The sequence below is a fragment of the Mustela erminea genome, chromosome 1 (genome assembly GCF_009829155.1).
Source record: "Mustela erminea isolate mMusErm1 chromosome 1, mMusErm1.Pri, whole genome shotgun sequence".
In the NCBI taxonomy this organism is placed as follows: Eukaryota; Metazoa; Chordata; class Mammalia; order Carnivora; family Mustelidae; genus Mustela; species Mustela erminea.
This window is the reverse complement of record NC_045614.1, coordinates 179,926,875-180,048,770: the sequence shown is the minus strand read 5'-3', so window position 1 is coordinate 180,048,770 and position 121,896 is coordinate 179,926,875. Positions and strand designations below refer to the sequence as shown.

Here is a 121,896-nt window from a genome sequence, read left to right as displayed (position 1 = left end):
ATCACATATTTTCAATTGTATGGGTTGCAAAAGCTACCAGATTTTCAAAGGATATGCAGACCATTTCGTCCACAAATTTTCAATTTTTACTGCTCTTCTTGTACAAAATAAGACTTTGAGAATCAAAACAAACCAATAACGGTTTGGCTAACTAGTCTTATATGACAAATGCTTAACAGAGCTGCTTAGAAAACAGAACAATATGCCCCCTCCACCCCATCACAGTGTTAATGACAATGAATTATCAGACTGTATTATCACTAGAATGTATGCTCCTTGAAGGTATAAATTTATTTTCTCTGATGTGTCCCCAGTAGCGAGGGTAGAATTAGGTATAGGATAGGGAGGGACTCAATAATGATTGCATATTATGCAAATTTAACTAAGAACTTAAGGACATGGGCTTTTAAATGATCTGATTCCAACATTTAAATGAAGAAAGGTAAGAGACATTCACTGTACAGAGTATGCATATAAAACAATTGAAAGCAAGTAACATATTGAGAAGGAGTCAGATGGAAATCATGCCCTGCATTATCAAATGCACCAGATCACAAGTAGTCCTTTCTACCACCTAGTTTTAGCTTTCACAGGGCTAGGTTGGTTACTCTGATCCCAGGAGCATCTTTGCATCATGACATACTGTATTACAGGTACATAATGCAGCTCGACTTACACATAGACAGAAAAAAATAGGAACTGTTAAGAGACATAGAGGAACATATTTTCCATTTGTTTGCATTTAATAAAAGTTTTGATGAGATTCTTTAGGAAAAGTAAAGATAGGCCTTTGATGGTTTCTTTATTAAACTGTAAGCAGAAGTATTGACTGATTTTTTAAGGTTCTTTCTGCCATTTTAGTCCCAGGAATTATAGTTAAATACTTTATAAATTCATTAATTTTTTGTCAGACAGAAGTGAATAGGAGAAATATGTGTCCTTAAAACTATTTAAAACTAGTAAAAGGCAAGACAATTTTCAACTTCTTTGCATTTTTTTCACCCCCAGTAGTGAATAAGTGTATCGCAAATCTTTGAAAAACCCAATAAAACATATTAAGTACAAATTAGGCCCTGGTCTTTCATAAATATTTCTAGAAGTAGAAAATTAAAATGTTTCCAACTAAAAGCATTTATTAGGTCAATTTAACTGTATCACCTATGTGGTTTTTAAGGAAAAGAGCTATTTGTAGCCATAATGAGTATCTGATTTGACAAAATATATGCTTTTACATTGTCCATAAGGTCTAAGAATCCTATAGTGATATATATAGTTGAAAAATGAAACTCAATTAGTGAAATTCAATATTGGTATTTTGGAACTATGAAATATATGTTACTTTAAAAAATAAAATACAGGACGTTTGGCTGGCTCAGTTGGTAAAGCATGGGACTCCTGATCTTGGGGTCATGAGTTTGAGCCCCACGTTGGGTGCAGAGATTATGTAATTTAAAAAATACAAATGTTACTGACTCACAAAATGTACTTTCAAAAACTTTGAACAATTTTTTTGAAATTTATTTCTGAAAGTCACAGAGACAAAACTTTAAAAGTGACACATTTATACTAAGGATACATGCGTGAGCAAAAAAAAAAAAAAAAGGTAAGCATGGGAATACAAAAATAAACATAGTAAATTTTAATCAACACAGTGTTCTGGATACAAGTAGAATACCACTAGGTAAGAGTTCTATTTACCTTCCAAGTCTAGGATAGTATGGATTGAGATAAATGGTTTAGGGCAGCTACTTCGCTATTCACAAGTTAATCAGTGCTGACCAGAAACTAAAGCAATTTAAGATTTTCAATGAAATTAGAGGATGGATCTTCTATTTAATGAATATGTTTTAAGGTGATCGGTACTCATTTAAAGGCAGTTAGGGCAAGTCAAACCACAGAGAGCCCTCACAAAGACTAAGCACCAAATGACGAAATGTTTGTGGCTTTCGTTTTGGGCCACTTTAAATTTTATTTTGTTTAAATGTGTTTTCCATTAACATTCACATACAAATTCTTTCAGGCAAAAGTTTTAACATGGAACTTTCTGCTTGGAGATCTTGCCAACTGTTACAATAGTTTTTAAGCAATGAATACTTCAGAACAATCCCAAGCCGATACTCATTGGTTACAATTGTAAGATGCAGAGCTTTTTCTTTGAAGTTTTCTGGTCCCCCAAAATTCAGTAGGGCCAAATGCATTAACTGGAAGTAGCATTTGTTTAAAAAAAAAAAAAAAGTCTTAAAGATGATAATGAATAAAATAACTATTTAGGTTCTCATACACAATCTTTCTAAATTTTCACCCTGTAAGAAATGATTACAATGTCCTTCAGGCTTGCTATATGCCCCACATTATTAAACAAAACAAAACAAAAACAAGGAATTTAACATTTCAACAAGCTAGTTAACTATTTACTGTAAGCATATAGTGAAATTCTGGAAGACATACTACCATACTTCAAGAAAACACTATTAACAGGTAAGCATGTGTTGAAGGCAGTTTATAAATGAAACATTACAAACCTTATGTTTATGCATACAACTTATAAAATAGAAAAAATTGCTATTTTTCCAATAGTATAGCATCACACTAACACTATATAGTTAAGATTGAAAGTTTCTGTACACACGTCCACTACAACTCCACAGCAGCATACGCCTTAGACATTTTCATTTGTTATCCAACATATGCCAACCATGGTTTCACGGATTTGTACCAGTTTGAGCAGGCTAAAACAATCATTCTGCCTTATCTATTTAACTATGAGACAAAGTTAACCAGTTTCAGGGAACAAAAAGTTTCATAATCAGTAAACAAACATATTAAACCTCCACAACAGGATGGAAATGCTTCTAAGGACATGATATAATCCTAACAGGAGGTTGGATTATGCCCCTAGATCAAGTGTATGTGGGAATAGTTAGGAGCCTGGAGAAATACATTAAGACATATGGGACCTAAATGATCATCAAATCAGTAATAACTACTAGAAACTCAAATATGAATTATTGGCTTTTCTTGTGCAACGTCATCCAGTTTACTGGTTAGGACTACTCAAAACTGGTCTGCCACTGGGTGTTTGTTGTTAGTGCAAATGAATATTGAAATAGGGAACAGTCTGAATCACATGGGATTTTGAAAAATTAGAATGATTGTATATCTAACCTTATTTTTGTATTCTGAAAAATGCTATAAAACTCAATTATTTTCCTAGCTTCTTCTTACATCTTCTACCATCTTAGATAATTCAAATTAAACATGGTTGCCTGCAAATTCTTTACTAGGGAAAGTAAAAGCACAGTACATTTTGGTTATGTTTTGCTGCTGGTCTCATGTATGTGCTTTAGCATTGACAGCACTACTCCAGGCATTTATTGTGCTACTTTACATAACTAAACATGAGGAAAAACTCGTAGTTCGAATTTTGACAAGCAATTTTTTTTTTTTGGTGGCAGGCTTATTTTAAAATAAAAACAACAAAACCCATATAAAAATCTAAAAATCAGATGGGCATTTTAACAGCCTGAATTAGGAACTTAAAAGTCTGTAAAAGAAACAGACATGGGAAGCTGTTTCTAAAAAATATAACCTTTTTACTCACTTTGGCTTTTTTTAAAATGAAGATTTGTGGTAAAATGACCTCAAAGAAAATTCCAAGTCACATAGGGCATTCATGTCACTGCTTTGTAATAGAAATATATTTTATAAGTATTTTAAACTTGAATGTTTTCAAGGAATTTAAGATTCTTTTTTAAAGCTCTAGTCCAAGTCTTCAGCTGTTTAGTTTTTAAAAATAGAATTTGGGTCTCCAATGGGAGAGTACATAACTGGGCTAAGCTACTTTGATGACCTTACAGGACAGTGAGGTTCACACAGAGATCATTTCCTGAACATGGTTGACCTTTAACAGAACTGATTATTTCCTCACCCAAACAGTTATGCAGGATACTGCCAGATCTCCACTACAAAAATCTTGCCAGTCTTTCTGGACAATTGTTTACCATCCATGTTTAAAAACCTTGTACCACCAGAGGCAAAGCACATAAAAGTGAAAATAAGTAAACTTATTTCTAGTCTATTTACCTAAAGCCTTATAAATCATATGAAAAAATTAATGTATAGAAAGTAATTTCCTTATTATCTGATGTTTTCTGTAAAAACAGGAAACTCAATCATAAAATGTTTAAATTAAAATGCCAATCTTGAAATCTTTTAACACCAAGACATTAAAAAAAAAAAAAAAAGCTTGCAAATTCAAGAGGATGCTTGAAAAAAGTTATGGTTCAAAATTTGTTTATAGTAAGAGACTAAAATCATGTCACTGCAAAATTGCCCAGGGCTTTTGGCACCGACATTGAAAGAAAGATTTTAGTCTTTTGGTCACTTGAAGCTGCTACTAAATACAATAACCCTTAAAAAGGGTGAAAAAAGACAGTGAGGAACTGAAGGATAGATAGGTAACTACATCATATACACGCATAGTTTGAAATAAAGACAGTCATTTCTTCAAGGGCTCTGAAGATATAAGAACAGTTTCCCACCATCCCTTCCTTTTTGAAGAGGATCCTCTAATCAGAAATAATTCCTTTAAGTTACTGTGAGTGGTGTTGCCTGGCAGCAGCTTCAATTTCCTAGGCTAGTGTTCAATCCAAGTAATTAAGTAATCTCACAAGGAATAATCATATATGGCAACAGGGTAAAAAAGCAGGGCAGTTCTTCCATGCACAAACATTTCAGGAGAAAAACCATCAATTTTAAAGATAACCATCAGGTTTCAGGTATCCTAGCACACTCTAAACCCTAAGTTTTGCTTTACACCATTGGTGACTAAAATTAACAAGTTTTGCAGTGAGTTTTTTTTTTCTTTTTTTTTTTTTTTTGTTTTTTGTTTTTTTTTGTCTTTTTTTTTTGCCTGCAACTATATACACATTGCAAAACTATTCTGCATCACATGATTTTAAATGAAATAAATATAAAAATGAACCACACAATCAACACATAACTTTAATACTCCACATTTATCTTGATCACAATGGTGGTAACCTCCTTGTCAACAATCTTGTGAGTTGAGGAGTTGATTCTCATTCTCATATCCATCAGGCAGATATGCTCTCCTCAGCTGGTCTGACTTAGGTATGGAGCCTCCATTCTTTACGTGGCGAGACAGGAAAGCACGGACTGCTGGGTGATCAGCCTTCTCAAGTGGGATGTTGGCTTCCAGGCACATTTTCACAAAGTCCTGGATAACACTGACTTTCTCTGTTTGCGCAGTACTGTTGCACTGAAGGGATGCAGTTAGGGGCCTCTGCTTCTTTCTTACATTCTGCTCTTCAAATTCTGCCTTCCTCTTGGTGTGAGTCTTTGACTTAAGGTGGTCACTAATGGCAGACTTGCGAACATGATTCAGAACCACATTGCAAGAAGTGCAGAAGAGTTTTCCTCCATCTTCGTGCAGCTCACCTCCAAACTCAGTGACTCGATCCAGGGGAGTCACATACAAAGCAGTCTTAGAACGGTTTCGGGCAGGTGGTGCTGTCACTACAAATCTTTCCATTCTGACTCTGAATAAGGTTCTTTCAAGACAAGAGAAACAAAAGTAAGTGTTAGAACAATAGTTCATTTGGGAAGTAATTAAAAAAAAAAAAAACCAAACAGGTATAAACATTTCAAGATTTAAAGACATCAGAAAACTTAATTCAAATTTTGTCCATTAAGTCTTAACTAACTTGAAATATGTAAGGTACTCGTTATTAGTACCTGTAACTAGTTACTAGTAACAACTAGGTCCATTCCTTGAATTTGATTTAATTCAAATAAATTAGAACTATGAAAAATGAATTCCAACTAACTCCAATGTCACTCTCTTTTAGGAAAACCTAATCTGATGTCAATATTTAGGGTATTATATTATTCTCTTCAATTTAGATGTGTATTGAAATTTAAAAGATTTTACCTTCACAGTTCTAGGGCAACTGATTTTAGGAACACAATTATAGGCAACTGGGTACAAAGTTAGTTCAAACAGGTGGGCCACTAAACTGGCCTAATTCTATATGAAGATTTGTTCTGAGAAGAAAAAAAGCAAAAACTGAAAAAGAACACAGACCAACTGCAATTAAAAAGCAGCAACAATCACATTAAATGTTAAAGCCAAGGCATAAAGTTCAAAGTCAGTCATTTTTTTATGTATATATGCCTTCACTGAGTTTTCCCAAGCATGTAATCAACATATGCAAAGTACTTTTTCTAACTTTTCCCTTTTTTTCATCAAAGGCTAATACATTTGTTAATTATTTATTGCATTTTATTAACTAGTAAATTAGAACAAATCTAAGAAGTTAACATAGTGCCCAGTATATATGATAGGCGCTCAATCACAATTTGTTGATGGAAAAAGTAAATGATTATGTTTACTATTTTTCCAAGTATTTAACTCAGAAGCAGCTTAATAATTTCTTAATTTACCCTAATAACAAATTTCTATGATCTTTGCCAAAATCATGACCTTACATTATGAACACTGAAAACTTGAGATACTCAACAAATGTTGTCAGTGACAACCATTTGTTCTCTGGAGCTATGCCTTTGGGCTAAGCTCTCACATTAGCCTCTGTATATGAAATTAAAATGAATTTGATACAATTCAAGATGGAATGCTGTTCTCTATAAATATGTTAGAGAAAAATTCCCAAGTACATTCTCAACAACAATGCTTTAAAAGTGTAATCAGCAATAATGGAGTATTCTTTCAACCCAAACTAGAGAATTCATAATTGGGTTATAGGAAATCTCTCTCAAAAGAACTCTAAACTGCCAATGTGTTAAGACACCTGTGGACGTAAACTCAGAGACAGACTTAATGTTTCACAGAAATTCTGCAAAGTATGATAAAGTTTAAATACATTTCAATTGTATTTTCTTTTCATTAACAAATTGTTCAGTGCTTGACTCTCATGTGCCAAATACTGTATTAGGCTATAGGTTTTCCTTTTTTTGGAATATTTTATTTATTTATTTGACAGAGAGAGAGAGCACAAGTAGGTAGAGAGGCAGGCAGAGAGAGAGAGAGGAGGAAGCAGGCTCCCTGCCAAGCAGAGAGCCCAATGCGGGACTCGATCCCAGGACTCTGAGAGCATGACCTGAGCGAAGGCAGCGGCTTAACCCACTGAGCCACCCAGGCGCCCAAGCTATAGGTTTTCAACAGCAGACAAGACAGGTATGATTCCTGCCCCCCAAATTGTCAGCAATGAATTAACACTACACATGCTTGTACTTTCACTCAATGGTACGAATTTTTTACTCCTATAGCAGTATCAGTCAAAATTATGATTATTTTGTTCTAAGCTAGTTACAAGAAACATTAAATATCTGTGCCCAGGAATACCTAAATCTTTCGATGTGAAAGTCGTCTCTCTTTAAATATTTAGATTTCAAACTTTAAAACAATAAACATGTTCATTATTCTCTGAAGCATAAAATGCTCAATCATTTGTGCTAATGTGAAAGGCCTATACATTCCAAGGTCCTGCAACTTCCAAAAATCTGTGTTACTGCAGAGGCGAATATATCCACCCAGTAGAGGATGCTCGACTTTACGGAGACAGGAGTAACAAAAGTGTTTTCAACAGAAGGTCAAAATATTTTAAACGAGGAAGTTAAAAAGTTAAGAGCAGGAATTAGTCACCAAAAACGAAGCAGCAAATTATTTACTAGATCGAAATACACCTCGGAAGTTTTCAAGTTTTAAGTGTTTACCCGATCAGTTTCCAGTTTTCTTCGTCTTGATACTCAGTAGTGAAGGGTCTCCAGCGCAAACCCAAAGACGCTTGAAATCCTGGCACTTTAGTTTGTTCACACCCGGAGATGCCTTCAAATCAGTTTTTCAACAAGTGGTGATGGGGAAATAGTTTCTGGGCTTGCACCCTATTTTCCCTGCGGTGCCGGGAAGTCATGCCTTTACTGTAAAACATGAAAAACAAATGGAAAGAAAAAATGGGGGAGGGGGAGGGAACGAAGGGTAGATAAAAAGACGAGTAAGAACGACACAGCCACCACGGAGGTGTCTTTAAAACCGCTCCCTTTAGGTTAACTCCACACAACAAATCCGGGTTCCGACGTTTACCTCAACACTCAACCCAGTCCTTTCTCGGTTGTCCGCCCCGCTTTGCACCTCTCGCGCGCCCCAGGCCCCAGGGTTCGGGAGGGGGAGGGAAAGGCGGGGCGCGGGACGTTCCCGGCGTCTAGACTCCCTCCTCCCGCGCCCAGCTCAGCACGCTGGCGCCCCACAACCCCTGCCCCGCTAGCTGGGCAGGGCCGAGACCCAGCTGCCGGCCGTGGGCCTGAGAACTCGACAGCAGAGTTGGCGGCAGTCTCAGGGGAGGCGGCGGCAGGCGCCTGGCGGAGGCGTCTGCTGTCAGGCTTCCCGTCTCCTCCCTCTTCCTCCCGCCGACAACGGCGCCCCGGCCCCGCCCCCGGCTCCCGCTTCAGGACGGAAGGCCCCGGGCCCAAAGCCCGCACCAACGGCCGGGCCCACCCTCGGCCTCCCTAGCTCCTCGGTACCGTAGGATCGGGGCCGCCGTTAGGGGAAGTGGACGAGACCCGGCCGAAAAGGAAAGGAGGAGGAAGAAAAAAAGGAGCAAGGGGGTGAGGGAGGAGGAAGACCCGTCGCCGCCGCCGCCGTCGTCGCCGTTGCCCGATCGAGCCCCGCGGCGGCCGCCGTGTCCCCCGCCGCGCCCCGTCCTCTTGCGCCGCCTACGGCAAAGCTCGTAGGCGGTCCCCAGCAACCGCCGAGCAGCATTGACCAACAGACCGCGAGTCTATCAAACCGACGGCTGATTTGGCCAATGGGAGTGGAAGGGTGGGCATGTGTATGATTGGCGGCTAGACTTCTCCAATGAAAACTGGGGGCGTGGGTGGGCGGAGCCGGAAGTAGAGCCAGCCGAGAGGCCCCTGTCCGGCTGGGGAGGAGGGAAGGGGGAGGGAACTAGAGGAGGAGGAGGTTAGCCGAGGCAGCTACAGCGGCGGCGGCGTAGGGGCTGGTACGCGCTGGGCGGCGAGAGCCTCATGGCGGAGGAAGAGAGCGATCAAGAGGCCGAACGCCTCGGAGAAGAGCTCGTGGCCATTGTGGAGTCCCCGCCAGGCCCTGTTGGGTTTAGAGCTGCGGGCGACGGTAGAGGTGGCGCTGGCGGCGGCAGCTGCGGTGTCGGCGGCTTTGGGATCAGCAGTCGGGATTACTGCCGACGCTTCTGTCAGGTGAGGCTCCCGTCGGCCGCCCGGACTTGTCACCCGGGTCCTGGGCCTCCTTGCGTCTCCTGCCCTTCTTGTTCTCGAATCAGGGCTGTGTCCGGTGTTCGCTCCCCCAGACCAACAAGGAGAGAGAGTGAAGCTCCCTTCTCCACCTATCCGGCTTGGGGTGGGGGGCAGGGAGCGGGACTGGGATGACCCGCGGGTTTAGGGTTGCTGAGAAAGTGAGAGTTTGTCAGGGGTAGAGGGACTAGAGGGAAGGAGGGTCAGCTGGCAGGAAGGCTGTGTACTGACATGCCTCCTCTGCTCCGAACAGACCCCCCTCTCTGCCCGAGGGTCCCGCCTTCTAGGGTTTCCTACCCTGTTCCTTCTCACCTCATTTGGAATCTCTGGCAACATTTCCTGCCTTCCCTTCTCCGCCCCTTGCCCCCCGTATTCTCCCCTTTTTCGGAGATGGGTGGCATGCCATCTCTCTACCGCCCCCTCTCCTGTCATCGCCACCCCTCCCCCTCTGCCAGGGTCTCCTGTCATCCCCTCACGAGATCCCAGTGGGCCAGTTCGCCAGTCCGTGTAGGTGCTGACCCACTGTTACTTTTTTGGGAGGTGGGGTTAAGGCTGTGTGATTGTCATCTTACCTTGTCTTACCCTGGTTCCCCGACCTACGTACTCCCTTTTCTAATAAACGACTGGTAGAGAAAGTAGTTTTCCTTAAACTATTGCTCGGCTTACCTCACCACCCCCTTCCATGTTTTAAATTACAATGTATTTTATGTAGCTTGTAAAATACAGTGTCCGGACGGTGACGGTAAATTATTTACTTGGGAATCTGCCACTACGATTTGATGTAGTTAGGAGTGTTTGACCGTCATCAAATATTAGAGCAACAAAGTACTTGTCTAGGGGTAAAATTTGTGTAATTTACATTCACATCTACATGTATATATAGTTTAAAATTTTCGTTCTCGTTCACAACACTCTTGTTTTGCAAACTGTTTTGTAATTTTTTTTAACACTCCTTGAACACTCCATTCCTTTTTTAATTTGTTATCTTGGAGGTATAGGGTTCAAATCATGGCTCCACCACTTCCTAGTTTTGTTACCCGGTAACCTGAGTAACCTGCAAGTTACTTAATCATTTTGTGCCTTAGTTTCCTCTTCTTCCAAATAGGGAGAGTAATTAAATGAGGGAATATGTAAAGGATTTGAATCTTTTACATATTAATTGAATTTAGCTTCATTTCATTGTGGTAACAAGTAGGAATAAAGTTAACAAGAAGTGGTTATTGTGTTTGCTGAAATTTGATTTTATGCCTTTACAAGCATTGAAAGAAAAAGGACAGAGTTGACATTTTCAGGTAAGTTTTTAACATTTTAGCTTAAATAAAAAAAATTTTTTTTTTTTACTCCCTCCTCCCACATCCATAGATAAGTTGGTTTGAAGGTGGAAATTGTCTTGGTATAAAGTGTGTCGATTTTCTTTGGCATTGTTCTCTATTTTTCTTGAAAAATTTTTTTTTTTTTTTTGTATTGGCTTTCACTGGATTTAGAGATCAGTGTCTTTACAGTACTTATTGTCTAACTGTGTATTTTATATGTAGAAACCATGTTACAGGTAGACTTTGTATCTATGGTATTTAAAATTTCTGAAAATTAGGTTACATTTGATTTTTTTAATATATTCAATGGCAGAAGGTCTTTTCATTTTTTTCTGTTTTGCTTTTATATCATTAATGAGCAACTTGGTTTTGGTTACATTTAGCTTTGTTAATTTACTTGATCAGATAACTGTTAATTTCTGTAGAATTTGAAATTTTGAGGGCGAGACATTTTTGTAAAACTTTTAACTACTCTTCTGTATCTTAAAATCAGTTTTAAGAACAAATTAGTAAATTTAGCCTGTGAAATACAGCATCTGAACAATGACAGTAAATTATTTTAAGAACAAATGAAGTTGATGGTTCTATAAAACTCTCCAGTACCTCCTAAATATCCAAGAAAATAAACTAAACAGGAAATACTTAACAAACTTTTATTTTATATTGCTAAGTTATGAGTTAAGTTATATTGAATACTTTGATGTTACCGACTTTTACCTGAAACCTCATTACATATTTTATAGTACTTCAGATTACCAGTAGATCTGTTCTTAGGGTTCCTGCCCTAGTTCTACCTTGCAGGTTAGCCTTGTGAAATATTTTTTTGTATCAAGACTTTAAGATGGAATAAAGGATTATCTGTATTAAGTTGAATTTTATCTGTTGATTAATATGATCCTAGTGTAGTAGTTCTGTTTTATTTGCCAGTAAGAGAAGCAGTGGATCATATAACTAATTCCCAAAGATTGTTTCTTTTTAAGCATTTGGTTTCCTAATGTTTACTAAGAATAGTATTAAGTAACATATATTCATTAGTAAATTACTTAATCATGGGTAATCTATGAAATGGATAATATATACTTGGGTGGGTGACAGTTAACTAAATACATGAATTATACACAGAGCCTTGTGGTGTTGAGAAGAAAGGCTCCAATTTATCTTCCTTTCAGAGAGAAATATGAATCAAAATGTCTTGGCAGTTAGTTGTGTGGGTGAAGGGAGAGAGGAAGGAGCACTTAAAAAGAGAGCTTCTTGTGTCTTTTACCACAAGGAGAAGTAAAACAGAAGACAGTAGGTAATATATGTGATAAATTATGCCTACACTCAGTACTTTAATGATATACTTTTCTATTTGAGAAGCAATACCAGTAATTATAAAATTTTAAACTAAGGGAATAGCCCTTGAGATTTCAGCTAATTTTGAGATGATGAATTTGAGATACTGAAAGTGCTAGTTTCCAAATAGTTACATGGTCTAATGCTGGACTAACTTTTTGTCACATCTCCCTGGGCTCTTATCTGTAGACTCTGAACAAATGCTTAAATAGAATTGGCCCTTAACTGATACTTCATTTGCTTTAAGGAGGGAAGGAGGGGGAAATACAATTTATATCGAGGGCCCACTAACTATTAAATCCTTCATATTGGTCTTATTATGCAAGTTACAAAATAGAAATTGAGGCCTAAACAAGTTAGCTTGTCTTAAGTTCCAGTAAGTGGGCAAGCCAGGATTTGAACCCAGCCTCAATTTCTACTGAAGTGCAAACTGAAATTACAAATAAATCCTCAGGGGACGCGTGGGTGGCTCAATATGTTGTCTCTGCCTTCAGTTCAGGTCATGATCCCAGGGTACTGGGATTGAGCCCCACATGGGGCTCCCTTCTCAGCTTCTCCCTCTCCCACTGCTGCTCCCCTTGGGGCTCCTCCTGCTTCTACTCTCTGTCAAGTAAGTAAATCATCTAAAAATTTTTCAAATAATTATAAAATGAATTTTTGGGGGCAAGTTGTGTAAAGGGGAAAAGTAGTTACTGAAAGTACTCATGGAGCATGGATGAAATTTTTATAAGTTCTCTTTCATTATGCCACAGTATAAAAAATATTTGAAGAAATAGGTAATTATCATTTCTCTGACTTCTTTGGTACTGTGAATTATTTCTCTAATATATGATGGTTGTAATAATTCAACTTACCTTGTTGTAGGTATATTGAATTGTTTTCATCATAAATTTATATACTAGCAAGTTAAGGTACTTTGTTCTTAGTTTAATGCCAGAAAGAATATAGTGAGTAATAAAGAAATATTTCTGGAAATACTTTGATATGTTGGTTAAAATAGATTTTTTTTTAAAGATTTTATTTATTTATTTGACAGACAAAGATCACAAGTAGGCAGAGAGGCAGGCAGAGAGAGAGGAGGAAGCAGTCTCCCCGCCTAGTTGAGAGCTTGATGCGGGGGCTCGATCCCAGCAGGACCCTGGGATCATGACCTGAGCTGAAGGCAGAGGCTTTAACGCACTGAGCCACCCAGGCGCTCCTAAAATAGATTTTATTTTATTTATTTATTTATTTATTTATTTATTTTTTAAGATTTTATTTATTTATTTGACAGAGAGCGATCACAAGTAGGCAGAGAGGCAGGCAGAGAGAGAGAGAGGAGGAAGCAGGCTCCCTGCTGAGCAGAGAGCCTGATGCGGGACTCGATCCCAGGACCCTGAGATCATGACCTAAGCCGAAGGCAGCGGCTTAACCCACTGAGCCACCCAGGCGCCCCTAAAATAGATTTTAAATTGTTTTTTTACTACAATAGGGTTACTAGCCATCCCATGAGGATGTCATGAGTAGAAAAGGAGAGAATGAACCTGAAGTGCTCAGTACTCTGTGTGGCATGTAGATAAGATTAAATAGGTAGAAGCTATTAATATTTCTGTAGTGCAAAATCCTCTGAAGGTTTAAGAGGGACAGGAGAGATAATCTAATCTTTAGATCATTTATAGTTTGTATCCCACAATAAAATTTAGAGAAAATTTAGGAATGTTACATTTCTAAAATTCTGTTATTTAACTAGAAGACTCTGGTGAAATACTAAATGATGTGCAGAAACAACTACATTTTCTCAGATTTTGTTTCTTCAGGGGACCTTCTTTAAGTCTGGAGTTATTTTTGTCTTCATTGGTGGTTGCTCTTGGCATAATGTGGGTAGGGGCCAGGGAGGCTGTTGAACATGCACAGGGCAGCTCCAACAACGAAGAATTACCCGACCCAAAATACCAGTAGTGCCAATGTTGAGAAACCCCACTATAACCTTACTTTGAAACTCAGTGGATACTTTATGTCTGTAATACTGATACAAATGGCAAAAATACATTTTTAAAAATACATGCTAATGTCTCTTTAGAGAAATTAAAATTTAAGCTTTTTTTTTTTTTTAAAGTTTTATTTATTTAAGTAATCTCTACTCACAACGTGGGGCTTAAACTCATGACCCTGAGATCAAGGGTTGTGTGCTCTTCCAACTGAACCAGCCAGGCGCCCCTAGAGAAATTAAAAAATTTAATTGTTTTTGGAAAATATGGTCTTTATTTTTTAGTCTTAATATAGAATTTACATAGTATTTATAGTTGAGTAGTTTCTTAGGGTATAAGAATACATTATTAACAATTCATGATATTAATTGGGATTATTTTTTATTTTGAATTTTTATAAATGTTTTATATGTATTTATTTTAAAAGGTCTTAAATATCAGGAATTGAATTTTGCTTCTAATAGAAACCTGACTTAAAGAGCTTAAACAGGTGTATACATTTATTTTTTATGTGAAAAGTCTTGAATGGATAGTATGGAAATGATATGGTGGCTTTATCATCATAGTGCCATCATTTGCTTTTCCTTATCAGTCATTGTTGTCTTATCTCAAGTTTGCCTCGTGACTCTAGATAATTGCTGGAGTTCCAGCCATCACATCTGAGTTCTAAGTAGTAGGAACAGGGTGTGTCTGGGTAAGACGTACATTGCCTAAATCCTACTCAGTGACTTCAGTTTCTACCTTGTTAGCTATCCCCATTTGAAAAAAAAAAGTTAGGACTTTTTAATATTTTTTCATATTATTTTTCCTGATAAACACATGTCTGTGATTCTGCTAGTAAGGGAGAAGAAAACAAGGATATTAGGATATTAGGCTACCAGTTGTGTCTTGTGTCCGTGCCCCCCCCCCCCCCTGCAGCTTATCATAAAAAGCTGAAGTCCTACTCTGTCCCATTCTTAATCCACATATTCCCTGGAGGCAGTTACTTACAACTATTTTAGCTCTTAGGATTTTTACCTCCATGTTTATAATTTTTTTACTCGTTAGGGATATGATCAGTTAGTCTAGTTGATGGTGAGGGTAGGGAGTACCTTACAGACTCACTCTTCAGTTAGTACACTTTGATTTTACTACCGCTCCCGACTTTCCTCTTTATTGCTTCCCTTCCCTCTAACCCCTTCCTCCTCTGCCCATTTCCCGAGCCTCTTAGAGTTCAGCCTCTTCAGAGAATCCCGAGTTTCCATTGATTTGGTAGGGGAAGGGATCTAGGGGGGACTTTGAACATACTGTTTTTCACTCTCACCTCCACTTTTGAAGATACATGGTGTTTCAAATTCCTGAGATTTTCTGGTGTTCTTCAGTACAAATTAACTTGTTCCTGAATTCCCTCCCTCCTTTCTAAATAATAGCTATCTGAATGTTGTCATCTATTCTCTTCATTGTTTTCCTCCTTGTGGGTTTAGGTCTTTTGAAACAAAAATATTTTTACTATTATTTCAGTGGATTTTTCAAGTGGGAGCAGAAATAAATGTGTGTTCAATCTGCCATATTTAACTAGAAATCTCAAATTCATTTTTCAGCTCAATAAAGAATAATAGACATGAAAGATGATGAAAAGGGAAAGAACTGAAACTAATTCAAAGTGATTAACTTACTTTTGAAAAGGAGTATCCTACTTCCTGTTGTACTTTGTAGTGAATATTCAGAGCTAGAAATAGTTTCATCACACAGATTTACTTTCTGCGTTCTTTTTGGCAAAATAATTTATATTACTAAATTGCAAATTAAAACTTTAGCCTTTAAAAAATGGTTTTCAAAATTTGACACATTTGGGACATTTGCAGTGTTCATAAAAGGTGAATTCCATGGAAACACATTAATTTATTATAATTAGGAAAAACAAAGCAAAGTGAATCCTAAATCTTGATGGCTATATTTGGGGAGCTAAATGCTTTGGTGCTGTTTTTGTTTAATGTGTTTTAAATTGACTTTCAGAATTGAATGGTACTTATTGTTCCTTATGACATTATTTATGATAGCAAATCCTTGACAATAACTTTAATGACCAAAGTTAGGGGAATTGTTACATGTAGTGGAATCCTATGTTCTCCTGAGAGACATATTTTTAAATATTTATTCAAATGGGAAACTGTTCATGCTGTAGTATCTACTGAAAAGGCATAGGAAAGGGTAATTCCATTTTTGAAAATAAAAAAGACTGAAAAGAAATATACCAAATTGTTAATAAATGGATAACTTCTTCATGATAAATTTATAGCTGAATTTGATTATTTTATTTATACTTATTAATTTTTTTATATTTTCTTGATTAAACCAACTATCTTTATAATCAGAGGAAAAATAAAAGTATAAAAAACACTTTATTTTTTACTCTTCCTACCTTCCTGTCTTATTTTCTGTGAATAAATGCTGTAAATGCCAGATTACTTGAGTATGATAAAATGTGAACTCCTTGTTTACTAAGAGTATGTAACTTTAAAAAAAAATGAATCGGTTATGTGAACTTACAAAGATCATTTTAGGTTAACCAATGAAACTAAATTTAAATAACTTCTTTTTACACAATCTTGCATTAAAAATATGTCCATATTGCTTTCTAATAACCACCCATCATACTGGCTTAAAAAAAGTTAATCTCAGTTTTAACTTTGTAGATAAAATGGTAGGAGAAAATATTTTTAAATGAAGTTCTTTGCTTTTAAGTATTTTAATGATACCATCATTTGCAGTTCTGCCAAACACAAGTGAGGCACCAGTTGTACTATTATTGTTGGCACTGAATCTTGATTTTTCTGCCAAAAAGTACTAAACTATACCTTAATGATCACAAACAAAAAGAGAACTTTAATAAATTTAAGAAAGCTATGGTAAAATCAATGTCTGGTAAGTTATTTGAAAACATAAATAAGATCAGTAAACTATGGTTAATTGGTATACTATTTTAAGTGCATTAATATGCAGTGGTAAGAATAGTAAAACATTTAAAATCTAAACTAGTTTACTTAACGAAATATTAATTCTGGTTACATTGTAGTTATAGTAGTACCTCATCTAAATTAGAGAGTATTTTTAAGTTTTGTAATTTCCAATAAATCTAATACTAGATAGGTAAACTTTAGCCTTCATATAATATATATCACATTGATTTCTTAGCTCCCTATTTCTCTGACAGGTCAGTTCATTATTTCAGCAGTATATTCTGTTCACCATGGGTCTATTCCTAGTATGAGACCCAATCAATGTCACCTGGTTAGAGCCGTGGTGGAATACTGCTGACAAACTCAACGTGAGAGGAGTTCTGTCTGTATAATTTGTCACATACTATCCTAAAGTCTAGTACCCTGCACCAAACACTGTATCAAACACTGGGTACACTCAACTCTTCAAAGCAGAAGTGAGTATGAAAATAGCTGAAAGGCTTTACATCTAGGCAGTAGGAAAAAAAGTCATTGATATTATAGTTGAAGCTTGTCAGTTATATAAGGCACTAGGTCTGTAGAAGTAAGCAAACAGGCATTGTTTTTGTGTACAATTATAACTTCGATTAGTTCTTCAAAGAATAGGTTTATAATACAATAAAATAGGGCTTAATAAGACGCTTGCCTATTTTTGGATTCTTGGGCAAGTTGAGGTCTGCTGGGAGTTGTTGGTTTAGTTGAACATACTGAATTTAAGATGCCTTTGCCTTAGCCAAGAGGGATCTTAGAGATAGCTGAATTTATAGAATCCAGAGTGCTGAAGTGAGATCTGGTCATCCTAGCTATGTGGATGGATGGTATTTGAAGCCATGTGGATGAATGAGCTAACATGGGGAGACAATACGGAATGGCAAAAGAGGGAGGACTTAGAAATGAACCTTCAGCAACTCCACAGTTAAATTTCCTGTTAGAAAAGATTGAGTCTTCAAATGAAATCTGAGAAGGATTAGTTAAAGAGATTGGAGAATACCAAGTAACTATGGTGTCAGAGAAGTCAATGGAAGAGAATGTTTCAGGATGGAGTGAATGGTACTTGACATTGAAAGCTGTTGAGATCCAACCATTGAATTAACACAGAGAGGTCTTTGGTGATTTTAAGCAGAGCTGTTTTGACACAGTGATAGGAGAAGTCAGAGTGGAGTAGTTTGAGGATGAGGTAAATCTACAAAAGAAAGAAGGGATAATCTATAAAATAAGATTCCAAAAAGGGAAGGAAGATTAAGTACAAATGGAGGGTTTGCTTTATGTAGGAGCTTTGGGGTAGCAGGAAAAGTGTATCTGTTGAATGTACATGGTGCTGGTTGGAGGTTTAAGGCAAATGGAGGTCTAAAATGGTAGCTTCTTAGAGAGGTAGGTTGAATTGACCTACAGAACCATTTGAATTTGCTGATTATTAATGTGGAGTACCACTAGTCCACACTTTTGTTCAGCAGTGCTTATCTGCATAGGTGAAGGCATGACTAGTTACATGATTAGTTATATTCATTTGAGGTTGTGTTGTAATTGATCAGTTAATTAACTTGGAGAAAGAAGGACACAGGCTCATTTTCTGGCTTCATTTGGGGTAAAAAATGGTACAGAGAAGTCAAATGAGGAAAGAGAGAAGGTAGAGAAGCAGTTATGTCAGTATAGTAGCCCCTTTATCCATGGTTTCATTTTTTGTGTTTTCAGTTACCTGAGGTCCAGAAGCAGATGATCCTCCTTTTGACATATTGTCAAAAAGTCACATTGCCCTTGTCATTCGTCTCACTTCATTTCATGATGTAGGCATTTTATTACCTCACATCATCATAAGAATCCTTTCATTTGTCTTATCACCTAATCCATTACCCTATAGGTTGTGTGTCCCTGTTCCCATTTTACAGATCAGGAAACTTAAGACCAAGAGAGTTAATGGCTTGATTAAAGCACTGTAGATAGTATGTGATTGTCAGAGTGGAATCTGGCCAGCCTGACTGTCCAAAGCCTGTATGTTTTTAGCCATTTCAGTATACACTTACATTATACTGTACCTAGGAATATGCATTTGGTATCGTAACATCTCTGTATATGTATTTAATAAAGCAGTTGTGGACTGAGTAGAAATAGTGATTAAAAAGTCAAGGCAGCAGAAACTAAAGATGTTCATAAATGTAAAAGAGAAAAAAAAATCAAACTTAAGCTATCAGAAATTCCAGTTAAGAAGTGATTCTCAACCCTTTTATTTCTTTTGTTTTTCTAAACCCACCTAAATGGGATATACTTCTCTCAGAAGCAGTGGCTCACTATAGTATTTATTTTTAAAATGCAAGAGTTCTGACTTACTTTATGTTATCATGTTGTTGTTGTTTTTCTATTTGGATAATAGGGCATTTTATTTGTGTAACAACTAATACAACATTTTTTTTACTAACATATAGTGTATTATTGGCCCCAGGGGTACAGGTCTGTGAATTGTCAGGCTTACACACTTCACAGCACTCACCATAGTACATAACCTCCCCAATGCCCATAACTTAACCACCCTCTCTTTAACCCCCCACCCCTCAGTTTGTTTTGTGAGATTAAGAATCTCTTACAGTTTGTCTCCCTCCTGATCCCATCTTGTTTCATTTTTTCCTTCCGTACCCCCCAAGCCCCCAATGTTTCTTCTCAAATTCCTCATATCAGGGAGATCATATGATAATTGGCCTTCTCTGATTGACTGACTTCCCTCAGCATAATACCCTCTAGCTCCATCCATCTGTTCCATCTATCCTCTAGTTCTGCGTCATTGCAAATTATGTTATTGTGTTTTGAAGGCAGGAGAGTATGGAATGTGTTTCAGATACTTATCTTCAATGATTAAAGTCTGTACATATTACTTAGCTATAACCTTGTGTAGATGTGGAATTCTTACTAATCTAGGATACAGTGGGTATGCATTTTAGAGCTTAATTATCTTTCCTTTTACCATGTTTTGAAAACTCTTGCCTAAAGGTCTCTCAGGTAAAAAGTTAAGTCTAAAATTTATATTTCATGTTTATGAGGGTTTAGTGAAATGGACAGCTCATTTTCAGCTGTGGGAGTAAATATCACCACAACCTTTCTGGACCACTATTCATCAAAATATATTACAAACATTAAAAATTATTTTTACCTGTTGGCTTAGTATTGTTCCTTAAGCATTAACTTTTGAGGAAATATAAATTTGGATATAAGACTATTTATCATAACATTAATTGTAATTAATGAAAGGAATAAATTGAAAATACAAAAGCAGCCAGAACATCTAAAATAGTTGAAAACTTTTCAGCCCCCATAAACTATTATTTAGCCTTAAAAAATGATGTGTTCGATGACTATATAATGACCTAGGAAAATATAATAATACAAAAAAATTTAGGTAGAAAATTTGTAACAGGATTATATAGCTTGAATGTAGGCTGGTGCGGTCTCACTGTGCTCATATGTAGATTTTAGAGAAGGCAGGTGTGGTGAAGATAATTGAGCCATTTCATTAGAAATAGGATTTTTTTTTTTTTAAGATTTTATTTATTTGACACAGAGAGAGAGATCATAAGTAGACAGAGCAGCAGGCAGAGAGAGAGAGAGAGAGAGGAAAGCAGGCTCCATGCTGAGCAGAAAGCCGGATGTGGGGCTCCATCCCAGGACCCTGAGATTATGACCTGAGCTGAAGGCAGAGGCTTAACCCACTGAGCCACCCAGGCGCCCCTAGAAATAGGATTTTTTGATGATATAATATAGGACCATTCATATACTTCAGAAGGTCTGTGAACTCTCTGAAATTGTTTGCAAAAAGCTGTATTTGCCATTTCCTTGTTGAATAAGACTGAAGATATTTTTGGTCTGTTTTTTGTTTTTGTCATATTCTCTTTAAGAATTTCAAAACTTGCTAAAAAAACACAACACATCTCAACAACAATCCCAAAACATCAAAAAGTTATGAACCTTTGCTGTAAGCCATTGTGACATAAGCAGTATTGCACATTCATTTTTACATTTCCTATGACTGCTTTCACGATACAACAGCAGGGTTGAGTAGTTGGGATAGAGCATGTATGGTCCATAAGCTGCTTTTTGGCTCTTTAAGAAAAAGTATGTCAGCCCATGTCCTAGATTCTCATTTATTCTTTGCAACAACCCTGTGAGATAGATACTATTTTTAATCTTCATTTTATGAATAGTGCAGGTGAGACTCAGAGAGATTAAGCAACTAACCCCAAGTCACACAGCTTGAAAAGGGAAATACACCATGATGTAGTGGTTATATGTGGACAGTATATATGTATGTGGATGATTTTGTTTTCATACATAATCCAAACTCTTCTAGAAAGGAGAAAGTTGTAAAAAAGTAAGTAGAACTGAGTTATGAGGATCTTAAAATTCATTTATCCTTTTATTATTTTGATTTCCTGTGTCATCTCATGCTTGTATACTTAGAGTGGATATGCAATTTTTGCTTCTTGGCACTTAGCTCTAACTATGCTGCTCCTTAACTTTTCTTGATTTTTATGAAAAAAATTACTGTATTTATAGTTTCTTAATTTTCTCTATTAGCAGAAGTCATTCTGTTCTTAAACTCTTGAGATTCTTTTTTTCTCTTTTATCACTCCCATAAAGTCCCTATACTTTGTTTACAACTGATCTGCAGTTTCACTGTAGGTCACTGATCTGCTTTCTGTTTTTCTAAATTTTGTCTTTTCTGGACATTTCATACGAACGGGATTATCAGATATGTGGTCTTTTGGTCTGTCGTCTTTGATTCAGAATTTTTTTTAAATTTATTTATTTTTATTTTTATTTATTTGACAGAGATCACAAGTAGGCAGAGAGAGAGGCAGGCAGAGAGAGAGGCAGGCAGAGAGAAGGGGGGAAGCAGGCTCCCTGCTTAGCAGAGAGCCCGATGTGGGGCTTGATCCCAAGACCTTGGGATCATGATCTGAGCCAAAGGCAGAGGCTTTATAAACACTGAGCCACCCAGGTGCCCCATGTTTTCTCTTTTTATACTTTGAATTTACTTTCAAGTATTAAGTACTCATAAATTAATAGGTGCTTTTAAAATGCTGCATATGTGTCTTTCAGATAGTATGTAACTTACTTTTTCTTAATACCAGTAGAATTATCCTTAATTATTTTAGGCATAGATCTAGATAAATAAAGTACCATTGAAGTGTTATAGAAAGTATTCTTAAAAAAATTGTCTGTAAACTATGTGAAAAGCTTCATTTTAATAGTTATAGGGGATTTAAGAAGGAAAAAAGTCACAACTTTTGCCTTTAAGGAACTGAAACATCTGATAAGGGAGAAAAGACCTATCTGACACACTGTTATGACCTGGATCTAAACCACAGTTATCTTTTCTCTGGATTATTTTATCTCCTGCTTCCAGTTTTTTTGTTTATTTTCCATACAACCAAAGTGATTCCTTTAAAGATACGTGAGATCTCTTCTAAACCTTCCATGCTTTTCTGTCTCAAAAAGCCAAAATTCTTATAGTGGACTATAGTGCTTCATGATCGGCTCTTGTCTATCTCTTTGACTAGTCTCATAATACTCTTTGCCTCAACTAATTACCTTCAACTGCACTAGCATTTTTGTCCTTCCTTTAACTTGAATACATATGCCCCTGCCCTTGGCCTTGGCGATTGGCTTTTGTTTTGTCTGTCAGAAACACTTTTCGTTCGGATTTCTCTATGGTTTGCTCTAGGCCCCTCCTCAAATATCCTTTTATAAGAGATGGAAGCCTTCCTTGAACACCCCACTGAAAGTATAAGGTAGCATCCTATCTCTAGCATTCTCTTTTCCGTTTACCTAGAGTTTTGTTTTCCAAGGTACTTAACACCATCTAATGTATATTTGTGTACCAGTTTTCCTTCTTCTAAAAATGAAAGCATGAGAGTACTTGGTACACAGTAAGTACTCAGTAAGTTTAGAATAAATGAATGAGTAAATATAAATAAACCTAAAACAGCGAAATGGTGGCTAGTCCCACTAACACAATGTATATTAAGTCCTCTCCAAGTTCAGCTGGAAAGACTATTTCTATTAGTCCTAATTTGGGAAAGTTTTAGTGGACGAGGTAACATTTGAATTGAGTCTTAAAAAATTGTTAGTATTAAAATGTAGACATGAAAAAGGAAGTGGTATGAGGAGGAGGAAAGTATAAGTAGAGGATATAATTTGTTAAAAAGTAGATGATATTGATGTATTTATGAATGGGGGTAGTTAATTGTGTAGGCCTGTGGTTCTTGAAAGTGTGTTCCCTAGACCTGCAGTAGAGTGTGAAGACTATTAGTAATGCACATTCTTGGCCCCACCCCAGACCTAGAGAATCTTGAAACTTGGGCTGGGGCCCAGCAGTCTGTTTTTTCACAAACCTCCCATGATTCTGATGCATACTAAAGTTTGAGAACCACTGGACTAAAACATATATTCAGAAAAGTATTGGTCCATATTAAGATTAAAGAAAAAATGGGTTGGTCTAGATCTTGGCTTAGGAATTTGAATTTTAGGTTTAAGGGCACAATGGTACCATTATTACTCATAAAATACTGTTTTAAAATAAACTTGATGAAGTAATGAATGAAAGCCTAGACAAAAGGAAGCTTTTGGAGTATTTCAGAAAAGGAGTGATTGAGGGCCTGACGTGGCAGTGAAAATGGAGAGACAAGAACAATTTCAGGAAATATGGAAATAAAGTGTTTAGCATCTGGTTAAATGTGGAGACAGGAACAAAGAATTTTATGAACTTGCATTGGGTTTCTAGTTTGAAGTCTCTAGGAATATGGTGGTAATATTAATAGTAAATGGTACAAGGACCAATTAAGGGATCTAAATGATCAGTACAGTCTGACTACTGGGTCTGAAGAGTTAAGGAACAGAATTGTTAGTCACTAGCCAAAACAGATATTTTTTTTTAATGTCAAGGATATGCATTCTCATTTAAGAACAAGGCATTTTCAGGTAACCGATGATAAAGTTTATTGAAATACAGAACTCAAAATTTCTTTTCTCTTTTTAGTAATACGTTAGTATTTGGAGTAAAGGCTTTTTAATAGAGGAGCCGGCTGTGTTTGAGAGTTAACTTACTTGTAGTCATTTTTAAGTTTAAAATTTCTTTCCAGGTTTTAATTTGGGGACAGGGGACCAAATGTCAACTAATAATGTATCAAATTTGATCAAATGAATTGTCTCCCATTATCCGGTTTACCAAGAATCTGAAGAGGGTAAGATCCCAAATTTGTTCCTTTCAGAATATTGCTTAATCAGAGCCAGTGGTATTTCATGTGCCCCTACAGTCAGAGGTGGGGATTTTTCAAGAGCTGTAGTTTGGGTGGTTTTTCTCTGATTGGGAGTAGCTTTTTTCACTTCCCTAAAAGAGGCTTATTTAACTCCCGGTTTCTTTTGTGTCTTAATTTTTTTAAAGAATCCAGAAGGTCAGTAGGGCAAAATGTATTCCTCTACTCAGTCCAATATCCATTAAATTTAAAACAGTAATTCCTTCAACTTAGTACATAGTCCAGTTGACTTGCATTAGTTTTTGTTTTTTTAAGATTTTATTTTTTTATTTGACAGAGAGATCACAAGTAGGCAGAGAGGCAGGTGTGTGTGTGTGGGGGTGGGGAGCAGGCTCCCTGCTGAGTGGAGAGCCCATGTGGGGCTGGATCCCAGGACTCAGATCATGACCTGAGCCAAAGGCAGAGGGTTAACCCACTGAGCCACCCAGGGGCCCTGACATGCTTTACTTTTGCCAGTAGACTTCAGTGATAATCACAGGAATGATGGGTGCACAGAAAACAGGATATCAAATCAATTTTGGTTTCAACCTTACTAGGGTGCCAGTGAGTTATGCCAACTGCCAGCACCTAGAACTTCTGTCTAAGTTTTACTGGGAAAATTCACCAAGTGTTTGAATGTGCCATTTTATGTTTATCATATTTTGGGGGGGGGTGCAGTGGGAACACTTAATCTGAACATTTCTGCTTCCTTGAAAGTGTATTTGAATTTCTGCCTTGCAAAGTTTGCAATTTCTGTGGAAGGCGGCCCGGGGCACTAGAGTATGTTTGATGTTTCCTCCTTTAAATTTTTTTTCATATATTAAAAACTTCTAATTTCCATTTCTTTTGTGTAGTCCTGGTATTCCTGTGCTGTAATAAGTGTGCATTCTGTTTAGTGGCACAGCTTCTATACTATCTTTTGTAAATAGTGTATCACTTACAGTGTGTAAAGTTCAAGGCACAATCTCCACAGGACTCCAGCCCTACAATTTCCAAAGCCCAAGTGTTCTGTCCTTATCTCTGGATTTCTTTGTTCCCAGGCTTGTGCCAAGACATTTTTAGTCCTGGGCTACCTTGGCTGTTGCCATCTTCCCCGAAATTCTCAGACCTATTGAGCTAGAACCTTTATAAAAGCACTCCTGATGTGCCCCACATTTTTATTAATTGGGTAATAACCATAAACAGGTACCAGAAATGCAGCTGCTTTTGATGTTTCTGATGTCTGTGCTTGAAAGAGCCAGGTGAAAACAATCTCTTTTGCCATTTGCTCCTCTAGACCTTTTCTTTACCCTGCTTTTAGCTGTTCTGGGCCTTGCATCATTTGTTCTGTTTCATTGACAGTATAAACATTCCTTTTTGTCACATTTCCTTTCAGCAACAGTAAGTTACACTCTTTCAGATAAACATACCTGGTTTTTGGTTTTGCTTACATTTTAGCCTTTAGTTGGCTTCTCTCGTCTACCTTTTCCTTTCTCTTTGCATTTGGGCTCAGGTTTGAATGTTCTACAATTACCTCTTTTAAGATCTCCCACGACATCATAGATGAAAGTCAAGGAATTCTGAGTTCATTAAAAAACATTCATTATTGAACAAATTTTGCCCACTCTTCATCTCCCTCACTTAAAGAAAATTTTATCAGCGCAACCTCAGACCTAGGACTGACTTCCTGTTTTTCTTCAGTGTTGCTTTTCCTTATTCACTCTCTGATGCCTAACTTTGAGTCCCTTGGGCCCTTTCCATTGTGGCACCATGCCATACCATATATTACCCTCCATAATAACTAGTAATTTGAAATGTCCATGATGCTTCTGGTATTTTAAGGTAATTTTCCAGGTTTTTTTGTTTGTTTGTTTTGTTTTGTTTTACCTTCAGATCTGTGCAAATTTTATGTTACCTTATATAATGGCCTTCAAGGTGTGTTTTTTCACTTGCTCTTGTTATGGACTTTCTATTTCTTTAAAAGAACATCTTGCCATAGTTGAATTTCTAGTCTGGTTCACTTAGATTTCCATCCAAAGTTACTTTCCATTTCTCTGTTACATACCTTTGGAACTAGTCACCCTTCCTCTCTAATGAGGAACAACTAAAATATCCTTTTCTGTTTAATTCTGCCTTTAAGAGCACATAGTTCTGGTATATATGTATTTCCTTTTCCTTTTTTCCTGTCTATCTAGTTGTCTTTTTTTTTTTTTTTTTTTTTAAGATTTATTTATTTGAGAAAGTGAGAGAGGGAGAAAGGGAAGGAGCAGAGGGACAAGGGGAGGGAGAGAATTTCAAGCAGACTCTCCGCTGAGCACAGTGCCTGAAGCAGGACTCCATCTCATGACTTTGAGATCATGACCTGAGCCGAACTCAAGAGTCAGACTGCTTAACTGACTGAACCATGCAGGTGCCCCTGTCTAGCCTTTTCTAAGTGTGAACTTATTAAGGTAGTACCTCTCTTTCATCTTTATCAACATAATCTACCTCCTTTTTTTTTTTTAACTCCACCACTGTTGTTTTAACTGTATTATTTTTAAGCATGTTTAGTTCTTGAGAGTAGGCAAACCTGGTACCTAAAGTTAGTGTTTGATGCATGGACCTTTTAAGTTTCTCTTTTGGCCTTTGAATTTATAATCCATTGAATTTTTCTTCTGTCCCAGTCTAAGAAAATGATTTATGTACTATATAATAAGGAATCTGACTCTTCTTCATCTGTTCACTTGATAAAATCTACGGTCGTCTTTGTTGAACTCAGATAAAATCTTCATATCTGAATCCTTAATTAGATTTATGTACTTATCAATTTCAGAAGTTACTTGAAACCATACTGTGACACTGAGTTTAGAAGCCTTTGGACAAGGTACATGAATCTAAGAGCTGCTGTTTGAGAACAAAATTAAGAAGGAGAGGGACAGAGTTAGTTCAGCTGATCTAGGACTATTTATTTTTCAGTTTTTATCAAATTAAGAAATTTTTTTTTAACATACCATGTTATATTAGTTCTGGATGTACAGTATATGTGATTTGATGGTTCTATAACTGACCTGGTGCTCATCACAGCAAGGGCATGCTTTAATCTCCATTACCTATTTACCCCATCCTTCCAACCCTCTCCTTTTTGGTAACCATTATTTTGCTCTTTATAATTAAGAGTCTCTTTCTTGATTTTTTTTTCCTTTCTCTTTTTGCCCTTTGTGCATCTTTTTTGTTTCTTAATTCCATATACGAGTGAAATTATACAGTTTTTGTCTTTCTCTGACTGACTTATTTTGCTTGGTTTATTACTCTAGCTCCATCCACCTCATTGCATATAGCAAAATTGCATTCTTTTTTATGGATCAGTAATATTCCACAGGACTAACAATTTAAAGGCTAGACATTTACATACTAGTGTTGTAAGGTGCGTATGGAATTTAACCAGCTTCTCAGTTTAATCCTCTGGCTTGTAGTTGTTTGAGAAACCAGACAGACAGAACAAAAAATTTTCAACCTGTTAATGTATAAAACCCCTGTATAACTAAAGGGCATTTAAAAAAAATGCAATCATAAAATCACTGCCTCAGCCATACTTGCTAGGCCATGCTGAATTGAAGTCAGATGCAGAGCTCTGCTTAGCCCAAGACAGTTAAGTCATTATTATGTGCAAACATAATCTGTGTATACCACTGGCATCCTACATTCTGATTTGATGTTCATATGTGTTTGCTTGTGCATATATTTTGGGGTTCACTTGTTTATTTGCCAGTTATAATGTTTATGAGGGAAGCATTTAATATATTATTCTTCCTAGCGAGTTTGGAATCAAATGAAAAATTGACAGGGATCAAAGTTTGTCTAAAATATTTAAAATGAGGGACACCGGAGTGGTTCATTCAGTTAAGTTTCTGTCTGCCTTCAGCTTGGGTCATGATCCCAGGGTCCTGGAACTGAGTCCCACATCAGATTCCTTGCTCAGCAAGGAACCTGCTTCTCCCTCTGCCTGCCATTCGTTCTCCCTGCTTGCTTGCTTTCTCTGACAAATAAATAAAATCTTAAAAAAGAAAAAAAAAAAAAAAACCAAAACTAGTGGTGTAATAATCACTAAATTATAGACCTTATTAGAAATTTTAACAGTTTTTCCACTGATGATTTTTCTGTTCCAGGATGTTATTTCTGGATCTCATATTGTATTTAGTTGTTACTTACCCTTAGTCTCTTCCAGTGTGTAACAGTTCTTCAGTTTTTTATCTTTCATGACCTTGACACATTTGAAGAATACTGATTAGTTTTTTTGTAAAACATCCCTCAGTTTGGGTTTGTCTGATGGTTTTTTATGATTGGGATAAGTTTAGGCATTTTTGGCAAAAGTACCACAAAAATGCCATTGTTTCTTTCTTGGTATGCCATCTGAAGAGACTGATGATAATGATAAGTTATATTACTTACTGGTGATATTTATTTTGATGATTTGGTTAACTTTGTGTCTGGGGGGGTTTCTGCACTCTCTTAAGTTAGTGTCTTTTTATTTTTATTTGATAAATGTCTTGGGGGAGATAACTTGAGACTGCAAATCCTGCATTGCCTCAAACTTTTTTTTTCCCCTAAGATTTTATTTATTTATTTGAGAGAGAGAGTGAGCAAGAATGAGAGAGAACACATGAGCTTGAGGGGGAGGAGCAGAGGGAGAGAAAGCCGACTCCCTCCTGAGCAGGGAGCCCAACCTGGGGCTCCATCCCAGGACTCTGGGATCATAAGCTGAGCCAAATGCAGCTGCTTAACCAACTGAGCCACCCAGGTGGCCTTGCCTGAAACTTTACCCACAAATACTAGCATTGCTCTGTGGCTCTTGTCTGCAGCATTCATTACTGTGTATTTGCCTAATGCTGATTCTCTATATCTCTTTTCTTCTCTGTTTATTAATTGGGACTTTTGTGTGAGGAAGTGCTGTCTCATCTGTAACATTTACTTAACTGATTATTTGTATCACTGTGGACTCCTCGATATTTATCTTGTTCTATGGATTTAAGTCTAATACTATCTTTTATTTTGTTGCTTAAATTGTTCCAGCTATAGCACTTAGGAGCTCCTTCAGGTTGGCTCCTGTGTTTTTGTACCCCATCATTTTTCAGAATTTCATTACTTCGGCACCACAAAATGTTCTAGTCTTCTCTTGTGTTTTCCCTGCTTCAGGCCTGCTGGTGGAGACCTTGAGGAGTCCAAGTTTCTTTTATGGAGAATAGCGTTCAGAAACCAAGATTTGGTCCCTAAGTGTATGTATTGCTGCTGGGGTGTTACTGCTCTTATTGCCCTCTCAGTTAGTTAGGGGATTACCCCCTCAGAGTTAGGGGATTACATATGTAGTAGCTATATTACAAATGAATAACATAATCCTACTGAAGGGATGGGGAAAAGACAATGTCTATTACAATGTTTATGTCAGGTATTTTGAAAGTTATTAAATTCACTCAATGCATAGACTGCATATGAATTTAAGGGGGATACTTTTCAGTCCATAGTGATTTGGATGATGTATTTTAATGTTCTTAAATAATGAATGTAATTTTAATTGAATGGGTTTACACTAAGTCTGTCTTTTGGCAGTTTTGCCAAAGAATGAATCTGCTCATTCGCACAATAATTTGCCTTTGTAAATTAAGATATGGCAGTGTATAGTTATATACTGTATCCCTCTTAGGTCAGGATATATGCTCCTGTACATGAGAATGCTGAGAAAGTGCTGTAGGATCATTGCACTATTCCAGCAGTAGCTGTGCCCTTTTCTTCAACTCCCTTTGTATCATGGCATGCTTTTGGCCTTCCTTAGCTGTAACTTCTTTCAGCAGTATTTATATAGTTTCTATAAATTATAGTAAATTACATTGCAGTATGTTTGTTATGTCCTTCAAAATAAAAAAAAAGGGGGGGTGCGCCTGGGTGGTTCAGTGGGTTAAAGCCTCTGCCTATGGTTCAGGTCATGATCTCAGGGTCCTGGGATCCAGCCCGGAGTTGTGCTCTCTGCTCGGCAGGGAACCTGCTTCCTCCCTCTCTCTCTCTGCCTGCCTCTCTGCCTACTCATGATCTCTCTGTCAAATAAATAAATAAAATCGTTAAAAAAATAATAAAAAAAGTTTTTACGAATCTCTAATGGATGGTTGATCTTGATCCTGTTTCTTAGACCATTTTCTTGAAGAATTTAGAACTATTGCAATGGTTGATTTTAAAGATCCAGGTAAATACTTTCCCTTTGTTTGGGCAACTTGAATATTATTTTGGTCATTATGTTAAGATTGTTACTTACTAGAATGCAAAAGAAAAAGGAAAATGGAAGATGTGGTGTTTGCTGTACTTTGGCCTGGTACAGCACATTCAGATTATGATACCATGGTATGCACTCTCATTAACTGGTGCTTATGATAACACAGGAGAAAAACTTCAAATTAAAGGGCAGTGTAGTTTGCAGTTTCACATGTTTTAAGGAAAATATTTAAAAGAGAAATAGTGTTATACTGAGTCTTAAAGTGTTAGGTTAATGTTACAGTGTATTAGCAGTGTCTGGTATGATGTTGAATAGTATAAGAAGATATGTAAGTTTCAGTAATTTTGTTTCTGTCTCATCATAAGTATTCTAACAAACCTATTGGAGATGTCCCCCACAAGGACTTTTGTTGTGTTAGGTTTGGGCTCAGCTAGATTAGGCAGAATATCAGTAGCAGAATCTTGTTGAATGAGGGAGGCTATAAGAAGAACAGAAGCTGAGAAAATGGAAAATTTCCCTTCTAAGGAGATAAACTCATCCCATAAATAGGAAGTGAATAAGGTTATAAGTAGATATGGATTAGGGCAGACTGTTTGGGATGGAGGACAGGAAAATAGGAGACTGTCAGGTACCTATATTTTAGGTGTCATCAGAATGGTGTTACGGTGGCCAAAAAGAGATTAGTAAAGCTGATCAAACACTCTAGTGAAGAGAAAATTTAAAGGCAGGTAACCACAGTATCCAACTTTTTTTTTTTTCTTTTCTTTTTGCCTTTGGTAGTTTAGAAAAGTGTGTCCTATTTGGGGTCATCATAGCAGTAATTTTTACTTCCCAGTTAACTTTCTGGTAATGCAATTTAGAATTGTAAGAGAACTGTGTAAGGTGTAAAATTTTATCTAAGGTAGCCTGCCACAGTTTCATGGATACTGGCAGAAAACATGAAACTCCTGGGTCAGAAACACTGACCTCTATTACTCATGGCACAACAAGCATCATGACTTTCATGCTCATGGTGGATCCCTTTGCCCCTCAACTCTCATAAGGTGATGTAAATGGCATAGGTGGATCCTGCACTCACAGTTAGTTTTCATCATAGCCGAGGAACCCCAAGCTTAGGGAACCCTAATCTTTTATAACGGTCTGCAAGTGTAGACGTCTGCCTGTCATTTCTTCCAGAGGGAGATGACATTGCTAAATAGTAAACAGGCTCACTGCTATAGAGGGAGACATCACCTCTATTTTTCAAGGTTTTTGCCTATGAATATCTTTGAAAAGATGAAGGTAGTCGGGCCTTTTTGTTGTTGTTGTTGTTGAAAAACTGTAGAAGTACAAGAGACCCATGCAAAACTTGTTTCCTAAGAGGAAGTGATGAGCGTGAAAAGTCCTTGAGCTCTGAGTGTTCTTGGCTTTTGTACTCTGTTCTATTTTTTTCCAGCTTTTAAAACAGAGTTGGCAAACTTTCTCTGTAGTGGGGCTGATATTAAATATTTTAGGCTTTGTGAGCCATATGATTTCTGTCATAACTATGTAACTGGTTGTTATAGCAGGAAAGCAACCATAGATAGTAAGTAAATGGATGAATCTGGTTATGATCCAGTAAAGCTCTATGGACACTGAAATTTGAATTTCATATGACTTTTAGGCATCATAAAATACTTTTTTCCAACCATTTAAAAATGTAACATACATTCTTAGCTTGTGGGCTATACAGAAACAGGTGGCAGGCCAGATTTGGCCTGCAGGCCATAGTTTGGCAACCTCTGTAATATGAGGTATTTTAAAAATACAATACATTGTTTTATTATAGCAGTTTTGTATATGAGAAATCGTAAGTAACATTTTATAGCAATTGATGGTTCTAAAATGCTTACTCCTAAATTATTCTAATTTAGCTTCACAGTAAACCTGGAAGATAAGCATTATTATCTCTATTTATAGTGAGGAAACTAATGCATAGAGAAGGAAGATGACATGTCCAAATTCATAAAGCTAGTAAAGCTAGTAAAGTGTCACAGCCAAGATGAATTATATTCTGGACTCTTTACTCCATCATATTGTGCAGTTTAAACTTTTATAATCGGAGCATCATGCCACTATAACTTTTTAATACCCATTGGTGCCAGAATGCTTAGAATTTAGTCTATAATAAATAGTAGTGATAATAATCATGTTCATTTCTAATTTTCTTTATTACTATATTCTGCTGCCTAGCTATTTTAATCTTTGATAATTGATGTTTTGACAAAGGCTGGATATGGGAGGTAAAGGACATTTGTTACAGTTTATTAAAGGTTTGGCAATTGGACAGTATAATTATTCATATCCTATATTCTCTACATGTTCAAAGGTAATAGTTAATTTTATTTTCAGATGTACACTAGGAAAATAAACAATAAGGTTTTTTTCCCCTAAATCATTTGTATTCACACTAAACTAATGCTTTATTTAGTAGTGTCATCATAATTTTTAAACTCAAGATGTTGAGAACGTTTTCTGTAATAATGTACTTCTTGGATTATTTCCTTACCAGGTCGTGGAAGATTATGCTGGAAGATGGCAGGTCCCTTTGCCACAGCTTCAGGTTCTTCAGACTGCACTCTGCTGTTTTACATCAGCCAGTGCGTCATTCCCAGATGAATGTGAGCACGTACAGTATGTTTTGAGTAGCCTTGCTTTGTAAGTACTTTTTACTTCTTATGAGAATTGGGTTTTGGTTATTTTCTCTGTGAAAGGAGCCTTTCCTAAAGTCTTCCCTCGAAAGAAATTTCCAAAACCCTGGATGGTTATAAAGAAAAAAAAAAGAGAAGCGAAAAAAGAAATTTCCATTTTTTCCATTTAAGTATTCAGGTTTAACTTTGAACATATAGCCATAATTTACTTTTAATTTTAGAGTTAAATGGCATTTTTGCATAGATTCTTATGGTCACTACCATCACTTTCCTTTTTTAATTCCCTAGCTCTAATGGTAAGTCCCAAAATACAGCAATTGAGGCCATCAGAGTTAGCAGAGGGATCTTAAATCAGGCCAGAAAGAGCTTAGGAAACTCCTGGTTTTTGAAAATACCTTAGAAGAATTCAAAAACCAGGAGTTTCCAGTTTTTTTTTTCCTTGAGCACTTGTATTTATTTTTATTTTTGCTCTGGCAGATCCTACTAAAGTTATAGTAAAGACATAAAAGAGAGAAATACAGTGAAAATAAAGTAGAGAAGAACCACCAGTGAATGAAAGATTTCAAAAATTTTGTAGGGCAGAGAACACAGAAGAGTGAGTGGTCACAAACATGACAGAACAAGTCACAACTTCACTTTTTGTTTTGTGCACGGGCGCGTGCCTCAGATCACACATCACAATAACATGCTGTAAAATCATTTATAAGCATTAGAAAATACAATAGAAAATATCAGAGAATGTCTTACAGGATCAGTATTACTTAGTGAAATTCTTATTTTATATGCTTATTTTTATGTTTGTATGTAAACTTGATTATTTGTAAAACATTTAAAAAACCTGTAGCAATTAAAACAGAGTTATCCTCTGCCTTATAACATAGAAGGTCTAGTTTGTCCTGCACTCCCCCTCCCCCACCAGCCCCCAGAATCCTAGAGAGGTGTAAAATTTGAATATGCAAGGCATGAAATAGAGAGCAGGGAATTAGATACTTTGGGAGAATGGAGATAAAGGAGTTAATTACAGTTTTTCCATTCAGGCCAAACACCAAACCCTAGGGCCAAGTTAGGGTAGGGAAACAGTTGCTTTTTTCCCCCCTCTAAAGAATTAAATGACTTTGGAGCAATGACCTTTGCATTCTGGCAGTTAAAGTTTCCTCTTTGAGACAGCTAGTTAATCACTTAACTACTCTAAAGAAAAACTTGTCATTCACCAAAGTCTAGAAATGCTACTAGACCTCCCAATTAATCTGTTAATGGCCTTATTCTTACATACTAGTGGGGATTTGGGAATCCTGAGACAGTTGAGGAATGCCTTCAACATTAAAAAAATACAGTGAAAAATTTGGAAGAAAATAAAAGAATAAAAGAAAATAAATGAAAAATATAAAAATCTATAACATACAGTTTCAGGGAGAGTTAAGATGATATGTGTAACATTAAAACACCAACATACCAAGCTATATGAATGGAATAATGAGATACCAAATATGAGTTTGTGTAAATTAAATCTGATGATGGTTAAAATTTAAAGTTCTGTAGGAGGAAATTTGGAGGGTAAAGTTGGAGAAATAATCCAGGATGTAAAACAGAACCAAAGAGAAGGAATGTATTAAAAAAAAAATGATTTGGTGCCTTTATGTAGGAGGTTCATTATCTCACTAGTTGGAGTTCCAGAAAAAGAACTTAAAATATATTGGAGGAAAATTTTAAAGAAAAAAATAAAAGAATTTTCTAGAACTGAAAGTCATGAACTTCCAGACTGAAAGAGCTCAAGAAGTGCTTAAGACAGTAAATATAAAAGATTTTCAGCTAAATACATCATTTTGTGATTTCAAAATACCAAGAATGAAAAAACAGGTACAAACACCTTGTAACAAGGAAAAACTAGGTTACCTACAAAGGAACAAACATCAAATTGGTATCAGTCTTCATACAACTCATACAACTAACTGTGGGTGGTAGAATATAATGAATCAGTGTCTTGAAAGATTGGAGGAGAAATTATTTTCAATGTAGGATTTTATACTTACCCAAACTGTAAGTGAAGTGTGAGAGTTAGAACATTTCTAGGTATGTAAGGATATAGAATATTGACTTGTTGACATACCCTTTCTTTTAGGAAGTTATTAGAGAATGTGCTCTAGAAAATAACGGTGGATCTAGAAAATAGTGGCTTTTTTACATGAGGTAGAGGGAAGAGAAGACCTAGGATCACTGTTAAGTAGTAGGTCTTAACTGATATATCACCTTGAAGAGGGAAATATTCAGTAAACATGGAGATTTGAGAGTAACCTTGAGAATTTAGAACCATTTAAGGTAGGGATAAAAGGCAAAGAATTAAATACTCCAGGAAAATTAAAAATAATATGAACGGGAAAAAACACAGAATTATAGCAAACTACTTTAATATGTAATGAATGTTGTTTTTTTTTTTTTTAAAGATTTTATTTATTTATTTGACAGAGAGAAATCACAAGTAGACGGAGAGGCAGGCAGAGAGAGAGAGGAAGGGAAGCAGGCCCCCTGCTGAGCAGAGAGCCCGATGCGGGACTCGATCCCAGGACCCTGAGATCATGACCTGAGTCAAAGGCAGAGGCCTAACCCAATGAGCCACCCAGGCGCCCTACACAGTTTTTTTTAACGTAAATGATGTTCACTGGCTTTAAACTTTTAGTAGAGTACAAAAATAATTATAGTTACAGATCAAAAAATTATTAACCATTCAATATAAGATTATTTGATGGAAGTTACAGTTGAAAGTAAAGAATACGGTCACTAAAAAATATCCTTTGATTCTTATTTTACAAAATGGAGTATCAGTAGTACATGAAACCATAAATAAATGTGTAAGTTACAAAGATCAATAATAGAGGAAATAATAACTAATGTGAATGTGGAATTGGTTGTGTGAGGAGTTAAATTCTCTTCTCCCACAGTAGGAAGTTAAGAGGTAATATTTAAAATTGGTAAATAAGGAAGTACTGACAAAGCTTATTATCAACAGCTATTAAAAATTTTGAAAGCTGTTAATTCTAGGGTGTTGGACTAGTGAGAGAGAAGACTGAATTCTTTCTGTACAGTTAGCATTTTAAAATCTTGAAGATGTATTAATTTCATATATATGAACTATATATTTTTTGCTTTATATATGTATACAAAATTTAAAAGAGTGCATGTACATTGTGTATTTTTACAAGTTTATTTATAGATACTTAAAATTATAGGTGAGAACTGTGTGAGGTGATAGATACGTTAACTAGCTTGATTATAGTGATAATTTCACTGTTACTTGTATATCAAAACATGAAGTTGTATACCTTAAATACATACAATTTCTGTTTGTCAGTTATACCCCAATGAAGTTGAAAAAAAAAATTGGAGGAGGAAGGAGAGTTGAGAATATAACCTTATAGAATCAATTTGTAAGAGCAATGCAGTATTAAAAAAAAACTGTATTATTTGAAAATATGTATTTCTTTTATTTATTTTTTTATGATACCCAAGTGAATATGGGAGATGTATTAGGACTTTTTGATTAAAACTGACAAACAGTCAAGCTAGCTTAAGCAAAAAAAGAAGGGTATGGGGGATTTATTAGATGACTATACACTGTGGAACAGCAAGGCCTAGAACTAGTTTCAGGATTTTCTGAATCCAGAGAATAAAATATCACCTAGAACCGTTCTCTCCCTTTCTTATGCTCATTCACTCAGGGATCCTGACAGTTCTGCAGTTAAGCTTAATTAAAACCAAGAGGTTTGTCCCTACCCCATTTTTTATCCTCAAAATATTTTTGGAAACCTGAGGCCAGCCAACGTTATGTGCCTCCTGCTTTGACTAATAGCTGTGTTAAGGAGAGTATAGTAAGATTTTTGGCTCAGTCTGATGATCAGCTCACCCCATGGCTGGGGGGAATAGGATTACTAAATTGACAGCCCAATGAGAACCATAGAAATGTTGGAGGGTTAAGGGGTTCCCTCAAGAAGTAAATGAGGTAGTGTGAAACAGAGCTGCTAGGTAAACAATCATAACAGATATCCACTACAAATAATTTTATGTGTCATTTTGAAAGCTACCAAAATAGTTTTAGTTACTTTCTAATGATTTCTGAGGAGAATAAGGAAGTATTAAAAGAAGTACATTATTTATAAACAAGATATATTAATCTTGTTTCACCTGTTTTCATCCTCCCCCCCTTTCACCTGTATAAGCTTTGTTAACATTTGTGTCATAATGGGAAATGCTTTTAAGGTTTTCAGAAGCACTTTATTATTTTTTAAATTTAACTAATTTGTTAGTTTTTGTTTCATTGCTTCCTATCTTTTTTACTACTGCTAATGAAAAAATAATGTATTAAGCAGAAGCAAATCTTATCTTGAGATGGACAGTGTTAGGGGGAAAAAAGTAAACTATCTTAGTAGTTTGTCAAAGAATAATGTTTCTTGTAAGGAAAACTTCCTGCATTATTAAGAGTTTACTTTAACAGAAAAGTTATTTGTAATACCAGATACAAATACAAATACTTTACAAAAGTATTTGTAATACCAGAAGAAAAATGAGGAAATAAAAACATGGTGATACTAGTAAGAGAATAAAGAGTCTGTAACAGTGTTCAGCTTACTTAAATAAATATATAAACTGGAAAATTTTAATTCCGTAATCATTCATTCATTCAGTAAATCTCTTGTGCTTGGCTCTAGGCTAAACATTTTAGAAAATAAGAGAGAGAAATCCTTGTTATTAAAGACCTTACAAAGCTAAAAAATATTAAACAAGCAGTCACACTGTTATGTAATTATAATTATGAAGGAATTACAGGGTACCATGAGAGAGTATAACAGGGGCTTGACTTGGTTTGGGAGGTCAGGGAAAATTTGTTGGGTAAGCTAACAACTCGAGCTGAACTCCGAACAAATGATAACAATTAGATGAAGGAGCAGGAGAGCCTCCCAGGGATGGCAAATAGAATGTACAAGGTGACTGGACAAGATGTCAGGATATTAATGGATTTCATTGTAATTCATATCTGTTTGTTGAATTCTTGTTTGTGATCTGTATCATGTACGTAATGTTTTTTATTCCCTTGACATACTAAAAAGTTATAGGTGAGCTAAAGAGTTAACTTAAGTAATACCTAGAGATTTTGTTTTATGTAAATATATATATTGTAAGAGAGTGTGTGTGTGTGTGTGTGTGTGTGTGTATAAAACATGTTAAACATATAAGTTACTGTATTCTGTGGCAGTATTATCTGGTCCATATATCCATCTTCATAAAAGCCTGTTCTATCTTATAAATTACACGTATGTGAAGATGTGCCTTCTATAAACTGGGAGACCACAAAAACTACAGTTTTATGAAGGTCTTATTTACAGGGAAGGAAGATGGATTCTGTTTTTATTTATATTTGAGGTTTTTTTTTTTTTTTTTTTTAATTTTGTGGCAATGAATATAGTCCCGGAGAGAAGGGTCTTAAGTTGGCTAATTATGATTTTACCTAGGTTGACTCTTTTTATAAGCATATTTTCTAAAGAAATGAAGATTTAGCTGTGTGTGTATGTATTTGCACTAAAAAGGACCTCAGGTTAAATCTCTTATAGATAAGAAAACTTAGGCCTGAGCTGGTTTAGGGGACTTTTGTAAGTCTGAGTTAAGTCCGTCCCCCCCCCCCCCCCCCCCGTTGTTTTCTTATTTTAAATTGGTTAAACACTGGTTTCTGTTTTACTGGTAAAACTGAGCCAAACACCCTGAAACTAAGTGGATCTTTAGGCAGAGAACTTAGACTTTACCAGTTTTATATAAAATAAAAGCAAACTTCAATGCTGCCTTCTCAGCCACCTTTAACCCAAAGAAAGTAAATGTTCATAGATTTTAGCATTCCACACAGGGTTCCATGATGGAAAGTGCATATTTGCCTGGGATCCATTAGGTCCACAAAGATCTGTATAATCCACTGGAGAGGGAACTAGTTCAGCTAGTAATGTTTATTATGTGTAGTGTCAAATACTAAAAATGTATGCCCTAATATGCCAAGTTGCCTGTAAGAGAAGACCAAAAAGCCTTCTCTTTCATGGAATTAAATGGGTACAATCAGCGTCTCATTTAGAGTGGCTAGACATTCATATGTTAGGCCACACATGTAATGATAATCAGTAACCCTTTCTGACTATATTGCTGAGTTGGCTTATATTTGAAACATAGAATTTGTGCCTATCTTCTATTCAAGTTTAATTGGTTGTATATAACTTGGGAATAGGCTTCAACTAACTTAGGAAATAGAAATAGCCTAGAAATTAAAGGAAGAAAGGATAATTATAAGGGCTGATTTTTGGGGTGGGGCCAGGCCCCACCAAATGTGTTTATCTTATGGCCCCATCCATATAGTCTTTGTCTGCAACATGTAGCACTCTTTTTGCTTCTTGACTTTTTATTTATTATTTTGACCAACACTTACTCAAAACCTTCTCCAATTTTATATCTGTTATCTTTACTAATCATTTGTGGCAGGTGATCTCATTTATTTTATAGAGAAATCTAGGCTGGCTAGCCTGTTTCCTTGTTTTCTCTCTTTAAAGAAATGATTTCTGGAGCTCCTGGTTGGCTCAGTTGGTAGAGCATGTGACTCAGTCTCAGGGTCACGAGTTGAAGCCCCACACTGGGCATGGAGCCTACTTAAAAATTAATTAAATAACTAAAAAAAGAAATAATTTCCTTTTTGCGGCAATTGGCGTTCTTAATTTAATTCCCATACTAAATTCCCTTGGCATTGCTTTTTCTTTACCTTTACATTAGAATATTTTGTTTTCAGGATTTGTTGTAGCTAAAGTCAACATTAGACAAAGCTGCATGCATTTGTTTATACTGGCTATGTTTAGAAACTCAGCATTTCATTTGGTGCTAGTTAGTAGTGCCTACAATCATTTTTCCTTATAATTTTGGCCTGTATTGCTCCATTTGTTAATTTTGGGTTGAAGCAGTTGAGACTTGGCAGAGATAGAGAGGGATTATTAACTGGTATATTTATGTTGACAGAGATGAAAAGTGATCAGGTGATGACATACCCTATTCCCATCTGTGTTGGTATATATCAGAACCTAGAGGTATATATATGTATAGTTTTACAGCATGGTATTTATGGCTTTTTGAATATAATTGAAGGAAGACTTGATAATTCTTGGTCAGTTGAGATACACAAAAACTAAAGAGAAAAAGCAGTAGACTAAAAGCTGTTACTATTTCACTGTTATTAGGAAAGATTATTTATTCTTTAGAAGAAGATGTATATAGTCATTATGAATGGTGTAAATACATGTTTGAGTTTTTCTGAATTTGAATGTCTTTATTTTGGGCTAAGCCAGATTCCTGAAAAACTAGAGATTTGAACCTTTCAACTTTTCCTCCCTTCCTCCTGATAGCTTTGGTCTGTAAAACTGGATCATAATAGTGGAATAATACAAGAAGAAGAAGAAAAAAGAAATGCTTCTGAAATTGTTGGGAAAATGACAAAGTTTTGCCCATTGCTCCTTACACAGAAATCTTGAGAACATTCCTTTAGATGCACCTAAATTACATAAAAGCAAATATTAAGAGATCTAAAGGGAGAAACAGACAGCAATATAATAATAGTAGGAAACTTTAATATCCCACTTTCATCAGTAGTTAAGATCATGCAGATAAAAATTAAGGAAACATTGGCCTTAACACATTAGACCTGATGGACTAAACAGACATATATAGAATATTCTCTCCAAAAGAAACAATATACATTCTTCTCATGTGCACAGGATAGATCATTTATTAGGCCACAAAAAGGTCTTAATACGTTTAAGAAGATTGAAATAATAGTAAGCATCTTTTCTGACCATAGAGGCATAAAAATAAATCCATTACAACAAGAAAACTAGAAAAACTACCAATATGTGAAGATTAAACAGCATTCTATTGAACAGATGGGTCAAAAAAGAAGTCAAAGAGAGACCAAAACAACCTTGAGACAAATGAAAATAGATATATATACAACATACCAAAACTTATAGGATGCAGCAAAAGTGTGTACTAAAAGGAAAGTTCAGGAGGGTAAATGCCTACTTAAGAAGCAGGAAAGAGCTCAAATAAATAACCTAACTTTACATTCCAAGGAACTAGGAAAAAAAAAACAAATGAAGCCCAAAGTTAATAGAAGGAAATAAATAAAGATCAGAATGGAAATGAACGACTAACCAAAAGAAAAGATCGATAAAACTAAGAGCTGGTTCTTTGTAAAGAAAAGTAAAATTGAGAAACCTTTATCTAGATTCATCAATAGAAAAAGAAGACACAAAATCAGAAATAGAAGATAGTACACCTGATACCACAGAAATACAAAAGGTAAGAGACAACTATGTATAGTTATACACCATTAAATTTGACAACCTAAAAGAAACATAAATTCCTAGAAGCACACAATCTACTAAGACTGCATCATGAAGAAATAGAAACCTAAACAGGCTAATTACTAGAAAGGAGATTGACTCAGTAGTCAGAAAGAAACCTCCCAACAAACAAAAGTCCAGGAACAGACGACTTCACCTATGAATTCCAGCCAATATTCAAAGAAGAATTAATATCAATCCTTTTCAAACTCTTTGAAAAAATTGAAGAGGTGGGAATACTTTCCAAACTCATTTTAGAAGGCCAGCATTACTTGGATACCAAAACCAGACAGGGACACCACAATAAAAGAAAAACTACAGGTCGGTGTCCCTGAGGAGCATAGTTAGAAAAATAGTCAACAAAATGTCAGTAAACTGAATACAACAGTCCATTAAAAGGATCATGCACTGTGATTAAGTGGGGTTTTTCAGGGGATGCAAAAATGGTTCAGGCATTCACAAATCAATGTGATACACTGCATTAACAAAATAAAGGATAAAAATCATTATGATTCTCTCAATAGATGCAGGAAATGATTTAAGAAAGTTGAATATCCATTTATGATAATAACTCTTAACAAAGTGGATATAGAGGGAGCATTCATCAGCATCATAAACATGACATTTATCACAGGCCCACAGCTAACTTACACTCGGTGGTGAAAAGCTGAAAGTTTTCCCTCTAAGGATGCCCATTCTTGCCACTTCTATTCATATAGTAATGGAAGTCCTTGCCAGAGCAATCATGCAAAAAAAAAAAAAAAAAAAGTCTTCCAAATCAGAGAAGTAGTAAAACTGTCTGTTTTGGCAGATGATATGATATTTTGCATAGGAAACTATAAAGAAACCTGTTAGAACTAGTAAAAAAAAAAAAAAAAAAAAAAAGTCAATAAATTTGCAAGACCCAAAATCAGTGTATGAGAATATTACATGTCTGTGTGCTAATAATGCACTGTCAGAGAAATTTAAAAAAAGTCCTATTTACAGCTGTATCAAAAAGAATAAAATATCTAGAAGTTTGTTTCACCAAGGAAATGAAAGACCTGTATACTGAAAACTACATGGCACTAATGAAAGAAATTGAAGAAGACACAAATAAATGGAAAGATATTCCATGCTCATGGATTGGGAGAATTAATGTTGTTAAAATGTCCATTACCACCCAAAGCAATTTACAGATTTAGTGCAATCTCTATCAAAAATCCAATGGCATTTTTCACAGAAATAGAACAGATAATTCCTAAGATTTGATTCTAACCACAGAAGATTCCAAATAGCCAAGGTAATCTTGAGAAGGAAGAAAAAAGCTGGAGGCATCATGTGACCTGAATTCAAGTTATATTACAAAGCTGTAGTAATCAAAACAGTATGGTATTTAAAAAACAACAACAACAGTATGGTCTTGGTATAAAACCAAATACATAGATTAACGTAACAGAGAGCCCCAAAATAAATTCATGCATATGTGGTCAGTTAATTTACATCAGAGGAGCCAAGATTATATATTGGGAAATGGACTGGCTCTTTAATAAATGGTGCTGCGAAAACTGGATAGCCACATGCAAAGGAATGGAACTAGACCCCTGTCTTACACTATACACAAAAAATCAACTCAAGATGGGTTGAAGACTTGACCTTAAGACTTAAAGCATAAAACTCCCAGTAGAATATGTAGGTGCTAAGGTCCTTGACATTAGGCTTGGCAGTGATAGTTTTGGATTTGACACCAAAAGCAAAGGCATCAAAAGCACAATAAAAAAGGGGGCTTACATCAAACTAAAAAGCTTACGCACAACAAAGGAAACCACCAACAAAATGAAAAGTGGCCTATTAGATGGGAGAAAATACTTGCAAATCATGTATCTGATGAGGTGGTTAATACCCCTAAGATACGAAGAATTCATATAACTCAATAGTTTAAAAAAAAAATCTAATTAAAAAATGGGCAGAGAATCTGAATAGACATTTTCCCAAAGAAGATAATACATTTGGCTAGCAGGTATATGAAAAGATGCTTATCACTAATTATCAGGGAAATGCAAATCAAATCACAATGAGTCACCACCTCACACTTGTTAGAATGGCTAGTATCAAAAATACAAGAAATAGTAAGTGTTGGTAGGGTGTGAGAAAATGGAACTCTTGTGCCCTGTTTGTGGAAATGTAAATTGTTGCAGCCACTATGAAAAAAGGTGTGTTGTACCTCAGAGAACTGAGAGTAGAAGTACTATATGATCTAGCAGTTCTTCTGGGTATTTATCCAAAGAAAGTAAAACCAGTATCTTGCAAAGATATTGTTACCCAAGTTCATTATAGTATTACTTACAATAGCAGAGACATGGAAAGAACCTCAGCACCCATAGATGGATAAATGGGTAAAGAATATGTGATTGATATATATATATCTTACATAATATGTATGTATCTCGTATATATACCACAAAAAAAGAAGATATCACGTTATTTGTGACAACATGGATGGACCTTGAAGGCATTTTGCTAACTGAAAGAAGTTAGAGAAAGGGTGCAGAGTTCGATAAGTTCTTTATAGATCTTAGATACTAGCCCTTTATCTGATAAGACATTTGCAGATAATTTCTCCTGTTCTGTAGGTTGTCTTTTGGTTTCATCAACTGTCTCTTTTGCTGCCAGCAGTTTAAGAGTACCTTTTTCCCTATACCTTTGTCAGTATGTGGTTTAAAAATTTTTTTAATTATGACCATTGTCAAACCTATTAACAAGTAGAAGGAATATTATAATGAACTGTCCTGCCCATCACCAGTTTCAACATTTATCAGCATATCATCAGTCTTGTTTTCTCTGTACATTCCTACTCCTTTCCATTTCTAGGTATCTCATCTTTTCTTTTTTTAATTTACAACTTTATTGAGATAAAATTTCATATTATTCATGCTTTGTTAGGTGTATAATTTGATAATTTTTAGTAAATGTATAGAGTTGTGCAGTTATCATCACAGTCCAGTTTTACATTTTCATCACACCAGAAAGTTCCCTCTTGCTCATTTACAGCCGATCCCCAGTCCCCTCCTCAGCCCAAGGCAACCCCTGATCTATTTTCTATCTCAATAGAGTTGTTATTTCTGGACATTTCATACAGACAATATGACACAATATATAGGCTTTTAGATATGACTTCTGTCACTTAGAATAATGTTTTTGAGGTTCATCCATGTTCTGACACTTATCAGGAACTCATTTCGTTTTGTGCTGAATACTACTCCACTGTATGGATATAGTACATTTTGTTTACACATTCAGCTGTTGATGGATATTTGGATTGTTTCCAATTTTTGGCTTTGAACATTTGTGTATTATTAAGTCTTGTGTGGATAGATGTTTTTATTTCTCTTGAGGAGCTACCTAGGAATGGATGTTACAAGTTATGTTCAACATAGAACTGCCAAACTGTGTCCAAGGTGATTATACCATTTGAAGTTCTAACCAGCTGTCTGGGGGCAGTTTCAGTTTTCTCCACATCACTAACACTTTTTATATTATTAGTCTTTTTTATTATAGCCATTCTGATAGTTGTGTGGTGGTATCTCAATTTGGCTTTAATTTGTATTTTCTCAGTGCTGTTGATGGCAACCATCTTTTTGAGTACTTACTTGTTATTGCTTATCTTCTTTGGTAATGTGTCTATTCAGATCTGCCCATTTTTCAGTTGGATTTTTTGCCTTATTGAGTTGTAGGATTTTTTTTTTCTGTATTCTGTTTATACATTCAGTATCAGATAAGTGATAGTAAATACTTCTACTCTATGGCCTGTCTTCATTTTCTTACTGGTACCTTTTGAAATTTATTCCTGGTTTTTGATTATAATTTGCCTTGTGTAGTTTCCTTCATGTTTATTGACCTTAAACTTTTTGGTTCTTTGGATTTATGATTTTAACCAAACTTGGGAAATTTCTTTATAAAAATAAAAAGATTTTTATTTTTGAGTAATCTTTATACCCGATGTGGGGCTCAAACCACAATTCTGAGATCAAGAATTGCATGTTCTACCGACTGAGCCAGACAAGCATTCTCAAAAATTATTTTAGAAAGCAATTATGTGTTCTTTTATTTTTTTACTTCTTTAAAATATTTTATTTATTTATTTGACAGACAGAGAGACAGTAAAAGAAGGAACAAGCGGGGGTGGGGGGAGTGAGAGAGAGAGAAGCAGGGAACCTAATGCGGGGCTCGATCCCAGAGGCTTTAACTCACTGAGCCACCCAGGCGCCCCAGGATAATTTTAAACATATACACCTTGGCCTACCACCTAGATCACCAAGATACATCAAATTCACACTCTGAAAATCAGAGAGGAAATTTTGAAGGCCACCAGAGTAAGGCATTACCTGATTTAGAAGACTAAAGAAATAACAGCAGACATCGCAGATACTATGCCAGTCAGAACACAATGAAGTGACATCTTTTAAGTGCTGAAAGAAAAAATAACTCTCCAATCAAGAAAGAAAATTAAATATGTTTTCAGGGAAGCAGAAGCTGAAACTACTCATTCTCAGAAGACCTGAACTATCAAAAGATAATAGTACTGATATGATGCCAGACAGAAAAATCTACCCCCCAAAATGAAGAGAGCTGGTAATGATAAAAACTGAAGATAAATATAAAAATGAACTTTCTTACTTTTAATGACTGTAAAATGTAACCATCTAAAGCAGAGGTTGGCAAATACTGTTCTAAAGGTTTTTTTTTTTTTTTTTAAGATTTTATTTATTTACCTGGCAGATCACAAGTAGGCAGAGAGAGAAGGAAGCTGGCTCCCCACTAAGCAGAGAGCCCGATGCGGTGCTCCATCCCAGGACCCCCAAGACCATGACCTGAGAAGAAGGCAGAGGCCCCAATCCGCTGAGCCACCCAGGCGCCCCAGGGCTGGTTTTTTTTTTTTAAGATCTGCAGACTGTAGAGTGTGGTAACTACTCAACTCTGCTCTTACAGCACCAAGGCAGCCATAGACAGTACATAAAAGAATGCATGTAACTGTGTCTCAGTCCAACTTAACAGAAACTGGCAGCCAGTTTCTAAATGCCATTTTCTAAATGCCAAGACTTAAAACAAGAACTGTAGTGAAGCACTGTTGGTTTATAGCATATTTAAAATGAAAATGAATGACAAGAGTAGCACAAAGATTATTATATCATACCTAAAGCAGCATAATATTTGAAGGCATGCCAGGATGTGTTAAAGATACATATTGTAAATTCTGGGGTAATCATGAAAAACATCGAATATAGCATGGATATATTAAGCCTAAGTGGAGATAAAATGGAATTACAAATACAATCCAAAAATAGATGGAAGAGGTCACTGCAATAGTGAACCAGACAGAACAAATAGAAAACAATTATGAAGAGAAGAGGTTTTAATCCAAGCACATAAAAAATCATATTACATGTAAATGGTCTAAATCTATTAAAAAGACAGAAGTTGGTTGGATAGAAAAACAAGATTCACTAACAGATACATAACCATACTCCTATGCACTCCTATGCACTTTTAATGTATACTTTGTTTACTCTTTACACACTTTACCCCTCCCCCCCCCTTTTTTTTTAACTTAAAGAGATTACTCTTTGGAGATAAAGATTCAGTTCAAGGGGCGCCTGGGTGATTGATTTGGTTAAGCTGCTGCTTTCCGCTCAGGTCATGATCCCAGGGTCCTGGGATTGAGCCCCATATCGGGCTCCCTGTTCAGCAGGGAGCCTGCTTCTCCCTCTCCCTCTAGGCACACTGCTGCTGTGCCTAGTTGTACTCCTATCTCTGTGTCAAATAAATAAAAACCTTTAAAAAAAATTTAATTCAGGGCGCCTGGGTGGCTCAGTGGGTTAAGCCGCTGCCTTCGGCTCAGGTCATGATCTCAGGGTCCTGGGATCGAGTCCCGTATCGGGCTCTCTGCTCAGCAGGGAGCCTGCTTCCTCCTCTCTCTCTCTGCCTGCCTCTCTGCCTACTTGTAATCTCTCTGTCAAATAAATAAATAAAATCTTTAAAAAAAAAAAAAATTTAATTCAAGTCCCTGTATTACCTCCTAGTATTCTATTGGGTAGATGTACCAGTTTATTCAGTCATATCTTCTAATATATATTTGGATTGTTTCCATTATTTTCCTGTTATAAATAGTGCTATGATTAATATCCTTTTGCATGTATTTTGTTTGTTTGTTTGTTTTTGCTGGTAGATTTTTGGGGTGGATTCCTAGAATCTGTGTCAAAGAATAAATAGGTGAGGTACATTTCCTAAGTAGTCCAAAGTTCTTTCTATAACAGCTCATACCATTTTGCATTCGCACCCACAAAATTAGTCCTTGTTTACGTTCGACCTCACCAATATTATGTTATCAATATTGTGTGAAATTTTCATTAATCTAACAAAGGAGAAATGGCATTTTAGTATATTTTTTAATAAAAAGATTTCTTTATTTTAGAAAGAGAGAGCACAGCAGGAGGGGCAGAGGGAAAGAGAGAGACTCCTTAGCAAACTACATGCTGAGTGCAGAGCCCAGTGCAGGGCTCGATCTTATGACCCTGGAATCAGGACCTGAGCCCAAATACAGAGTTGGATGCTCAACCAGCTTAACCTGGGACGCATCACCCAGACATCCTTCAGTGTAGTTTTATTTTGTATTTTTAACATGTGTTTTTCTTTTCTTTTCCTTCTTTCCTTCCTTCCTTTCAAGATTTTTCATTTATTTGAGAGAGCAAGAGAGCAAGAGCAGAGGGAGGGATAGAGGGAGAGGGACAAGCAGACTCCACACTGAACAGAGCCCGACATGGGGCTCAGTCTCACAACCCTGAGATCATGAACCGAGTGGAAACCAACAGTCGGATGCTTAACTGACTGAGCCACCCACGTGCCCCTTAATCTGGATTTTTCTTATTGTGAGTGAAGTTGAACATCTGTTTGCATATCCTTACAAACCATTATTTTTTCATTTATCTTTTGATTTTGCTTATGTTGTTTGTATTGTTAGACATTCAAAAATGTAATTAAAATTTTTCAGTATTCTCTATTGCTCTTGCATCTTGAATCATAATTAAGAATAATTTAAAGGAAAATGATTTGTCTATAATCAGTCTGTATGGGATTTTTTTCCTGATATTTGTAATGTTTAATTTTTTATATTTAAGTTTTGATCCACTTTGAATTTTTTCTTAATTTGGAAGCAAGAGAGAATCAGTTTTGTCTTATAACATTTGACTATCCAATTCGAAGAAATCAACTTTTTCCCTACTAATTTGAGATGCTGCTTTTGTCCTGTACGTGCTTTTCACATGCAATTTGTCTATTTTTGGATTTTTCGTTTCATTAGGCTATTTGTTCACGTGTCAGTACAGTGGTGGTTCAGTTATGGAGGCTTTACAAAATGTTTTCATATTGGCTAGCTCCTTTTCATTGCTCTTGCTGTTTCATGGTTTTTCTAGATACTGAGCTTTCTAGATAGTAAGCTCGCCTACCTCCACAAAAACTTGCAAGTACTTTTATTGTATGTAAATTTTTAAATTAAGGAGAATTCAGTGCTGAACTTACTCAAGGATATACTTTATGTGTTCTTTACCTTCCTCCAGTCCAAGGACACTGAACAGTAATGCTAAAACTTCTCTTTCTAGCTTAGGTGCTGTGTATGTCATATTTTTGCTGTATTTTAAAGCCCAGATGAGATTATTTCTTCATGGTGTCAAAATTTGTAACCTGTATATTTACTAATCTTCATCCTGATCCTTCTTGCTAATTTAATTTCCTATCTGAAAGCAGTTTCTATTTTTCTGTGTTGTTTATACTTTTTTTTTTTTTTGGTATTTGATGGTTTATAGTTTACTGTGATTAGCAAGGTATAGACTTATTTTTATTAATCCTTATGGGATTTCCTCAGCTTTCTAGATCTGAGGGTTGGTATTTTTCATCAGTTTGAAAGAGTCTTACCTTGTTTTTGTCTTTATCCCATTTCTCTCTTTTTGTGTGTGCAAATATATAATTAGACATATACACATTCCATTCCTTGTATCTCCAGTTCTTGCTTTTGTTTTCTATTTCTTTGTCTTTATACATTGTATTCTATATTAGTAAGTGGATTTCTTGCATTTGGAAAGTTAAGCATCATACTTAAGTGGAATTTTCCTGTGGTAGATAAACACATAAATCCACATTTGTGTATTGCAGGATGAAAATTATGTACATGCTTCGGAGACCCAAAAAAGAACAGTAATTCTCGTAATAACTCCCAGATAACCTACTATATATATCTTATGTTCAGGAAACCTGGTATCTTCTTATTACTATTTTTAATAGATGAGAAAATATAGTCTGACTTCCAAGCATCCTGATGGCAGAATGTAGTTTGTTTCATAAATAGGGATTGTACCAGTACTCTAGTTATTTAAACTTGCATAACTCATAACAGTATACTGATTGATGCAAGTCAAGTAAGTATGATTATATATGGTATAATTTTTTAAATTCAGAGGCATGCAATTTATCATGTATTTGTCTCAGTATAATTTATGTTTTTATAGAAATCATTTCATTTAAATGATTCTACTTTGAATAATAATTTTAATTTACGTAAATGAACTTTAGTTAACTCATAACTTGGACTAAGGTTAATTATAAATTGATTAGTATATAGACTGGTAATATTAAGTATTATATTAAATATATTATACAAACATTAAACATTAAACATATTCAAAATTAAAAATGGGATATAGACATACAATGATAAATTTTTAGAAACCCTTCAATAATATTTAGCCAGATATCTTGAAAATCTGCATAATCTAAGTGAAGAAAAAATTAATGTTTCAACAAAATTGACAGTACATACCAAAGAACGTATCTATGAAGATCTTATGTTTGCTCTTAGATTATTATTATTTTTAAAAAGATTTTATTTATTTATGACAGAGAGAAATAGCGAGAGAGGGAACACAGGCTCAGGAGAGCTGGAGAGGGAGAAGCAGTCTTCCTGCTGAGCAGGGAGCCTGATACAGGGCTCTATCCCAGGAAACTGGGATCATGACCTGATGAGCCACCCAGGTGTCCCTCCTCTTAGATTATTGAAGGAAGAACTTGGATGGCAATCTTAATAATAAAAATTAACAGTATTATATTATTAGCAAGCATCAGTAGCACTACCGGAGATTGTTCTAAGTGCTTTCCAAAAGGTAGTTATTATTATTGTTTCTGTTTTATAAACAAATAAATTGAGGCACTGAGCCATTAGGTGACTTGCCCAGGGTTACGTATCAAGAAGGTGGTGGAACTGAGATTGAAACCCAAACAACTGTGCTGGCTGTAAACCATGGGCGAGTAAAGGGCCAGACAGTAAATTTCAGGCTTAGCTCATAAGGTTTCTATTACTACTACTCAGTTCTGTCATTGTAGTATCCAAGCAGCCACAGCCAATATGTAAATGGATGGGTATGGTTGTTTTCTTATAATACCTTATTTATCGATAGGATATTTGAATTTCATATAATTTTTAGTTGTCACAAAAAGTTAGTCCAGATTTTTCTTTCCTTCTTTCCCTTCCCCTTCTTCCTCTTCCTCCTCTTCTTCTTCTTAACAATTTAAATATGGCTAACTATTCTTATCATGCATTATTCAGTAGGCTGTCACTGGGTCAGTTTTAGCCTGTGGGTGGACAGTCGTCTGCCAGCCCTCCTCTAGACTGCCACGTATATTTTCGGGTCCTTCTCTGTTCTGTTCTGGACTCCTCCTCCACCATACAGTTCTTCCATGAGGGTTAGGTAACTTGATCTCTAAACATTTAGTTGATCCTTTATTCCAGTCAATGGGAAATACAACAGATTTAAAACTTGAAGTTTCTACTTCTGTGTATAACTAGATTTTTTTCCCCTAGAGATTTCACTACCACATAAATACTTGTATACTTCCCTGAAGCCCTAAGGCAGAGCTAGCTAGATTTGTTTTTATTTACTCTTACTTTGCATGTAATTTTAACATTTTAATATCATTATCATGGAGTTGGGCCTTGTTACTGAGGTAGCTGATAGTGGGGCATGCACAGATCTCTCTTTTGTAATGTTGGCTCCTCTTTCATGTTCACATAATTCAGACATATAATTCTGCATATTTTTTTGGATTCTGTACAAGGTCACATTGCGTCTGCATACTGATATCTAAATATATTTCATAGCACATTTTATTTCTGCTAAAAGCCTTTATTATCTCTCTCCCTCTTTTGATATGACTAATTGCCCTACCAGTCAATACTCTTCTACTCAACATAATGATACAATCCCTTTCCCTTCTACTTAGTGCAAATTTATAACGCCTCTGTTTCAACAGGTTATAATATGTATGTGAAGTACAATACTGTGATAGTACAGAATTAGCTATATATTTGGAGAGAAGGAAGGGCATTTTAGACCAGATTCTTAGGTAAAATTGTGTAAATTGGTCTGGAGGAAGCAACAGATCCAAAGACCTTAAAAGCACAGAAGTTAAGGAAATGGGAAGAAGCTTGCTGTGATTGGAGAGCACGAAATTTCTGATAAAAGCTATGTGTGTAAGTATAGTTTTGAGTCAGACATAAAAGTTCTTATTTCATGACAAGGAATTTGTATTTCCTGTTGTAGATTAACAATCTCAAATAGCTAAATGGAATGGGAAGGGAATGATAGTAAAAAAAAAAAAAAGCAGCTAGTATGTGGGAGAGGTGGATGGAGACCGGTGGGTTGGAAAGGAGGTTCATGTTCTGTGTAAAGGCAGTCATTGCTCAGCTTATTTTATCATAGAGAGATGCAAACCCTGTGGTATAGGGGTTCCTGTTTGTTAGGAGCCCAGAGAAGCCTAGATTTAATCTGAAGTAGCAACGTTTTAAAATATTAGCAACTAATTAAAATATTTTTTCAAAATATTTTATCCATACAAATAAGTGTGTCAGCTGAAGGTCTTCACTTTACATGACACAGTCCAAACAGCAGTTTGTGAAGTCTTTTAAGTAGTCAAATCATTCTGTGTTTTAGGATGATAACAATGGCAGCTGTATTAAACATGTACTTTTAAGTAAGTGTGGAATAGCAAGACTGGAGATAGGAAGAGTCTGTTAAAGTTTAAAGATGATGTACATGTGAATTTATGGCTTAATAGGGATAGAGAAGATTCCAGAGGTACATTGATGGGGCTTTTTTCATATTCATTGATAGTAAAATAAATAATTGCAGAAGGGTTAAAAATGACAAATAATTCTTTACATTCTTGGCTCCCAAGTTCTGTTTTACTCATGTGGACTCAACTGTTTTACCAGTTTATTGCATATCCATCTAGATAGTTTGACAATATGCATTGATACTCTTGTGCTCTCTATCCTCTCCATCCTATCACACAAATGATAATGTAATTAATATATTTCTGCATTTTTTCTTAACAGTATATCTTAGAGTTTTCCCATTTTCTATTCATATAGATCTAAGTGTATTCTCTCTAATATTCTCATTAACATTTGCATTATATTTCATTGTCTGGGTGTATTGTAATTTATTTTCCCAGTCCCCTGTGCTAGACAATGAGCATGTTTCTATTCTTTTGCTATTACAAATCATTTGTGGATGCATGTCCCTCAATGTCTTTGAGCTGATTTGTTTATATTTGGCTGATTTGCTTTTGTAAGTGGAATTGCTAAGTCAAATGATTATGTGCGTATTGTAAATTTTCTGATGACTACTACTACTGTGTTGCCCTTTAAGAGAGGTAGTACCTCTTACCATCCCTCCAACAAGATATCAGAGCCTGTTTCTCTACATCAGAACCATCGTAAAATATATCAACATTTTCATTTTTGTAAATACGATAGAAAAGGTATTTCATCACTTACTTGAGTAAAGTCTCACATCTTTTCATATTTGAAAAAAAAAATTCACTTGTGGTTTTTTTTGTGTGTGTGTGAGGTAGTCCTCTCTTAGTATTTTACCAGGTGGTTAGCTTTTTAAAAAATTAATTCTTCAGGGGTGTCTGGGTGGCTTACTGGGTTGTGTCCAACTCTTGATCTTAGCGACTGTTGATCAGGTCTTTTTCTCAGAGTCATGAGTTCAAGCCCTGCATTGGGCTCCATGCCAAGTGTAGATCCTATTACTTGTTTAAGCTTTTTAACAGAGATTCTCACTGTATCATTTTGCTTTGACTGCTTTTGTAGTTTTTGGTCTTTTGACACTTAAAAATTTAAGTAAAGTTTTATAAAATATGGGGCATGGTTATTATATTATATTTAGAAGTCTTTCTAATTACTGTGTAATACTTGGGGCTCTTACATAATTTTTAAAAACTATATAGTCTCATAATATGTTTGCATTCTAAAAAACTTCATTCTTAGAGATTAGTTTGGATTAAAGGCAAAAAGTGAGTAAAAAAATGGGTATTCCTAGTTGAAGATCCTGAAGGTAATTAACATCTAAAGATTATGAGTTATTTGTCACTTGTTCTACTTTAGGACTGCTAAGTAATACTAAATAATTTCCATAGTTTTTCATGTTCGTGGTTAGGAAATAAGTCATATATCTTCTTATATGAAGTATAAATTATTAAAAACACAAAGTATTTAGTAACAGTATTTTCCAAAAATAATTATTTAAAAAGGAGGCACCACAGATTTTTAGGCAGTCTGTTATGAGTGGGATAATCAAGGTAAGCCCAGAATTTGAGAATCCATGTGTTGTTTATTAGATACCTAATTGGTGATACTACTATAATATAAATGTTGCATGAGAGTTTCATAGTGACTTTCTAATTTTCTTATACTTCCATGTTAATTTTCCATCCTTTATATCCATCTGAAGAAAATTAAGATTTTGAATTTTCTAAGGGGCCTATTGTACCAGGGTGAAACTGGACCCATTTTAAATCATCTTGACATGTGTAGCAACATTTTTGCCACCTGATACAACATTGCTTTTTTTTTTGCATTGTGAACACTGGTAGGCATGAGTAATGTAATTATTCATTTTATAGTTCTAGAACTTCAGTATACTTCTTTGTATTTTCTTTGAGGACATTTAAAAGTTTACTGAAAACTTAACATGAATCTTAAATGATCAGTGTAATGATTCAAATCTGGCTCTTTTAAAACTAAATATCTGATATTACATAGTTTTTATCTCTTGAGAATATTTTAAATTGGGGCCAAACAAACAAACAAACAACAAAAAAAAACCCCAAACCATAAAGAAACAATGGAAGTTATTATTCACTTGTTCTTTCTAGGAGCTTCTTTGAGTTGCTGCTGTTCTTTGGAAGAGATGAGTTTTATGAAGAGCCCTTAAAGGATATTCTTGGATCATTCCAGGTAAAAAAACTTAGTCCATTGCATTTTGTGTACATTTAACATATGCCTTATTCTTCCCCTAAACATGGTATATTGATTATTTATTGCTTTTAAGATTTTATATTTACTAAGATGGCAATGGTTAGGATCCTATGTATTTTACTAGCAGAAAAGGAAGGTTCTTAAAATTAACTTTCAGCTCTATTTCTAAAAGCAGTTCAAATTAACATTCCAGTTCCACATTTGCTAGACCAGAGCTTGCTGCTACCACCCTTTTAGATTCCTAAGCACATCTTGCACATATACTCACACGTTTTATTGCTATAGGCTTTGGTTTCAAAGCCCCATGTAGAACTCAGCCCTAGTAATAAAGGACTCTTCTTGCCTAGCCTAACAGCAGGCTGCTTGTCCCATGTCCCTTTTCCCTTTGGATGTATCCTGATTTTCTCATATATTTATTTGTTTTCTCAATAGCCTTCCCAAGATCGGAAGCATTTTTTTTTTTTTTTTAAACACATGCTGTATGGGAGGAGAAAGTAAATCTGGAAGAGCATGACAAACATCCAAAGACCTGTAGATGCAAAAAAACAAAAACAAACAAAACAAAGACCTGTAGATGCAAGAACATTTGATATGTGATCTTTTTTATTTTTATTTTTGTTTTTATTTTTTTTTTGGACAGACAGAGATCACAAGTAGGCAGAGAGGCAGGCTGGGGGTGGGGGGGAGGCAGAGACCCAATGTGGGACTCCATCCCAGGACCCTGTGATCAAGACCTGAGCCGAAGGCAGAGGCTTTAACCCACTGAGCCACTCAGGCGCCCTGATCATTTGATCTTTTTACCATATACTTGGGAAGCAGTATCTAGTACTCTGGCTAACTAATATGTCCTTGTAATCCCATCATCATTCTCTGGGGTGGAATAAAGGAAGATGTATTTTGAGCTCCCTCTAGGGGTGAAGTTTTTAGACATATTAAACTTATTCCTGCGATGTGTTTAATAAGAGAGGCTTTAGGTCAACTAGGAGTATTGTCCATCTTGAGGAAGGAGATCAGCATAGTAACAGAAGAGTCATGCAGTGTTTTCTCTCATCTAGAATATTTATTTTGTATTTTTGAAATAAATCTTTTAGGCTGAATTAAAATAGATTTATGCACTCTGGTGCATACATAGACATAGGAAAATTAGAAGCAGACTTAATTGGCTAAGATATATCTAAACTTCTTCACATTCAGAATCTGACTCTAGATTTGTTTTTTCCACTCAGTCACTCTCTTTTTCTCTACCATTTTGTCTTCAGTGGCATCAAACGTGTTGATGAGGTAGCATTTCCTAAAATAGTTGATAAATGAGCTAAAAGCTATTGGCACTGGGCTTTTAAAAGCTTAAGCTGGTTTAACCAGCCAGCTTTTGACTTCTGCTTCAGAGTATTGTTAAATTATATTAATTGCTCTATACCCTTCCCTTACCATTTGCTTCCCACAAATTCAAAGAGTGCTAGTCCCTTGGATCTTATTGAGTCACCAGTATACCTTTTTGCCAGTTTTCAGGCTGTCTCTTTGAATGTGCATGGATATAGAATGACAACAACATTGTGATCATTACCAGGCTGACTTGGATTCTAAGACAGCATTGACTATAAAGCATATTCTGATTTTAGAGTTGTAGAAATAGGGAAAAAATGTATCTTAGAATCAGTAAAACAAAGTATATTATATTAAACACTATACTTTATCCATTCTTATATTTAGCAAAAGAAGTAAAAATACCTATTTTCATGGAGCTTTTTTTTAAAGTTTATTTTTTTTTAGTAATCTCTATACTCTGTGTGGGGCTTGAACTCATGACCTCAAGATCAAGAGTCCTGGGCGCCTGGGTGGCTCAGTGGGTTAAGCCGCTGCCTTCGGCTCAGGTCATGATCCTTAGGGTCCTGGGATCGAGTCCCGCATCAGGCTCTCTGCTCAGCAGGGAGCCTGCTTCCTCCTCTCTCTCTCTGCCTGCCTCTCTGCCTACTTGTGATCTCTCTCTGTCAAATAAACAAATAAAAAATCTTTAAAAAAAAAAAAAAAAGATCAAGAGTCCTGTGCTTTTCCAACTGAACCATCCAGGTGCCCCATTATGAAGTTTACACTCTAAAGTCTATATTCAGTATTTAAAACTTTTGTAATTTTCCATTCCACTTTTCCTTGACACTTGTGTTTTTGGCATTCCATTCTTGAATTTTTACTAGGCTAATACTTACTTGGTTACCAGTATATAGGCATTAAGCCCTGGGAAAAACAGTAGTAAGCAAAACCAGAAGAAAAACCCTCCTATTGTGGAATTTAATTTTAGTATAAAGACAGAAAGACAATAAATCAAATCTTCATATATTTGAGAGTATTTTGAAAGTGACAAATGACTCATAGGAAAATGAAGCAGGCCAGGGAGATAGGGAACGCTGGCATGGTGTTATTGGGGAAGGGAATTTCAGTTTTAAATGAGATAGTCAAGAAATGCCTCATGAAGATGTTAACTGAGCACTGTTAATGGGAACAGCTGAAGTGTTTGTAAAGTAAGTGAAAGACAATATTTGAATTATGTTTTAAATGTGTGAAATCATAACATCTGTGAAGGAATTTTTTTTTTTTTAAAGCAGGGTTTTCAATTCATTTTCAGAATAATTCCTTAGGGAAGAGTTCTTGTTTTTGTACTGTTTCCTGTCTCCTACTCAATTGCTAAACCCACCCCTCCTTTTGTTCTCTTTCGTTTTTTAAAATCTTTGTGCCACTTGTGCCATGCTCTGACTTCTTACTTCCACCTTCTTTCTTCCTACTCTGAATTTTCTTAAGCCTCTAACTCCTCCTTCCCAGGAGAGACTGCATCATCTTTCATCCTCCATTTTCTGAACTGAGCTGTGGCTACTTGGTGTTTTCTGGCCTGTGCCCTTAGCGATGCACAAAGGGCCAACATGTAGTTCATCATGTACACTTACTGAAACTTTTGCATTTGCTAAGCTCTGTAAATTCCCCAGGCTTTTGACTTACCTCTGCTAGTCCAGTGATAATCCCAATGTCACTTTTTGGAATGTTTTTATATTTTCTAATGCAAACCCTATTTCCCCAAGGGGTTCATTACTGTCCATCTTTCATAAAGATTTGTACAAGCTTAAGAGCTTGCGCTTTCTCTTCTACTGTAAGTAGGACAAACATAATGTTGTTCATACTTTAATATACCTGGGAATCTTGCTAAAATTTAGCAGATACTGATTCAGTAGTTCTGGAGTGGGGAGCCTGAGAGTCTGCATTTCTGTCACTCAGAAATGATGACTCTGATGCTTGTCCCCACACCACAATTTTGAGTTAACAAGGAATTAACAATCTTTGCTGGATTTGAGTTAATTATCTCTCCTGTCAGGGTATGGGCTCTGAAGTCATACTACCTGGATTTCCGTTTTCTCAGTAAAACCAAAACCTGGCCCTTAGTTTATTTTTAAGATACTCTTTTCTTTAATGAATTTCTGATCTCCTAAAATCTGAGTTGCTCAAGTAGAAATTTTATTTTTTATTTTTTATTTTTTTTAAAGATTTTATTTATTTATTTGACAGAGAGAGATCACAAGCAGGCAGAGAGGCAGGCAGAGAGAGGAGGAAGCAGGCTCCCCGCTGAGCAGAGAGCCCGATGCGGGGCTCGATCCCATGACCCTGGGATCATGACCTGAGCCGAAGGCAGCGGCTCAACCCACTGAGCCACCCAGGCGCCCCTCAAGTAGAAATTTTAAATCTTGTTACTGATTGACTGTAATTTTTCCTCTACCTTATTTCAAGAGAAAGTTTTCATTCTTAGAGCCAGGTGTTCCATTTGCTAACTTCTAAAAACTTGATTTCTTAATTTTTATCTTCAGTAGTTTTTCTTTACCTCAAAGATGATGATACATTTCTTACATGGTGAGCCTCCCAGCTTATTATCTTTAATCTGTTCATTGGTGAGCTTTCCATAGGCTTGTGATTGAACTCATACACTGGGTCTCCAAAACCCATTAATGTAATTAAATTTAGATTCCCAATGAAATGACAGAAATAACATGAGAACAGAATTCCTAATGAACGTTGGAAACTAGGATCAGGATCTATACCAAGCCTCAGGGATAAATCCATCTCAAGTGATAAACCAAACAGTACTTGATTAACTGAATGTGATTAAAAAGGGGTGAGGGGAGGCCTTCTGAATGCTTTCCAGTAATGCCCCATACCCCTATCAGCTTGTAACAGTGGAAACTGAAGAAATATCAGATGGTGGGCCATTAGGTATATGGCCAATCTCATTCTTGTTGGTCCTTCCTAAAAGTGCACCAGGTATGCAGAAGAGCCCACAGGGCAGGAATACTGATATGACTAAGCTATCAATATTCAAACTAGGATGTATGGCTCTCCATGAAAGTATTCCTTCCATTGAGAAAATGACCCAAACTAAATGCAGCCTGCCCCAATACCCAGAAGTTAGAAAGTTTTTCAAAGAGCTATGGCTGTCTCCCATTGTAGCTTTCTCTTTACTGCCTGATGGGCCATTGATCTAACAAAGTAAACTTAACCTTTTCTCTTCTGTCTTGGTTGAGCTTAAAGGAGTCAGAGAGACCTATTTACCCATGAATAAAACAGCTCTCTGTTCTAGATATTCTAGGTAAAGATGAATAAAGAGATTAATGCCAGTTACCATCAGTACATGGTTTAGGTAATAAGACCATTAAAAGATCAATTTTGTTCTTTCTGTGGTTGAGTTCAGGGTACTCTCCATGAAACTGGAAGTGAAATTGTAAAGAAGGGACCATCCCAGAGAATGTATGGAGTTAAAATACTGTATGGAGATGAAACTTCTAAATTAAAAGTAGGTGATCAACAGCAGATTAGCTCCAGAAAAAAACTCAATCAGTGAAGGAAACAGATCTGTAAAAATATATTTTCATTTCATAGTTACATGCAGTCATATCTTATTGTACAATGTCTTCAATTTTCAGGATAAAGGAAAGTTCTACAAATGCAGGACTCATGTAAAACAGGATTCTCACAAGGGAAAAAATAAAACAAGGTTGGCAGTGAACTTCTCCACTCTCCACTGTAACAAACACTGGAATAAATAAATAATGTCTGTGGAGTTTTTCAAGGGAAAAAATATTACATAATAATCTGCTAAGCCCTGTAGTTTATGAGAGAGGGCAACAGAAATAAATAGCTCAAATACTAGAAAAACAAAGCAACTGTAAGACTTTTATCAGGAAAAAAAAAAAAGTATGCCAGCTGATTTAGAAATGGTCAAAACAAAGAATTTATAAATACAGTTGTTATAGAATTAAATAGGACTGATGTGAGGAAACTAAACTTGTAGATTATTGTTAATATGGCTGTAATGAAAATTCTTTATGTTAGAAATGATTCTGGAAAAGAATATACAAGCACACACATGATAACAGAACCAAAGTCTCAGATTATGGTATTGATTGGATGGAGGTAAGGAAGGTAGGAAGAATCAGGTATATTTTGGGGGCACTTAAGCTGATATAACCATATAGAGTAGTGCCATACACTAAGTAGACTACTTGGAATAAATTGCCCAAAGACTTAATTTGGTTAAGTCCTAATCCTGGTATTTAAACCATCTTTGTAGTACTGGTTAAAATGCTTTTAGAGAATATGATCATACCAACTTAATATCAAGACATTTTGAAGAGCAGTTTCAGAATTGTGTTCACATATTCTTCTCTTCTTTGATAGAAGTTCTCTCCTGTCTCTGCTTAATTCCATTTTGACTGCATATGATGCCACCCTGCTCCCCCCACCACAAGCTTTTTTACTGTTACTGAAACCCTAATCCCTTTCTATTCTGTTTTGGTTTGATAAGTCTCTCCAACTATGCTGTTAGAGCTCATGGGCAGGGGCTACTTTCACTCCTCTGTCTCCAGCATTTAGTAGTCGTGGCCCTTAGTATGAATATATTTGCCAGTGCAAATGAAGGATAAATAAGTCCATAGGCATTTCTTTCTTTTAAAAAAAAATCCCTCTTAGACATGTATCATCATTGCTGAACTCTGAAAAAGAAGAAACAATGAGGTGTATTTTCTGAAATTTACTCCATGGTCCATTGGTTACTACTATAAGTAAGATGGGGGACAGATCAACAAATGCATTCATGAGATGAAACCACTGAATATTTACTTGTGGATTCTACTTTGACAGTGTGTAGAAAAATAAATTGAAGTCTGCTTAAGTGTGAGAAAGATATAAGGGAAAAGATTTCACTATCTGTGAGAGAAACATGCTTGACAAGTATTCCACATATTTAACACTGGGAATGAAAAAGACTGGTGTTAAAATTAAAGTTTCAGATTCTGAAATCATTTTATAAAAAATGTATTCCTTAGATAAATTTTGTGTTGAAATGGGTAAAGCGTTGATATTTTTTCACTGTAATTTATATGTTTGAAATTGTTACTCCTATTAATAATTCTTATATATTACCACCTCAGAAATATTTTCACTTTCTCTATAATTTTTTTAATAATCTGAGAAGGAAACACTACATCAACTGTTGAAGTTCTGTGATCACTTTGAAGAGATTTAAGAGCCAGAGTTATTTCAAGCATAATACAATAAATAAACTTGAGACAGTTAAGCTCAAGGGACCAAGAGCAAGCCTCCAAAAGATAAGGCTGTCAGCATACATAAGTTGTGTATCTCAGGAAAGGCCAGTATACCCTGACACATGGAATGACAGCCATCTCAAAAGCAGGTACTAGACACTGCATTGATAGTTATTCCTACCACAGGGTGCAACTATAAACAAAGATCTTATATTCTGAGCATCTTAAAATTTTGTGTTGTCAGGAGCAGGCATGTAAGTGCCTTCAAAATCAATGATAAGATTAATAGTTTGAAAATAGCTCTGAAAGTGCATTAGGATCGTCGAAGCATTCATTGATCAGTGAAAGATGATTCTGTAGTGTCCGAATACATAACTAGAATTGTGAGCATATTAGTGCTTGAAGTACTAATTTTATGTTTTTCCAGATAAAATACTAGATCATAGAAAATTTAGCTGTAAAGAACTATTAAAGGTCATTAAATCCAGTCTAACAAACACATGATGAAATGAAGGACACAGAGATTCATTCATTCATCCATCCATTCAGTAATGTTTATTAGAGATTAACTTGCCCAATTTGTAGCATTTCCAGTATTGTGACCTGTTCTTGACTAAGTCTGCTGGCTCTTTTCTACTGACAGATTTTATATTTCTCTCTTTGTGGAACCTGTACTCAAGGAAATCTTGCATACACCTTAATTCTGCATCAGGGTCTATCTTACAGGTTAGAATCATTACAGTAGCACTTCTCTCTTGGCCATATTAGTTTCTTACCAATTTAAAAATGTTAATAGTAGTGTTGTGCTTTTATTAGCATGGCAGTCACCAATTCTGAAATTTGGTTATGCTCTCAGTTAAAGGTGGTGCTGTACTTACTATTGACTTCCCCTTCAGGTAAAACTCCCAATTGCTAATTTAAGTAACATTTACATTTACTACTTAAGATTTTTAAAATGTATAAAAATGTAATTATGTATTACACAGGGAACAATTACTTACATTTAAATATCCATTTAAATTGAATTGATATAATCATGTATTTGCAGCAGTGTAGATGTCAAAACAACAGGTTTAAAGCAATTTTTAAAAAAGTTTTATTTATTTAATAATCTCTGGACCAAACATGGGGCTTGAACTCATGACCCTGAGATCAAGGGTTATATGCTCTTCCAACTGAGCCAGCCATGTGCCCCTAAAGAAATGTTTTATTTATACTGAACTGCTTTGTGACCTAACATTTTGAGACCTTCCAAAGATTTATTGAGGAGAGAGAAGAAGAAGAAATTAATGTGGTTATCTAAATGATAGCAGATGAAGGTCTACACTAGGGTGTAAACAGTAGAAATAACAGGAAGAAGTACATCAGATAATAAAGAAAATTGACATAATAGTAGGATCAGTAGAAGACAGTGAGTTTTATGTTAGATTCCAAACCCAATGTGAGAACAAATATGTAAAACCAGGACTCTCTAGACTTCTGATAGGACAGCCATCTAGGTTTTAAAAATATATATACATATCAGTACATGTGTTACTTGTTTTTTTGCATAATTTACTAACATTCTATATGTTAATGAAACATAAACATTTTTAAAAGATAAAAGTAAAATAATGTTTTAACAGTATAAAAACTAATGACAGAAGTGTGACTGAATATGTTTTTATTTTGAAAAATTTTAACACTTGGTCATATAATAATTCAGTCTGATTTTGGTTCAGTTTACTCTGATACTTGGTTTTAATAGCTGTCATAGGTGAAAAAGACACCTTTTGGTAGATCTAAGCAAAATCTTGTAAACTATGATACTCAGTTTTAAATTCCTTCCACCAAATTTAGAATTGTTGAAATGTGACTTAGTAAATTTCTGTTGTTATGGAAATCAGTGTTTTCTTGATACCATTTTTAACATATGAATTGAAAACCTATTAAAATGCAGTTGAAAGATTTTTTAATTAAAAATTCTAGTTTAAGTTTTTTAAGGTCACATATACAAACATAGGTGACATGCTGATTTTTGGTAACAGCAAACATGTAAAAATGCAGACAACTTCCAAACATTCATTTTTAAATCATTTTCTCCATACGAACTTTCTTTTGAAAAGCAGTAACCTTTCCACTGTTACACTGTCTTCTTTCTATGGACAAACTCAGAATGATTATTTTTTAAAAACATGAGGTAAATATTCCTTAGGACTTACCACAGAAAAGAACAGCACATGTGTGACGTCTTTTGCTGAAAGAAAACTACATAACATCTTTAAATTTTGCAACTTTTTAAAATGCTTTGCCATAAGATAACCAATGACAGTGTGATAAATAAAAGATATGATCATATCTTATTTCAAAGTATTGTAAAGATTTTACTTTATTTTAAAAGCTCTGTTTCTACAACATTGACCACATTGAAGACCTTTTTAATATATTTTTGCTTTTGATTTGCTATAATAGCTAATTTTATGAATGAATTTAATATGGTATTCTTTAATTTTACTCTGGAACATGCATTTCATTCAAAATAAGACAAATACTTCAGAGTGCTTCTGATTCCATGGATTCCATAAAACCCTATTTTAATTAAAAAGTTAATTATTGAGAATATATCTTCTCTGGTATACCTTTCCTTTCTTGGCTCTGTTTGAAGACGCTTTTAATTACCTAAGAAGTAAGATGTCAACCTTTAATAATTCAGGGCCTCCTTTTACGTGATAATTACTAGAAGAGTGGACTGGTACTCATTTTCAGTACCGCAGGAGAAGGAATTAAGTTTATTATGGATTGAGGTAGCTAGTAGAGGCTTCTCAGGGAAGAGTAGGACTATGAGAGGATAGGAAGGGATTTAGAATGGTTTATGGGAAGGTTTAGATAAGGTTTATAGGAAGTTGAAGGAGAAAGAGAATGATAATGAGAAAAAGTGTAAGCAAGACAGTGCATGATGAATCTAAGAGACATGGATAAGATGAAGCTGGAGGAAAGGATTCATATACAATATGTGAATGAGTTAGGAGGGTACATCCAGAGTTCCTTAATTATGAAGTTGGGCACTAAGAATTTTATGCTATTAAAAAAAAGGAATTTAATCACTATAAGCTGCCGGAGAAGAGTTCAGATCAGGTATATGGTATGGCCAGACAACTGGTGCCAGTTCTAAAGAGGCAGCAAGTTCAGGGAAGAAAATTCTACTCAACAAAACATTAAGCTCATACATTAAGCAATAGATTCTGAAGGAAGAGTCAGGGAAGGAGTTGTGTTTTCGCTCTACCTTTGGCAAAAACAAAGTTGAAAGGAAGTTTCTGAGGGAATTACATTTAGCACTGTGTGGTGGATATCAACAATAGTAGACAGATGACTAAATAAAGGATTAGGTTAATATATAGGTGCATGTTTTTAATTAAACATTCTAAAAATATATAATATGTATATATAGGAAAGATAAGTTGTGAATGCTATAGTGATTTAAGTGTTTCCTTTTTTTTTTTACTTTAAAGGCTTTTAAATTACATTTCATCCATAGAAGGCACCATATTATTTAAGGAGTGGGGAGCCAAAAGATAGATACAGACTTACTTGTTCTCTTGTATTCCATGTCTTTTTAAATACACCAAAATGAAATCTTCATTTCATCCCTGTTTCCTATCCAGAGCTATTTCTCATAAAAGTGGCCTCCAATATATGGTGCACTTGAACTTAAGCTAATTGACTGATTTTTAATAGAAGGGTTGGTAGGAATACAAGTGTGTAATTTCTAGTATTAGCATTTATGAAAATATACTCTAAATGTAGGTACAATTAAAAAGTATGCCAAAGTTGACGTTGGGGTGGGGCTTTTTAAATATACAGTTTATCAGGACTTTCTCTAGAAATTTTGATTTAGTATGTTTGAATTGGTGCTTGGTAATCTGATTTTTTTTTTTTTTTTTTTTAACAAGACCTCCAAGTATTCCTTACTTGTCAGCCATATGTAGGAAATTAGCAGTAGACCTATTGTACCATATCTTGACGTAGCCCAATTCCGGGTATAGGTCCCACAGTGCTAATGGTTGTATGATTGGTATCTTAGTTACTATAAGACAGCTAGAAAGATGGGCTGTCCAAGAGCTCAGAAGCAAAGCTAAAGCTCAGCAGTGATACAGGGGCTAGCATCCAGCTCACTTTATCTCTTGTGCTTTTATCCCAAAGCCAGCTTAACAGTAATTGAATTTTAGGAGTAGCAATATGTGTGTCTAGAGTAATTTAGAAGTTTGTTTACCTTTAGGTTTGAAATTGATGATTGTTTTAAATTATAAATTGTTACCACAGATTTTTATTATGTTCCATGTGTTTAAAACATATCATTGCTGATCAAAAACTTCATACCTTATTTTTATGAATACTATAACATGCTGACACATGGAAATGCAGAAAATAATTTTATGCTAAGGCATTTGGGTATGCAAAATACTAGAAGAAACACTATTAAGTGCTTACTATGTGCCAGGCACTGTACTAAGCACTTATCAGTACTGTATATTTAAACCTCACAACAATCCTGTGAAGTAGGTGTTTTTAGTATATGTTCTGCAGATGAGTTAACTGAAGGAGCACAGAGAGGTTAAGTAACTTGCCCATTACTTACACAGTTTTTGTTTGCTTGCTTGCTTGCTCATTTTAATTTGGAAATACTCTAACTTTTAGAACATAAACTTACTTTCATGTTATGACTTAATGATCCTTTGACTTCTTTGACTAAATGATTCTTTATCTTGAAACTTGTTATTTCTTCTACTGCCTTATTGTCTTATAAAACAAATAAAAGCTCTTTTTGTGTAGTTTAACAAGGAATAAAAAGTGGCATGTAGTTACCACTTTGTAACATTCAGATGATGAAAGAACATGACATATAAAAGCAAAGTGTTTATTGCCACTTTGAATATGTAGCCTGGTAAGATTTGTAATGTTGTATTGTTTTATACTGAAGCTTTGCTTTGTAACTGTTACTATGTTTTTAGCGTCTGAGGGATTTTTTGAGCACAGAAAGAAATTTTGGCAATTGTATTATAATTGATGTGCAGTTTATTCGGATTTTAACATTGCCAATTTCAATATCTTATTCTTTTCTAAGGCTATAAGCCCAGTTTATGCACTTAAAAAAAAATAAATCTAGTCATACCTTCCCTAGGCTTTCAGTTAATCTTTTAAAATTATCGAATTAAATTCCTTGAAACATTTTCAAGAACAACAACCAGGGTGTATAATGAATTTAAAAAGCTTAATCAAACAATTCAATTTTATAAATCTAAATCTAATAAGTCAAATTTTTAAATTCAGTTGGCCAAATTCTCCTAAATATTAGGATTTGTTTACAAATTAAACTTGTTACATAATTCATAATATAGTCATGAGTCTAATATAATGGATTCTCTAAAAATATTTCAAACATCTTTTAAAAAAATCCCAGAAAATGTATAGACAAATTATCAGTCAATGCCCAATTTATCAGTGCATCTTTATTGTAAAATGAATGCAAAGTTTTGTATTATATGTTGGATTCATTCCTTCAGTCTGCCATTTATTTGTTCATCCCAAGACTACAGATCTGCTAACACAACAAAATGCAATAGACTTTCCATCTTCCAGCCTTCCAGCATAACTCAAGAGTATGTATACATTTGCGATCAGAGCAGGGGATCTGTGTCTACGTGCCAACCACAGTCTGTATTGCACAGGGACCCTCTACCTCCTTTTTATAGTCAGGCTCTTGCTTGCCATTGTTAACAGAAGCTTTAAGAGCCCTCACATAAGTTTAACTCAACATTTAAGTTTTACGTTTTTGCAACCTGGTTCTTTTCCTAGAAATGATGCATCCTGTAAGTTTTTCCCTTACATTTCGCAACCTGATTCTTTTCCTAGAAATGATGCATCCCTTAAGTTTTTCCCTTGGGTTACACTTCATCCCTATTATAATTGGATTTTCTAAGTCCAATTATGTAAAAACTCCCCGTAACCTTTGGCATTAAAGCCTATTTGTGTACTGATGGGGTTTTGACACCCTACTTAGGTTACTATAGCAACCCTTTCTCTTTTATAATTTAATAGTTGCCTCATTGACCATCAGTCATTTTATTGACAAGGATGATCAAGTTTAGTTTTTAACCCCTTAAATTCACAAAGCCAAAATGATTTTTCTCTCCTAGGAATGCCAGAATCACCTCCGCAGATATGGAAATGTGAATCTGGAACTGGTGACTCGAATCATTAGAGATGGTGGCCCATGGGAAGATCCAGTGTTGCAAGCTGTTCTTAAAGCCCAGCCAGCATCTCAGGAGATAGGTACTTCAGGAGACTCAAAATCCAAACCAACATTTGTGAGAAGCAAGCGCAACTTATTTCTAATTAGAGCAGTAATAGTGATTTTTCTTTATCTTCTAATACTGAATAAGAGTAATGTATTTTCACATGAAGTGTGTTTAAATTGTTACACTAACCTGGCCCAAGAATGACTTTTGACACCAGACTAGGTACATTTATTTCCAGTAGTTTCCCGTTTATTCTAATGGGAATTCAGAGTGTTAACACTTTTTCTATCCAGATGTTACTTATAGTTTGTTTTTGCCACTTGTTATATTTTAAAAATCTATTTAAGTAGGAACAAACACCCTTAAAAAATCACCCTGCTTAATTAAGCACATGGAATCTCCCTTATACAGGAAACTCTGTGAGGGCTGGAACTCCGCCAGTTTTTATCACCACTACTGCATATCCTCTACCCAGCCCAGAGTAGGTGGGACAGAGTAGGTGCTCAATATAAATATTTGTTAACTGAATGAATGACCACATGATGAATGCATTAAATGAATGCGTGACTATTTGAATGAATAAGTAAATTTCAATTCCAAACACTCTGGAGCAGTATTTCCCAAACTTCATCCATTAATTGAAGTTCCCCTTAATGCCCTGCATACTTCTTTGACATCACCTCCTCTTCAACCTAGATCCGCAGTATTTCCTGTGGGCCAAAATTTCCTTTGAGACAATAGGCTCTGTCAATTACTTCCAGTTTATTCTTTTTAAAAATGTTTGCCATATTATTCCTGAGCCCCAGAACATTTTGGTCACCAAATTTAGAATGTAAACTCAGCAGTAGTATAAGCAAAAATGTATGGAGAACATTTGAAGGCATGGAGAGCCCATGAAGTGCAATTATAAGATGGCCAGAGGGAAAAGACCAGACTTCCTAGCCTTGGAACCATTCAGACCTTGGTCTGGACCTTATTCCATATCACATTTTATGCTAAGCAGGTTAGGATCTTTCCATTTGTCTCAGGTTGGGAGGGGTGGGGGTCTTTGAGTAGAGCTGAGTGGAGAAGGGGCTATGCTTGTGCAGCTTAAGAGCAAGGCAACCCCAGATACAAATGTGGAGGACTGTGACAGATATGGAAGAAGATGAAGAAAGAGAGAAGACCAGAAATAGTGCAAAGTGGTGGGTAAGGAGGCTACGGTAGATACGATACTGGTTTAGTGGTAAATACCCAGGGGATACAAAGGAGACTGGAACTTGATGGGAGGGTTTCAGAAAGGAATAAAAAACTGAGGAGGGAAGAAGTTGGAACTGAAGAGAAAGAGTTGGACCATTGAGGAAAAGTATTGAGTCCATATAGGAAAGGCAAGGGTGACAGACTGAGGAAAACTATGAGGAGACTGGGAAATGTGGCCAGAGCAGACAGGAGCGAGACAGAGTTTCAAAAGGAGTGAGAACAGAGGAGAAGTTGTTTGGACTTTTAGGGTAGCTTTGAGGTTTCTCTGACAGAGCTGGAACATTTCTGTTGTTGGTTGGTATAAGGGCTTTTGGCATCTGTCTCTCTAGTCGTTATGTACATACTTCCATACTTTGTACATACCTTATGTACATACTTTCATACTTCCACTAACATACTTCACTTTGGGAAAAGCTGCTCTAGAGTCTGATAAATATGGATGACTCTCCTCTAGTTGGTGACTTTAGGGTAAAGACCAGTCTGAAGTTTATCTTTGCATTAATTAGACAAATCACTGTCTGCTTATATCATATACAGTAAACAGAACTGCAAGGCAAATGTTGAAGCCCAAATAAAACATTACTCATAGGCATTTTAGGAGCTACTGATTAAACATCACGACTAATAAAAATACTTTGGATTTGAAATATGGATCCCTGTTCTACCCCTTATTCTTTGTCCTTGGGCAAGTCATTTGACCTCTCTGAGACTCAGTTTTGTGATCTGTTAAAGAAGTACTATGATATGATACCTGTCATAGGTTGTTGTTAGGTCTAAATAAACTTAGTTTATAGATTATAGATAAAAGGTGTTTATAGATTTTAAAATTGTGTAAAAGAAAAAGTATTAGTAATTATTCTTAGTGACACATGAGCATATATTAATAAGCAGTTCCATTTAGCACTACTTTCAAGTTAATTTTTTGTTAAAAAGTAATAAAATATATTACATTTTCATTAATTCAAATTACTTTTCTCTGTAATTAATCTAAATCTATGTGGTTTTAATGATAGGAGTCAGCCTTTTAATCTTACAGTAGTGAAAATATTAGGCAGTAAAAAAAAATTAAGTACATAATAGACTTGAAATTCCAGATCCGATATTATCTGAAACATTTTAACATATTAGTGAACTGAAAAGAGAATATTTCATTTTATTTTCTTTTTAATTTTTTTTTCACTTTTTAGACTGTAAAGAAATTAATAGTTCTTAAGCACTGTTTGGTGTTCCTCTTATTTCTGTTTTTCCAATTATATAACTGAGTATTCTTGTCACAAATAAACTCTTACCAAGGAATATGCTATTTAATTAAATAACTACTTACTACTTAGATACCACATGTTAGTGGTAAAGTTTCAGAAAACCTTGAGAATCTTAAGAGTAATAAGTCTCTGTTTTCTTTTTAATATAGTGAACAAATATTTAAGTTCTGAAAATCCACTGTTCTTTGAACTACGTGCCAGATACCTAATTGCTTGTGAACGCATACCTGAAGCAATGGCTCTTATTAAATCTTGTATAAATCACCCAGAAATCAGCAAAGACTTGTACTTCCATCAAGCGCTCTTCACATGTCTGTTTATGTCACCTGTAGAAGATCAGCTATTCCGGGAGGTAATGTTTGAGATTATGTTTGCCTATTACTATTTTAACCGTATCAAAAATAAGAAAAGTAGCCCTTTCTTGTTAAATTCCTTTTGCAGTAACACCAGAGATTGTAAGATTATGTTATCTAGATGTGTTCTCATTGGCACCATTCTTTAAGCTCCTATTGAATTAGATAATCTGATATTAACAAATGATGCAATTAACAAAACATTCATCAATGCTTATTATTCATGGTGAGCTTCTTGTGATAGATAAGAGGTTAAATAAAAATCGAGAAGGATTTTTAATAAAAATTTCTGTTAATCTTGTTTTTTTTTCAGCACTTTTAAAAATAATTTTTATGAAGTATTTTGCCTTTTAAATACTAAGAAATTAAATGCTCCTGTTTGTATTTTGTTTATTTTTTAAAGATGAAAGAATTAATCTTTTCCTAATAATAGAACTTATTTATCTACAAGCAGTGGACATTAATGAGATTTAAAAAATGAGATAAAATAGTCATAAAATTGTAGGTTCTATATAATGAAACTGTGAGAATATTTCTGTGTAATTCATCATTGTCTTTGTAGAAGAAAACCAGAAATTTAATTTTTTTCCTGAATGTTAACTCTACACATTTAATGCAATTAGCTTTTTAGATATTTTTAATGATATGAACTGCTTTTTCTTTTCTTTTTATAGCATTTATTGAAAACTGATTGTAAAAGTGGGATTGATATCATCTGTAACACTGAAAAAGAAGGCAAGACTATGTTAGCCTTGCAACTCTGTGAATCCTTTCTTATTCCACAACTCCAGAATGGAGATATGTACTGTATCTGGTAAGTGTTCCCAGTATGGAAGCTGAGATGGGGAACAGAAGGAGAATGGTTAGCCGAGTCTTGACTTTGTCTTTCAAAAAGTTATGTGAAAATGTAAAGTCACTTTTTAAAAATTTATTGTGCGAGAAACAACAGTTTGTTGTAAGACCTAAAAAAAGACAATGACCATGTACCAGTAATTGACAGTGTAAATGTTTAAAGTATGTATTATAATGAAAGAATTGTATTTTAAATTATATGTGGAGTGTTAGTTTTTTAGGACTTTTTTTTTTTTTAGAACTGTTTTAGGTTCACAGCAAGATTGAGAGGGGAGTACTGACATTTCTCATTATATCCCCATCCCCATCCATGCAGTTCCCCCATTATCAGCATACTCAAAAACCGTTACTCACCAGAAAAATATTTTATTTTTTTTTAAATCAGGGATGAACCTACAGTGGTATATCATAACCACCCAAAGTCCATAGTTTATCTTAGAGTTCACCATTCCTGTTATATAATCTATGGGTTTGGATAAATGTCTAATGAAATACATCATTTTAATATACAGAGTATTTTCATTGTCCCCAAATCCTCTGTGCTGGACCTATTCATTTCTTACCTTCCTTCCCCTCCCTCACCTCTGGAAACCACTGATCTTTTTACTATCGTCATTGTTTTGCCTTTTCCCCAGTATCATAGAGTTGGAATTATATAGTATATAGCCTTTACAGATTGGCTTTTTTCATTTAGTAATATGCATTTAAGGTTCCACCATGTCTTTTTATAGCTTGATAGCTCATTTCTTTTTAGCCCTGAATAATATTCCATTATCTGGATGTGCCACAGTTTATGCATACATTCAGCTACTGAAGGACATATTGGTTGCTTCCGAGTTTCGGCAACTACAAAGAAATAAAGCAGCTGTAAATATCCTTGTGCAGGTTTTTGTGTGGACATAAGTTTTCAGATCCTTCGGGTAAATACCAAGGAGCATGATTACTGAAATGTGTGATAAGAACAGGTTTAGTTTTGTAAGAAAAAGCCTAACTTGTCTTCCAAAGTGGCTGTACTGTTTTGTGTTCCCACCAGCAATGTATGAGAGTTGTCAGTGTTCCAGAATTTGGCCATTCTGATAGGTGTATAGTGGCATCCTGTTTTAATCTGTATTTCCCTGACGATATATGATATGGAGCATCTTTTCATGTGCTTGTTTTTTATTACCTATATATCTTCTTTGGTGAGGTGTTAAGTTTTTTGGCCCATTTTAAATCAAATTATTAATAAGTTTTCTTTTTACTGAGTTCTGAAAGGTCTTTTTCTCTATTATGGATAGTAGCCCTTTATCAGATATGTCTTTTACAAACATTTTGTCCCAATCTGTGGTCTGTTTTTAATTCTCTTTTTAATTTTTGAACAAAGTCTAGCAGATCAATTATTTCCTTAGTGGATCATGACTGTGATGTTTTAAAAAGGCATCACCATACCCAGGGTCATCTAGGTGTTCTCTTACATTATCTTCTAGGAGTTTGATAGTTTCGCATTTTATTTTTAGGTCTATGATCCATTTTGACTTAATCTTTGTGAAAGGTATAAAGTGTGTTTCTAGATTCATTTTCTTTTGTATGTAGATGTCCAGTTCCAGCACCATTTGTTGATGAGACTGTCGTCAACTTCATTGTATTGCCTTTGCTCATTTATCAAAGATCAGTTGACTGTATTTATGTGGGCCTGTTTCTGGGCTCTCTGTTCTGTTCTCTTGATATATTAGTCTTTTCTTTCACCAATACAACATTGTCTTTATTATTTTTGGCTTTTTTAAAAAAAAGTGGGGTATCATCAGTCCGCCTACTTTGTTCTTCAATATTCTATTGGTTATTCTGGTTTTTTTTTTTTTTTACCTCATTATAAACCTTAGAATCTGTTTGTTGATACCCACAAAATAACCTCATGGGATTTTGATTGGGTTTGCATTGAATTTGTAGATAAGTTGGAACTGATATGACAACACTGAGTTTCCTATCCAGGGAAACATGGAATAGCTATCCATTTATTTAGTTCTTTGATTTCACTTACTAGTTTTATAGTTTTCATCTGAGATGACCTGAGCCAAAATCAAGAGTCGGACCTTACTCAGTCACCTAGGCATCCCAGCTATGGGCATTTTTTGATCAGTACTTTTGAATTTTAAATTCTGAAATACATATTTTTCATTAACCTTCTCTTTAATAGGTAAGCTTAATATTAGTAAATTTTAATTAGAAAATTTTAATAGAGTACAAAGCCTTTATTATATATTGTCTATATCTAACGTTTATTTTTCTGAAGAGAGAAATTCCAGTACTAATGTCATTGAAGATAAGAAATTTAAGAAATAAAATAAACTGCTGGTTTATTTAAATTGTTTAACCTGGTGGTTACAGCTTGTTAAGTTAAAGTTATAGATTGGTTTGAGAGTGATTGGTAGTGATAAAAAATACGCAGAATAGTGAGTCAAGAGATATTTGGGCTTTAAAAGGATACCATACTCCTAAAAACATCAATTTCTGTCTTTCAGGAATCAGTCAAATTTAAATACATTTTGCATTTTATGCTTCAGTCTAGTTTATTTCTTACAGTAGTTTTTGAAAACTATCACCATAACAAGTTTACTTCAAAGACAGAGTTAGGTAGTGAACCACAGTCACCAAGCACCATAAACAAGACATTTCAGTTACCAGTGCTTGTTTATATATCTTCCCTCTACTCTCCTGGTAGCCACACTCTCTACCTCAAGAAAATTAGTCATTTTCATAACTAGTGCCCAGACTACCAGGGCACTGGTAGTCATACGTTAGCACTCTTCGACCCCATCCATTGCTCCTCAACCCACCATTTACACAAACAATTATAAATAGGTACATGCACTAAGCAACCTGAAGGAATTTAAAATCTGTCATTCTAGTATCAAGTAGCTCTTTAAAAACTTCAGTAAACATAAAGTCACACAGAGGGCTTGTTATTTAAAGCAGGTTTTCTTGCCTACTCTCAGAGCTTTTAATTGCATGGTTCTGGGTAAGGAACTGTACGTTTTTATCTTCCTCTTTGACATTATAATTATTATGTGTAGTGGTGTGGACCTCCTTGGGTTCGTCTTGTTTCAAACTCTGTGCCTCCTGAACCTGGATGTTGTCAGCTATTATTTCTTCATGTAAGTTCTCTGCCCCTTTCTCTCCTCCTTCTGGGACTCCTAAAATGTAAATGTTTGCTTGGTGTTATCTAAGACATCCCTTATCCTTGTTTTTCAAAACTCTTTTTTCTTTTTGCTATTCAGCTTGGGTGCTTTCTATCCTATCTTTCAGACTGCTGCTCTGTTCTGCATTCACTAATCTGTTGATTTCTTCCGATGTAGTTTACACTTCAGTTTTTATACTTTCTAACACTGATGGGTTCTTCTTTTATATTTTCTATTTTTTTGATGAAATTCTCACTGAGTTCATCCACTCCTCTCTCCAGTCTGGTGAGCATATTTATACCATTACTTTGAACTCTCGATCAGCCGGGATCACTTATCTGTTTCATTTAGTTCTTTTTCTGAGTTTTTTTTTTTTTTTTTTTCCCCTTGTTCTTTCATTTGGAGCATATTCCTCTGTCTCCTCATTTGCTTGACATTCTGTTTTTGTTTCTATGAATTAAGTGGAACAGCTGCTTCTACACTTGAAGGAATGATCTTGTGTCTGGTCATCTCTTGTATAGATTGTGTGTGCCTGGTGTCTTTGACTAGCTAGCTAGAGCTGTGGCTGGCCCCGTGTACTGGGGCCATGCTGGTGGGAAGGGCAGAGCTTAAGTGGCTATAGACTGGGGTGATGCTGGGGTTCTCTGCACAGAAGGTACACTGGCAGAACAGCTGAAGCTGAAGTGGGTGCAGGGTAGTCCCAGGGCTCTCCTGTATTGAGGGCGACAGTAGATGGTAAAGTCGGTACAAGCTGGGGTGTCCTGAGATACTCTGTGTAGGGTGTTGCCCTCCTAGGGCATCTGGAGCAGAAGCGGGTTCTACAGTGCCCTGGGATGCTGTGCTCCACGGGTGCCCTGGCAAGTTGTCTGGAGCTGTAGTGGTGCGGGCTGGAGTATTTCATGGTGCTTTGTGCCTGTGTTACCTTGTCAGGTAGTCTGGAGCTATAGTCAACACTGACAACAGGTGTCCTGGTGGGCACTACACTGGAGCTGCCAGTGGGACAGTTGGGGCTGGTATGGGTAGACGTGGTAGAGGGCCTGGACCATGTTCCTATCCATGCTGTCAGGGTGCTTGGGTAATGTAAACTGTGGTGCTTGACAGCCCCACTGACCTAGAGAGAGTGTTCCAGCCATCTCCTGACGTTTGGCAGAGTTCTAGGGATAGATCCCTTATATTCTACTTACCCTTTTAAACTGCAGCTCTGTGTGTATGTGTGTGTGTGTGTGCACACGCGCGCGCACATGAGCATGTGCACGCATGTAAGTGAATCTGTTCACAGACCCTCAGTACTACTCCCCACTGCAGTGCACAGGGTTGGGCGTGGTAGTCCCCTTTGTTAAATGTCTCTATTTTTCTTGCTATTCTCTATGTGGTTTCCCTATCTTTTGTTGTGCAGAAGTTGTCGAGTCACTCCTCGGTTCTTCAGGAGGAATTGCTCTGTAAGTGGGTATAGATTTGGTATGTCCCTGGAGAAGCTGAGTTCAGGGTCTCCCTATGTCGCCATCTTGGACCTAAATTATTAAATATTTAAAACAGTAGCTTGAAGATGGATTTAAATGATAAACTCACTTAATATTCTTTATAGATTAAAATCTTCAGACTCAGAAATACGGAGTCTAGAAACTAGTGGGCTTATCTTCTAGGGGAGTATATTTTTAATTGATCATGTAAATTAGTATTAAAAAGTTTACCATATAAAATAGAATTCCAGATAGAGGGGATCAGGAGACAGTGGTAGGACATGTAATTTGAAATAGTTTTTGAAGTCTTACTCTTCCTTTCCTTTCCTTCCTATCTATTAGAAAAGGGGAGGTAGGAGGGGGAGCGGGAGAGAGAGAATCTCAAGCAGGCCCCACACCAACCCATGGTTCAGCCTCACAACCCTGAGATCATGACCTGGGCCAAAATGAAGAGTCAGGGCGCTTAATCAACTGAGCCACCCCAGGCACCCCTAAAGTATTAATCATTTCTTGATATGTAGTTAGAAACAGAATATAGTCATGACTATTATAGTAGATCTTTTCCTATGGGGAAAGGAGGAACGGAATGTTCTGACTCTGGCTATATTAAGCTATTTAAATGGAATATCTTTAGCCTTTTCATTTTAAAAAACTCATAAGTAAATTGGAATCTCAAGTATATAAAACAAACAGAAAGACCAAGAAGATACTCTATTTTCTTCTCTTGGCTAACCATTTTACTCTATAAAAACAGAAGAGTACCTATCTTTCCTGCCTCTGGCACTCTTTAAGAATAGAGCTGGGTATGCAACTCCCAGCTGCCTACCTGTTCCTTTTTCCTTCCTTCTGAGTAGGCAGAGTTCTGATTCCCAGCTCTCTTATTTCTTCTACTTCTCCTCTATATTTCTGAATTGCTAGGGTCCTTTTTTGATGCTTTTTAAAATTGATTTCTTACCGTAATTGAAGAACAGGATTCTTTCCAGCCTATAAGGTCTGTGTGGTCTATTTCATTTTGGCCTTTCCTACAAACCAGCTTAACCTCATCTCCCGTCTCTGTGGACAGAACCTGATCCACAGCTCAGTTTTGCTCTATATGAAGCCAGTGGAGCAAGTTACCAACCCCATTTCTCTCACCACTGCTGACAGCAACTACTAGTAAAGTAACAACAGCTACTCATATATACTGAGTGCTTTCTATAGTCTATACTTTGTATATGCATTCCTTCTTTATTCGAGTAATCTTAGGGAGTAGATACTATTATGTCCAAGCCATCAACTAGTAAATAATGAAGCCAGGATTCATACCCAGGCAGCCTGACTCACAGCCTCTTCTATTAAATACTACTTACTACACACAGATCAATATATATATAAAAGCATCTATGTTTTAAGAGTGACTAGAGATCCTGTTATACCCTGCATTCTCTGCAACTTGTTGATGATTTTATTAGTAGTTAGCTACCTGGGAAATGTGTTTGAACACTATATAGGTGCTGTGTTTTCTAAAGGACCCTCTGTTTGAAAAGAAAATGTAAGCTTCATAAACAGTGTTTGCTTATAAACAAAGAAGACTATCACTACTTTTCAGGATGTTAATTTTCCTTCAGAATCCACTGTATAAGTAAAACCTGAGAACCCTTTGTAAATTCAGTCAAAATGGAGCTTCATAACCATATCCTGAGATACCTGCTTTGCTTGCTAGAAAGCTAAAATCCATATTGGTAGCCCTTTCCTGGTAAATTTACTAGGATCTTGAGATTACATTTTATTCACCAAGTTTCATCTGAATTAACAAAAACAAAGGGAAATAACATCTCCCTTTTCAAAAAAGAAAACTAATAATAATATTGTATTCTAAAGATGTCTATTAGGAGTCTCCAACTTATTTTTTGGAGCAAGTTGGAGAATAAATACATACATTTCTAATATGTTAAATATCCATCTGTGCAAAATTGAATGCAATGGAATACTCTCCCATAACTTCCAACTATCGTTTTTTTATTTTTTCTCTTTAAATCTGTTGCAGAGATATGGCATGTCTTTTTTTTTTTTTTTTTTTTTAAGATTTTATTTATTTGACAGAGATCACAAGTAGGCAGAGAGGCAGGCAGGGGTGGGGGGAAGCAGGCTCTCTGCTGAGCAGAGAGCCCAATGCGGGGCTCGATCCCAGGACCCTGAGATCATGACCTGAGCCGAAGGCAGAGGCTTAACCCACTGAGCCACCCATGTGCCCATGGTATGTCTTCTTAAACAGTTAATGTGCTTGCCTTCTACCTCTTCCCTTTTCTCATAAAATACCTCTTATTTAGAGTGTCCACCATCATCTCATTCTATGTCTACAATTTCCCTTAATACAGCTCTTTAAGAGACTCCTCCTAAATGCTCTTAGCATTTAGGAATACTTTTTTTTTTTTTTTTTTTTTGTTACCAGTTTCTTAACTACCAAATATTTATTGCATAAATCTCACAGCCTGGTACTACTAAGACTATAAAAATTAGGAAAGAATATAGGAAATTAGTGATTTATTAAACATATATACTAGACATTTAGACATTTTATCTAGGTGTTTTCACTTACCTCTCTCAGTTCTTTTTATGTATAAGAAAACTGTGGATAAAAGAGATAAAAGCCACATAGGTAGTAACAAAATGGAGTTGGGATATATACTAGTCAGTTTGCAAGTGAGAGCATCCTGTGTCTAATTAGTTTAGGGAAAAGGTATAGTGCATGGAAAAAATACTGAGGTATGACCCAAAAAAGGGGGGGGGGCCGGGATATAGTAGATCCCCAAATATAACTGCTACCAGGGACACTGGTTTTTCTTCTCTCCGACTGACTGCTCTTCTGTTGCAGATTAGAAGGAATGTCAGCAGTCTCCAGGCTTCACAGTTTAGAGTTGAGTACATTCCAGGGACTCTGGCCTAACTGGGGTCAGTTTCCTACCCCTGACTTAGTATCTTAAGGATGGTGAGGAGGTTCATATAGGAAACATGGCTACTGGAATTCCAACCTTGTTTAGTAGGACTACTTTCCAGAGAAAGGTGGCTCACTGAGAACTGGGTAGTATCACACTGGTTAGTATACAATGTCCTCTTAAGAACTCTTTTTTTCCCAGTCTTATGTTCTTGCCGCTACTTCCCCTATATAATGTGTTACTGAGCTTTACAATGTAGTAATAGTTGGGGGAATAGGACCTACAAAATAGCAATGAGGAACTATAAGAAAGGTATGAGATCAATAAGAGAGATAAGATCTGTTCTGAAGTACTTAACCACTTCAGTTTGGGGTATTCATGAAGGCATTCATAAAGAAGTTACATGATCAGGACTTTGAAAGATAAGCTCATCTTAGAAATGAGGTACTTTCCAAGTACAGTAAACTACCATAAACAAAATGAGAATAAACAGAGCACATTAACTAATTAATCTCGAAGAGTGCACAGGATTAAAATCCTATCCTTCTGACCCCAAAACCTGTTTTTGTTGCTGTTAATAGTACGTGACATACAGAATACACTGAATGAAAGCATTTGAAAGTCCATTTATCAACCCCTGCAGAAGTCCATATGTAAGATTAGAGAAGCTAAGGTAGTAGCACTGAGAGAGCGTGGTATGGTTGTGGGCAAAAATATAATTGAAATACATAGGCTGTGGGAAATAAATAGATTAGAACCAAACAGGTTTGAGTAACGTTCCGTGTCATTGACTGACCTAGGAAAAGATAATCTGTTTTGCGGGAGTATTATTTGTTCTTGGTGGATTCTGGTGATACAAAGCAATTTAAATTGAAATACCCAGGAATATAAATAGGGAGAGAAGCCAGAGCTAGACATTTGAGAGCAAGGTGTGAAAACTGGTGAGATTTTATGTATGCAAAAAAAGTGGGGTTGTGGACTGAAACTCGAGAACACCCACATTGCTAGAAGGAAATGGAAGTAGAATTTTGGTTTTGTCTTCTACGTTGCTTGCTATCATTTTCACTTTTGTGCTTTCTGTATTGTCTAAGTAGACAATGTGCACCTTCATGATAGTAGTTAAGCTGTCCTTACTTAGATTTAATAGCTATATGTGTTGGGCTCAAAGTATACTACTCAGTAAATCACTTAAAAAAATTCATCGGTTATTTTAATACTCTTTAGAATATGATGCTTTATGTCACTTGATACATTTTAAAGAGTTATAATTTACTAGCGTATGATATCTAAATATATCAGTTATATCTTACGAATTCCTTTGTCCCAAACTCCTGCCTTGTCTATATAATAGTGGCCATATTTTAGAAAAGAATCTATCTGTGAAATACTATAAACATAAAATTTCGGAGTCCAAACTATAATATTTTACAATTTAACCTATAGTACTTTGGGTATCTTCACAGATTGAAAATGAAAAATAATGAACATTTCTTTGCAGAAAGTGTACAAAATTGATCTCTGAATTTACAAGTAGGTATTAAAGACCAAAGTTTATTTTTTTAAAGTAGTATCATTAATATTGGTACACAGGGATTAGAATTTATCATGTACTAGAAGTGCAGGTTTGTCAGCATATGAGGAGGATTCATTCTTTACCACTGTGTTACAGTTTCTGATCTCTGTTTTCTTCTAGATTCTTCTAGTCCCACCCAGGCAGCAGAAGTAGCTTGGAGATTAACATAATACCCATTTACACCCACTTTGTATACACTCCAGCCAGGGTACTTAATAGAACTAGCAAAAGATCGCTAATACCTATATTTGAATAAACTGTGTTTTTGATATTTCTCTTTTTTTCTCATTTACAGGGAGTTGATTTTCATATGGAGTAAACTTCAGCTTAAGTCTAATCCTTCAAAACAAGTTTTTGTAGATCAATGCTACCAGCTTTTAAGAACAGCAACTAATGTGAGAGTCATATTTCCTTTCATGAAAATCATTAAAGATGAGGTAAATAGGATATATTTATCCCTTAATTTTAAATGAATTTTAAATGACGGTTCACCAAATCTTGAATCTTTTATGATAAAATTTATTTGAAGGGAAGGAGGATTTTAAGGCTACATTCTCCATGTATTAGGTCTTTCCTTTCCCCCAACCTCAAACTTCCAACATGGTACTAAGGGTATACATAAGTAAAAATAACTGAAAAAAAAGACAGAAAAACTGCCAGTTTGGTGTTACTTAAAATTTAATATGGGAACAGCTGCTTCCATAAGAAGCTGTTCCCTCTTTTCTTAAATAAGTTTATCACTTTTAAAACTATCCTAAGTCCTGTTTGCAAACTCTTATTTGCAAATGAATTTTGTATAACCATAGGTAATACCTGCTCACTTTCACAGAAAAATACAGTTCATAGTTTTAAGTTTGGTGTTCAGATAAAAAGGAACAGTGAATTTTGAGGCATTTCTGAAACCTGACACATTTTCAGAGTATTTGTTTAAAGTAATTGTGAAATCCATTACCTGTTTTTAAAAATAATCCTGAAGTAAGTTCTTCATGGTTCACTTAAAAGTGGGTACAGTTGTACATAAGATTCTTACATAAACATGAAATGGGATCCTGCAGATCTTTTAACTTTTTCCCCTCAAATATTAACAGAACTATGAATACAAAGATAAGAAAGATAAAGCTACCGTACACTTTAGGTAGCTCCATTTAGCTGAATCTCTGTGTGGGTTACTTTTAAATATATAAGAGGCATCCATTAAATAATATATTTAAAATTTTTAATCTAATTATGCATTTATCACATTATCATGTCACTCATTAGGTGTATGACCATGTAGTGATTATATCCCTCTGATATAAAGTTAGCAGCACTGTATTCAAAGTTTTATACATTTCCTATTTACTAACTGGATTCATAGCTTCATTATTAAATAGTAGAATGTCATTCAAATGCATTGTCAAAGTTAACCTCTATCCCCCTCAAAAAGGGGAAAACAAAAGTTATGCTATAGAATCCTTTTCAACATTTGAAGTGCACCGGAATCACCTGTAAAACTTAAAAAAAAAAAAAAAGTATCATACGTAATTTTTACATAGGATTCTGATTTGCACCACAAGTTGTAAGATTGTTATAAAAAGTTCATAATATAGGTGAAGTTCATAGTTACCATAAAGTTTTCTTTTTTTCATGTCTAGTCAACCTGAGAATATAAGAGGAAAAATTCAAAGATGAAATAAATATTGAAATGTACTTAACTATACTAAAAACATCTCTACTCATGGAATAAATCATTTGTGTGCTCCAGTACTGCGTAAAGAGGCACAAACAATGATGTGTGAGTTCAGAAGAATGAGACATTACAGATGGCATATCTGAAAAGGCTTCACAGAGGAAGATCTTTAAGCTGGGTTTTGAATGATAGAGAAGGGTAATACTAACATGTAGAGGATTTTGTAGTTTACAGAGCATTTTTGCCTCTTTGTATTACTTGTTTTTCTCACAACTCTCCATCGGCATTAATGTGGGGAGCTGTGTGGGAGATGAGGCTACTCGGACTGGAGGAAGGTGTGGAGTGGCGAGTGGTTGGTAGAAATCCTTAAGGGGCTTGCATGCTGCACTGAAAATGAGAACTTAACTCTATAAATATACTGGAATTGTTGAAGGATTTCAGTAAGGAAGTAGTCTCTTGTTTGTGATCTTAAAATTTTAGACTTGGGCAACTGGGTACATGATAATTCATGAGTTAAGACAGAAGATATAGATAGAACTTAGAAGACAAGGAATTTTGTTTTGAAGCAGACCAGAATTCCCTATATCTGGAAAATCTAGATGGAAATATCTGATTGTAACAGATAATCAGAAATAAGAAATCTGAATTCAGAAGAGGATTCCAAGGTGAAATGATGGATTTATAGGAGGAAGCCAAAGTCAGTATAACAGATCTGATCCCATTTACATTTGCATACTTTATTCAGAGGTCACTATAAGCCAGCTTCTATGCTAATGATAGGAGAATATAAAAAAAAATGAGATACTGTCCCTGTGGTTTAAGAATTCAAAGTCGGGGTAGGGGTATACACAGTTACAAAACAATTATGTATGTGCTTTTTATAAATAAGTATTTGCTTTTTATAAATAATATTCTTAGTGGAAAGACTAGGGTATGTTTAACTCTGTGGGGCCAGAATGAATGGGGAGAAAAACTTTCAAGAGTAAAACTGATTGTCAAAGAATGAACAGGAAATAGATAGGAATTTACTAGCTAGATAAAGTGGGATTATGATGTGCAAAATTAAGGTCTGCTTATAGAACTGAAGTAATTAAGTAGGGTTAGACAGCATGTAAGGGACGATGAAGACATGAGGCTGGTGGCAGGGTAGTGTTCCTCCCTGTCATCTATATTATACCAAATGCAGGCAGTTCACACACACACTTTTAAAGTCATACTATTACTGTCTTTTTCTATTCAAAGAAGTATTTATGTCATTCCAAATCTATTTATCATTTGAGTTGGCAATAAATTCAAGTGTAGTTATCTTTGAGTCATCAGTACAAGTTTCAAAGCTTGAATAATTTTCAGATCATTTTCAAGTAGGTTCATTATTCTGATTTTTATTAGATTTTTAAAGATTGTAATTGCCCTGTTCATGTGGGCCATGCTTTTCCTCTTATGTGGATAAATAATAATATTTAATAAGTAATATTTTTAATGCAGACTTACAAGTTTCTGTAAGCAGTTATTTAAAAAATATAGTTCTTTTTAACATTGACAATGTTAAAATTGATAAATGGTTTAAATACATTTAATTCAGCCTTCTGCCTCAAAATATGAGATGGGTACCTAAAATAAATGGGGCTGGATCTGTTATGAGGCATTTTGTATAATGGTTAGTAAGAATTGTCAAATTTGAAAATTAAATAAATTGGAAGCTAAAATGCTGTCTCTTTCAGATTATTCTCAAGTTTAAAAAGAAAGATTTTACTTAAATATTAAAAATTGCACATTTGTAATACAATGTTTATTCAGTTTTCATTTCAGAGTTGTATTTTCTTTTTTAAGATTTTATTTATTTATCAGAGAGAGGGGGAGAGAGCGAGCACAGGCAGACAGAACGGCAGGCAGAGGCAGAGGGAGAAGCAGGCTCCCTGCTGAGCAAGGAGCCCGATGTGGGACTCGATCCCAGGACGCTGGGATCATGACCTGAGCCGAAGGCAGCTGCTTAACCAACTGAGCCACCCAGGCGTCCCTCAGAGTTGTATTTTATTTTATTTTTCTAAAAGATTTTATGTATTGATTTGTCAGAGAGAGAGCACAAGCAGGGGGAGCTGCTGGCAGAGGGAGAAGCAGGCTACCTGCTGAGCAAGGAGCCCAATGTGGGACTCTTCCCAGGACCTTCAAAAGGAGTAACCTGAGCTGAAGGCAGACACTTAATGGACTGAGCCACCCAGATCCTAGAGAGTTGTATTTTAAAAGGATAAAAGTATAATAGGTTTTTTTTTTTTTTTAACAAAGGTACTTAGTAATATTTTTCCTTTTCTAGGTTGAAGAAGATGGCCTACAGATCTGTGTGGAAATATGCGGTTGTGCTCTACAACTAGATCTTCATGATGATCCCAAAACTAAATGTTTAATTTATAAAACAATTGCACATTTTTTGCCAAATGATTTGGAGATCCTCAGGATTTGTGCACTCTCAATATTTTTTCTTGAGCGCTCCTTGGAAGCTTATCATACTGTTGAAGAGCTTTACAAACGTCCAGATGAGGAATATAATGAAGGCACAAGTAGTGTTCAAAATCGTGTTCGTTTTGAATTGCTTCCAATTTTGAAAAAGGGATTGTTTTTTGATCCCGAATTCTGGAACTTTGTAATGATTAAGAAAAACTGTGTAGCATTATTGAGTGATAAATCAGCAGTTAGATTTCTAAATGAAAGTACACTGGAAAACTCCATAGGTAATCTAAAGAAGGCAGTGGAACAGCAAGGTTTAGATGAAGGGCTGGACTTTCTTACAGACCAGAGCACTGGAGAGCTTGATCCTGATGATATACCTAGAGTGCAACCTAAGGGTCACATTAATACGAAGAAAAATCTTATGGCTCTTAATGTTTCCAAAGTAGATCACAATGTCCCAAGGCATCGGTGTATGTTATGTAACAAAGAATTTCTAGGTGGTCACATTGTAAGACATGCCCAGGCTCATCAGAAAAAGGGCAGTTTTTCTTGTGTAATATGTGGTAGGAAATTTAGAAACAGAGGACTTATGCAGAAGCATTTAAAGAATCATGTTAAAAAAATACAAAGACAGCAAATTGCTGCAGCCCAACAAGAGGATCAGGAAATCCCTGCTTTGGAAGAAGTAAATTGTTCAGATACTTTCATTTCATTTGAAAATGGGAATTCTGGTAGTAAAGATTTGGAAATAGAGACAATTACTGCTTCCAGTGATGGAAACAAAGAAGTCATTCCTGCACATGTGGCTGAGTTCATTGAAATTCCCGTAAGTGTCTCGGAAGAGGTTATTGAAAACATGATTGAGAATGGAAGTCCTGAGACTTCTTTAAATAATGTTTCAGAGCCTTTGCCTGTATGTGAGGATGACTATGAGGAGGAAGAGGATGAAGAAGGTGGTTACGAAGATGACGATTATGACCTGAATCAAGAAACTTCAGTACTCCATAAAATCAATGGAACTGTGTGCCATCCAAAAGACATATATGCTACAGATCAAGAAGGAAACTTTAAGTGCCCTGCTCTTGGTTGTGTCAGGATATTTAAAAGAATTGGCTTTCTAAATAAACATGCAAGGACTGTACATCCAACGGATTTAAATGTGCGGCAAACAGTAATGAAGTGGAGCAAAGGGAAATGCAAATTCTGTCAGAGGCAATTTGAAGATTCTCAACATTTTATCGATCACCTTAATCGACACAGCTATCCAAATGTGTATTTTTGTTTGCATTTTAATTGCAATGAGTCGTTTAAGTTGCCGGTCCAGCTTGCTCAGCACACAAAAAGTCATAGGATATTTCAAGCTCAGTGTAGTTTTCCAGAATGCCATGAGCTTTTTGAAGATCTTCCTCTCCTATATGAACATGAGGCTCAGCACTATTTAAGTAAAACACCAGAATCATCTGCACAACCAAGTGAAACAATTCTTTGGGATGTTCTTACAGACTCAAATCCTAATCATCAGGAAAAAGACTCATCTAGTAATGAGAAACAAACTATTAGTCTGCCAGTTTCTACTAGCAAATCAAGGAAAGATTCCACAGAACCAAAGACATGTACAGAAAGTATGGAAAAGAAAACAGATGGTTTAGTTCAGAATGGAAATGAACATTCTGATGACACTGTTTCTGATATAAGCTTGACAGACCAAAAGATGCCTGACAGAGAGCCAAATTCTGAAAATAATTGTAGTATTAGTGATTTAGTCAATGGACACAGTGGAATAGAGCAGACACCTTTAGTTTCGTCAGATCCTGCTTTGAAAATGGATACAAATAGAATCAGGACAGAAAACGGTTCCATTTTACCCAGTGTCGTACCACAGGAACATAATACCCCGCCAGTATCTCAGGCACCTTCCAAACCAAATCTGACGAGTGAACACACTTCATATGGCTTAATTTTAACAAAGCCGTATGTCAGACCACTGCCTCCCAGTTACCTTGATGAACGGTACCTTAGTATGCCAAAACGCAGAAAATTTCTGACTGATAGAGTAGATGCCTGTTCTGATCAAGATAATGTTTGTAAAAAATCCGTGAAAAGATTAAGATGTGGCAAATGCCTGACCACCTACTGTAATGCAGAAGCACTTGAGGCTCACCTTGCACAAAAGAAATGTCAGACACTCTTTGGATTTGATTCAGATGATGAAAGTAAGTCTTCTATCTTCTCAATAGATCTATCTGTAGAAATAGAAAATGCCATAGATCTTTATGAGGTTAAGAAGTTAACATTTGTATAGCACAGATGATAAAGCACCACCCCATACATTTCTTTCAATTCATACAGACGCTTGTTAGGTGATGTTACTAATCTGTTTTATAGATCAGGCAACTGACATTTCACAAGTTAAGTAATTTGTATAGGTATAGTCTATGAACTTGTGGATGTCAGAACTTGAACACAGTTTTTTATACTTCTTGATCATACGCATTCACTGTGTCTAAGGCACTTCTTCAATCCTAGTTTCATGTGATAAAAGTTTTAGAAACAGAGTAATTGTGATGGACATCTTTTCATTTGCATGCCAGAATATAAACCAAGTGAAGTTGAGCTGCTTTACAGAAACAGATGTGAAAAAGAACCAGAAAATAATTGAAAGACAAAACTGAGCAAAAGATCTTGCCTTTCTACTAATAATCAGTATTTTTTTGAATGAGTAAGAGCATAAAGAGAAATCTGACTTAGAATTCCAGTTAAACTATAAAATTTGAATTAACAGACATGTTCTGTTTTACAGGTGCCTGATAAAAATGTTTCAGAAAGATCTGTCGATCAAGCAGTAGTGTGAAAAAAGCACTGCAAGAAATTGCATCATCAGTTTGCTATTTTCCTGATGGCCTTAATTTTCATGCGGTCTTGGATTACTAAAGATAAAGACAAAAGCACATTTTCTAGAATGAACTCAGAGAGGAGATGTGCTGGTTTAGACTCCAAAAGGGTTATTACAAAACTCCCAAAGTACCAGTTATCCAGAAAACCACATTTTTTAAAAAAGTTGATGACTATTATTGCAGCATGTTCGGTTTCACTTATATGAGAAACGTGTTCAGGCAACTAGTCAGAAAGAAATACCAGCTATGGCCTTACAGAAAGGGAAAAGTTAATCCATTATTAAAAAAGAAGGGGGGAGGGGTTGGTTTACAATAAACAACTTAAAAGTATTCTACAAATGAGATTTGTTTTCTTGTCATACATAATCAGATTATGTCCTCCCTTTTCAAACATGGTTTAAAGAACTGTTGCTATTTGGTTTATTATAATTTAGAAAATGATACATGAAAATAAAACTTGATTCACCGCCATGCTATCCATGGAAGATTGTAACTTATTTCCAAGTTGGTTGATCAGACAGAACAGAGTTCAATGAATGTTATGCCAGCATTGAAAATTAAAAAAAAAAACAAAAGAAACAAAACACTTTGCTAATAAACTCTTAATAGAACCTTCCACTTTCCATTTTTGTAATACCAGTGAATTGTTTTTAAAGGCAGCAGTGTCAGTTAAATAGAAAAAGTACCATCAGTAACTTTGGGGAGAGCTGGGAGGAATCTAAGACCATAAAGGCTATCTAATTGAAGGAAAACACTGAATTGCAAATAACTCAATGTGAATAATGGTATAAGCACACTGGGATATTTCTATTTGTATATAGAGTAGTGTTACTAGGACATTGCTTGATGATTCATAGTAAGGTCCTTTTAGACATTAATGTGAGTTATCTAAGTACAGTCCTATCAAAATAACTGGCTGTAAAAAAAATACGTCAGCTAAAATCAGGTCAAGAATTCATTGGTTTTATTCAGTTAGGAGAGTTAATTCTAAGATAAGCCATACTACTCATGCTTTCTTAATTTATTAGTGATGAATTTGGTCCGAATAGTAATTTTTATATATAAAAGGAAATATTTACACAAAAATTTGCACAGCAGGAACACAGTTAAGATATATTAATGCTTTTATTTTCCTTGATGACCAGTAATTTTCCTAAGGAAGATTTTAACTTACTAGGCAGTGAATTGTTAAAACACAAAATGTTTTTTAAAATACCCACTCAGATGTGTTCCACTTGTACATTGTCTAGAAGACGAAGCTTAAAAAGACCCTTCTCTTACCTGTTAGTGTGTTAATCTATAGCAGGGATAAAACGAACAAAAATGCAAAGGCAGATTCTTAAAAAATGGAGCTACTAATGCACCATGGTCAACCAGTTTTTCCAACTCTCATATTTTTGTTCAAAGCAGATAATCTTATTGGATTCTACTATTACAAATTTTTGGATATTAAACTTCTTGAATGAAGTCACTAAGGAAGGGGATATTTTTTCCAACACAGCATCCCGACTTTATTAAATTGGGATTTCCAGGTCGTGAAAGATTTCAAAAAAAAAAAAAAAAAAAAAGCCCAATTTTATTATTTATTCATTCACTACTATGCAATTGATAGTCACGAGTCCATTTCAATCAAATTAAGGTTTTTGTTCTGTTTGTGTAGCCTACATTAGGCTGTGGAATTTACATTTAAATAACAGATAAGTAAACACAACTCAATCAGATTTTTTAATCCTTTAGGGTCAGTTCAAAGGAGGAAAAAAAAAAACAAAAAACACTTTCTGTACTTCCTGATCCTGAAAATGCAATACTTGAGTTCTATTCCAGTTCAGTATAAAATTCATCATGTAATAGAGTCTGTTTGGAAAGTAGTTCATTTGGGCCATGAAGTTTTTTTGAAATACAATTTCTGCTTTGTACATTTTCCAGAAGTTTAAAATTTACAACTTAATATTTTATCACATTTTTTAACTTTTTATTTTTTATAAGTTGTATCTGTTGACAAATCCATGCTGCAAATTAGTTTCTTTCATTCTGGAGTTCATACCAAGATATTTTAAACATATTCCACTTGTTAATCTTTTCTTTGAGTATTTAGTTCTACTTTGGTGTTGCTAAGGGAAAACTGTTTCTGAAACACTTAGATCAAATTGGTTTATACATAATTAAATCAAGGAATGTTTTACAAAAATCTATTTGGCCATGCTGTTCTAAATCTCTTTATATACTTCTCAAATAATTGCTATTGAAAGTATATGTACATTTCATTATTTATGTCTTATAAAGCATAAACTTAAATCATTTTGCTTTTGTGGGTGCATAAACTTCCAACAGTTCTAATTTGGGATTCAGAAGAAAAGGAAGCTTTCTTATTCCTCAGATTCTTCTCTCTCTTTTTTTTTTTTTTTTAGATTCTTCTCTCTTACTTTCTATTTCTTCTGTTTTGAGGATATGATTATCTTACATGGACCAAGTTTCAATCCTTATTTTTTTTAATAAAAATTTCCTTCAAATCATTAACTATAAACTTTCTGCTGTTTCAGTAAGGTCAACAAAAAAGCAAATCTGAATTTTTGCTGCTCAGATATTACAGAAAAGCGGGATCTTCGTGGACAAGGACACTGGTACTTTGGGCTTTAGCCATATTCATTTTTTAAAACCATCGATTATATAATGAGTAGGTAACTTAAAACATTGAACTTGTGATTCTTTGCAAATCACACTTGAAGGTTCAGCCGTACTCCTTTCATGTTTGGTTTAAACTGTTGTATGGATGAAAAAACCTAAAAGGGATGATAGTGTTTATCTTTTAATTTATTTGGTACTGTAAAAACACCTTTTCAGAATGCCTAAATGCTGCATATGCATTTTGGAATTGTTAATATGTGAAAGATATTACAGATTCAGCAAGAAAGGAAATTTGTGCTTCCTTGTTGAACATTAAATTATTTTACTTTGCATTTTATAAGAGTACAAATTAAAACTGAGCCATTGAACTGCAATAATACAACAATAGCGTCTCATTTCAAGAAATTTTTTGTACTGTACATAGACTTGTTCAATAAAACATTGTCCTTGTTGGTAATGAAGTGTTCAGTTTTATGTAGCATACTGCTTCAAAAGAAATTAGGCTTAAGGTATGCAGTAAATAAGAAAATTTCTATTATGTCCCATAAGAATAAATTATTTCAGTTCATACTACCATACTCAGATGATTTTCAAAAACGTTTTTAAAATAGAAACATCAAGAAGCTTACATAAAACATTTTAGACATTATTTTAACTAATGTCCACATGCAGGAATTAAAAGTTGACAATGCTGATTATTAACGTTTTTGGGTACCCTCTGCAAACTTAGTAGGTACATAAATATCAGAACTCTCTAAGTGAAAGTGCACGGATTTATCTGTGTTGGTAAATCAAAGATGAAGTGCATCTGGTGGAACTCAAAACAGAGAAGTCACTTTGAAACAAGTGAATATTAATGAAAATGACTTTCTAAAAACATTTCAGTGGGAAAATGTGTAAACCAATTAATTTGTACTTTAAAGTGAGATCTTGGGCATTGAGGGCTCCTATTTTTTTTGGTTGAGAAACAGGAAAACACCCTACACCCTTTGCTATAACTTGAAACTAGAAAAAAATGAGGGCTTAAGTAGAAAAAGACTGGATAGGATTTGTTTGATAGGATGATAGCAATGCAAATGAAAGGATGGTGCTACGTCCAGTGATTTGCACGTATTGCAAACATGCTTTGAAAAACACTGCAAAAGTTACTGAAGCATTCTAGAGCTGAGATCTGAAATTCTCAGTCTATGCTTTTGGTCATACGATTTTAGACTATTAAATGTATTGAGGTATTTAGATAAAGGTGTTGGCGTTAATCTAGACTTTTTATTTTTCTTTTCTGAGATATGAGGAATTCTGGAAAGTAATCGAATACTACTACGTATGCTTCCAAGATAAACGAGGTTGCTTTTCAGAGCTTAATATAAATTCCATACCAGTCTCAAGAATCAACTAATAAAAGGTCAGAAGTTTTGGCTCTATATGAAGATGTCAAATGGAGCAGCAATCCAATACTACATGGAATTAAAGTGGGAGAGCTTAATGCCTTATTTATGAGTGCTACACACTGGAGAAGAAATGTCTCCTGTTTTACTAAGTTATTACATAATAGCTAATTTATTTATGTTACCCCTAGTTGTTAAAAGACACGAACACTGTGTTTTAAAACCAAGGCTCAAAAACAAGTAACTTGACTGAAGTCACACAGGAGAGGTGGGATTGAAAAATCAGATGTGGGGGCACCTGGGTGGCTCAGTGGGTAAAGGCCTCTGCTTTCGGCTCAGGTCATGATCCCAGGGTCCTGGGATAGAGCCCCACATCAGGCTCTCTGCTCAGCGGGGAGCCTGCTTCCCCCCTGCCCCCCCGCCTGTCTCTCTGCCTACTTGTGATCTCTCTCTGTCAAATAAATAAAATCTTAAAAAAGAAAAAAAAAAAAGAAAAATCAGATGTGTCCTCCTAAAACCATAATGCCATGAAGTTTTCATTCTGCCATGCAGTTTTTCCTGCAAATACAGAGCATGAGTGCCTGGCTCTAATACATCCAAACAGAGAGTGTCAGACTTGCCCAAGGATCAGTGATTTCAGAGACAAAGGATGAAATCTTAGGTGGCTGATGTTTCATTTTCTTCTATTAGCAGTGATTGTTCAAGTGTGGTCCCCAGAGCAGCAAAATAAACATCACCCAAGAACTTGTTAGAAATGCTAACTTGGGTTGGAGGAGGCGCCTGGATGGTTCACAGTTAAGTGTCTGCCTTTGGCTCAGGGTATGATCCTAGGGTCCTGGGGTGGAGCCTCCAGTTCTTGGGCTCCCTGCTCAAAGAGGAGTCTGCTTCTCCCTCTCCCTCTGCCCTTCCCTCTGCCCTTCCCTCTGCCCTTCCCTCAGCCCCATGATCTCTTGCTTGCTCTCTCTCAAGTAAATAAAAGCAAGAGGCAAGTTTAAGGAACAAATAGCAAGGGGCCCATTGTGGCTAGTCTGGAGTAAGAGACCAAGAGAATAACAGAAAATGAAGACAGGAGGTAAAAAAGCGAAAGTCTTCACAATGGCCTGCAAGGGCCTAGATGTGCAATGTTTTTTTAAACCCAGTTATTTCACTTAATTTGCTAGCTTTACGGAAGAGGTGCTAGGTGCTATTGGCATCTAGTGGGTAGAGGCAAGGGATGCTGTCAAACATCCTACAATACATACAGCCCCCAAACAAGGAATTATCCTGCCCAAAATGTTAATAGTGCCTCCCCTGAGAAACCCTGCTCTAGATCAATCTTGACGGCAACACTAACCTCACTGCCTCCTCGAGCAGGCTGCTCTGGTCTTCCTGCATGCCAAGCACTCTGCTGCTTCCTTGGAACCTCTACTGTTGTTTGTTCCTACAACACTCTTCTGTGCTTCACTCACTTTCATCAGGTCTTTCTTCCAATATTACTTAGAGGAGAAGTCTTTTCTTGACAGTCTGTGTAAAATAGCAACATCAACTCCATCCCCCTGCTTCTGATTTATTTTTCTTCATAGCATTTCCTGGCACGGTATATAGTTTCTTACATGTTTATTGTCTGTGTCCTCTCACTAGACTTACAGCTCCAAAGAAACTGCTATTTGTTCCCAACACAGCAATGTCTGGCAAATAGGTGCTCAATAAATACTCCCCCCACCTTTGTAAATGAAAGAAAAGGTTGGGTATACCTTCCACATAGTCCACACCAGCATGATGAGCACTTGCCATCTCTGTACTTGGCAGCACTCTCAGAACGTTCTTGAAAGGAGGGTCTATGTCATTTCTCTGAATCTTCAATACCTAGCATAGTAGGCACTCATTAATACTTAATGGAAAATGCAGGATTTTAATCTGTTGAGCAAATGATACCCCAAATAACATCCACTGGCAAATTAGTAATAACCATGCTTTGAATGCCTACGCTACATTTACAGTTTATTTTATAGCTCATATTTAGCTGTGGTATTTTTTAAAAAGTTAAATTTGCTCACCTGTATCTGAAGATATGTACATTTTAACTAGAAAATGGCAATACCCTAATTGTTAGCAAATCTGAAACATGTCGAAAATGTGGAAGAGGCTGGAGGCAAGTGACGTGTTTAAGTCTGATTCCTTCATCGATCTCGGTCGAGCAGAGCATGACTTTTCCATTGGTGAATACGAGTTGCTGCCACACTAACAGTAGCAGCTAACATGCACCGAGTTTTTCCAGGTGCCAGGCACTATGACCCGCACCGCCATCCCCTCTCCATAACCCTATGAAGTAGCTCACTCTACCAAGTCCATTTTGAGATTGGAAACTGAGGGACAAAAAGGCTAAGAGGCATGTCTACGATCACAGTTAGTGAATGGCAGAGTTAAACCCTGGTATTTGAGCTTCCGGAGTCCCCAACCCTGAATTGCTCACTATAAAACATCGTCTAAAACCTAGCCCACCAACTCGAATGCAAGCAACAGCCGATCCTAAATTAAGAAATGAAAGCAAGGGGCGCCTGGGTGGCTCAGTGGGTTAAGCCTCTGCCTTTGGCTCAGGACATGATCCCAGGGTCCTGGGATGGAGCCCCGCATCGGGCTCTCTGCTCAGAGGGGAACCTGCTTCCCTCTCTCTCTGCCTGCCTCTCTGCCTGCTTGTGACCTCTCTCTGTCAAATAAATAAAATCTTTAAAAAAAAAAAAAAAAGAAATGAAATTAAGAAGGCAGGGCATAGGTGACTTTTTTTTTAAGCTTTTCATAGTCTAATGCTAAACAAAACCAAATTATTTGAACACTGTACTACGTAATTTAAGAATACCAAACTACAGGTGCACCCAAGTTCGAACTGGCCGCAGAGGACGTTCAAGCGCTCCCGGGGGTCAGGCCCACGGGCTGGGAACAGGCGCCTCCATTGGCCAGCCCCGCGGCACCACGGGAGCTCGCCGTGCGCAGCGACCGCCACCCGCTCTCCTCGCACCTGCATCTGCGCAGCCCTCCCAGGCGCGTTGTGGGAGGCCGGACTCTCGAGGGTTCGGGGGTTCACTTTCCGGAACCAGGTCCCTTGTGGGGGATCGCTGTTCTCGTTGCAAACGCAGTACTTTCCAAAAGTGAGATCGGTTGGATTCCCCTCCGTCCTGTCCAGCCCGGAACGACAAGCCGGAGCACCGCGTTTCCTGATTGACCTTGTTGGCAATCACTTCCGCCCAGGGGTTTGGAATACCCGAGGCCCTTGGGCGGCGAACAGCAGGAAAGGCACTTCCGGTGTATGTTGCCTAGGCGCCGGCTTGGTGGGCCAGCGGGGCGACGGAAGTGGGTCGTCCTCTTCCCCCACCCCCCTTTTGGGGGTCGAGATGTCGGGGCTCAGCGCTCCGGAGACGGAGGGCTGTCGTAACCTGCTCGGCCTACTAGACAACGATGATATCATGGCCCTGTGCGACACCATCACCAACCGCCTGGTGCAGCCTGAGGACCGCCAAGGTAAGTGTTGACTTTTCTCTGCAAGGGCGGACGCCCCTCCCAAGGCCTCACTCGGGCCCCAGGTTACCAGGACGTGGGGGTAGAGGAGGTGCCAGAGGTCGCCCCGCTAAGGCGCCCGGCTGTGCTGGGGCGGAACTCTCGAGAGGGACAAACTCTCAAGAGGGCCGCTCCTCCGCGGCTTGGAAACCACCTTCAGGCGGCACTGAAGCGTCACGTCCTCGGGGCGATGGGGACCCTGGCAACGGCGCGGCTTCCAGGTTTTATCTGGAATGTGGATGTGGGGGCAAATGCATATTTTTTCGACAATTTAGACTATGTGAATAGTGATTTCAGAATTTCCGGGAAGCCAGGGTGTTTTTCATTTTCAGTTTCGTCTGAGCCGAGGAGTCAGCTGCTGCTCAGGTGTTTCTCTTCAAGCTCCGAGGAGGATATCATAAACGCTTTGAAGCCTCGTAGATAAAACAACTACCGCGGGGCGCCTGGGTGGCTCAGTGGGTTAAAGCCTCTGCCTTCGGCTTAGGTCTTGATCCCAGGGTCGTGGGATCGAGCCCCTCATCAGGCTCTCTGCACAGCAGGGGGCCTGCTTCCCTTCCTATCTCTGCTTGCCTCTAAAAAAAAAACACCACCACCACCACCACAAAAAACAACTACCGTGATGACAGAGTAGTTTGATTCCATGTCTCTTTTTGGATCCAGTATTTTTTCTGAGACGATTTTGTGTAGGAGGAATACGTTACTTTCAGAGCCAAATAAACATTTCGGTAGAGTAGATTTAAAGGGTTATTAATATTTAGCCTGGTTATAGCTACTTCATATAAAAATATAATCAAGAAGCGTCTGTGTTTATTTCACTTGGCATATCATCTGCACAGTCTTACTTTAAATTTGCTGAATTTTACTTTAAAATGGGGAAACTCCAGACTTCTATGTTAGTGTGACTTAAATAACTACGAAAGCATAGTCTATTTCTCTGCTTTTAAATTGAATTTACGTTTTTGCCATTTAAGAAAATCATTTGAAACTTCAAATTTAATGTTTCCTCAGACATTAAAAGAAGAAATTCCTAGGAATTTAGAATGCAGATAGTTTTAGACTTAATAGAGTTCTTAAGCTTTTATGTATTTCGCACAATCACCACCTAACAGTGCTTGAGTTTGAGTTTAAAAGTATAATAGATAAAAATGTTGCATTTAATTGATGGTGGATCTCAAAGCAAATGAAAAGAAACTTCCCAGTACAGAAATGTTAAATGATTTGGAGAGATAATTCTCAAAGAGGAAGAAAATAATCCTCTATAAGAATATAAAAAGGTAACTATTTATTTATTATGGAAAGATATATAAATCTTTCCATATATATATGGAAAGATAATCTCTTTGAAAAGCAGTGAAATGAAAACCAAAACCAAAAGTGTTTTCCCTTTCTACCAGATTGGCAAAAAACTAAGCGTGGTGATCATGCAAAGCAGCTCTTAGACAGTCTTTCAAGGAGTGTAAATTAGAACTTGGGTAAACAGGTTTGACATCATCTCCTAAATGGAATTATTTGCTTACTTCGGGGTTCATATTCTGCACCTGAGCTTCACAAGCTTGAATGTGCTTGTGAATCAGTCCCTCCGGATTCTTCTGAAAAATGCAGATTCTGATTCAATAGTTTTGTTGTTTTAAGATATTTATTTATTTGTCAGAAAGAAGAGAAAAGAGAGAGAGGCAGAGGGAGAAGCAGGCTCCCAGCCAAGCAAGGAGCCCAATGCAGGACTTCATGGGGGATAATGGCAGACGCTTAACTGACTGAGCCACCCAGGCATCCCTGATTCAGTAGTTTTGAAGTGAGCCCAGAAATTCAGCGTTTCTAGCAAGTTCTCAGATGATCCTTGTGCTGCCTGCCTCTCTGGGAGAGGCCCTGGGAGACATTTATGAAAATGTTAAAAGTGATGGTGTTTGTAATTGAACATACCCAGTAAAAATCTATGACCGAGGGTGTCTGGGTGTCTCAGTCAGCTGGGCGTCTGCCTTCTGCTCAGGTCATGATCCTGAAGTCCTGAGGTCGAGCCCGGCATCGGACTCCTGCTTGGTGGGGAGCCTGCTTCACCCTCTCCATCTGCCTGCAGCTGCCCTGCTTGTGGGTGCACAGATGAGCTCGCTCTCCTTCTCTCTCTCTCTCGCTCTGTCAAATAAATAAATAAAAATCTTGAAAAAAGAAATTTTGACCAGAAGGATAGATGCCTTGTGATGTAGTCATATAGTATGTAGTATAGTAAAATGAATTAATTAAAAAATTAGAGCTACATATATCTACAGATTTATGTCAGAAACAACATTAAGTGAAAAACTGAGTGTGAAAGACCATCTGTATACATATATTTATGGATTGGATTTATAGAGTGTTCCAAAACTACCAAACTGTATTGTTTAGAAGTTCACAGTTATGCTGAACAACAAAAAGAAAAACAAGGGAATAAACAGCATTTAGGATAGCAGCTACCTCTAAGGTGGGTGAGTAGAGAAAAGAATAGTGTTAAGTAGGGAGGGTTAAAATGAAGGCCTCAAAGATACTAGTAACATCTTATGTCTTAAGCTATGTGGTGTGTACATGGGAGTTCATTTTTTTGCTATTCTGTATTCTTCATGTTAAAAAAAAAAATCTTTGATCTGTTGTTTAATAAAACATTTTTTAATTAAAAAAGAATACAAGTTTTAGTTCTGCCACTTCTTAGAAGCATGATTGTTGATACCTTTTATATCCTCAACTTTTATTGTCTATAGAGTAAAAAGTTTAAAAATCCTTGCAGATCTAAAATACTGTAATTTTACCGATGTTAGGGGTTATAAATGAATTTGGTCCATTGGACTTCTTAGAAAAGAATTTTTTTCTCTGGCTCAAATTTTTTTCTTAAAACATGTCATTGTTTAAAAAAATGTAAAACTTCTACTGTCTTAAGAGAAGTGAAAGGAAGAGGTAAGTATAGGTTGGGAAGTTTAAATCATAAAGAAAAATTTTTTTAAACCCAAAATCTGATAGCCCACTTCCTGGTTTTTAAAAATTACCATCTTGTGCAAAAGAAGTAATACCACAACAAGAATTTGTAAATACTATTTGATACAGTTTCTGCTCACCCTGAACAGATTTACAGATGACTTGCGATTTTCTACTAATCTTTATAATTTCCTTCTAGATGCCATTCGTGCAATATTAGTGTACAGTCAAAACGTAGAAGAACTTTTGAGGCGTAAGAAAGTCCACCGAGAAGTCATATTTAAGTACTTGGCAACGCAGGGGGTTATTGTACCTCCAGCTACTGAAAAGCACAATCTTATTCAGCATGCAAAGGATTATTGGCAAAAGCAGTCACATCTGAAATTGAAGGAGACACCAGAGCCAGTTAAGACAGAGGACATTAGACTGTTTCAACAGGTAAAAATAGATATTATAGTTATACCTTAAATTTTAGTTCTGTCTAAACTCTTCAGATAATCCTAGATCTGTGGGGACATGGTTAATAATATTTTCGCTTTTATAATTTAGCTTCACTCCATATCCTTTGCATTCTAAAGAAAGACCAGTAAAGCACCTAAAAGAAAGAAAATATCTCTGACATTTAATAATGTATATAAAATGCTATATTGATTTTTGAGGGAAAAAATGTTTTATCACTTTATCAAACGAGTACTATTGGATTTGTAAAGAGAATGGATAGACTGCAGGATCAGTTTAATTTTAAGTTAGCTTCATGTTCTCTGTAATATTCTTGTCTGCTTAAAAAAGAATGCTGGTGTTAGCTCTTTTCTCATTTTGAAGACTAATTTGGTATTAAATTGTAAAAATTCCATGAGAGAAACTTAAATAATTTTTAACATTTGATTTTTTTTTTTTTTAAGTTAGAAAAAATTCTCTTGTAATAATTTCCTCCAGCTGACATTGTCTGTTCCTATTTCTTTGTATCCACTGGACATTTTAGATGCTGTGAGAATATTTAAATGTTGATTGTATGAACTCTAGGTAATTTGCAAACTTTATTTTTTTAAACAAAGCACAAAAAGACAACCCCCTTTCCAAATCAAATATATAGATTAATAAATGTCCATAAAGCAGAAACATTTGTAATGACCGTGCTGGCCGGGAAATAGAAATTTGCCACCCACTCCAGAATCCTCTTCCATGACTGCAAATTTTAAACTACATACTTTGAATTAGCAAGGTTTTACAGTAAGAGGCATTTGCTTTCTCCTTAGGAAAGGACCTTCTAAGAGCTTTCTTAGTATGCTAAAGAGAATGTTTACTCTGAAATCATACAGATGTGACTTCAAATAGAGTCTGCATTGTGCTAGGTGTGAACTTGAGCAAGTAACTTGACTTTCCTGAGTCTTTTTAACTTTATCTATAAAGCAGGCATAATAATGATAGTATCTGTGTAATTAAGCTTGTGAAGATAAAAGGAAATAGTCCATAAGTGCCAAGCACAGAGCCAAACATACTCAGTCATGGGTGCTCTGTCAGTTAAAGATTTCTTACCATCAAAATGAAGTACTGTGCTCTGAAATATTCTCATCTACTCACATAGATAAGAAAATCAAGCTTATCAGGTATATTTTTGCAATAACATTACTTGTAACAAAGAGAAATAACAGTATAAAATTAATCCCGATAATAAAAAGTAATGTATTTCAGTTGTATTAGAACTCTGTTTAAAGATAGTAAAAAATGCTTATTTGTTACCAACTTATTTTAGTATAGTTTATATTCAACAAATCAACAAACCGTATCCATTTAAAGCATACAATTTGAAGGTTTTGACAGACTTTGAAATCACTGCCACAATCAAGAGAAAATACTTAATGTAAATTATTGTTGACTCTTCATGCTGATTTTTTGAGAGGCTTTGTTAAACCTTAATTTCTTAGCTGAATTTTCAGATGTTTAAGCTGGTAAATTCTAAAATGATTTTTCCCCTTTTGGGAAAAACAGTTTACTGTGCATGATGGGTTCGATGAGTTCACCTGTAGTTCATTTAGCTTCTGCTATACTCAACATATGACAACTTAGCTCTAAAAGAGACTAGATAGAAAAAAGATATGATATGAGAACTGACCTTGGTTATATTTTATATTTTATTTATCTTAATCAGCAGGAAAAAGAAGATAAAAAAGCTGACAAAGTTGATTTTCGTCGATTAGGAGAAGAATTTTGTCAGTGGTTCTTTGAACTTCTTAATTCTCAGAATCCTTTTCTGGGTCCACCTCAAGATGAATGGGGGCCACAGCACTTCTGGCATGATGTCAAGCTTAGGTTTTATTACAAGACCTCTGAACAAAACGTGATAGACTACTATGGAGCAGAAATTGTGAGCCTTCGTCTGCTGTCACTAGTGAAAGAAGAATATCTTTTTCTCAGTCCCAACCTAGATTCCCATGGACTGAAATGTGCTTCTTCTCCCCATGGTCTGGTTATGGTTGGAGTTGCTGGGACTGTCCACCGAGGGAACACTTGTTTGGGCATTTTTGAACAAATTTTTGGACTCATACGCTGCCCTTTTGTGGAAAATACATGGAAAATCAAATTTATCAACTTGAGAATTATTGGAGAGGGTTCTCTTGCTCCTGGGACATCAATGAAACCAGCTATTACATTTGAACCTAGTGATCTAGAGGCCTTTTATAATGTAATTAGTTTATGTAGTACAAACGAAGTACAACTTAATGTAAGGCAGACATTGGATAGTGGAACTGGAGACCAAGCTTTATGCAGTGGAGATGAGGCATTGTTGAACAAAAGAGAACTTAATTTTTACCCAACTCTCTAAAGCACTGAACATTGTATGTCATTCTCAAAAACTTTCTATACAAAAACACCTCTAAATACCCCATCAGTAATGTCTAAGTGATTTCAGGTGTGAGGATTGACATTTTAGTTGAAATATCTGTCTTGATAACAGACTGACATACTATGTGAATACTTGGCTCTTTCTACCTGAGTTGCAGCAAATGGTCAAAGAGCTAATGCAGTTCATCAAATAAATCCCTTTTAGATGGTATAACTAACGGTGTGCCTTAGAAACCAGGTAATACTTTCATTTTACTTAGTGAATATTCTGCTAATATTTGTACTTTTCATGTGGGAAAGGTTTAATGTAAACTCAAAGTTTTCATTTTAGAAAACTTGAGTGACATTCTCATGCAAAAAGTCCAATAATTTAGCAGGTGGAGAAAAATACACTTTGCCTTTTTAAAATTTGAGGAACATTTTTCAGTTATCTATTAGTAGAGCAAGCTAAATATCTTAAAATCTGCAACATTTTCTGAACTCTTTTGGTCAATGATAAATGCTATTCTCTAAACAGACCTAATTCTTATCTAAGGCTTCAGCTAACATTTTTAAAGAACATTTAGTGTAATACCATATAAAGGAAACATACCATTGAAATTTTTTAAAAGGTATGCCCAGTTCTAACTTAAATGAATTACTATTTGCCTCTTGATTGATCTCAGAAGAGGTGACCAAAACCACCCCCCACCCAAAATAAAAAACACACACACAAATTTATAATGTGGGCATATCTATATACAGATATGGATATACTCCTACATCATAAATTAAAATTATTAGGATTTTTCACCTCTTTAAATTGTTCTACTAGGTTTGACTTAAAAGGTTAAGTTGCTTTAGGGTTTAAATTCTTCATCACTTGGCAACTACTTGCTGATCTGGGATTTAGTAATTTTAATTTACAAAAATGCCCTATAGAAAAAATTCAGCAGGGAATTGTGATGATGTGTTATACATGTTATTTTACCTTTAACTCTTCTCGTGATCATCTAGGATAACAAGAATTTTGGAAGCAGGGGGAAAAAACTCATCATTTTTGGTTTTTTAATGCCATACCTTTTACGAGGAGTACAAATTGATACATCCTAAAATAAAAACTTAATAAAGGAGGGAAATTCCTACTGTCTGCTGTAAGAATAGTGTATTGTTTAGATTTAAAACCAGATTATCGTTTTCATCTTTAAGTATCATTATAACATGTACTCAATAAATATCAGTAAAGGATAAAATTAAAAACTATTCCCATCTGTATTCTTTGTGGTATTAATGACAAGTACTGCAGAAATACTACTACAGATAGATGCTCAGGATGGGCAGAAGTTGCCTCTAGCTATCTTCAGTATGGACTTTTTGAATTCGTGTAATGCTCAAGTAAGGCTGCAATCTTTGCATGTTCTTTTAATCAACATTAGAAATTTGAAATCTTACTGATAGAACCTCTCGAGAATTGGAACTATGTTTTACTTTCTGTGAATCCCCACAGCTGGACAACACGGTAGGACCTAATGTTTAACTGGATGAAAGAATGAGAAAAAGAAATTGACATACTGTATAATTACATACTGTATAATTTACATACTGTATATACACTGTATCTAGATGTATTTACTGCATCTAGACTTTGTCTTTGGTTCTTATCAGTGATGGGTTGGTTTGTTTGATCATTTCATCCGTTTGAATTTCATATGTGGATACACAGAAACTTAGGCTCCAAGCCAACAGATAGAAACTTCTTTTAAAATTTACTAAATTTAAAAAGCCCACGGGTGAGAATGGGATAAACTGAAAGGCTATAAATTATAGGAGAAGTATATATTTTTATGTTCAGAGAAAGAATACCTGGAGGAATTGAAATTTATTCATGAAGTTTAAAGCTTGTTCAAGCCTTTGAGAAGGTCCAGAAGCACACTGCAGATTGAACTCTGCTTTTCTACCATCCCTTTGTTCTTTGTGTATTAGAGAATGGCAGAGACCCCAGCTTTAGGTCCCTTTAGCTTCATTTCACCCTCAACTGATATTTTGAGAGTTGTTGGGAGTCACGTAGTAGAGAGTACAACACTATACAATTCACAGTGATTGAATGGTCAAACCAGGGGGGCAGCTGGGCTTTATTTACTATAGACTGATTTGCAATAGCCTAATAGGGCATACATGAAGTATCTGTTCTTTGTTAAAATAAAAAAATCTTAAAGTAATAGTTACATTGGGATATCTTAGTATCTAGAATGCCAAAAACAAATTTCATGAGTCTTATTAACTAAATACCAAATAATAGGAAAAAAGCCATCTCTGTTTTATGAAATCACTTGCAAATGGCCAACACAGGAAAACTTCATTCCTATGTTTTTGGAAAGATAGTATTCTTAAGCTAAAGGAAGGCTAAGTACCCACTGCTGTAAGAAATTACAATAGCACCAGAAAAGGGTTTAAAGAATAGTGGCTTAATTTAAAAAGTCAGCAGTTTTGTGTTTCAACAAAATGGCTCTTATGGCCAAGTAAATGATAAACAGAATAAAATACAATAAAAATATATAAATAAAAAACATAAAAACATGCTCTGATGTTTTTATTAGTATCTGTATTCACAAATTTAGATGCCCTTTTCTTCACTGGTTCTTAATTTGGGCTGTGGGGAGTGATCATGGATTTTTTGAAAAATGAGAGCTGTGTTCTTTCTCCCAGGAAAAAGTGTTTACATTTAGTATTACAATTTTTGCATTATTTCACTGAGTTTATGGACTTCTCTAAAGCACATCTGTGACTCCTACAAGCATCCTTATACTTCTCATGTTAAATCCTGTCATAATAGTTAACATTTCCTCCAAACTACTACTCAATATTAAAATTATTTTTAAGAAAATTTTGTGCCCTTGCTGGAGCCCATAAGCTAGAGGACTAAATCTTACTTAAGAATGAAAGGATAATCTCTAGGAAATATATTAGTTTATGATAGTTGTTAATTTGTGGATTTTGTTTTCCAAGACATGCTAAGATAAAACCTACTGAAATAGCTAAGTGAAACAAAAATGTTCAGAATTCATTTTATTTGGGCAAGATAAATTTATGAACAATAACATGCACTAGAGAAAGTGTGACAGAAAAATCTGAAGAGGAAAAAGTATGAAAAAAAATTCTTAGGGTGGCTCAGTCGTTTAAGTGTCTGCCTTCTGCCCAGGCCACGATCTCAGGACTGTGGGAATGTCCTGGGAACTAGCCCCACCAGTGGATTTTGTCCTGTCTCTCCCTTTCCCTCTGCCCCTCTCCTGCTCCTGCTTGCTCCCTTACTCTCTCAGTTAATAAGTAAAAACTTAAAAAAAGATTTCTCTAGATCTTTACAAAAACTTTATCCTGAGATGTTCTTTAGTAATATATACTGCTAATTTTGATGAAGGATTTTAAACATAGGATCATTTCCTCTGAAGGTTTGTGTATGTGACCTCACAACATTCCTTCTCACCTCCCCTCACCCATGCTCTTTATAACGTTTGTATATACTCAAGTTTGAATGCAGATAGTACAAATCCAAGTGCTGGGAAAATAGGACTTTTCTGCATCTGGGTTCTCTTCAGGTTTATCTGTTATATATTAATGGAGCATCTACAGTTTAAGTCACTGAATCAAGCACAAGATACTACTCAATAGGTTATTTACCTAAATTTTCTATGTTAAGTTTCAGTTTCCTAGTTTACACATCTTAAGATGAGAACTGCTTTAGGCCCCCCCCCCCTTTTTTTTTTTTAGGGTGTGGTTATATCTTTTTTGTATGGGTCAGGAAAGAAGAACACTTAATTGAAATTTTAGATAGCTGTGTGGCCCTACCTATGACATGTTGATTTTATCAATGCAGAATATAAGGTATTTTGACAGCTTATTTAGAGTTGGAAAGAAAATAATTTCAGAACTGTATTAGAGTGCACTAAATCTTTTTAACTTTATTTTTTTCTAGTTTGAAACTTTTCCAGTAGTCCTTCAGTAAAACATTAATATTATAGTGGAGTATTATTTACTGTGAGATAGAATGCACTCTAAAATATTAAATCAAAGACTCCAGAAATGTGTTACTCATGAAATGTTAATAAAATCACTGACCTCAAATTTGATACCTCCTAATTTCTATTGCTAGTACTGCCCAGTATTTCCCTCTGAGGGTTCTTTGGTTAGCAGTTTTCATCTTCAGTTTTTAGACACCCTAAATTTCAAGTATGAAATTTAGTTATGTTTGAATTAATGAATTTAAGAATTGAAGGCTCCTCTGCTGCACAGTGCCAACTGTGTTACTTAATCCGTTTTCTGAAGAAAAGTTAAAATCAGTAACTATTTAGGAAAGCCTTTTTTCTTGAAGCATTTAGTTTCACAAGCTTGTGTTAATATTTCCCATCTCTTAAAATACTGATGGTTAGTATTTATTTAATTGTTCTCAGATTGTTACATTACTATTGCCTCCCTAAATAGATGGTAAATTACTAGAACTGGTGACTCTTTTCTAAAAGATTTTTTTAAGTTGGAGTTAATTAACATACAGTGTTAATGATAGTTTCAGAGGTCCCATATAGTGGTTCGACAGTTCTATATATTACTCAGTGCTCATCCTGGTAAGTGTATTCTTAACCCCTTTCAGCTATTTTACCCATCAGTTTTTGATGAATTCTTCTGTCTTCAGTATCAAAGGTCATTTGCTAGCTCTGATTTCCAAAGCACAGGTGCCTTTAGTCTCTATTGTTTATCTAAGTACAGTCTAGGAGTGTTAGTGCATGCCATATGCTTGGAATTATACTTCTTAAATTGCTTGGTAATTTAAAACCACTTGAAAAGATATAGAATGCTCATGTATGATATTATAAAAAGGAATAGAGATAATTGAGATATATAGAAATATATGTAAAACACGCAATTTCTTGAACTTAGTGTGTCATCACGATCTAGTCCTCTTCCCTTCCTGTTGTACTTTCAGTGTCAGAAATAGTCTGTTTCACACATTTAATTTCTTGCCATGTCTGGATGCAGTGTATCTACAGTATTGCTTTTTATTTCAGCTGCTACTATAATTAGAATTTCTTTACCTAAACATTGACTTAATTATTTCTTTGCTTTAATGTTTTTTACATATTTATAACATTAAAATTTCCTTAAAGTATAGCTTCCATTTCTTCCATGCTCAGAACTTTCAGTGTGTATTGCATTACCTCCAAAATAAAATCCAGATTTTAGGGTGCCTGGGTGGCTCAGTGGGTTGAGCCTCTCTGCCTTCAGCTCTGGTCATGATCTCAGGGTCCTGGGATCGAGTCCTGCATCGGGTTTTCTGCTTGGCAGGGAGCCTGCTTCTTCCTCACTCTCTCTGCCTGCCTCTCTGCCTACTCGTGATTTCTCTCTGTCAAATAAATAAATAAAATCTTAAAAAAATAAAATAAAATCCAGATTTTATAATCTGGTTTTTGTCACCATCTATGTTTGATTTCCCTCATTTTCATGCATTGTTTGGTCCAGCCAACATTAGCTATTAAGTAATCTTAGTATTTATCCCGTGCTTACTTAGCCCCTGCTTTTATTGGAAAGTATAGACAGCCCTTGATTTATAGTGGTTCAATTTAGGACTTTTCAGTGTTACAAAAGTGTGAAATTGAAATGCGTTCAGTAGGAATCATACTTTTGTTGTTGTTGTTTTATTTAAGTAATCTCTACACCCCATGTGGGGCTTGGACTCATGACCCTAAGATCAGGAGTCACATGCTCCGACCTAGCCAGCCAGGCACCCCAGTAGAAACTGTACTTTGAATGAATTTTGGCCTTTTCCCAGGCTAGAGGAGGCATACAATACTCTCTGTCAGTGCTGGGCAGCAGCAGGTTGCGCCATGTCCCAGTCAGCCATGCAGTCACAAGGGTGACCAGCCAGTACACTTAAAATAATTTTGTATCCATACGGTCATTCTGTTTTTCAGTTTCTTTACAGTATTCAGAAAGTTAACAGGAGATATTTAGCACCTTATTTATCATAAAATAAGTTTTGTATTAGATGATTTTGTCCTACTGTAGGTTAATTTAAGTGTTCTGAACACATTTAAGGTAGGCTAGGCAAAGATCAGGTGTTCAGTAGGTCCTAACCTATTAAATACATTATCAACCTAATGATATTTTCAACTTCTGTTGGGTTTATTGGGATGTAACCCATTGTAAGTCAAAGTAGGTCTGTATACAAAATAGTGAAAGTTAATTTTTTTGTTGTTGCAGATAGACTGATAATATAAAATTAAAAGGGCTATAATTGAAATGGTTTAAAAATAGAAATGTCTTTAAGTGAAGCATTTTTTTGTGTGTGTGTCTGTTATCTGTCAAATTTTCCTAGCTTTTTGCATGGCTGCTTAATTTTTATCTTTTAGGGTTTGTCTTAAATGTTTTCTCTCTTCTGTACGTAGACCCCGTTTTTAATATTTATAAGAGCTCCTGTTTATTTCGGTCCTAGCATTTTAAATATTAATTTACTAACTTGTTAATCTCCCCCACTAGATTTTAAACTGAGAGCTGAGGCTATAGCTGTTTGTCTTTCATTTTTGTTCATTACCTTGTGCAGACTAAGTATTCAAATTGATATTTATTAAAGCTATAAATAAGGGAACAAATGATATTTTTTCAGAGCCTTTTATATTCCTAGCCCTTTACCTGTCTGCTAAAGACAATGCCTAGCATATGTATTAGGTCCTCAATAAATATCTGTTTAATGAATAAAGCCAAAGTTATCTTCCTGAATAATGAAATGTTAGCTCTAATACAATCAACAATAATTTGGTAATTACAAGTATTAAAGTTTTATTATGCTTTTGTGAAAGATGAAGAAATTGAAGCCGCAAAAGTTAAGTAATGTTCTGAAGTTCACATACTTTTGTTATGGGTATTTTTTTCCTGTTGTTTTTTGTTTTGTGTGGGATGGGGGGGCATGGGTGGAGTGATGATTTAATTTTTAAACTACAAAGCCTGTTTTTTTTCTTGCACTTTATTTCTAGTCTGACTACTGCTACTACCTTATTGTGAAAGAATTTAAACTCTAATTCTCATTTTCTTCATATGTAAAAATAAACAGATGATTTCTGAACTATTTTGAAGTTACATGATTTTGTGAATGTATGCTTTTTTACTCAATATTTTAAAGGAATTTGTAGTTCATTGAAGTTGAAGAAATTATTTTGCTTCCTCATAAATTTTGCTCATTGGAAAACACTTTTTATTCTTTTTTTCTAACAGATATGCATTTATAAATACATATGTGTAGTATGTGTATTTCTGTTTACAGAGGGAAAAACAAGAAAATGAAAGTGTTACACATCGTTTCTAGAAAAAAGTATGAAGACTTTCAAATAGTTTTCTCTTTTCTATCACTAGAAATGCTGAAGTTTTTGGAACTACTCTTGTGTAGAACTTTTTTGCTTTTTTATGTATATGTTCAAAATATATTTTCTTTTTTTTTATAATTTTTTTTAAAGATTTTATTTATTTATTTGACAGAGAGAAATCACAAGTAGATGGAGAGGCAGGCAGACAGAGAGAGAGGGAAGCAGGCTCCCTGCTGAGCAGAGAGCCCAATGCGGGACTCGATCCCAGGACCCTGAGATCATGACCTGAGCCGAAGGCAGCGGCTTAACCCACTGAGCCACCCAGGAGCCCTCAAAATATATTTTCATGTTTTAGTTGATAAGTGCAATTTGTTGACAGAAGGCTAAATTATAGACTGCAGTTAACCTATAGTAAAAATTCAGATGTTAATAAAATAATCAAGTACTGGATAGATGATTCCTTCAAAGAGACTGAGTAATAGGAGTTGACGTGCATTTAAGAGTGACACTGGAGATGAGTGGCAGATTTGGGATGGGATTTTTCTGTAGGAAGTATGGCCCTGGATGAGTGCTTATAAGGTCATTAAAAGTTATTCTAGGAAGTTTAACAGAAAATACTTGTTTAGCAAAGACAGGAGGTTTTGCTGCCCTGACTGCACTGATTTGAGTAGATTAGCTTTACAATAGAATGAGCTTAGAGTACAGAAACAAGATAGTGATAGAAAAATTAAGCATGTCAGCGGCTTAATGCTGGAATAGCAGTAGAACAATCAAAATTGAACCCACAGGAACTAAGGGAACTGCAGAATAAGCCATAATTTTAACTCTAATCAACCTTAAGCCAGAGCAACAGTTTAGGACTAAGAAAAAAGTTGATTTTAAATAATATATCAGTGTTTTCCCTTAAACAGTCTTCTCTCAGCTTGGAAAACCATTTATCAAGCACTTATTACATACCAGGTACCTTAATAGAAGATACTTGGTACTTAAAATACTTGTTCTAGTTTCTTAATGGGTTTCTCACTTTAACTTGCATCAAGTAACATTTACTGTGTAATAAAAGTTTATTTTAGGGGCACCTGGGTGGCTCAGTGGGTTAAAGCCTCTGCCTTCGGCCCAGGTCATGATCCCACGGTCCTGGAATCGAGTCCCCCATCCGGCTCTCTGCTCAGCGGGGAGCCTGCTTCCCCCACCCTCTCTCTCTGCCTGCCTCTCTGCCTACTTGTGATCTCTGTCAAATAAATTAAAAAAAAAAAAAAAGAAATCTTTACAAAAAAGACTTACAAAGTTTATTAGAAAGTGCATCTCTCTAAACTCTCACTGATGCCCCACTTACTACTTTAACCATTGTCATCTTTTGGTCCTTACTGAGAATTGTAGGTAAATCCCTACCTTTGGATTAGAACAATGCCCCAAAAGGATGATGACCCTTGATAACTAGTTTGGTAGTTTCAGAGGGGGGAAAAATGGGCTGAAACATCTTTTTCCATATCACATATATTTTGGAAATTTTATGCAGGAAATTCACATGTTTAGCAGGTTTTATAGGTAAAATCTCATGTAATTTTTAATAGTGTTATGTCTTTAGTGTACAATCATTAGATGCATATGTAATAACACGGACTATGTTGGTCAGTTTAGCACAGCCAACATGAAGTCAACAGTATTTAGTTTCACCAATGTACTTCCCTATGAATTTTAATGCTTGTTAAATTTGCATTTTATGGTTGATACTCTTATCTCCAGTTCACAAAATGAAAAGTGATGAAAGTAGTACCAAATACTGTAATGTCATAATGGGAATGCAGAATTAAAATCTATGTGCTGTCTCAAGAGTTTCTGTGAGTATGATGTTTTTTTAAAATTCCAGCTGGACTATATAAGGAAGGACAGGTGTGAATATCTGAAATGAGGCCTACAGTCCATTCACCACTGGTAAAAAGTACATGGCCAGATATTTGCATCACCATCAAACGTCTCACAACATTTATTTTGAAGCACATTGGTTTCTCTCGTAAATGAATTTGGGTAATTCTATTTTTCCTCAACAAGTGTAAAATACCATCCCAGTTTAAAATTCGTCATTCAAGATGAAGAGTTGAGAATTACAGAAGTATCATTCAGAGTTGCATTTCTTAAAATGAATGCAAGTTTTTGTCCCAGACACCTGGCACACACGTAAGCCACTCAGTGGCAGAAAGCCAGCTCACTTTAGGTTGTCACCAGATTTCCTCCCTCTGTAGGGTCCTGCCTTAGATCTATCACTTGGACACTAAACCATATTTTAGCATCTCATGTCTTAATGATTATACCCATTTTTCCAATTGTTTTCTGCATCATGTCTTTGGATATAATCCTCAGGAAGAATGCTTGCTAGCCTCTGACAACCATAAAACAGTCGTCACCTGTGGGTTTGAACTTGAAGTCTCGGTTCAAATATCAAACAAATCTAACAGGAAGTAATATTTATTTTTTTTAAAAAGCATTGCTGAGTAGCTGGTAAAAACTGTCTCAACATTAATGTAATCAGATTACAGAAGAGCTATTGGAAAAATTCTGCCAGAAAATCTCAATTCAGGGACAACATGAAAGAGCAATTTCTGTCACGTGTTGAGAGGATATTGTATTTTGCAGGCAGAACCACTGACGTGCAGTGTCTGAGTCATTTGGCATATATGGGTGTTACATATAAGAGTGAGAAGTCCCTAGCAATTTCTTGTTCTCTTCAACCCTGAAGACTCTTCAATATAGAGAACAAGATTACCCTGGGCAGTAAGCTTTGGTGAGGATTAGACAGGTGTATTATGATCATTAATGATGGAACATACACTAGCTATTTGGGCAGCAATGTAGGTGTTTAGGTGAATAAAAAGGTTATTAAAAAGCCAACCAACTCCTCCCTTTCTTAAGAGAGCAGTTAGTTATCAACAATAAACCATCAATGTGAACACTTGAGTCTGTATTGTTTTTATAATGCTGTATGAAAAACTGAGGAGGAAGTTGCAAATTTATTTCTTCCGATACTTCCTGTGTGGAGGAAGAGTGTTCACATGGGTTTTTGAGATAAAAACAGAAATGTCAAACATTTCTTTGAGACTTTGTTAATATCAGGAAAGGACATTTCTTTGATTTTTAGGTGCCTTCCCTAAGTGGCATATCAACCAGTCTGCCCACTGTCTTGGAGACATCCCTCCAGATTCATAAGGTGAATTGTAATGGCAAGGAAATCAGATTATGTTAAGATTACACAACTTGGGCAGATGGCTCAGTTCTGAAGCGCTTCATCCCCACCCCCACCACAATCTTATTTTCCTGGCTTACTGCGGAAGTGTGTTTGGGTACATATTTAAAACCATGTCCAAATACTGCAACATAACATGAAAGAATACTTCTCCTGAGCTGAATGCAAAGGACAGATGAGAAACCCCTTTAACATCATCTGCAGGTAGATATTTCTTTTGGTGACTCTAGGTGAGAAGATTATTGTGATAGTATGTGATTAAAAAAGAATTTTATTTTATGTGGATCAGTAAGAAGAACAAGTTTTTTAAATCGCATACCTATTCTTAGAATACTAGACTAGTGACAAGCTTCCTCTTTCTGTATGACCACAAGAATGTAGAACAGGATTGTGGGAAAAAATAAAAATGCTAGAATATATGTCATTGTTACAGAGTGTACAAATGTAGTGTATACATTGTACACTAAAAGTTTGTGCTGATCTGACTTTACTGTGTTTTGCTTTTAAGCAGTAATCAACTTTTCACCCAAATAATTTAACTGATAACATCACCTTGATTTTTTTTTTTTTTTTTTTTAGCAGCCATTCAATGCCCTTACTTTCTGTCCTTTCCTAATCCTGGTATTCTGGCAATTTGTTAGAGATCATTCCACTAACTCCCTTCACTCTCCACCCAAATAAGGCTTAGCTGGAAATATTTTCAGTACTGGAGTGAAAAAACTTGAAACGATTTTCTTTCGTTCGCCTTCTTTAAATTTCAAATGTCATTTATCAGTAGGCTTTTAGAAGCATGTAGAGCATGGACATGTTTTTGCGCAATATATTGGAGGGAGGTGAGATTTTCATCAAATGATTTTTATACTCTTTGTTATTTCTAGCCAAAATAAAGCTTTTATTCATTATCATAATTATTAAATGGGTAAATATGTCTTATTTCTATACTTAACTTGAGATGGCTTGCTGTGATGTCTTTATTTTAGAGGTTAGTCTTTGTAAAACTGTGTATTTCGAAGTTCTTGGATTTGCACATTGGGGAATGTCCCAAGAGTTGTACACAGGTGCCTTTAAAACACTTCTGGTCCCAACTGCTTAACTTTACATAATCTTGTTTTTAACTTTTACCTATAGTAAATGTAGCATACGAATAAACAAGTTCTCAAGATACATAAAATATAGTGAGTATTCTAAATATATACCACTCTTTAAAAAAAAATCACTCTTGAATAACTAAGCAATAGCTAATTTTTTCAAGGCTAAGTGAATTTGAATTATAAAATGTTTAAAGCCTGCATAGAACTATGTAGATGAATGAACAGGTACATTTTTTTGGGTACATTTCATTTTCTAAGGTAAATTTTCTTTAATGGTTAAATTTTTTTTAGCCACAAAATGTGCTTTCCAAGGACGTTAATAAAGTGTTTTTTATAAGTCATCCCATTTTAGAGTACCTACTTTAAATTATTGAGTGTTATTTCCATTTAAACGTATTTATTGGGTTACCTTTTGCTAGAAACAAATATGTGAAGGCCCAGATAGCATCTGATAATATTCCCAAACTACCTTGCCTTTCTTCATCATCCTTTCTTTCCCCATCACATTTTTTCTTTTAAAATTAAGGAATCAAAGATGCTTTATCCTTCTTTTGTTTAGATCTCAAATGCTGCTGTTGATTTTTTAGATGCAAAGAAGCTTGCAATAGCATCTTCAAGTGTAACATAGAATTTTAGTGACATCTTGTGGCTAAGGCTTTTCTCCAAGTCTGTCTATGTCATAGAATTGGCTTTGTACTCATGGACTTCCAACTGGAAAACATGTACTTCTGAACACACCTGAAGACTCCGAAAAACTTAAGCTGACTTGCAGACTTTGAAGACAATCCATTTCCTTATCCTCATTCTCCTGCCCTCTCTCCACTACTTGACTGTGGCTGTGAGTCTGAACATTATACCACTTCCCTTTTTTCAACTTCTTCTTTTTTTTTTTTTAAACAGTTACCATTCTTGCACTTCACAAAAGAAAGATCTATTTCTCAGCCCTCCTGAGCCTCATTATGTTGCACTGCCCTATGGTATCAAAACTTTTGGGTGCTAAACACAGAGAATTTTGAATTACTCACATAAGGAATAGGTGTAGGAAAAGGGAATCACCACAATGATTCTTCAACTAAAGTTTTGGAAGTCAGATCGTGCAAAAGTGGAGAGAAAAGACCTAGCTGGAGGCACTGTGGAATTCAGGATCTGCTGGACACTTTTCAGTTTGCTCAGAGGTAGTTGGGTAATCAATGATGTCCAATCTTGGATTCAATGTGGACCATAAAGATCTTTATGACCAAGAGTCAGGAAAACTTTGTTAATGCTGTTTGATATCATTAATTGTCACCTTTTGAGCCTGAAAAAGAGTTCTGGATTGATTCAATGGCCACAATAAACTTGCCATTTGAATTTGATTATTTGCTTATTTTATCAAGATCTATGTCAAACCCGTGGCCATGCTATATGTGTGTTGTTTATTTACTCTTTGTACAAATAAATATACTAGAGACTCCAAAAAGTTTTGCAGGTCAGGTGGCTGTTAAACTTCCCTTAAAATTGTTTGGTTTCAACAAAATTAAAAGGAAAACCAAATTAAGTTTTTATGTGATCATTTAGTAAAAATAAATGTTGGCAATAAATCGCTATCTGATTTTTTTTCCATTTGCTTTAAAATTTACATACACTAAAATGTATAAATCTCATTTAGGAATATATTCAAAATATTGACTGACATTATAATTTCATTCCTCTCTACTTGTTAATATATTCATGATTTCTTATGCTTATATACCGAAACAACAACAACAAAAAAGAAAATTGAGGATGAACTCTGACTTATATAAGCAGTAAACCTATCTCATTAAATTATGGGTCTCCAGTAAAATGTGTGAGTTGTGTTGTTTTGATCAATTTTATGATACTAAAAATTATGGCAATCCAACCCAGAAGAAATGTTAGCACTCAAAACATAGAGAAATTAAAAAAAATAAGATCATGTTTTTGTCAGGTAGAAGTGCTATGCAGTGATCAATAAGTCTTTGAAGCAGAAAATACATCGCATTGGGGTAAAATGCTGAGGAGACAACTGGACAGATCAGAGGAGTACAAGTAAAGTCTCTAACTATAAACAGGAGCTTATTTGTAAATATTTAAGTAGATACCCATGGGTATAAAATTCAGTGAAGTTGCTTACATCTCAAAGAGTTATTTAATGCTTTTATTTAAAAAAAATGGAAATTACTTGTGTGTGTGTTTATTTAAATTCAATTAGCCAGCATATACATCATTAGTTTCAGATGTAGAGTTCAGTATTCATTGCTTGCATATAACACCCAGTGTTACATGGGTCACATCTCACCTGCCCTACTTAATGCTTGTCACCCAGTTACCCCATCCCCTGACCCAAGATTATTTCTTTTCAATTATTTAATAACACAATGAAACATTTCAGGTGTGTTGACTCAACATTTGTGAAGTCATATAGTTTGTAAAAATCCGTTTACGGAATACGCGAGCAAAACAAGTTTGAGACGCAGGACTTTGTATCGTTTAACTTGGCCTTCAGTTCTTTGAACCACATAGATGTTTAGAAGGAAAATCACTTTTACTTGTGCTTTAGGTACATGGTAATATTTTCTAAAATTATTCCATTGGTTATAAGCTGCACCATTGATTCAATTACTTTTTGGTGCTAAAAATTTGTATCACATTCAGTGGATGTATACAGGTAAAGAAAACAAAAAAAAAAATGCCAAAAATGTTAAAATAAGAGTATGTGGGGTGTGCTGAGTGTCTTATTGCATGGCCTTATGCTGGGCACTGACGTTACATGGAAGTGTAGACTATGACCAATTTTTTTTTTTTATAAACAAGAAAATTTAATAATGAAAAGACAGCACAGTTGGTACTAACAGTGTGGAAACACTCATAGATCCCAGAAAACCCTGAGCTGTAAACAAAGAGCAGGACTTAAGTCCATGCAAAACAGCTGGTTTTGTTCCCTAGGGCCAAGTTGAGCACTTATGACAGAGACCACATGGGTTGTGAAAGGGTTCAGGACAAGCCACCCCAAAATGTCCCACTTTACCATGTAGATTATATTGAGCTGAAGTGAACCAAGGTCCAAAAGACACAGGAAGAGATTTTTATCTCCCGCTTCACTGCCTGAAAGAACTTAGAAGTGATGTAGGCCCGCCAGGACCCAGAGGGGGTCCTTGGCTATGTGCGGGATAGAAATCAAATGCGAGCCAACAGGAATGAGAGCAGAATTTATTTCAGATATAGAAAGAGTACAGGTACAGAGTATCCAGTAGCCTCAGAAGGGAAAGGAGAATCTTATCCTTGCTTGGGGTCTGGGGTTTTTACTGGGGATGGTGGTCTGATGTCTATGTCCTCTCTGGCATCCAGGAAGCAGTTAGAATGAGAAAACATGTCCAGGTGTCCTGCATAAGTCATTTATTCCTTGGAAGCAGGGGTCTTGGCATCGAGATGTCTAGCCCTGCTAGTCTGGAATACCCATGGGATGGCCCCGACAGGTCCTTCTCACCAGTCCTTCCTTCCTCCAGTGCTATCTAGTGTGCTGGAAGACTCTAAAGAAATCATCCAATCCTTGACCTGTACGAGGAAGACATACTACAAGGCATGTGTGAGGTGGGGACGCAGATACCCGGCCAGAACAGAAGCAGGATAAAGGACCAGAGAGCAGATTGTATGGAATCCTTCAGTTGCCCTACCTCCGAAGCTCCGAAGTCCTGGCCTAGGACGAGAACTGTCACCAGACGTTACGGAAAGAATTTGGGCTAGGAGTGCTCAGCTGGGGGAAAGCTCCACAGGGCCTAGAGATCAACTTCTGCTCCCGTGTCTCGTCTCTGCACAGCAGGGCAGACATTTGTTCACTGAACATTTGGTCTTCCCCTTTCAAGTCAGACACCTACCCCCTGCTCCTGAGCCCCGGATGGCGCATGAATGTCAGCTGCCTTAGTGCCTGTGGGTCTCCTACTCTCACGGAGCTCTCATACATACACGATTCAATTTGTTTTTCTCTTTTTTTTTTTTTCTTATGTTCATTTAATTAATAGACCAGCCAAAGTACCTAGAAGGAAAGAAGAGAAAAGTTTTCTTCCCCTACACTGGCAAAACCTAAAATATTTGTTACCTGATCTTTTTTTTTTTTCTGTTAAAAATTTTGTTTGAGAGAGACCAAGATAGCAACAGAGATAGACCCTGAGCACAAAAGGCAGGAGGGGCATGGCTCAGACTCGATCCCCTGTCCCTGGGATCATGACCTGAGCCAAAGGCAGACGTTTAACCTACTGAGCCACCCAGGTGCCCCTTGTTACCTGATCTTTAACCCCAAATTTTGCCTGTCTCTGATGTAAAGAGCAACTTTACAGGCAGGACTGGTGATGCCCACAAAGACTCCCATTAGATGGGGGTACAGGATGGTGAAGTAGAAGTAGTAGAAAAGTCAGTAGAAGTGGGTTAGGGCCAGCTTGAGAGATTTTATGTCAGACACTGAGATGCCACAGCAATTTTCTGAGCCAGGGAATGACCGTCATGTTGCTCTTTAGATAAAGATTAATTTGGCAGCCATATGTAAAATAGATTACAATGCAGTATTAATAACTCAGGGAGAGAAGCAAGTTAGAAGATTATAGCAATGGTAAATACATAAGGCAGCATGTATCTGTTGCTCGGCAGTGGCTTAGGAATGAAAAGGATGGAAGAAAAACATTAGGTCTAATATTTATTAGTATTACCAATATGACTTTAAAAGATATTTTAATCTGAACTTTATTCCAGGGTCAGTAAACATGATTTGACTCAAAAATGTTATACAGAACCATATGCATAATAAGATGCCACCCCAGGACCACCTGGGTGGCCCGTCGGTGAAGCATCCCACTCTTGGTTTAGGCTTGGGTCGTGACCTCAGGCTCGTGAGATTGAGCCTCAAGTCACACTTAACTCCACACTCAGTGGGAATCTGCTTGAGACTCTCTCTCCCTCTCCATGGGCCCCTCCTGCTCATGCTTCCCATCTCTGTCTCTATCAAGTAAATAAATGGATCAAAAAAAGAAAAAAGAAAGTTGATACTCCAAACATGAAATTAATCAACCAACCACAAAATCCCCTCTCGAATGCAATATTGTTAACTTACGCATCTATTAAATCATTTTATTTACTAAAAATTTAGTCTGTGCTTACTTTTTTCTAAGTGCTATTCTTGGTGAAAGAAGGAGCAATGAACGAAAGAGACAAACAAGTTTCTGTCCTCAGACAGCTTATATTCTAGTAGGAAAGGTAAAGAAAGAAAAATGTAGAATAGGGGTGCCTGGGTGGCTCAGTAGTTAAGCATCTACCTTTGGCCCAGGTCATGATCCCAGGGTCCTGGGATTGAGTCCCATATCGGGCTCCTTGCTCAGCGGGGAGCCTGCTTTTCCCTCTCCATCTGTCTGCTTGTGTGTGTGCATGCTCTCGCTCTCTCTCTCTCTCTCATAAATAAATAAATAATTTTTTTTTAATAAAAAAAGAGAAACATGTAAAATATAACAGAGTTAGATGGTAGTGCTATTGGTAAACAAAACAAAACAAAAACAGACAAGCAAGGTAAATTGTAAAGGACATAGCTTATTTAAAAATGAGTTATTATTTTTTTTCTAGAATGGTGAGGAAAACTTCCCTAAGAAGATAACATTTAAGCAGAGTAGGAAGCAATGCAGGAGTGACCCATGGGACTCTCCAGGTAGAGAGAACACCAAGTATAAAAGTCTGGAGTGGGAATGTGATGAACAAGTTTGAGGAACCTCAGGGAGACCAATAGAGCCAGAATGAATCAGTGAGAGAGAGGCAGAATAGTGGAAAACTAGAAGTAGCAAGGAGGCACAAAGCCAGGGCCTTCTTGTTCATTATAGGAACCGTGTTTTTTTCCCCTAATTACAATAAAAAGCCACTGGAGGATTCTGAATAGAGTGGTATGATCCTTTTGAAAGGATCCTGGCCATGAGAATGAGCGAGGACACAAGGGTGGGTGGAGGCAGTGAGACCATTCAGGAAGCTCTTTGCAGGAAACCAGGTGAGAGAAGATGGTAGCTTAGACCCAGAGCGGCAGCGGTGGGGCTTGTAAGAACCAGTCAGACTCAAGATCTTTCAGGAAGAGAGAGCTAGCAGAATTTCCTGACGACAAGACAAAGAGAAGAGAGAATGATGGCTCCAGAGTTTCTGGCCTGAGCACCTGGAAAAATGCAGCTGTGATGAGTTAAGATGCAAGAAATCGGAGGAGGAGCACAGCTGGGGCAGGAGTGACGTGGACAAAGACTAGGAGTTTGTTTGGATGTGCTAATTTGAGCTGTTTATTACAGATCTACGTGGAGGTGTCAAGTTTGCAGCTGATGATGACATAATGAGATACCCCTTGAGTTTCTCAGGTAGCATCTGAAAGCTGTCAAGAAGGTGTAAGATTTGTGTTTGGGGAACAGACTCCAATTAAAGGTATGCACTTGGAAATCATTAGCACGAGGATGTTATCTAGTACCATGATAATGGCTGAGACCATCAAGGGATGAATGTAGGTACTGAGGATGTGTGAAGACTGACTTCTGGGTCCCTCTAATGTTGACAGGTCAGGGAAATGAAGAGTCAGTAAGAGAAATAGAGAAACAGTGGCCAGTTAAACGGAAACCCAAAGGAGGATGGTTTTCTAAAAGCCCATTGAAGAATTATTTTAAGGAGGAAGGAGTGAGTGAATGTTTAAATGGTAAGTCATCGACTGGGGCCAGTGTAGTTTAGTGTGGTGACTGTAGGAGCCTGGATTGAATGAGTTCAACAGAGTACTCAAGATATTGGAGTACTGAACACTCTTTTACAAGAATGACAATCTAGGGGCACGTGGGTGGCTCAGTCGCCTACTTGCGATCTCTGTCTGTCAAATAAATAAGTAAACTTTAAAAAAAAAAAAAAAAGAATTATGATCTAAAAGGGACCACAGGGCGCCTGGGTGGCTCAGTGGGTTAAGCCGCTGCCTTTGGCTCAGGTCATGATCTCAGGGTCCTGGGATCGAGTCCCGCATCGGGCTCTCTGCTCAGCGGGGAGCCTGCTTCCCTCTCTCTCTCTCTGCCTGCCTCTCCATCTGCTTGTGATTTCTCGCTGTCAAATAAATAAATAAAAGTAAAAAAAAATAAAAAAAAAATAAAAGGGACCACAGACATGAGGTAGTGGTTTGAGAGTGATGTGGGGTCATGGGAGGGTTTTTGAAGATGAGAGAAAATTTCTATCCTTATGATAATGATCCAGGAGTGATCAGGAGAATGGGGTGACAGTGTCCCAGAACAGTCAAGTGGGGATGGGATATAGAGCACAGGAGTGGGATTGGTCTTCGAGAGGAGCCCAGACAGTTCATTCATAGAAATGGAGGAGCACAAAAAGGACTATAGTGAAGGCCACGAGAGAACAAGCCTGCCCGGTCACTGGTTTTGTGACCAGGGGCCGAGCTCATTGAACTCTCTCTGCCTTGGGTCTCTCATTTGAGAAATGAGGGCACCAATGGTCCCTGGCTTACAGGGTTGTCATGGAGATTACGTGAGTTTACTTCCGTAAAGTGTTTACAATAATTTCTAGCAAATAGGGCTGCGTGCATGCCAGTTACTGTGCTCCTAGGGAGAGGCAGGAAGGTATGAGTGTGTAGGTGCAGAAGGCATAGGGGGAGTGATGGTAGTGGGAAAATGAAGATATTCTTTTTTGATTGCTTTTATTCATTTGTTTGTCTTTTATTAAAATAGGAAGTAAGGTCATCAGTTGGGAGTGAAGACGGGAGTCAGTGTTAGATCTTTGAAAAGAGGGAAGAGATGTGGGATAGTTGCCTGGGAGAGCAGAAATGTACTTGGATTAGGGAAATGCTGTAGAATTTCTTGGTAATATTTTATGCCCACTTGAGGTTCGTGAAGAGAAATTCAAAGTGAGAGATGAGGATACTTTACTCATTCCATGTTTCTCTTCTTGAGTTCAGGTGAAGCATATGCTCATAGAGTTGAATTTAACTGGGGTTGGGTTTTGCTAGAATAGTACATGAAGGGAAAGGTAAGAGACTTGATTTATATAAGAGTGATTATATCATGACAGACAATGGACATTTGATTAGTTGCAAGGAAGGAAGTAAGGGCTTAAAACCAAACCTGACAGTGAAAAGGCTGTAGGATTTATGGACTATGGGCCTGAGGATTTGGGGAATCATAGCATTGAAAGGAGTGAGATGGAATTATAAAAGGCAATAGTTGGAAAATGGGGTACCCAACATTTGTTATTTAGCAATGGCTGTAGTTCTAGGTAATAAAGTGTAAGGTATACTGTGTAAGGTACGATGGGAGCAGATGGCACCTTAGCTTGGCCCGCCATAACCAAAGACCGCTTCAACAGCAGGAATTTATTTCTCATAGTTCTGGAAACTGGAAGGCCAAGATCACAATACCAGCAGGGTCAGGGCAGATGGCCACCATCTTGCTGTGTTCTCACACAGCCTTTCCTTGATGCATGTGGGTTGTGAAAGAGAGGAAGCAAGCTTTCTGATTTCTTCTTCTAAAGGCACCCATCCCATCATGGAAACCTGAAACCATCTAAACCTGATAACCTCCTAAGTGACTCATCTCCGAATACCATCGCCTTACGGGTGTGCTTCAGTATTTGAATTCATGGGGGACACACCTCAGCCCCCAGCAGTTGAAGAGGGAGGGTGCGATCCAGTCCCTGGAGAAGAGGAGAACAGGGAACTGTGTAGCTCTTGGTTATCGGAGTGATTGTGAAATCCCAGGAGCGATGTTAGTGCAATAACTGTGAACTAGGATTTAAAATCCTTAAAGAACTGGAGTGACCTAGGATCTGTAGGTACTCGCAACAAGCATGGTGTTGGTTGGCATCGTGTGATGACAGAAGGCTCAGAGCTGAGTGTTTCAGGAAGGAGTGAAGAAGAATGGTTCGCTTCACGCCGTCTGGTAAGAGAAGTATGAGTGAGTAAGTGGCTTCTCTCTGAGGAAGCTGCAGAGAAAGCAAAATCCTTAAGTTCGACTCCAAACAAGAAAATGAAGAGAGAATGTTCATAGCACAGACCCAGTGGGACATTTACAAAAATGGATCTTCTATGTACCTAAGTATAAAAAGCTTCACTGGCTTTGAGGGACCAGTCAACCTTAATTGGAAAAGCCTTGGCCTTGCTTTTACCATTATGTAAGAATTGCCTTATTGTCCGATTTCTCATTTATGAATGTGAGTTCCTGGGAATTGTGTCTAATTAGTAAGTAAAATAAGACCTTTTTAAGAAGGATTTTACTTATTTATTTGACAGAGAGGGAGAGAGAGAGAGCGCACAAGTAGGAGGAACAGCAGGCAGGGGGAGAGGGAGAAGAGGGAGAAGGTTCCCTGCTGAGCAAGGAGCCCAATGCGAGACTCGATTCCAGGATGCTGGGATCATGACCAGAGCTGAAGGCAGATGCTTAG

At 36.1% G+C, this 121,896-nt stretch overlaps 3 protein-coding genes across 5 annotated transcripts; 2 read left to right on the top strand and 1 right to left on the bottom strand.

The window, feature by feature from the left end:
* Positions 1-1,931: 1,931 nt before the first annotated feature.
* On the bottom strand, positions 1,932-8,815 carry CGGBP1 (CGG triplet repeat binding protein 1). The gene is given in 3 exon segments (XM_032351995.1): positions 1,932-5,573; positions 7,756-7,959; positions 8,560-8,815. Coding segments are annotated over 2 exon segments (720 nt in total). The 5' UTR covers positions 7,953-7,959; positions 8,560-8,815; the 3' UTR covers positions 1,932-5,050.
* Positions 8,816-8,872: 57 nt separating this feature from the next.
* ZNF654 (zinc finger protein 654) lies at positions 8,873-88,416 on the top strand. Of its 3 annotated transcripts, XM_032351958.1 has the most exons (9): positions 8,873-9,252; positions 32,927-33,072; positions 54,722-54,803; positions 67,570-67,705; positions 70,322-70,524; positions 71,200-71,339; positions 80,776-80,917; positions 84,461-86,807; positions 87,395-88,416. In XM_032351958.1, the coding sequence occupies exons 1-9, from the start codon at positions 9,064-9,066 to the stop codon at positions 87,400-87,402; spliced, it is 3,393 nt and encodes a 1,130-aa protein (XP_032207849.1). In that variant the 5' UTR covers positions 8,873-9,063; the 3' UTR covers positions 87,403-88,416. The 3 variants fall into 3 exon arrangements, with proteins under 3 accessions (XP_032207849.1, XP_032207838.1, XP_032207860.1); XM_032351947.1 differs by lacking the exon at positions 87,395-88,416 and having other exon boundaries at positions 84,461-87,371; XM_032351969.1 differs by lacking the exons at positions 8,873-9,252; positions 32,927-33,072; positions 67,570-67,705.
* Positions 88,417-94,698: 6,282 nt separating this feature from the next.
* C1H3orf38 (chromosome 1 C3orf38 homolog) lies at positions 94,699-102,054 on the top strand. The gene is made up of 3 exons (XM_032351981.1): positions 94,699-94,993; positions 98,169-98,407; positions 100,119-102,054. Exons 1-3 carry the CDS (start codon positions 94,867-94,869, stop codon positions 100,791-100,793), a joined length of 1,041 nt encoding a protein of 346 aa, XP_032207872.1. The 5' UTR covers positions 94,699-94,866; the 3' UTR covers positions 100,794-102,054.
* Positions 102,055-121,896: the final 19,842 nt, after the last annotated feature.

What these genes read in the sequence shown, in the direction of transcription:
- ZNF654 (XM_032351947.1), top strand. Translation starts at nt 9,064, where the DNA reads ATGGCGGAGGAAGAGAGCGATCAAGAGGCCGAACGCCTCGGAGAAGAG. An exon ending in GCCAGCATCTCAGGAGATAG is followed by an intron (nt 67,706 to 70,321) that starts GTACTTCAGGAG and finishes TTTTTAATATAG; the next exon opens with TGAACAAATATTTAAGTTCT. An exon ending in TGAAAATCATTAAAGATGAG is followed by an intron (nt 80,918 to 84,460) that starts GTAAATAGGATA and finishes TTCCTTTTCTAG; the next exon opens with GTTGAAGAAGATGGCCTACA.
- C1H3orf38 (XM_032351981.1), top strand. Translation starts at nt 94,867, where the DNA reads ATGTCGGGGCTCAGCGCTCCGGAGACGGAGGGCTGTCGTAACCTGCTC. An exon ending in GCAGCCTGAGGACCGCCAAG is followed by an intron (nt 94,994 to 98,168) that starts GTAAGTGTTGAC and finishes ATTTCCTTCTAG; the next exon opens with ATGCCATTCGTGCAATATTA. An exon ending in ACATTAGACTGTTTCAACAG is followed by an intron (nt 98,408 to 100,118) that starts GTAAAAATAGAT and finishes TATCTTAATCAG; the next exon opens with CAGGAAAAAGAAGATAAAAA.